Here is a 121,896-nt window from a genome sequence, read left to right as displayed (position 1 = left end):
TGAAATTCTTACTTGCTGTACATAAAAGACCTGTAAATGCAATAAACTCTTCTGAAAGCACAATTTTTCTCATCATTCTGATCCTTGGTACTCAGAGCAACAACACTCAATCTATCAACCCTGGGCAGCACAGTGGCGCAGCTGGCAGAGCTGATGCCTCACAGCATCAGAAACCTGGTTCAACCCTGACCTCGGGTGCTGTTTGTGTGAAGATGCACGTTCTCCATGTGACTGCATGGGTTTCCTCCCATGGCTCAAAGTCATGTGGGTTTGTAGGTTAATTGGCCTCTGTAAATTGTCCCGTGTAGAGGGATGGGACAATGGGATACTATAAAACTAATGTGAATGGGTGATCTGTGGTCGGTGGTGTGAAGAAGGGCCTGCTTCCATGCTGTATCTCTGAACTATATTAAAGTATCCCACTTTGGTGCTTTTTAAACTCAGGAAACAGTATAACCAGTAGAATAATAATCTGTTGTGAAGACCTTCCACTTAATTTATGATGTGAATTTCAAGGTCAATGCAAACAGAAAATTTGCCTTAAATTTTCATGTCTTAAATGCAGCAAGAGGTACAACATTGTTAGAACTTCTGCAAATCTGGATTATTTCTGTATCTTTCCACTCTGTGCTGTTCCAAGTATGGACCCCAATCAGGTGCTGACACACAAGCAGCAGAAATCTTCTGTGGAAAGGAAAAATAAAACAATTAATTAATTCATTCTTTAAATGGGTTCAGGAGGCTCAATATGTGAAGCAAATTTAGCTCAAGGAACTATCTGCTGAGGGTCGCAGAGTTGAAAGTTTGGAGGTGGAAGACATAAGATCCATGCGAGTTTGTGTTACCCAGAGACCTGGACAGTCAATGGAAAATCATTAAACTACATTTAGAACTCAAAAGATGTTGAGAACTATTTCATTGCTTTAACAAGTCACTGAGGCATGGAGAGAGGATGGGTTCAGATTGAGGAGATGTTTGGGTAATTTGTGTGATCAGTAAGTTATAGTTATAGACTCATACAGCACAGAAACAGGCCCTTCTGCTCAACTTGTCCATGCCAACCGATATACCCTATCCATACTAGTCCCATTTCCCTGCGTTTGGCCAATATCATTCTTAACCTCATCCATGAACCTGTCCAAATGTTTTTTTTAATATTGTTCTTATACCTCCTTTGGAAGCTCATTCCATACAAACACTATCTTTGAGTGAAAAGGTTGCTCCTCAGGTTCTTATTAAATCTTTCCTCTCTCCTCTTAAACCTATTTCCTCTGGTTCTTGATTCCTCTACTCTGGGTAAAATTTACCCCCCGAAAGGAAGAACCAAGGAGGGAGTGTTCTCTGCAGAAGAAAGAAAAAGGTGGGAGTACAATGTGACTGGTGATGGGATCATGTTGAACATGGCAGAGCTGTCAGAGTATGATGCATTGGATACTAAGTCTGGTGGGGTGAGAAGTGAAGACCAGGGAACTCCATCTGTATGGGACTAAGCATCACACGGGAGGGCTGGTGACCAACGCAATATTACACCTCTCCACCAATTCCAATATTGCTCGCCAGTGGGTGAGTGGGGGGCTTTCTGTTGTGCTAGTATGGGTGTTGCATGCCCCAAGTACTGGTTTCCAGAGGGCTAGTATAGACATTGTGGGCCGAATGGATTTTTTGGCTGGCAGCCAACTGTTGCAGTGATTTTAAAAGCCAGGCCAAGGCAAACAATTGGGCAGCAGCCACCCGACAACCAAAATTCATTTTGTGAACACAAACTTGTTAAAAAGATGAGGCAAACAATTGGGCAGCAGCCACCTTACAGCCGCATCGAGGGGACTCACCCTGGAGTAGACGTGCGTTCAGTGTTATTCGCAGCTCAGAAAGCCGTGCCTCTCTCGCTTCTTGGGTCTGGCAGAGACTGAGTGAGGGACTGCACTTCCGGGTTTTATAGTCCCTCTCCCCTGCCGCCAGCGGGGGCAGCAGAGAGAATGGGGAATTTATTTTAAACATTAATATCTCTCTGATTTTTCATCGATGGAAAAATTCCTCCGGTCCTGGAAGGCGGAATGGGGCTCTGAGCGAGGTGGTCAAAAATGACGGCCGTAGATGGCGGCGTTCTCTCGGAAATCACAGCACAGCGAGCCAAAAGCGGTCAAGATCAGACTTTAAGTAATACTAGACCAAGTGCAGACCCATTGGGACTGTTCCCCCAATGTGCGGTTGTGGGGGGGGGGGGGGAGGCGGCATGCAGCGTCACACACACTAACTATCCCCCCCCCCCCGCACTCACGCTAATTACCCCCCTTGATATTATATTAATATTATTAATTTGCTCTTTTTACCCCATAACCACTGACGCATGGCCCCCAACTTGCAGTCACATCTAGAGAGGATGGGGGGGGGGGGGGGGGGTTAGAGACACAGAGAGGGGCAAGAGGGATGGGGGTGGAGAGGAGGAGAAGAGGAATGGTGGGTGAGGGGGGAAAGGTGGGGGAGGAGGGGAGGAGAGAGAGAGGGTGAGAGTGAGGGGGAGAGAGAGGGGGTGCTGAGAGGGGGGTGTGGAGGGAAAGGGGTTTAGGGGAGGGTGGGGGAGGGGATGAAGGGGATGGAGGGGAGAGAGAGGGGGGAGAGAGGGGAGGGGGGAGGAGAGAGGGAGAGGAGAGATGGGGAGGAGAGAGGGGAGGGGGGAGAGAGAGGGTGTGCTGAGAGGGGGGGTGAGGTGAGGGGAGGGGGAGAGGTGGGGAGCAGGGAGGGGGAGGGAGGGTGGAGGGAAGGGGGTAGGGGTGTGTGGAGGGGAGGGGGGTTTAGGGGAGGGACGGTGGGGGAGGGGATGGAGGGGAGGAGAGGGAGAAAAAGAGGGGAGAGAGAGAGGGGGGGAGGGGGGTGGAGAGGAGAGGAGAGGGGGGGAGGGGGGAGGAGGAGAGGGGGGGAGGGGAGGGGGGAGAGGAGAGGGGGGGAGAGGAGAGGGGGGAGAGGAGAGGGGGGAGAGGAGAGGGGGGAGAGGAGAGGGGGAGAGGAGAGGGGGGGAGATGGGGAGAGAGGAGAGGGAGGGGGGGGAGAGGAGGGAGGGGGGGAAGAGGAGAGAGGGGGGATAGAGGAGGGAGGAGAGGAGAGGAGGGGGGGGAGAGGAGGGGGGGGATTAAAGCATTGTTTATTTCTTTTTTTTTCATAGCATTGAATTTTATTATTTCTCTGTGTCCCTCTCTGTGTCCCGCCCTCAAAGCCCAAAATCCACTCCCCTATAAATTTGTTCAATTATTTCCTGAAATCTATCTATATTACTAAATCTCAGTTCTTGACCGCTTTTGGCCTTCTGTGCTGCGATTTCGATGATGATATGATATGATACTCTCAGTGACAGCTTCTATCCCTCTGTTATCACGCTTCTGAACGGTCCTTCCATAAACTAGGGTACTGTCAAATTCACCTCTACCCTGTTGTGGCTTTGTCTGTTGAACTGATGAGTTACAATGCTGAGAAATATTCTGCACTCTGTATCCTTCCCTTCATTCTACCTATTGTACGATCTTGACTTGATTGTATTTGTGTCTGGTACATCTGATTTGATTGGATGCAAAACAAAGCTTTTCTCTTTATACGTGACAATAATAAACCTAAACCTCTCAATTATGATCTCTAACTTTCCAGGAATCTTGGAGACATGATATGTTAAGGAGTGAGGATACTTCACATTCTGTTTACCAAGTTGTGTCCTCACCTCGTATAATGTGGAGCCCTCAGCTTGGACAACTTTCACAATGGCAATGATGGGGATCCACATAATGCAGCAGATGATCGTACACCAGCCGAGAGCTATTGCCCAGGTGGGGTACTCGATGAGTCCGTATGTTGGTGGGGTGAATGTGACCAAAGACCAGACCAAGACCACCTGTTTCAAATAATTGCACAGAAAGATGTCAGAGATGCAATGAGTTAGACAATTGGTGATTTTCATTAATAAAATAATTAAACTCTTACCACCAACAAGCACGGTGAGATAAAACACCAGCACACTCTCCACCACAGCCAGAACATCCAATCCTTCTCCCCAATCATCGTCTCAATGTCCCTGATGAATCTGTTCACCCCTGTGGACAGCAGGAATATAGAGATACTCAATAACGTATCATCTTGTCTTTAGGGGAAGTTTAGAGTCATTGAGTCGTACAGCATGGAAAGGAAACAGACCATCAGCCCAACTCATCCACGCCAGCCAAGAATTCCTATTTAAGAAGTTCCATTTGCCCATGTTTAGCCTATTTTCTAAACCTTTCCTCACCATATATTTGTCCAAGTGTCTTTTAAACTTGTTATAGTACCTGTCTTAATCTTACCCTTTCACCATAAACTTAAGTCTTCTGATTCTTGATTTGTCTACTCTAGGTAAAAGACTCCGTATTCACCATATCTTCATTTGGTCTAGAGTGCATTCAGGAAGTATTTAGACCTCTTCACTTTTCCACATTTTGTTACGTTACAGCATTATTCTAAAATGGGTTAAATTCTTTTTTTTTTATTATCAATTTACACACAATTACCCCATAATTAAAAAATGAAAACAGGTGCTTTGAAATTTTCACAAGTAATTAAAAATAAATAACTGAAATATCACATTTACATAAGTATTCAGACCCTTTACTCAGTACTTTGTTGAAGCACCTTTGGCAGCAATTACAGCCTCAAGTCTTCTTGGGTATGACACTAAAGGCTTGGCACACCTGTATTTGGGTAATTTTTCCCATACTACTCTGCAGATCCTCTCAAGCTCTGTCAGGTTGGATGGGGAGCATCAATGCCCAGCTATTTTCAGGTCCCTCCAGAGATGTTCGATCAGGTTCAAGCTCTAGCTGGAGCACTAAAGCTCATTGTCACAAAGCCACTCCTGCATTATCTTAGCTGTGTGCTTAGAGTCGTTGTCCTGTTGGAAGGTGAACCTCTGCCCCAGTCTGAGGTCCAGAACGCTCTGGAGCAGGTTTTCATCAAGGATCTCTCTGTATTTTGCTCCGTTCATCTTAGCTCAATCCTGACTAGTCTCCCAGTTCCTGCCGCTGAAAAACATCCCCGAAAAACAATTTTTCGAGGATGTAACTAGTAGAGTGGATAAGGGAGAACCAGTGGATGTGTTATATCTGGACTTTCAGAAGGCTTTCGACAAGGTCCCACCTAAGAGATTAGTATACAAACTTAAAGCACACGGTATTGGGGGTTCAGTATTGATGTGGATAGAGAACTGGCTGTCAGACAGGAAGCAAAGAGTAGGAGTAAACAGGTCCTTTTCACAATGGCAGGCAGTGACTAGTGGGGTACTGCAAGGCTCAGTGCTGGGACCCCAGCTATTTACAATATATATTAATGATTTGGACGAGGGAATTGAATGCAACATCTCCAAGTTTGCGGACGACACGAAGCTGGGGGGCAGTGTTAGCTGTGGGGAGGATGCTAGGAGGCTGCAAGGTGACTTGGTAGGGCTGGATGAGTGGGCAAATGCATGGCAGATGCAGTATAATGTGGATAAATGTGAGGTTATCCACTTTGGTGGCAAAAACAGGAAAGTAGACTATTATCTGAATGGTGGCCGATTAGGAAAAGGGGAGATGCAACGAGACCTGGGTGTCATGGTACACCAGTCATTGAAAGTTGGCATGCAGGTGCAGCAGGCAGTGAAGAAAGCGAATGGTATGTTAGCATTCATAGCAAAAGGATTTGAGTATAGGAGCAGGGAAGTTCTACTGCAGTTGTACAGGGTCTTGGTGAGACCACACCTGGAGTATTGCATGCAGTTTTGGTCTCCTAATCTGAGGAAAGACATTCTTGCCATAGAGGGAGTACAGAGAAGGTTCACCAGACTGATTCCTGGGATGTCAGGACTTTCATATGAAGAAAGACTGGATAAACGCGGCTTGTACTCGCTAGAATTTAGAAGATTGAGGGAGGATCTTATAGAAACTTACAAAATTCTTAAGGGGTTGGACAGGCTAGATGCAGGAAGATTGTTCCCGATGTTGGGGAAGGCCAGAACAAGGGGTCACAGTTTAAGGATAAGGGGGAAATCTTTTAGGACCAAGATGAGGAAAACTTTTTTCACACAGAGAGTGGTGAATCTCTGGAATTCTCTGCCACAGAAGGTAGTTGAGGCCAGTTCATTGGCTATATTTAAGAAGGAGTTAGATGTGGCCCTTGTGGAGACAGGTATCAGGGGGTATGGAGAGAAGGCAGGTACAGGATACTGAGTTGGATGATCAGCCATGATATTATTAAATGGCGGTGCAGGCTCGAAGGGCTGAATGGCCAACTCCTGCACCTATTTTCTATGTTTCTATCCCCACACCTTGATGCTGCCACCACCATGCTTCACCGTAGGTATGGTATTGGCCAGGTGAAGAGCGGTGCCTGGTTTTCTCCAGACGTAAAACTTAGCATTCAGGCGAAAGAGTTCAATCTTGGTTTCATCAGACAAGAGAATCTTGTTTCTTATGCCTTTTGGCAAACTCCAAGCAGGCTGTCATGTGCCTTTTACTGAGGAGTCCCTTCCATCTGGCCAATCAACCATAAATGTCTGATTGGTGGAGTGCTCCAGATATAGTAGTCCTTAGTGAAGCTTATCCCATCTCCACAGAGGAACACTGGAGCTCTGACAAAGTGACCATCGGGTTCTTGGTTACCTCCCTGACCAAGGCCCTTCTCCCCGATTGCTCAGTTTTACCGGACGGCCAGCTGTATGAAGAGTCCTGGTGTTCCAAAGCTCTTCCATTTAAGAACGACAGAGGCCACTGTGATCTTCGGGACCTGCAATGCTGCAGAAATGGTTTTATACCCTTCCCCATATCTGTGTCTCGACACAATCCTGTCTCGGAGGTCTACGGACAATTCCTTCGCCTTCATGGCTTGGTTTTTGCTCTGACATGCACTGTCAACCGTGGGATCTTACATAGACAGGTGTGTGCCTTTCCAAATCATGTCCAATCAATTTAATTTACCACTGGTGGACTCCAATCAAGTTGTAGAAACATCTCAAGAATAATCAATGGAAACAGGATGAACTTAAGCTCAGTTTTGAGTGTCATAGCAAAGGGTCTGAATATTTATGTAAATGTGATATTTCAGTTATTTATTTTTAATTACATAGCAAAAATTTCTAAATACCTATTTTTGTTTCTTCATTCTAGGGTATTGTGCGTAGATTGATGATTTAAAAAAAATGAATTTAATCAATTTTAAAATAAGGCTGTAACGTAACAAAATGTGGACAAAGTGAAGAGGTCTGAATACTTTCTGAATGCACTATATGTGACCAAAAATTAATTTGCAGCAAATACTTCAGTTAAAATATCCAGTACCTCAGCAATACAAGGGGTCATGAGCAAAGCACACAGAAGGTTATTGTGTCTTGTGAATATGGAATGAAATGGCAAAAGGCCTTTGCGGTTGAGGACAATACTATTATTCTGTAGATGAAGTTAAGTTGATTCACATCGCGTGTACTGTCTCTGTGTAATCTACTATTCACATTATTTTTAATTAAGTATGATTGTGCTATGTATAGTAAGATTTTTATTGAATTGTAAGCAAAACAAGGAATTTCACTGTACCGAGGTGTATGTCTCAATAATGGATGACCTGCCCCTCCTTTCTTCCACCTTTCCCCCCCCCCCTCTCTTCCAGCTTTCCCCCCTTGCCCCTATAATCAGTCAGAGGAAGTGTCCCAACCCGAAATGTCCATGTTCTCCAGGGATGCTGCCTGACCCGCTAAATTACTCCAGTACATTCTATCTTTTTTCCCCACAATAAAGTAGCACTGAACCATTCAACATCACCCTAGTAACTTTGAAGAAACTCAAAGATGTTCTTCTTGGTTTTTTTTCAGACAAATTAATTTGTTTTTGTTTTGTCGCTTCCCATGTTGTCTCGGCACCTACCATAGATCCAGCCCAGGCCGATGAGTTCCAGAAGAGCCACTGTAATGAGAATCCACCCGGCACAGAAATGATCAAGTAAGTTGATCCAGTAAATCCCAGCCTAAAATTAAACATGAAATTTGATACATAGATAGGCAAGTACAGTACAGGAACGGGCACTTTGGCCCACTATATTTGTGCTGAACATGATGCCTAGCTGGACTGACCTCATCTGCCTGCATATGATCCATATTTCTCTATTCCCTGTGACTATCTAAAAGCCTCTTAAACACCACTATCATCTGTCTCCACTGTCACCCCTGAGAATTCGTTCTGGGCCCCACCACGCTCTGGGGGAAAAAAAACTTGCTCTGCACATTCCCATTAAACATATAGCTATGCCCTCCAGTGTTGGAGATTTCCATCATGGGAGAAAGATTCTGATCTGTGCTTCTCATAATTTTATCAAGTCTTCCCTTAACCTCTGAGTTCCAGGGAACGCAATCCAAGTCTATACAACTCCATGCAGCTGAAACCCTCTAATCCAGGCAGAATTCTGGTAAACCTCTTCTGCAACCTCTCCGAAACATACCCAGTAACTCAATTTCATCCTTAGCAAATTACTTAATGTGTTGATATGGAGTTAAAATGGCATCCCTGTGTGTTGTCTGAAGCTTTGTGGGATACGCACAGCGACAGGCATGATGAGCTGGGGTCCAGCTTGGTGGCTGTACTGCTCAGAGAGACAAGATCGATTTTACACATGGCAAATCACTCACCCAGGTATATTATCCTGTGTTATCATGAAATACTACTTCAGTTTTTGTTGATTCCATTATTTCTACAAAGCATAGAAGGGGGCATCTCAGTCAATCTATGCCTCCATTAGCTTTCCCCTTAACTTATTCTCTCCACATTACCATCAATAAACTCAATAACCAACACGTCTTTCGGAGACCTGCATGTAGGTGGAAACTGGAGCACCCAGAGAAAAGCATTGTAGTTACAGGGAGAGTGTGCAAACTCGACACAGACAGTTCTGAAGTTCAACATTGAACAGGCACCACTGATGACATGAGGCAACGGCTCTACCAGCTGCATCACTGCCAACCATTGCTCTGCTTTTGAAATGGTCCCCATTGCTCAAATAAATTGTCTTATCAGTGGGATAGAGGAATAGAGACATAAATACAGATAAAGGCCCTTCAACCCTACTCAGCAGTCACTAGTGGGGTGCCGCAAGGCTCAGTGCTGGAACACCAGTTATTTACAATATAAATGATTTAGACGAGGGAATTACGTTTACGGATGACACAATGTTGGGTGGCAGTGTGAGCTGTGAGCAGGATGCTATGAGGCTGCAGGGTGACTTGGATAGGTTGGGTGAGTGGGCAGAAGCATGGCAGATGAAGTACAATGTGGATAAATGTGAGATTATCTACTTTAGTAGTAAGAACAGGAAGGCAGATTATTACCTGAATGCTGTCAAATTAGGAAAAGGGGAGGGTGCAACAAGACCTGGGTGTGCTTGTATATCAGTCACTGAAAGTAAGCATGCAGGTACAGCAGGCAGTGAAGAAAGCTAATGGCATGTTGGCCTTCATTGCGAGAGGATGTGAGTTTAGGAGCAAGGAGGTCTTACTGCTGTTGTTCAGTGCCCTGATGAGATCGCACCTGGAGTATTGTACGTAGAAAAGAACTGCAGATGCGAGTTTAAATTGAAGGGACACACAGTGGATAATGCTGGAGTAACTCAGCAGGACAGGCAGCATCTCTGGAGAGAAGGAATGTATGACGTTTCGGGGAAGACCCTTCTTCAGACTGGCACTGGTGAGACCGCACCTGGAGTATTGTGTGCAATTTTGGTTTCCTAATTTGAGGAAGGACAATATTGCTATTGAGGGAGTACAGCGTAGGTTCACCAGGTTAGTTCCCAGGATGACGGTGAAAGAGCTAATAGTTAAATCTAAAATGGAGTCGTTCTTCTACAAAAGCATGGACTAATAGAACAAAAGAATGGCTCGGTGCCAAGTCTGAATGACTTTGTAAATTATATGAAACAATATGGAGGACAGGTTGTCTTTTCAATAAAGACGTTAAGATGGCAGCCTGCAGTAATAACATGTGCTTCTCCAAGGCCATAAAGAAGCCAAGATTGAAAAAAATAGCTGAATCTCCAGAGATAAGTATGGAGAGGGTTTGTCATTGGATGAGCTCGATTTGGACCCAGCTTTCTTATATTCTGAAATGCTACAGAATCTTTCAGTCATGCCATATTCAGACTTGGTAGGATTGTTTTACTGATAAGAATAATGTATAATTGTGCTAACTCTCCTTTGTTCTGTGAGTGGGAGCACGAGAAGCACTGAGCAATGTTTGTGCTCATTGTAATCTCGCCACTTCCGTCTCACGAATCAATTAAAGATTGCCATGGTCTACCTTCAACGGTTGTTGCTATCTGCTTTTTAAGAAGCTAACTTTCACAACGGGACTGACATATTGTGAACGAATGGGTCGACTGGGCTTGTATTCACTGGAATTTAGAAAGATGAAAGGGAATTTTATAGAAACATATAAAATTCTTAAAGGATTGGGCTGGCTAGATGCAGGAAAAAACCATGATGATGGGAGTGTCCAGAACCAGGGGTCATGGTTTAAGAAAAAGGGGTCGGCCATTTAGGACTGAGATGAGGAAAAACTATTTCACCCAGAGAGTTGTGAATCTGTTGAATTCTCTGCCACAGAACGCAGTGGAGGCCAATTCACTGAATGTTTTCAAGAGAGAGTTAGATTTAGCTTTTAGGTCTAAAGGAATCAAGGGATATGGGGTAAAAGCAGGAATGGGGTACTGATTTTAGATGATCAGCCATGGTCATATTGAATGGCGGTGCTGGCTCGAAGGGCCGAATGGCCAACTCCTGCACCTATTTTTGAATGTTTCTATATTTCATCTGTGCCAACCATGTTGCTCCATCTAACCTAGTCACATTTGCCTGCATTTGGTCCATATCTCTCTAAACCTTTTCTATCCATATACCTGTCCAGGTATGTCCATTTTACATTGCTTCTTCTGGGCACAACCAGTCAGTATGAAACTGGCTGGCACCGTGGGTGGAGACAAAGAGCGGAACTCACTATCAAAACATGAAGGGGACGGGGGACACAATTTTTTGGTGGCCGCGTGAGCATACACCCACTCACACGCGCGCGAGGCTTCGGAGGCTCAATCCAGCGCCAAATGCAGCTCAACTGCCTGTCTCACCGGGCTAACCAACAGCCCTGTCTAGACTGACGGGATACCAGCGCTGCTTCTCCGCGCTGGCCATATTTCCCGCAAGCCCAGGCAGGTTAACCTGGAGGGGATGTCGCCCACCTCTCAAAACATGGGGGGGACGTGTCCCCTCTGGCCCCCCCGGGTTTTCCGCCCCTGGTGGATAGGGTTTGGAGGTCATAATGTCAGTGTGATTGAAGGATCAGCACTCGGATCTGGGGGACGGTGGCTGGGATTGGGGAGGATTGGATGGAGGTGCCATGCCATGTCGAGTTCTGGGATTGGAGGAAAGCTGGTTGAAGTGTGATGGAACAGAGTTGTTAGGACGGGAAATAGAATACAGGGTGGTCTATGTTTCTGACTGGATCCCACAGACCATGTGAAGGGCTAGGAGATGATCAGAGCATGAAAACAGATGTATGGATAGGAAGGGTCCGGAGGGCTATGGGCCAAATGCAAGTAAATTGCATGGTGAGATCACAGGAGAGATGTGGGCTGACAGTGGAGGTGAGGGATTGAACAAAGACTCAGGGGTTCCTGAAGGGAATCAGGGAGCTGACACTAGGAGTTTGGATGGATGCATCCGGAGGGATTGTCAGAGCTGGGCTTGGGGTAAATTATGGGGATGGTTGGACACATCACGATGCATTGACAGATTGAGTGGTGTAAAGTGGATCACTTCATGGATTCCCTGTCCCCACTCAACGTGTCACAATGGTGGTGGGGTAAAATTCTATGGGGCTCGTCTTTAAAATCCAACCCATCAAATCCAAACCCACTCAGTTTTGGCTACTTGTCCTTTAGCATTTAAATGATCATGGAGAAAACATACCTGTGTCACATATATAAGGCCAAGGACATAGAATGACAAACAAATGGCAATCGTCAAAGGAAGGCGCTTTGTCCGAAGAAATGAAGGGAACAGGTCCAGCAGAATTGTTACGATTGTTTCTGATGAAAGAAAGTATAAAATGAGAAGACTGATTAATTGTTTGTAACACATAACACAAATTGGATAGAATGTGATCGATTAATTCTTGGTTCTTGGTTTCCTGGACCTCCAAAAATATTCCAAATGGAATTTAAACTGGAGGTGGCGGAGGGTGGACTTAAACAAAAAAGGGTTCTTGGAGAAATAGAGCTACCTTAAATTTAGTTGCGTCTGGTTGAGTAACTATGGTAAGGTGAAGACTATTGCATGCTTTAATTGTGCGGGGGAAGAATTAATTGCGGATACATCTGTCTTGGTAGCTGGTATCTCAAATTGGATTGAATGCCCTCGTCTGCTCCTAATAGGTTTGGGTTTGGTGTATTAAGGCACATTATTTGTATTATGAGGGCCAAATTGGTTCTAATGCAATTTTGTTTGGGAACTAGAAAAACTGATCTCACAGTGCTACCTGTGGCCTTCCAAATATAAATAGTGTTCCCTAATCAACTATTAAAAATTGATCTAAAACATATGGTCTAAGCATGCTTCCAAACCAGTCTAGCCACTTAATGTACTCAGATTCCTGCTTTAACACTGGATCTTCATGCATCAGTCTTGCTCACTCCACAAAACTGTGGTTTTGAGTCCAAGAATCCGGGTTTTATCCGAGCATATTTCTTCTCTTCCTTAATTCATATAATGATACCTCCAACTACTCCTGGTTTCATTCATCCTGTGCCCACTGCATTACTAAAGGTGTCACAAACCAAAGGCAGCTGTCATGAGGTTTCTATTCTTAAGTAAGTGTTATTTAAAGGATCTGTTCTTGAGAACTTCCATTAACTGAATTTTCTGAAAATCTGAAACCAGCAGTTTCAATGATTGATTAACATTATTTATTGTCTTCCCCTGTACAATGGTACAGAACCAGAATGTGCCACGTCCACTTGCTTGCTATGTATAGTTTTATTTTGAAGACAAGTTATCTGTTAAATGGACCAGCTGCTACTCCTATTCCATAAACTTGTGAAGATGTTTGCATTTCTGTCACTGACTTTCCTGTCTTCAAGGGAGTTTATATTGAAGAGGTTCACGTGTCGTATAAACAATTTAATATTTAAACGATACAGCTCGACAATTAGTACAAAAGGGCAAGGTGTGTGTTAATGTGTTCACTGCAAAGTGAAGACTAGCTCCGTCATCCGCTGTACTCCGTCATCCGACCACCCAGGTGGGGTGTTGATTTGTCGGCCCAGATCACACCTGGTCCACGTGAGTGCTTGAACGAAGGTTCGTGACTAAAGTGGCTCAGCCCGCCTCATGACTCCCCCCCAGAACTGGAGTATTGGAGGCGGTTAGGCTGTCGAGTGAGGCGGCCTGATCTTGTGTATGTGTCCCCTGTGTTCGGGGTTGCAGTTGGTTGAGTTGAGGGTGGCTTTGGTCGTGATGGTGGACGCCCTCTGCGGCGGGGTTATGCCACCTGCACTGGTTGGTCAATGTTCAAGTGCCCATGGAGACACTCGTGTCTGCCGCCCATGTTGATGATGAAAGCCGTGGTGTCGTTTTGCAGTACTCTGAAGGGTCCCTTGTAAGACTTTTGCAGTGGTGTACGGTGGGAATCTCGGCGAAGGAAGACGTACTGGCAGTCCTGGAGATCGGTGGGACGTACGTGATTGTGAGAACGTGTCGGGGCGTTGGGACGTGAGAAAGCGTGCCCACATTCTCACATAGGCACGTCAGCATGGTCGTGGGTTGTTCCTGATGTCCACGCGCCGCCGGGATTAAGTCCCCTGAGCGTAAGCGAGGAGCCGTACACTAGCTCGGCCGAGGAAGTTGCCAGGTCCTCCTTTGGGAGAGTGCGTATACCTAGCATGACTCACGGCAATTCGTCCATCCAGTCTGGGCCCGTGAGCCGTGCCTTGAGGGATGCCTTCATGTGCCGGTGAAAACGATCCACTAGGCCGTTTGCTTGCAGGTGGGAGGCCGTGGTGTGGTGCAACTTGGTGCCAAGCAGCCGGGCCATTGCTGACCACAGCTCGGAGCTTAACTGCGCACCTCTGTCGGAGAAGATGTCTGCCGGCACGCCAAAGCGGGCGATCCAGTGGGCAGTGAGGGCATGTGCACAGGTCGCAGTGGAGGTATCCGAGAGTGGGACGGCTTCCGGCCATCTCGTGAACTTGTCCACGATGATGAAGAAGTGGGTGACACCTCTGGATGGGGGGCAGCGGTCCAACAATGTTGATGTGGATGCGGTTGGAACGCCGGTGCGCAGGGCAAAGTTCTGCAGCGCCGCCTTGATGTGTCGCTGAATCTTGGAGGTTTGACATGAGATTCACGCTCTGGCCCAGTTGCCGACTTGATTGCGCAACCCGTGCTACATGAACTTGGCTGCCATCAGTGCCTTTGTTGTCCGGATGGAAGGGTGAGCAAGGCCGTGAATCATGTCGAAAATCCGGCAACGCCAGGCAGCGGGGATGATGGGTCGTGGCTATCCCGTGGGCACGTCGCAGAGGAGTGTGGTGTCAGCGGGCCCGAATCGCACATCCTCCAACAGCAGCCCTGAGATGGTGGTGCGGTAGGCGGGCATCTCTTCATCCTCTCGCAGGGCGGCCAACACGACCGTGTAGTCAACACCTGGGGCCAGAGCGTGGATGGCATTGATGGCGGTGAAGCACAACGCATCTGCGACCTGGTTGCTCTTGCCTGCGATGTGCTGGACGCAAGTTGTAGGTCAGGTGGCGCTGATGTCGGGCTGACCAAGGATCAGACACTTTGGCAAAGGCAAACATGAGAGGCTTGTGATCAGTGAAAGCTGTGAAATCCCTGCCCTCGACGAAGTAGCGGAAATGCCGGATGGCCAGTTAGAGAGCAAGGAGCTCCCGGTCGAAAACACTGTACTTCTGCTTGTGGGGTCTCAGATGACGACTGAAAAAGTCGAGGGGCTGCCAGCTTCCATCGATCAGTTCCAGCACTCCACCCACGACTGTGCCAGTTGCATCAACCGTGAGAGCTGTTTGGCCGTGGATGTACTAGCATCTTTGCCTTTACCAGCGCCTCCTTGGAGTTGTTAAACGTGGTCATGGCTGTGTTGTCCCAAACGAGCTCTTTCGGCTTGTTGGCCAGGGCCTTGAACAGCGATTGCATGATCCTGGCGGCTGCTGGCACGAAGCGGTGGTAGAAGTTGACCATGCTCATTGACAAACTCTTCACAGTAGAGGATTTGGCAAACTTGTGAATGGCCTCGACCATGGTCGGGAGCGGGACCGCTCCATGCTGGTTGATGTGGCGGCCAAGGAAGTTGATGGAAGTGAGGCCAAACTGACACTTGGCAAGATTGATGGCCAGGCCATGCTCGTTGAGCCTCTGGCAGAGCTGCCGGAATTATGTGCAGTTCCTGGCGAGAACAGTTGGCGACGAGGATGTAATCGAGATAAATGAACACGAAGTCCAGCCCGCAGCCCACCATGTCCATGAGCCGTTGGAAAGCTTGGGCGGCATTTTTGAGGCCGAAAGTGATGCTAAGGAACTCAAAAAGCCCGAACAGGATAATGAGGCCCGTCTTGGGGATGTCGTCTGGGTGGACCGGAATCTGATGGTAGCCGCGTACCTGGTCGATCTTCGAAAAGACCTTGTCACCTTGCCGTGGTCCTGGATGTGGGGGACAGGGTACCGGTTGGCTGTTGTGACCTCTTGAGACAGAGAAACATAGAAAATAGGTGCAGGAGGAGGCCATTCGGCCCTTTGAGCCAGCACTGCCATTCATTGTGATCATGGCTGATCGTCCCCTATCAATAACCCGTGCCTGCCTTCTCCCCATATCCCTTGACTCCACTAACCTCTAGAGCTCTATCTAACTCTCTCTTAAATCCATCCAGTGATGTGGCCTCCACTGCCCTCTGTGGCAGGGAATTCCATAAATTCACAACTCTCTGGGTGAAAACGTTTTTTCTCACCTCAGTCTTAAATGACTTCCCCTTTATTCTAAGACTGTGGCCCCTGGTTCTGGACTCGCCCAACATTGGGAACATTTTTTCTGCATCTAGTTTGTCCAGTCCTTTTATAATTTTATATGTTTCTATAAGATATCCCCTCATCCTTCTAAACTCCAGTGAATACAAGCCTAGTCTTTTCAATCTTTCCTCATATGACAGTCCCGCCATCCCAGGGATCAATCTCGTGAATCTACGCTGCACTGCCTCAATCACAAGGATGTCCTTCTTCAAATTAGGAGACCTAAACTGTACACAATTCTCTAGATGTGGTCTCACCAGAGCCCTATACAACTGCAGAAGAACCTCTTTACTCTAATACTGAAATCCTCTTGTTATGAAGGCCAATATTCCATTAGCTTTCTTCACTGCCTGCTGTACCAGTAAGCCAATTTACAGTGACCGGTGTACAAGGACGCCCAGGTCTCGCTGCACCTCCCCCTTACCTAACCTAACCCCATTGAGATAAAAATCTGCCCCCTTGTTTTTGCCGCTAAAGTGGATAACCTCATATTTATCTATATTATACTGCATCTGCCACGCATCTGCCCACTCACTCAACCTGTCCAGGTCACCCTGCAACCTCCTAACATCCTCTTCACAGTTCACACTGCCACCCAGCTTTGTGTCATCCACAAACTTGCTAGTGTTGCTCCCAATTCCCTCTTCCAAATCATTAATATATATGGTAAACAGTTGCGGCCCCAACACCGAGCCTTGCGGTACTCCACTCGCCACTGCCTGCCATTCTGAATATGGACCTGTTCACTCCTACTCTTTGCTTCCGGTCTGCCAACCAATTTTCTATCCATGTCAACACGCAACCCTCAATACCATGTGCTCTAATTTTAGTCACCAGTCTCCCGTGCGAGACCTTATCAAAGGCTTTCTGAAAGTCTAGATACACACATCCACTGGCACCCCTTCATCCATTTTACTTGACACATCCTCAAAAAATTCCAAAAGATTAGTCAAGCATGATTTCACTTTCATAAATCGATGTCGACTTGGACTAATCATTTTACTGCTATCCAAATGCCCCATTATTACCTCTTTATTATTTGACTCCAGCATCTTTCCCACCACCGAAGTCAGGATAACTGGTCTGTAATTCCCCGTTTTCTCTCTCGCTCCTTTCTTGAAAAGTGGGATAACGTTAGCTATCCTCCAATCCACAGGAACTGACCCTGAATCTATTGAACATTGGAAAATGATCACCGATGCGTTCACTATTTCTAGAGCCGCCTCCCTGAGGACCCTGGGATGCAGACCATCAGGCCCAGGGGATTTATCATCCTTCAGTCCCATTAGTCTACCGAATACTATTTCTTGCCTAATGAAAATTTCTTTCAGTTCCTCTACCCCATTAGATCCTCTGTCCTCCAGTACATCTGGGAGATTGTTTGTGTCTTCCTTAGTGGACAGATCCGAAGTACCTATTCAACTCTTCTGCCATTTCCTTGTTGCCAATAATAATTTCACCCGTCTGCCTTCAAGGGATCCACATTTGGCTTTGCTACTCTTTTACCCTTAACATATTGAAAGAAGCTTTTACTGTCCTTCTTTGTATTCCTGGCCAGCTTCCCTTCGTACTTCATCTTTTCGACACGTATTGCCCGTCTTGTTTCCTTCTGTTGTCCTATGAAAGTTTCCCAATCCTCTGGCTTCCGGCTACTCTTTGCTGTGTTATACATCTTTTCTTTTAGTTTTATTCTATCCCTAACTTCTCTTATCAGCCACGGTTGCCTCCTACTCCCCTTAGAATCTTTCTTCCTTTTTGGAAGAAAATGATCCTGCGTCTTCCGGCTTATGCCGATAAATTCCTGCCATTGCTACTCCACCGTCATTCCTGCTAGGATCCCTTTCCAGTCTACCTTGGCCAGCTCCCCTCTCATACCTTCATAATCCCCTTTGTTCAACTGCATCACTGCCAATTCCGATTTAACGTTCTCCTTCTCAAATTGCAGATTAAAACTAATCATATTATGATCACTACCTCCAAGCGGTTCCTTTACCTCGAGTTCTCTTAGCATATCTGGTTCATTGGACAACACTAAATCCAGAATTGCCTTTTCTCTGGTCAGCTCCATTACAAGCTGCTCTAAGAATCCATCTCGGAGGCATTCTACAAACTCTCTTTCTTATAACATATAACCATATAACAATTACAGCACGGAAACAGGCCATCTCGGCCCTACAAGTCCGTGCCGAACAACTTTTTTCCCTTAGTCCCACCTGCCTGCACTCATACCATAACCCTCCATTCCCTTCTCATCCATATGCCTATCCAATTTATTTTTAAATGATACCAACGAACCTGCCGCCACCACTTCCACTGGAAGCTCATTCCACACCGCTACCACTCTCTGAGTAAAGAAGTTCCCCCTCATGTTACCCCTAAGCTTCTGTCCCTTAATTCTGAAGTCATGTCCTCTTGTTCGAATCTTGGGGTCCTGAACCAACCTAATTTTCCCAGTCTACCTGCATATTGAAATCCCCCATCACCACAGTGGCATTACCTTTGTTACATGCCAGTTTTAACTCCTGCTGCAACTTACACCCTACATCCGGGCTACTATTTGGGGGTCTGTACATAACACCAATTAGTGTCTTCTTGCATTTACTATTCCTCAAATCAATCCACAGTGATTCTACCTCGTCAGTCCTTATGTCTTCCCTCGCAAGGGACTGAATTCCATCCCTCACCAGCAGTGCTACCCCCCCTCCTCTGCCCACCTGCCTGTCCTGTCTATAGGATGTATAACCCTGAATATTAATTTCCCAGGCCCGATCCCCCTGCAGCCACGTCTCAGTAATCCACACAATGTCATATCTACCAACCTCTAACTGAGCCTCAAGCTCATCTACTTTACTTCTTATACTTCGCGCATTCATATACAATACTTTTAATTCCTTACGCATCTCACCTTTCACATCAATCCCTATTACACTTGGCCATACTCTCCTATCCCTTTGTGAGCTTCCTTTCCCGTTAATTCTGGGGTCATTAACCATCTGTTTACTCTCTTTCCCTTTAACTCCGTCCTCAACTATACCACTTGACACTCCACCCCCCTTATTCAGTTTAAAACCACCCATGTAGCAGTGGCAAACCTGCCTGCCAGAATGCTGGTTCCCCACCTTTTAAGATGCAATCCGTCCCTTTTATACAGTTCCCCCTTACTCCAAAACAGATCCCAGTGATCGAAGCATCTAAATCCCTGCCTCCTGCACCAGTTCCTCAGCCACACATTCAGGTCCCGTATACTCCCTGTTCCTGCTCTCGCCAGCATGAGGAACTGGAAGCAAACCAGAGATAACAACACTGGAGGTCCTGCTTTTCAGCATTTTTCCGAGCTCTCTAAAGTCACGCTGCAGAATATTCATCCCCTTCTTTCCGACATCGTTTGTACTGACATGCACTACCACTTCCGGATGGTCACCTTCGCCCTTGAGGATTTTCTGCACTCTATCCGTGACATCCTGGATTCTGGCACCAGGAAGGCAGCACACCATCCTCGAATCCCGTCTGTTGCCGCAGAAACCCCTGTCCGTATCTCTCACAATGGAGTCTCCAACTACAATGGCGTTGCCTGACGTTGGCCTCTTTGGTTTTGGCTCAACAGCCCTTTTTGCTTCACAAGCCAGACCGCCGCTCAGTGTGATAACGTCTTCTGTCCCAACAGCTTCTAAGTGGGTGAACCTGTTCACAAGAGGTTCAATCCCCGGGGACCTTTGCATTCCATGTTTCCCTCCCTTTCTCACCGTCACCCACCTTCTCTCTTCCAGTACCTTAGGTGTAACAATCTTACTGTAGGACTTGTCGAGGAACGACTCAGTTTCCTGGACAAACCTGAGGACATTCACTTGCTTCTCCAGTTCCCAAACACGGTCCTTCAGGAGCTGTACCTGGATGCACTTCTCACATTTGTAGCAGTCCGAGGCACCAGCAGTGTCCTTGACCTCCCACATACTGCAAGCATCACACTGAATCAGCTTGCCTGACATCTCCTTCTTTCGTCTCTCCCTCTCCAGCGTTTTGCGTATCCTCCTTTCCTCAGCCTCCTCGCCGAAGACTCTCGAGCCAAAGACTCACACTTTTCTCGCAGGGCACTTCCCTCACTGCCGCTCCCTAAGAGCCGTCTTGCTAATATTGACTGCTAAATTGCCTAATTTACCAATTTACAAACCAAATTCCTCAGTTTTAAACTGTTTTCCCCCTCTGACTCACTTCTAACTCTCCTCCCACTCGGGCTAGAGCCAATCAGTGCTTTCTCCTGCTTCTCTTTGTTGCTGTTGCTTCAAAATCCACGGGAGCACTGAGATGGTGGTAGTCCCCACAGGGTCTCCAGCCCCCAGACGCTTTGGGGACCATGTGAAGCGGGGATGCCCACGGGCTGTCTGAGTGGCGCATTATGCCCATTTCCACCATCTTGCGGAACTCATCTTTGACCAGTTGGAGCTTGTCGGAGCCTGCGTGGAATGGCGGTCCATTGGTGGGGATATGGTGCTTCACACCATGCTTGGGGCTGGCCGTTATGAATTGGGGAGATATGATGTCAGGGAAATCGGCCAAGATCCTGGCGTACTCGTTGTCGGAGAAGGTCACCGAGCCGAGGTGGGGCACAGTCAATTCGTCGTGGCGCAAGGCGATCGACTCAGATGTCTCAGAATTAACGAGACATTGTCCTTTCATGTCAAGCAGCAGGGAGTGCGCCCAGAGGAAGTCGGAGCCCAGCAGCAGTAGTGAGACATCGGCATTGGTAAATGTCCACTTGAATCGACAAGAGTTGAAGTTGAGTGGGATCGTGCGGACCCCGTATGTTCTGATGTTGCTGCTGTTGGCGGCAGTCAGGGGAGGCGCCTTCTTTCCGGAACAAATGTCAGTGCCCGAGGGGGGAAAAACACTGGCCTGGTCAACGATAAAAAGCCGCACTGAATGACGATCCCAGGTGTAGAGGAGGCAATGTTTTTGGCCGGCCACAGCTGCCACTACTGACGGCCGGCCGGGGCGTTTCTCTGATGCGTGCAGGGTGGTCCCAATCGGCGGGCCTCAGAGCCCCACCTTTGGTGGTAGTAGCACCACTTGTATTTGCTGGCGCCGTTCGAGGCCGACATCACTGCCGCTCCTTCCGTGGAGGCTGGGGCCGCCCGTATGACCTGCCGAGGCACAGCCGCCACCTGATTGATGGTGGCCCACCCTACTGTTTGGCCTGCCGCAACATGTCCGCACGGGATGCCAACCGCCAGGAGTCGGTGAAATCGTCATCCGCGAGAGGCAGGCAAATGTCCTCAGGAATCTGCTCGAGGAAGACCTTGTCAAAAAGGAGGCAGGTCTTGTGTCAGCGGCTGAGACCGAATGTATCCTTGAAGCGCATCTCGATCCCTTCGTACTTGTTGTCAGCTGGTGGCTGGCGAAGGTGATCGAGGAGGCGCCCGGGGTTTCCTGGCCCAGTGCATTGACCACGTAGTAGTACTTGGTGACATCAGCAGTTATCTGGCAGATGTGGAATTGGGCTTTGGCTTGTTCAAACCACACGGGGCCACAGAAGGTGGGCAGTTTGACTGAAACTGCATTCTGCTGATCTGGGTTGTCTCCTCCAGGCATGATGAAATCCAAAAGAGGCCGTATTGGATCATCGGCGTCACCACTGAACAGGTTCGCGTGTTGTATAAATACTCAGTTTAATATTTAAACGATACAGCTCAACAATTAGTACAAAAGGGCAAGGTGTGTGTGTATGACTGACTTGGCAAATGACATTCCTTGTATGTTGCAAAACATACTTGGCTAATAAACTATTATTGTGATTATGATTGTGATTGATTAACGTGTTGACTGCGAAGTGAAGACTAACTCCGTCATCTGCTGCACCCCGTTAGCTAGATTAGATTAGATTAGATTAGATTAGATTCAACTTTATTGTCATTGCACAAATACGAGTACAGGTACAACGAAATGCAGTTTAGCATCTAATCAGAGTGCAAAGTAGTAAAAATACTGGTTAAAATAATATGTACAATGTGGATGAATTAAACAAGTACATAGGCAAATAAATATATACAGATAAAAGAGTATAAAAGATAGCTAGCGTCGGGCCTGTGAGTTCAGCAGGGTAATGGTATTTTGGAAAAAGCTGTTCCTCAGCCTGCTTGTGCGAGACCTGAGGCTCCTGTACCGCCTCCATGACGGGGCATCGATGATGTGATGAGCGGTTTTCACCACCCATTGCAGTGCCTCCCTGTCAGCTGTTGTGCAGCTGCTGTACCATACCATGGAGCAGGTGGTCAGGATGCTTTCAATGGTACAGCTGTAGAAGACAGGATCTGGGGGGACAGGTGAACTTTCTTAAGCCTCCTCAGAAAGTAGAGGCGCTGCTGCGCCTTTTTGATCAGTTTGGTGGTATTGAGGGACCAGGACAGATCCTCTGAGATATGTACCCCGAGGAATTTGTAGTTGGAGACGCGCTCCACCTCAGTCCCGTTTATGTGGATGGGGGTATGTCTGCCACCTCTGATCTTCCTGAAGTCTACGATGCTTTCCTTCGTCTTCTTTGAGTTGAGGACGAGGTTATTGTTGGTACACCAAGCTGCCAGGTGTTGGACCTCCTCCCTGTAGGTTGATTCGTTATTGTCCCTGATCAGTCCTACCATCGTGGTGTCATCGGCGAATTTTATGATGGCGTTGGAGCCATACATAGGGACGCAGTCATGGGTAAAGAGGGAGTAGAGAGGGCAGAGCACACAGCCCTGTGGCACGCCGGTGTTCAGTGTCAGAGTGGAGGAGGTGATGTTGTTGATCCTAACAGACTGTGGGGTCTGTTAGTGAGGAAATCCAGTCCAATTGCAGAGGGAGGTGGTGATGCCAAGTCTGCTGAGTTTGGTGATCAAACTGGCGGGGATGACAGTATTAAATGCGGAGCTGAAGTCGATGAACAACAACCTGATGTAGGAGTTGTTATTGTCCAGGTGGGTCAGGGCAGAGTGTAGGGCCGCAGATATGGCGTCCCCTGTAGACCTGTTGGGCCGGTAGGCAAACTGATGGGGGTCCGTGTGGGAGGGAGGCTGGATTTGAGGTGAGCCAAGATCAGTCGCTCAAAGCACTTCGCGATGACGGGGGTGAGTGCCACTGGGCGAAAGTCATTGAGACTCCCTGAAGCTGACTGTTTGGGCACTGGCACAATGGTTGAGATCTTGAGGCAAGTAGGGACGACACCCTGGGCCAGTGACAGATTGAAAATGTCAGTGAAGACCAGGTATAGTTGTCCAGCACATGCCCTGAGCACACACCCGGGGATGCCATCAGGGCCGGCAGCTTTGTGCTCATTCACTTTGCTTAGTGCGCCTTGTACAGCAGAGGTGGAGAGACTGAGGGGTTGTTCATTCGGGTGTGGGGCAGCTTTGATGGCTGGTGTTTTATTGTCCCGATCAAAACAAGCATAGAAGTAGTTTAGCTCGTCAGGAAGGGAGGCGTTGACTGGGAGGGGGGGTGTTAACTTTATTGTGTCGGTAATGGACTTTATTGTTAACTTTATTGTGGTCGGTAAGCTGACCACCCAGGTCGGCGTTGATTGGTCGGCCCAGATCACGCCAGGTCCACGCGATTTCTCGAGTTCAACCAACAATGGTTCAAGACCAAGGTGGCTCGGCCCGAAACACTATACTCATTATTTGATTTTATAAGCCCAATATCATTATGACTGATTCTCAGGTAGGAGTGGCTGTTAAAGTCTTAAATGGGTTTGTGTCTTGATGCTAGTGGGCAAAAGAGGGTCATGGTGTGGTGTTAGCACTCAAGATTATTGGCCAATCATTCATCCACCAGCATCATTCACAGTAACTCTTCACTTTTCTGCTATCAATCAAGAAAGCTGGAAAACCACTGGCTCAGTGAAGTAACATGGCTCTTACCCAGAGTGGCAAACAGACTGTCGAGTCCCAGCATGAGCAGCATGAAGAAAAATAAAACGGACCATAGAGGAGCCAATGGTAACTGTGCAAGAGCCTCTGGGTAGGCAATGAAAACCAAACCGAAACCTGAACAGTGGAACAAAGGAAATGGTGCATTAAAGATTGAGAGAATCTCTCTCTGACTGATACTTAAAGCATAATTTTAGAACGTCCCAACTCTTTTACTCAAGCCCTCAGTCTATGAAGGCAAGCATGCCAAATGCTTTCTTCTCAACCCTATAGAAACATAGAAAATAGGTGCAGGAGTAGACCATTCGGCCCTTTGAGCCTGCACCGCCATTCAATATGATCATGGCTGATCATCCAACTCAGTATCCTGTACCTGCCTTCTCTCCATACCCCCTGATCCCTTTAGCCACAAGTGCCACATCTAACTCCCTCTTAAATATAGCCAATGAACTGGCCTCAACTACCTCTGTGGCAGAGAATTCCAGAGATTCACCACTCTCTGTGTGAAAAATATTTTTCTCATCTCGGTCGTAAAAGATTTCCCCTTGTACCAACAATAACTCCACTGCGGCAAGCCTCAACGACTTCCGCCCAGTTGCACTTACCCCCATCATCACCAAGTGCTTCGAGAGGCTGGTCCTGGCACACCTCAAAAGCTGCCTACCCCCCACACTGGATCCCTATCAGTTTGCCTACCGCAAGAACAGGAGTACGGAGGATGCCATCTCAACGGCACTTCACTCCGCCCTCTCCCACCTCGACAACAGAGACACTTACGTAAGAATGCTGTTCATCGATTACAGCTCAGCATTCAACACCATTATACCATCAAAACTGATCACCAAACTCGGTAACCTGGGCATCGACCCCTCCCTCTGCAACTGGATACTGGACTTTCTAACCAACAGACCCCAGTCTGTTAGGTTAGACAAGCACACCTCTTCAACCCTCACCCTGAACACCGGCGTTCCACAGGGCTGTGTGCTGAGCCCCCTCCTCTACTCCCTCTTCACCTATGACTGCACACCTGTACATGGTACTAACACCATCATCAAGTATGCAGATGATACAACGGTGATTGGCCTCATCAGCAACAACGATGAGTCGGCCTACAGGGAGGAGGTCCAGCACTTAGCAGCATGGTGCGCTGACAACAACCTGGCCCTTAACTCCAAGAAGACCAAGGAGCTCATTGTAGACTTCAGGAAGTCCAGGGGCGGCACGCACACCCCCATCCACATTAACGGGACGGAGGTGGAACGTGTTTCTAGCTTCAGGTTCCTGGGAGTCAACATCTCCGATGACCTCTCTTGGACCCACAATACCTCAACTCTGATCAAGAAGGCTCACCAGCGTCTCTTCTTCCTGAGGAGACTGAAGAAGGTCCATCTGTCTCCTCAGATCCTGGTGAACTTCTACCGCTGCACCATCGAGAGCATCCTTACCAACTGCATCACAGTATGGTATGGCAACTGCTCTGTCTCCGACCGGAAGGCATTGCAGAGGGTGGTGAAAATTGCCCAACGCATCACCGGTTCCTCGCTCCCCTCCATTGAGTCTGTCCAAAGCAAGCGTTATCTGCGGAGGGCGCTCAGCATCGCCAAGGACTGCTCTCACCCCAACCATGGACTGTTTACCCTCCTACCATCCGGGAGGCGCTACAGGTCTCTCCGTTGCCGAACCAGCAGGTCCAGGAACAGCTTCTTCCCGGCGGCTGTCACTCTACTCAACAACGTACCTCGGTGACTGCCAATCACCCCCCCCCCCCCCGGACACTTATTATCACTTATTATTATTTATTTAAATCATTTGCTATGTCGCTCTTCCAGGGAGATGCTAAATGCATTTCGTTGTCTCTGTACTGTACACTGACAATGACAATTAAAATTGAATCTGAATCTGAATCTGAATCTTATCCTTAAACTGTGACCCCTTGTTCTGGACTTCTATAAGATTTCTATAAGTTCCCCCCTCATTCGTCTAAATTCTAGCGAGTACAAGCCGAGTCTATCCAGTCTTTCTTCATATGAAAGTCCTGACATCCCAGGAATCAGTCTGATGAACCTTCTCTGTACTCCCTCTATGGCAGGGAATGTCTTTCCTCAGATTAGGTCCAAAACTGTACGCAATACTCCAGGTGTGGTCTCACCAAGGCCCTGTACAACTACAGTAGAACCTCCCTGCTGCTATACTCAAATTATTTTGCTATGAATGCTAACATACCATTTGCTTTCTTCACTGCCTGCTGCACTTGCATGCCTACTTTCAATGACTAGTGTACCATGACACCCAGGTCTCGTTGCATGTCCCCTTTTCCTAATCGGCCACCATTCAGATAATAGTCTACTTTCCTTGCAGCCTCCTAGCATCGTCCTCAAAGCTAACACTGCCCCCCAGCTTCGTGTCATCCGCAAACTTGGAGATGTTGCATTCAATTCCCTCGTCCAAATCATTAATATATTTTGTAAATAGCTGGGGTCCCAGCACTGCGCCTTGCGGTACCCCACTAGTCACTGCCTGCCATTGTGAAAAGGACCCGTTTACTCCTACTCTTTGCTTCCTGTCTGCCAGCCAGTTCTCTATCCACATCAATACTGAACCCCCAATACCGTGTGCTTTAAGTTTGTACACTAATCTCTTATGTGGGACCTTGTTGAAAGCTTTCTGAAAGTCCAGATATTACACATCCACTAGTTCTCCCTTATCCACTCTACTAGTTACATCCTCGAAAAATTCTATAAGATTCGTCAGACCTTTCATAAATCCATGCTGACTTTGTCCAATGATTTCACCACTTTCCAAATGTGCTGCTATCCCATCTTTAATAACTGACTCTAGCAGTTTCACCACTACCGATGTTAGACTAACTGGTCTGTAATTCCCCGTTTTCTCTCTCCCCCCCTTTTTAAAAAGTGGGGTTACATTAGCTACCCTCTTATCCTCAGGAACTACTCCAGAATCTAAAGAGTTTTGAAAAATTATCACTAATACATCCACTATTTCTGGGGCTACTTCCTTAAGTACTCTGGGATGCAGCCTATCTGGTCCTGGGGATTTATCGGCCTTTAATCCATTCAATTTACCTAACACCACTTCCCGGCTAACCTGGATTTCACTCAGTTCCTCCATCTCATTTGACCCCCGGTCCCCTGCTATTTCCGGCAGATTATTTATGTCTTCCTTAGTGAAGACAGAACCAAAGTAGTTATTCAATTGCGGGTACACAAAATTGCTGGAGAAACTCAACGGGTGCAGCAGCATCTATGGAGCGAAGAAAATAGGCGACGTTTCGGGCCGAAACCCTTCTTCAGACTGATGGGGGGTGGGAGGGGTGAAGGAAGGAAAAGGGGAGGAGGAGGAGCCCGAGGGCGGGGGGATGGGAGGAGACAGCTCGAGGGTTAAGGAAGGGGAGGCGACAGCAAGGGCTAGCAAAATTGGGAGAATTCAACATTCATGCCATCAGGATGCAAGCTGCCCAGGCGGAAAATGAGGTGCTGTTCCTCCAATTTCCGGTTTTGCTCACTCTGGCAATGGAGGAGACCCAGGACAGAGAGGTCGGATTGGGAATGGGAGGGGGAGTTGAAGTGCTGAGCCACCGGGAGTTCAGGTAGGTTATTGCGGACTGAGCGGAGTGGTCTGCCATGTCTTTGTTCCCCATGATCAATTCACCGGTTTCTGACTGCAATGGACCTACATTTGTTTCAACTAATCTTTTTCTCTTCACATATCTATAAAAACTTTTGCAGTCAGTTTTTATGTTCCCTGCCAGTTTTCTTTCATAATCTATTTTCCCTTTCCTAATTAAGCCCTTTGTTCTCATCTGCTGGACTGGATTTCTCCCAGTCCTCTGGCAGGCTGCTTTTTCTGACTAATTTGTACGCTTCATCTTTTGTTTTGATACAATCCCTGATTTCCCTTGTTATCCACGGATGCACTACCTTCCCTGATTTATTCTTTTGCCAAACTGGGATGAACAATTGCTGTAGTTCATCCATGCAGTCTTTAAATGCCTTCCATTGCATATCCACCGTCAACCCATTAAGAATCAATTGCCAGTCTATCTTGGCCAATTCACGTCTCATACCCTCAAAGTTACCTTTCTTTAAGTTCAGGACCCTTGTTTCTAAATTAACAATGTCACTCTCCATCCTATCCACCCATGATGCCAATTCAGGGTGCTATGGATGCACTGCAAGGTCTCTGTATACATCAATGCTTTTATGTTCCCTGTCACATTATTTTGTTACTACATGACTGAGTTTTCTTTCTTTAGATTTGACAGAGAAATTCAACACAGCTTGGAACTGTTACTGCCCTTGAGCCAACTCCTTAAGCACTTGCAATGAGCAGATTAGTAGCAGGAATAGTTCTGACCCCCTTTCAGTCATCTCGCCTTTAAGAAGATCATGGCTGATATGATTATAATTGTAGCTCTACGTTCCCATTAACTCCCAAAGTCCCACATGGCAGGCTTCTGCAGAAGGTGAGGTGCTCTTGGGATCCGAGGTCTCTTGACAAACTGGATCCAATATTGGCTCGGTGATGGTAGGCAGAGGATAGTGGTGGATGGGTGTTTTTCGGCCCAGAGGTGTGAACCAAGTGGCATACAGCTGAGATCTCCACTGGGACCTTTGTTGTTTGCTATCAATATAAATTACTTGCTTGAGAATGTGGGGGTATTACGAGACGCGAGGACGGTCTGTTGCCTCCCTGGTGCCAGGGTTCAAGATGTCACAAGCCGAATTCAGAACATCCTCGAGAGGGAAGGTGAACAGCTGGCAGTAGTTGTGCACATAGGCACAAACGACATCGGGAATAAGAGGAAGGAGGTTCTGCAATGTGAGTTCAGAGAGTTGGGAAGAAGACTGAAAAGCAGGACTTCTAAGGTGGTTATCTCTGGATTGCTTCCAGCACCTCGTGCTAGTGAGGACAGGGACATAAAGATAGGGGATCTGAATGTGTGGCTGAGGGGCTGGTGCAGGGAGCAAGGCTTTAGATTTATAGACCACTGGGATCTCCTCTGGCGTCACCTGTACAAAAGGGACGGGTTACACCTTTAACTGGAGGGGGACTGACGTTCTGCCAGGCAGTTTTCCTAGGGCTACACGTGTGGGTTTAAACTAAATAGTGGGGGGGGAGGGATTGACAAACTGAGAGTATAAAGATGGAGTTGAAGGGGAAGTGAGTACAGGAAAAAGTACAAAAGATTCTCAAATTAATGGGAAGGAAAGTTCGAGAAGGGATAAAAGAGTAAGGTCACGGCCAATTGCGAGGGGGGAGGTGAATACGGAGGTCAAAGTGTTGTATATGAATGCGCGAAGTATAAGAAATAAAGTGGATGAGCTTAAGGCTCAGTTAGAAATTGGCAAGTATGATGTTGTGGGAATTACAGAGACATGGCTGCATGAGGGCCAGGGCTGGGAACTGAATATTCAAGGGTATACCTCCTATCGAAAGGACAGACAGGTGGGCAGAGGAGGTGGGGTAGCTCTGTTGGTGAGGAATTAAATTCAGTCCCTTGCTAGGGGTGACATTGAAACAGGAGATGTGGAGTCAGTTTGGGTAGAACTAAGGAATTGCAAGGGTAAAAAGACCCTAATGGGACATCAGCAGGCCCCCAAACAGTAGCCTGGATATAGGGTGCAAGTTGAATCAGGAGTCACAATTGGCATGTAGTAAGGGTAATGCTGTGGTTGTTATGGGAGATTTCAACATGCGGGTAGACTGGGAAAATCAGGTTGGTACTTGACCCCAAGAAAGGGAGTTTGTGGAATGCCTCCGTGATGGATTCATAGAGCAGCTTGTATTGGAGTCTACCAGGGAGAAGACAATTCTGGATTTAGTGTTGTGTAATGAACCGGATTTGATAAAGGAACTTGTGATTAAGGAGCCAATAGGAGGTAGTGACCATAATATTGTCAAGTTTAATCTACAATTGGAGAGGGAGAAGGGTAGATTGGAGTGTCAGTGTTACAGTTGAATAAAGGGGACTATGGAGCCATGAAGGGAGGAGCTGGCCAAAGTTAACTGGAAAGATACCATGGCAGGGATGATCGTGGAACAACAATGGCAGGTACTTCTGGGAATAATACCGAAGGTGCAGGATCAGTTCATTCCAAAGAGGAAGAAAGATTCCAAGGGGAGAAAGAGGCGACCTTGGCTGACAAGGGACGTCAGGGACAGTATAAAAATAAAAGAGAAGAAATACAACGTAGCAAAGATGAGCGGGAAGCAAGAGGATTAGGTAATGTTTAAAGAGCCACAAAAGATAACTAAAATGGCAATACAGGGAGAAAAGATGAGGTACGAAGGTAAGCTGGCCAAGAATATAAAGGAGGATAGTAAAAGCTTCTTTAGATATATGGCGAGGAAAAAATTAGTTAAGACCAAAGTTGGACCCTTGAAGACTGAAAACGGTGAATTTATTATGGAGAACAAGTAAATGACAGACGAGTTGAACAGGTACTTTGGATCCGTCGTCATTAAGGAGGACACAAACAATCTTCCTGATATAGTAGTGGCCAGAGGATCTGGGATCACGGAGGAACTGATGGAAATCCACATTAGACAGGAAATGGTGTTGGGTAGACTAATGGGAGCCCAGTCGACCCATTCTTTCATCATACATCAGTCCCGCCATCCCGATAATTAACCTGGTGAACCTACTGCACTCCATCAATAGCAATAATGTATTTCATCAAAATAAGAGACCAAAATTGACCGAAGGGACTGAAGGCTGATAAATCCCCAGGGCCTGATGGTCTGCATCCCAGGGTACTTAAGGAAGTGGCTATAGAAATCGTGGATGCATTGGTGATAATTTTCCAATGTTCTATAGATTCAGGATCAGTTCCTGTGGATTGGAGGATAGCTAATGTTATTGCACTTTTTAAGAAAGGCGGGAGAGAGAAAACAGTGAATTATAGGCCTGACATCGTTGGTGGGGAAGCTGCTGGAGTCAATTATAAAAGATTAACTAGCGGCACATTTGGATAGCAGTAACCGGATTGGTCTGAGTCAGCATGAATTAACGAAGGGGAAATCATGCTTGACAATCTTCTTGAATTTTTGGAGGACATAACTAGAAAAATGGACAAGGGAGAGCCAGTGGATGTAGTGTACCTGGACTTCCAGAAAGCATTTGATAAGGTCCCAATTAGGAGATCAGTGGGCAAATTTTTGGCACATGGTATTGGGGGTAGTGTGCTAACATGGATAGAAAATTGGTTGGCAGACAGGAAACAAAGAGTAGACATAGAAACATAGAAAATAGGTGCAAGAGTAAGCCCTTCGAGCCTGCACCGCCATTCAATATTATCATGGCTGATCATCCAACTCAGTATCCTGTACCTGCCTTCTCTCCATACCCCCTGATCCCTTTAGCCACAAGGGCCACATCTAACTCCCTCTTAAATATAGCCAATGAACTGGCCTCAACTACCTTCTGTGGCAGAGAATTCCAGAGATTCACCACTCTCTGTGTGAAAAATGTTTTTCTCATCTCGGTCCTAAAATATTTCCCCGTTATCCTCAAACTGTGATTTAAACTGTGTAGGGATTAACAGGTCCCTTTCAGAATGGCAGGCAGTGAAAACAGGAAAGCTGACTATTATCTAAATGGTGGCCGATTAGGAAAAGGGGAGATGCAACGAGACCTGGGTGTCATGGTACGCCAGTCATTGAAAGTAGGCATGCAGGTGCAGCAGGCAGTGAAGAAAGCGAAAGGATTTGAGTATAGGAGCAGGGAGGTTCTACTGCAGTTGTACAGGGTCTTGGTGAGACCACACCTGGAGTATTGCGTACAGTTTTGGTCTCCAAATCTGAGGAAGGACATTATTGCCTTAGAGGGAGTGCAGAGAAGGTTCACCAGACTGATTCCTGGGATGTCAGGACTTTCATTGGAAGAAAGACTGGATCGACTCGGATTGTACTCGCTAAAATTTAGGAGATTGAGGGGGGATCTTATAGAAACTTACAAAATTCTTAAGGAATTGGACAGGCTAGATGCAGGAAGATTGTTCCCGATGTTCTGGAAGTCCAGGACAAGAGGTCACAGCTTAAGGATAGAGGGGAAATCCTTTAGGACCGAGATGAGAAAAACATTTTTCACGCAGAGAGTGGTGAATCTCTGGAACTCTCTGCCACAGAAGGTAGTTGAGGCCAGTTCATTGGCTATATTTAAGAGGGAGTTAGATGTGGCCCTTGTGGCTAAAGGGATCAGGGGTTATGGAGAGAAGGCAGGTACGGGATACAGAGTTGGATGATCAGCCATGATCAAATTGAATGGCGGTGCAGGCTCGAAGGGCCGAATGGCCTACTCCTGCACCTATTTTCTATGTTTCTATGACTAGTGGGGTACCGCAAGGCTCGGTGCTGGGACCGCAGCTAATCCTGTGTCAGCGCGATCAAGGGACTAATTGAGGTTGCTCGCGCTGACACAGGAGTAAGCTCCACCGCCGGCTGTCCTGTTATCCATCGTCCGCTGACCCGCTCTTGAGCTGGTCCCCTCACTATCCGTTGAAAGACATGGACCGGGCAGTGAATGCCATGCAATGTCACCCAGCGCAGCAAGTGAGGCCATGTCCTGCAGTCGGAATTTAAGGATTTGCAGGAAGTGGCTGACATGAGCAAGGCTGGCAAACGGCAGGAGAGAGGTGTTCAGACGGAGAGCACTGCCAGAGGTGAGTGGGCAGGCAGAAGTCGCTGAGGTGGAGGCGGGTTCTGCTGTCCGGTCCCGGCGGCCACTTGCAGCCACCTGAGCTACTTCCCTCCCCGGCCACAATGTGATGGCTCCACGCCCGGAGCTCCGCGGCAGCGGTGAGTGAGTGAGTTGCTGGCATGATCCCCGACCCCCTCCTTCTCAATGTTCCTGCTCTCCCCGCAACTTTACCCCTGACCAGACTCCCCACACGCTCTGTAAGGAACTCTGTCCACCCCCCCAGCGGCGCTGTCCTTTCACAGCCGCTTCCCATCAGTTGCCAGCAATGAGGGATTGACTTGGCTATCCCTCAGTACAGCAACATCGTTTGTGTTGTTGCTGTACTGAGGGATAGCCAAGTATCTTTCTTGGCTAACCACCTAATCTTCGGCCTCCAAGACGCAGGTAAATTTTCGTGCCTTATTTTGGGTAAAAAATAGCATCTTCATTGCCGGGAAATACGGTATTTAAAAACATATAGCTCAAAGAAATCTACTTACCACATTATTTGTACACAAACTCCATTCTTCTCTCTTTGTTTCTTAAGAAACTCTTAAGATAATGACAATCCATGTTTGAAAAACATGCCAAGAAACTTTTACTGCGCATGCGCAATAGGCTGCTGCGCAGCACATGCACGCAGTCCACGTTGCAAAGGCAGAATCTCAGCTGCCTTCAGCTCCCCTTGTCATTGAAGGCTTGAAGCAGGATCGACGGCACATGAGCTGCACATACTTTTGCCTATTATATGTACTGCGGATGAAAGGCATGGGATAATTATGCCTACTTCAGAGATCGATCTCTTAGGTAGGCATAATTGTCCCGTGCCTTTACTATTTATATTTAATAGTTACCATTTTATAATTTTAGTCAGGGTAGGCACTGCCTACCTTGGCTACCCTGACAGCACGTGCTTGACACACACACAAACACATTGCAAAGGCGGGGGCTAGGGCAAGCGGGGGGAGCGCTGTCTGAAATTCACACAGTGCAAAGCCAAGGTGATATAGACAAACACCACAATGAACAAGGAGGTTGGCGCTGTAATTAATACGGTTAGCACAGTGTACGGAAAGTCCTTTAAAAGAGGGGGGGGAGAGGGACAAGGAGTGGAGACAACTTTTAAGAAGCCAGACAACTTTTAATAAGCCAGAGATACACAGCTGTGAAGTTCGGCGGACATTTAACATTACCAGTCGGTTATCCATGCTTCTGAAAACTACTGCTTGCGTTTCTTTTCCCCAATGTGCCATTGAAATTCACCGATACAACCCACGAGAACCTTCGACCTCCTGGCACCCCACTAGGACCTCCTTGTGACCCATCTATGGCACTAGAATTCTCGCCACTCTCCATGGCGGATTCATTCTAGTCGCCGCTAATTTTTCAACATGTTGAAAAAATCTTGGCGACCATAATGTAGCGTTGTTACAATCCCTGCCATTAGTGGCGCTGCAGATCTGCCGACTGCTGTGCGCGGGACTCAAGAGGCTGTGGGGGGGGGGGTTAGTAAACTGCATGTTTTTCATTGTTGTCAGGGAGGGATTTCCTCTTGCAACAATCTTATGATGTAGAGGAAATCCCGTTCTTTCATCTGTTCGCGGGTTTTTTCAACACGTTGCTGGTCTATTGAATCGCTGGATTTAAAAGTCGGGGCTCAAATTCAAGGCCTTCAAAATCACGGATTGCAAGTTCAGGTTAAAACAAAATATATGTGGGACGTTTATTTAGCATCTTATCTAGTTTTTGGTGTCATTTAATTTTAATCTGATAATGCGAACTAAGTTAATTAGGTCCCGATATCGGTAACATGATCATTATCCGTATTGTGTAATTGTCTATCCGTGATCACTATTTTCATGCTAAATATCTGACGATAAACTTCCACAGTACATACAGATCGGATTGTGGCCCCCCGATCTCTATGTGTGTCTGTGTAAAACAGCCCTTGTCCTCAATCACAGCTTTTGAGAAGTCAATACAAAACAATAGGGAACAAGATGCTAATTTCCTAGTATGAAACTGACCATAACTTTTTTAATACTGAAGATATGAAAGTGAATTAGGTAAATATAAAAGGTTATTTTTATGCTTTATCAGATAAATTACAGGCTCGATTTTTAAAATCTCAAAATTTTGTAACATCCCTACATAATGAGGCCGCAACTAGTTCCCAGAATGCGGGAACTCCTCACCACCATGAAAGCGACTCCCCGGCAACCACCCACGAACATGTGACGACCATGTGGCGACTGCATAGTCTGCTGCAGTCGCCTGAGTGGGACAGGCCCATTAGCCCTTTGGGAACCGTCCAAGACTAGATCAACAGGAGGGTATACTGGTCAATTTTAATCAATATGAAATACATTTCCAGGGAATTTAAAACATGTTCTGAACGCATGATGAGTAATTTGGTGACATTCCGACTCCTGATTCACCTTTAATCTGTCAGTGTAACCTAGTACCAGTGTTAACACAGAACAGTACAGCACAAAACATGGCCCTTCGACCCTCAATATGTGTGCCAAACATGATGACAAATTAAACAAATCACATCTGCCTGCACGTGATCCATATCTCTCCATTCGCTGCATATCCATGTGTCTATTGAAAATCTCATAAATGCCTCCACCTCCAGCCCTGGCAATGCATTCCACACACTCACACCCTCCATGTAAACAAAGACTTCCCTGCACATCACCAATTGTTGTATTACTTTGGGACTTAAGATCAATTCTTACAAGAAATATGGTGTAGTTTTGTACAATTTCTCATCTGATGGAGGATTGGTTTCAGAAAGAGGGCCATACCTGGGTGATCTTCGCTGAATTTGCTTTACCTGACTGAACGACTTCTGAAACAGGCTTATCCTGTACGTGAGCCATGTGTCCCAGGACGGAGAAGATGACAAATCCGGCAAACACACTCGTGGCACAGTTCACTACACAGACAATGATGGTGTCTCTGTAACAGTTGTTGTGGAATTTGTTGTAGGATGATAGGGTTATTAGACTGCCGGAACCCACTGAAAGCGAATAAAAAATCTGTGTTGCTGCATCTTTCCAGACCTGTTGCACAGATGGTAAAATTAGTCTGCATGGCAAAATTTTACTCAAATAAATTCAACCACACAAAGAACAAAATGGTTGTAGATTAATTTTCTTCAGTACAATTGGAAATTGTCCCTAGTATGTAGGTTTCAGCTGGTGTACGTGGTGATCACTGGTCGCCGTGCACACCACGGAATTAGATCTCACACATGAGCACCAATTCCCAAATAACGTTCAGCACAATCAATGAAGGGAAGAAAGAAATAGTTCATACAATAAAAGCACATCTAGAACTTGATGGGTCATTCAGTGATTTACCTCAGCATCAGCCAGCTTTGAGAAGTCCGACTGGTTTCCAATATAGAATTCAATCCCTTTCCGGGCTCCCTCAAGGGTCAGTCCTCGGATCAGAAGTATGGTCAGAACCACGTACGGGAATGTGGCAGTGAAATAAACCACCTGGTCAGGGAGAGGGATTGTTAGATTGTCCTGTGTTGTTGGACCACTGAATCCAATTGAATAAAAAATTACATAGAATATAGAAAATATAACACAGGAATGGGGCTCGTTGGCTACAACATCCGTACAGGATTCAAGATAGTTTATTGTCATGTGTCCCAGATAGGACAATCAAATTCTTGCTTTGCTTCAGCACAACAGAATATTGTAGGCATAAATAAATACAGAGCAGATCAGTGTGTCCATATACTATTGAATATATATATATATACTAGACCAAGTGCAGACCCGTTGGGTCTGTTCCCCCAGCGTGCAGTTGTGGGGGGAAGGGAGGCGGCACGCAGCGTCACACACACTCACTACCCCCCCCCCGCCCCGCACTCACGCTAATTACCCCCTTGATATTATATGAATATTATTAATTTGCTCATTTTACCCTATAACCACCCTATCTACTGACGCATAGCCCCCAACTTGCACTCACATCTAGAGAGGCGGGGGGGGGGGGGGGCGGCGGGGGTAGAGAGTGAGGGCAGAGAGAGAAGGGGCAGAGGCAGAGTGAGAGACAGAGCCACAGAGAGAGGGGCAAGAGGGACAGGGGGGTGGAGAGGAGGACAAGAGGGAGAGTGGGTGAGGGGGGAAAGGTGGGGAGGAGCGAGAGAGGGTGAGAGTGAGGGGGAGAGAGAGGGGGTGCTGAGAGGGGGGTGAGGTGAGGAGCAGGGAGGGAGGGGGAGGGTGGAGGGAAAGGGGTAGGGTTGTGTGGAGGGGAGGGGGTTTAGGGGAGGAATGGTGGGGGAGGGGAGGGTGGGGAGAAAAAGAGGGGGGAAGAGGAGGGCGGGAGGAGAGGAGAGGAGGAGAGGGGGGAAAGGAGAGGGGGGAGAGGAGAGGGGGGGGAGAGGAGAGGGGGGGGAGAGGAGAGCGGGGGGGGGAGGTGAGGGGGGAGAGGAGAGCGGGGGGGGGAGAGGTGAGTGGGGGAGAACCTAAAAAAACATTTTAGAACCAAAAAAGACACATTTCTGCAAGCATTGTAGAACCAAAAGAGACACTTTTTGCAAACATTTTAGAACTAATAAACACTTTTTGCAAACATTTTAGAACTAATAAACACTTTTTGCAAACATTTTAGAACCAATAGACACATTCTGCAAGCGTTTTAGAACCACTAAGGACACTTACATTTGAGTAGACATGTGTTCAGTGTTATTCACAGCTCAGAGAAATGTGACCCTCTGCCTTCCTCCAGCTTGCAGACACTGATTGAGGCACACCACTTCCTGGTTTTATAGTCCCTCCCCCCTGCCGCCGGCAGGGAGAATGGGGAATTTTGTAAAATCATTAATATCTCTGTCATTTTTCATCAACATACGGCGGAGCGGGGCTCTGAGCAAGGTGGCCAAAAATGACGGCCGTAGGTGGTGGCGTTCTCTCGGAAATCGCAGCACAGATGGCCAAAACCGGTCAAGAACAGACTTTTAGTAATATAGATATACACACATAAATAAGCATATAAAGTGCAATAGGCTATTAAAGTCAGATTTTTGTTTGAGTTGAGTTTAATAGTCTGATGGCTTTGGGGAAGTAGCTGTTCCTGAACCTGGATGTTGCAGATTTCAGGCTCCTGTACCTTCTACCTGAAGGCAGCGGAGAGATGAGTGTGTGAGCAGGATGGTGTGAGTCCTTGATGATGCTGCCAGCCTTTTTTGAGGAAGCGACTGTAGTAGATCCCCTCGATGGCAGGGAGGTCAGAGCCGATGATGGACTGGGCAGTGTTTACAACCTTTTGCAGTCTTTTCCACTCCTGGGCGCACAAGTTGCCGAACCAAGCTACGATGCTCTCTACTGTGCATCTGCAGAAGTTCGGGAGAGTCCTCCTTGACATACCGACTCTCCGTAACCTTCTCAGGAAGTAGAGGCACTGATGTGCTTTCTTTATAATTGCATCAGATTTCTGGGACCAGGAGAGATCTTCGGAAATATGCACGCCCAGGAATTTGAAGCTCTTGACGCTTTCCACCATCGACCATTGATATAAACGGGACTGTGGGTCCCCATCCTACCCCTTCCAAAGACCTGAACACGATGCCAAGATAAACTCATCTGTCTGTATGTGATCGATTTTCCTCCTTTGCTCTGCTTAAAAAATCTAGCCCCATACTTCTCGTTTAAACTTTACCCTCATCTTAAACCTATACTATATAATCTATAGTTAACGGATGTGATATAGTTCGGATTACGGAGACATGGCTCCAGGATGACCAAGGCTGGGAGCTCTCATTTTGCACACTAATCTCTTGTGTGGGATCAGAAGTACGGTCAAAGTCTTTTTGAACGTCCAGATACACCACATTCACTGGCTCTCCCTTATACATTCTACTTGTAACATTCTCCATAAATTCCAGAAGATTAGTCAAGCATGATTTCCTCTTCATAAATCCATGCTGACTTGGACCGGTCCTGTCACTGCCTTCCAAATGCGCTGCTATTACATCTTTAATATTATTTTCCACTGCTGATGTCAGACTAACTGGTCTTGCCTCTACCACCCAACATCCCGAACCCGATTTAAAGACCGCATGGATGAACTCCAAAAATTGTTCATCCCTGTCTGGCGAAAAAATAAAACGGGGAAAACAGCTCAACCGTGGCTAACAAAGGAAATCAAGGATAGTGTTAAATCCAAGGAAGAGGCAATTAAATTGGCCAGAAGAAGCAGCAAATCAAAGACTGGGAGAAATTTAGAACTCAACAGAGGAGGACAAAGGAGTTAACTAAGAAGGGGGAAAAAGAGCATGAAAGAAAGCTTGCGGATAAAATAAATACTGACCGTAAAAGCTTCTTTAGATATGTAAAAAGGAAAAGATGAGTGAAGACAAATGTGGATCCCTTACAATCTGAAACAGGTGAATTAATAATGGAAAGCAAGGAAATGGCAGAACAGTTAAATAAGTACTTTGGTTCTGTCTTCACTAAGGAAGACACAAACAATCTCCCAGAAATACTAGGTGACCGAGGATCTAGTGGGAGGAACTAAGGGAATCTACATTAATCAGGAAATGGTGTTAGGTAAACTGTTGGGAGTGAAGGCAGATAAATCCCCAGGGCCTGACGGTCTGCATCCCAGAGTACTCAAGAAATTGTGGATGCATAGGTGACAATGTTCTATAGACTCTGAATCAGTTCCTGTGGACTGGAGGGTAGCTAATGTAACCCTACTTTTTAAGGAAGGAGGGAGGGAAAATTAAATTATAGACCAGTTAGCCTTACATCGGTAGTTAGGAAGATGCTTGAGTCAATTATTAAAGATGTAATAGCAGTGCATTTGGAAGGCAGTGACAGGATCGGTCAGAATCAGCATTGATTTCTGAAAGGAAATTATGCTTGACTAAAATTTGGGGAATTTTGTAAAATCATTAATATCTCAGACAGATAATATATCACACAGACGGCGTTCCCCTACTTTTTAGTTTCCAGTTTCCATCCTGTGCGTGAATTCGCAGCTTTATCCTGCACTACTTAATCCAAGGGCGAGCGGACAGACGGACGAAAGCATCGATCATAGAGCGGAATAGATGCCATTTTGGGTCGAGCCTTCTTCCGACTGAGTCAGGGGAAAGAGGAACAAAAGATATGGACGGTACTAAGGACCAATGAATGGAAGATATGCCGATATCTCCCGTTTCCCTTTCTCTTGACTGTCAGTCTGAAGAAGGGTCTCGACCCGAAATGTCACCTATTCCGCTCTATGATCGTTGCTTTCGTCTGTCTCACCGCGCGTTCGCTCGCTCTTGGTGCCGGCGCTTCTCCCCTCAGACTCTGCCAAACAAACACACACACACACACACACAGCATGTCCGGCAGATCGGTGCGGGCCGAGACCATGAGCAGGGCGAAGGATGACATCAAACGGGTCATGGTAGCTATCGAAAAAGTATGGAAATGGTAAAGGGGAAATAGATGTTTAACAAAAAAAAGGGGGCCAGCGATCGCTCCGTGTGCACGTCGGAGGAAAGGGAGGGAGGGGGGAGGATGGCTTGAGTGGGAGCAGGATTTTCTGGAGCTCCTTCCAAATAGCAATATTTTGTATGTTCAAAGTTAATAAGAAGGACTAGTCAGGAATATCAAAATGATCACCTGCAGCTGAGAAAAAAAAGATGATTTGTGCATGAAGAAGTCATGACTAAAACAAAGATACTAGAGCAGAGATGGAAGAGGTTATGGAAATGGTGCTGAAGTTTACCCTGACCCTACTACGGCTTTTTTGTCGAGTGGACTATCTGGCTCCGCCGCTATGGGATCTTTGGTTTCCAGTCTCCATGAGATGGACAGTGTGGAGGAAAGTGGCGCTGTAAGAGCAGTCCACGTCTTTCACCAGCTCATTGGAACTTTTCCCAATTCCATAATGACTGTCTAAGAACTTGGCCCTCATCAGACCTGGCGTCTCTCCGCCATAAAGCGAGTTCACCTCCTGGATGCTCAACTCGTAGACCACCCACTCCTTCCTGAAGCGGATATCGAACAGCTGTAAATTGCTGGCGTGACTGTGGCGGAACGCAAACTCCCAGTCAAAGTAGCGAACGTGGTTGTTTACAACATGGTATCTTGGTCCACGTGGCTCGAACTGGAAGGGGGCCGTAGGTTTGAAACTTCTCGCGAGGTCTCAGCGAGGCGTAGTTGTGATCCGAATCTGTCCTTTGGATCTCTCTCGCTCTCACCCTCTCGCCTCGGCATTCCCGGAATAATTTGGCGTTTTGTGGGTACGGCTGCATCTGCGGTTCCTTCCTGGGCCCTTCGAGCCTGCACCGCCATTCAATATGATCATGGCTGATCATCCAACTCAGTATCCCGTACCTGCCTTCTCTCCATGCCACCTGATCCCTTTAGCCACAAGGGCCACATCTAACTCCCTCTTAAATATAGCCAATGAACTGGCCTCAACTACCTTCTGTGGCAGAGAGTTCCAGAGATTCACCACTCTCTGTGTGAAAAATGTTTTTCACATCTCGGTCTTAAAGGGTTTCCCCTCTATCCTTAAGCTGTGACCCCTTGTCCTGGACTTCCCCAACATCGAGAACAATCTTCCTACATCTAGCCTGTCCAACCCCTTAAGAATTTTGTAAGTTTCTATAAGATCCCCCCTCAATCTCCTAAATTCTAGTGAGGTTTCGGGTCGAGTCTTCTGCAGACAATCACAAGTATTCTCACCGACGAGAGTTCAGTTCAGTCTGAAGAAGGGTCTGCTCTCCAGTCGCTGCCTGTCCCACAGAGTTACTCCAGCTTTATGTCTAACTTCAATTTCACGAGTTAAATAAAAAACAGAGCGCTGGAGGAACTCAGAGGGCTAGGCAGCATCTGTGGAGGGAATGGATTAGGAGTTGTTTCGGGCCAGGGTTCTTCTTCAATAGGAAGGAAGTGCAGATCAAAGATGCTAGTGCGGATACTAGTATCTTTGCTGCGAATCAGGCATGATATTCTTCCAATTTAAATCAGAATTCCGATTTTATTGTTTTCCTTGTGCCTGATTATTTGGCGGCCAATCAACCGCTGTGTCTAAGGGAATTGCGTCTAATCATCGACCAGCTTCCCTTAAAATTCCCGTACAATCAACAAATCGGTCTACTCCCGTCCAATCAACCGCTGTCTCCAGGGACATTGTGTCCAATCACATAATACACTGGTCACTTGGCGGCCAACCAGACAGTCTCCTAGGGTACACAAAATTGCTGGGGAAACTCAGCGGGTGCAGCAGCATCTATGGAGCGAAGGAAATAGGCGATGTTTCGGGCCGAAACCCTTCTTCAGACTGATGGGTGGTGGGGGGGGGAAAGAAAGAAGGAAAAGGGGAGGAGGAGGAGGAGCCCGAGGGCGGGCGGATGGGAGGGTGGGAGGAGACAGCTAGAGGGTTAAGGAAGGGGAGGAGACAGCAAGGGCTAGCCAAATTGGGAGAATTCAATGTTAATGCCATAAGGACGCAAGGTCCCCAGACGGAATATGAGGTGCTGTTCCACCAATTTCCGCTGTTGCTCACTCTGGCAATGGAGGAGACCCAGGACAGAGAGGTCGGATTGGGAATGGGAGGGGGAGTTGAAGTGCTGAGCCACCGGGAGGTCAGGTAGGTTATTGCGGACTGAGCGGAGGTGTTCGGCGAAACGATCGCCCAACCTACGCTTGGTCTCACCGATGTAAATCAGCTGACATCTAGAGCAGCGGATGCAGTAGATGAGGTTGGAGGAGATACAGGTGAACCTTTGTCGCACCTGGAACGACTGCTTGGGACCTTGAATGGAGTCGAGGGGGGAGGTGAAGGGACAGGTGTTGCATTTCTTGCGGTTGCAACGGAAAGTGCCCGGGTAGGGGGTGGTGCGGGAGGGAAGGGAAGAATTGACGAGGGAGTTGCGGAGGAACGGTCTTTGCGGAAGGCAGACATGGGGGGAGATGGGAAGATGTGGCGAGTGGTGGGGTCACGTTGGAGGTGGCGGAAATGGCGGAGGATTATGTGTTGTATTTGCCGGCTGGTGGGGTGAAAGGTGAGGACCAGAGGGACTCTGCCCTTGTTGCGTGTGCGGGGATGGGGAGAGAGAGCAGTGTTACGGGGTATGGATGAGACCCTGGTGTGAGCCTCATCTATGGTGGCGGAGGGGAATCCCCGTTCCCTGAAGAACGAGGACATTTCCGATGCCCTGGTATGAAATGTCTCATCCTGGGAACAGATGCGGCGTAGGCGGAGGAATTGGGAGTAGGGGATGGAGTCTTTACAGGGGGCAGGGTGGGAAGACGTGTAGTCCAGATAGCCATGTGAGTCAGGGGGCCTTTTGATCAATCACCGACCTGCTTCCCTCACCGAAGCAGACGATGGCAGCAACCAACACAGAGAGAGAGAGAGATGCAAAAAAGCAGCTATGACATATAATACACAATAAACGATATTATAAATACACAATGAACAAGTTATGCATTCTTGTACTCTTACATGTGTATGACCGCACATAAAAAAATTCCCCCCCCCCCCCCACTTCCTTCCCATCCTCAGCCTCACGGACCTTAAAGTACCCCTAGTTCCTAAAAACCTATTTCCATCACTGGTTACAAAGTAGAATGGATGAGGGAGAGCCAGTGAATGTGGTGTGCACTTTCAAAAAGCCTTTGACAAGGTCCCACTAAAGAGATTAGTGTGCAAAATTAGAGTGCATGGTATTGGGGGTTGGATAGACTGGTTGGCAGACAGGAAGCAAATATGGATTAACAGGTCCCCTTCAGAATGGCAGGCAGTGGTTAATGGGGTGCTGCAAGGTTCAGTGCTGGGAATCCAGTTATTTACAATATATATTAACAATTTAGACGAGGGAATTAAATGTAACATCTCCAAGTTTGCGGATGACACAAACCTGGGTGGCAGTGTGAGCTGCGAAGAGGATACTATGAGGCTGCAGGGTGACTTGGATAGGTTGGGTGAGTGGGCAGATGCAGTATAATGTGAGGTCATCCACTTTGGTGGCAAGAACAGGAAGGCAGATTATCTGAATGGTGTCAGATTTGGAAAAGAGGAGATGCACCAAAATGTGAGTGAGCTTGTACATCAGTCACTGAAAGTAAGCATGCAGGTACAGCAGGCAGTGAAGAAAGCTAATGGCATGTTGGCCTTCATTGCGAGAGGATTTGAGTTTAGGAGCAAGGAGGTCCTACTGCACTTGTACAGGGCCTTGGTGAGACCGCACCTGGAGTATGGTGCGAAGGAAAGAACTGCAGATGCTAGTTTAAATTCAAGGTAGACACGAAATGCTGGACTGACTCTGTAGGACAGGCAACATCTCTGGAGAGAAGGAATGGGTGACGTTTCCGATCGAGACCCTTCTTCAGATTTATCTCATAGGACTAATGAAATCAAGGGAAATGTGGAGAAAGCAAGAACTATAGAAAATAGTGCAGGAGTCGGCCATTTGTGCCATTCAATATGATCATGGCAGATCATCAAAAATCAGTACCTCGTTCCAGCTTTTTCCCAATATCCCTTGATTCCCTTAGCTCTAAGAGCTAAATCCAATTCACTCTTGAACACATGTAGTGAGTAGGCCTCCACTGCCTTCTGTAGCAGAGAATTCCACAGATTCACAACTCTCTGGATGAAAATGTTTTTTCCTCATCTCAGCCCTAAATGGCAGATCCCTTATTCTTAAACTGTGACCCCTGGTCCTGAACTCCCCCAACATCGGGAACAATTTTCCTGCATCAACCCTGTCAAATCCTCTAAGAATTTTATATCTATCTATCTATATCTTTCTATATTACTAAAAGTCTGTTCTTGACCGGTTTTGGCGATCTGTGCTGCGATTTCCGAGAGAGCGCCGCCACCTACAGCCGTCATTTTTGGCCACCTTGCTCAGAGCCCCGCTCCGCCATATGTGTGCCGAGGATTTTTCCCGTCGATGAAAAATGACAGAGATATTAATGATTTTACAAAATTCCCCATTCTCTCTGCTGCCCCTGCTGGCGGCAGGGGGGGGGGGGACTATAAAACCAGGAAGTGGTGTGCCTCAATCAATGTCTGCAAGCTGGAGGAAGGCAGAGGGTCACGTTTCTCTGAGCTGTGAATAACACTGAACACATGTCTACTCAAATGTAAGTGTCCTTAGTGGTTCTAAAATGCTTGCAGAATGTGTCTATCGGTTCTAAAATGTTTGCAAAAAGTGTTTATTGGTTCTAAAATGTTTGCAAAAAGTGTCTCTTTTGGTTCTACAATGCTTGCAGAATGTGTCTTTTTTGGTTCTAAAATGTTTTTTTAGGTTCCCCCCCTTTCCTCTCCCCCCCCTCTCCTCTCCCCCCCCTCCTCTTCCCCCCCTCCTCTTCCCCCCCTCCTCCTCCCCCCTCTCCTCTCCCCCCTCTCCTCTCCCCCCCTTTCCTCTCTCCTCTCCCCCCCCTCTCCTCTCCTCTCCCCCCCTCTCTCCTCCCCCTCTCCTCTCCCCCCCCCTCTCCTCTCCCCCTCCATCCTCTCGACCCCTCTCCTTCCCCCCCTCTCCTCTCCCCCCCTACCTTCCAGTAACGTCAGGGGGAGGGCCTCATTTCAAAAACAGCTTCATCATCTCCCCAACGCACATTATTGGGGAGTCTGTACTTATTAAAAGTCTCATCTTGTATGTATGCGTATGTGTGTATGTGTGTGCTTGTTTCGGTATGTGTTTTTTGACCTTCGTCAAAACGCTATGTACCAGCACTTAAATGTTTACATATTTTTCTCCTCCATGCAGGTTCATCAGGTTAAGGTTCACTTATGGGCCTATTCCACTTAGGCGACTTTTAGGCGAGTGCAGTCGCCACATGGTCGCCACATGTTCGCGGGTGGTTGCCGGAGAGTCGCCTTCATGGTCGTGAGGAGTTCCTGCATTCTGGGAACTAGTCACGGGCTCATATGGTCGCCATGAATTTTTCAACATGTTGAAAAATTAGCGGCGACTAGAATGGAGCCGCCATGGCAAGTAGCGAGAATTCTCGAACCATAGGTGGATTGCCAGGATGTCGAGGGTTTTTGTAGGTTTTAGCCAGTGCTGACCGGTGAATTTAATTGGCTGATTGGGAAAAAAAGGTAAGCAGTATTTTTCAGAACGAAGGATAACCGACCGGGAATGTTAAATGTCCGCCGAGCTTCACAGCCGTGTATCTCTGGCTTCTTAAAAGTTGTCTCCATTCCTTCTCCCCCCCTCCCCCCTGCTTTGAAAGGATTTACTGTACACTGTGCTTTAGCTGTCTTTTTACAGCGCCAACCTTCCTGTTCATCGCGGTGTGTGTCCGTTTCATCTTGGCTTCACCCGTGTGAACCTTTTAGACAGCGCTCCCCCTGCTTGCCCTGTTCCCCGCCTGCATAACGGGGCGGTGAAGGAAGCGATGTGTTTGTGTGTGAGTGTGTTCCACTCTGGCAGTCGCCATTCCAGTTGCCGGTGTTTCAGGCGACTGCCGGCAACTTGTCAGTCACCGGGAGTCCGCTGAAAAATTGCCTAAGTGGGACAGGCACATTAAGATTTCATCCTATATTTAATATAATAAAATATATTTAAACTCCACACACAGCACCTGAAGTCAGGATCGAGCCTGGATTTCTGGCGCTATGGGGCAGCAGCTCTACTACCAACACCACTGTGCCGCCAGGTACATTCTCGTGGAATTGTTGTACTACTTAGCATTTTTTCAATGCTGCTTCAGCTCTTTCTGTTGCTGGTTAGTTTACCTTTCCTGAAGATTTGATTCCTCGAGATAGAGCGGCCCCGATGATGAACCAGGCTAGAAGTAGACAGAGAGCCAGGTTCCAAACAATCTCTCCCATCTCATCTATTGACGTTGACCGATGTAGAACCCCCTTACTGAATGACAAGAGAAAGACAAAGGAGATAATGATCGACCAGGAAGCAAACGTTACACATACCCCAGTTTACATTGTAGACTTCAGAAAGTCTAGGGGCGGCACGCACACCCCCATCCACATTAACGGGACGGAGGTGGAACGTGTTTCCAGCTTCAGGTTTCTGGGGGTCAACATCTCCGATGTCCTCTCTTGGACCCACAATACCGCAACTCTGGTCAAGAATGCTCACCAGCGTCTCTTCTTCCCGAGGAGACTAAAGAAGGTCCACCTGTCTCCTCAGATTCTGGTGAACTTCTACCGCTGCACCATCGAGAGCATCCATACCAACCAGCTTCGTCAAGGACTGCTCTCACCCCAACCATAGACTGTTTACCCTCTTACTATCCGGGAGGTGCTACAGGTCTCTCCGTTGCTGGACCAGCAGGTCCAGGAACAGCTTCCTCACTGTGGCTGTTACACTACTCAACACTGTAGCTCGGTGATTGCCAACCACCCCCCCCCCCCCCCCACCAGACACTCCTTCCACTAGGAAAAAAATAATTGCACTACTATGTCTGTATGCACGTAAATATATTTATTTATTGCTCATATTCTATGTCGCTCTTCTAGGGAGATGCTAACTGCATTTCGTTATCTCTGTACTGTACACTGACAATGACAATAACATTTTTAATCTGAATCTTTGAATCTGACGGCGTTAAACTAGAGATGGTTGAAAACTTCAAATTCCTAGGAGTCAATATCACCAACAACTTCTCCTGGACCACCTATATTGAAGCAACGACCAAGAAAGCATACCAACGCCTCTACTTCATTAGAAGACGTAGGAAGTTTGGCATGCCTCCTGCAACTCTCTCCATTTTCTACAGGTGCACAATAGAAAGCATTTTATCAGGATGCGTCACAGCTTGGTTAGAAACAGTTACATCCAAGAAATTGCAGCAAATTGTGGATGCAGCACAGACCATCACACAAATGAACTTTCCTTCTATTTACTCCATTTATACCCCACGCTATCTCAGCAAGGCCAGCAGCACAATCAAGGACGAGTTGCACCCTGGCCACTCCCTCTTCTCCCCTCTCCCAGATGTAGAAGTGTGAAAACGCACACCTCCAGATTCAGGGAGTTCCTTCCTAGCTGTTATCAGGCAACTGAATCTTCCTACCACAACCAGAGAGAAGTGTCTAATGCCCCTGTCCCACTTAGGAAACCGGACAGAAACCTCTGGAGACTTTGTGCCCCACCTAAGGTTTCCGTGCAGTTCCCGGAGGTTTTTGTCAGTCTCCCTACCTGTTTCCACTACCTGCAACCTCCGGCAACCACCTGCAACCTCCGGGAAAGCGCCAGAGACCCAGATTTGATCCTGATTACTGGTGCTGTCTGTACGTAGTTTGTACGCTCTTCCCATGACCTGCGGCGGTTTTCCCCGGGAGCTTCGGTTTCCTCCCACACTTCAAAGACGTACAGGTTTGTAGGTTAATTAACTTGGTAAAATTGTAAGCTATCCCAAATGTGTGCAGGATAGTGTTAGTGTGCGGGGATTGCTGCTCAGTGCAGATTCGATGGGCCTAAGGACCTGTTTCCTAGCTGTATCTCCAAAGTAAACTAAATTAACGTACAGACCCACACGTCTTTGGGATGTGGGAGGAAACCAGAGCACCCTGGGAACAGCCATGTGGTCACGGGTAGAACTTGCAAACTCCACAGTGACAACAGCCAAGTCAGGTCTGAACCCTGGTCACCAGCGCTGAAAGTCTGTAGCTCCACAAGCAGCGCCACTCGCACCCTACACCATTTTACTTGTTAAACTAGACATTCACCTTTTATAACATCATAAGTGATGGGAGCAGAAGTAGGCCATTTGGCCCATCAAGTCTACTCCGCCATTCAATCATGGCTGATCCATCTCTCCCTCCTAACCCCATTCTCCTGCCTTCTCCCCATAACCTCTGACACCCGTACTAATCAAGGGTCATTTCTAATCATTTTCCCCTACAAAGTGTACCGTGTGTGCTCTGTACAGCAAGTTACTTACTCCCAGTATTGTTCACTTGGACTCTGGTGAGGAACATGGATTACTGATCCATTGGAACAGGTTTTGTTGTTTGCCTCCAGCCAAGTTGTATTAACGATTCCAGAATACTCGCCGTCCAGAGTGAGGTTGCAGAGGGGATCTGGAAAATACGAAGTGGGGTTTAAAAGTACACACCTTCTTGAGTGATGACATTTACACTTAACTGTAACATGGAAACAAAAAAGAACTATATTATTATATATATTATATTATTAAGAACAGATTACAGCTTGTTTTTCTAGTCATTCTTAACTATTTTCTAAAAAATAGTTAAGAATGACTAGAAAAACAAGCTGTAATCTGTTCTTTTGCTGTGAGCAATACCATCAACCAATTTATTTTTAAAAATTCACTGTTCAACATTTAACACCAGTTCTGATAAACCTGAAACATTAACTCTGTTTCTCTCTCCACAAATGCAGCCTGAACTGCTGAGTTTATTTTCTGGCTTTGTTTTTAGGTTTAGGTTTATTATTGTCACTTGTACTGAGGTACAGTGATAAGCTTTCTTCCAGAGACAGTCAATGTCTGCAATGGGGTAGAGGTGAATTGGACAGTACCCTAGCTTGTGGAAGGACCATTCAGAAGCCTAGTGACATGGAGGGGAAGAAGCTGTTTATTTCAAATTGCCAGCATCTGCAGCCTTCTTTTTGATGTTAATATAATATCAATGCCTTAAACCGTCAATCCCACAGTAAAACCATTCCTAGACTGACAAAGAAAGATCTGACACTTTACCCAACAGAGTTCGCTCAGTACCTCTGGGTGTCCGGCTGCAGGTTTCATCCGCACCCCACCAGCTGAAGCAGTCTGACCACGGCAGCGGGGATTGGAAGGAAGCAAACAGGTAGAACAGGCTGTAGGCGTTGATGCAGCAGTAGTAAATTTCACTAATTGCCGCATAAAGGACCATGGTGATCCCCACACCTAGAAACGGAACAGACAAGCGATTATTGTAGAAAGTATTTCACGCAGATTCCACTGACTAAACATATTTTGATTGGTGGCTACGACACGGATGTGGAGTAAGGAAAATCAGATAAATTATGCAGAGAAATAAAACAGCAGCAACTTAGGACATGGGAATAAGTAGTCTTGTGATCCAAGGTGGCGCGCAGATTGGCTTCTCTGTGTGCATGTGATACAGACTGTACATTACATATCAGTGTAATGTACAATCTTACATTTAAAATGTACAACTTTGTTTGGAGAGCAGTAACCCTACATGTTATAGAGTCATAGAGTGATGCAGTGTGGAAACAGGCCCGTCCGCCCAACGCAGCCATACCAACCAACAATGTCCCAGCTACGCTAATCCCACTTGCCTGCGCTTGGTCCATATCCCTCCAAACCTGTCCTATCCATGTACATGTACCTTACCAGTTTCCCTACCCCACATCATTGCAGGAGTAACATTCTCCATGCCTTCCTCCTCAATTGCCAAACCAGTATGCTACCTTTATCGTGTCATGTCTAAGGACATCTTGGTCCCTCTGTATTAAAGCTTTGTTTTTTTAACTTGGGGAAAAAAACTTAATTTATAAAAATAGATTTTCTATTTATAGTTTATACTAGACTAAGTGGGACCCGTTGGGTCCCAGCATCACACAGGAGGGCTGGTCATCCAACGCAATATTCCACCTCTCCACAAATTCTAATATTGGTGGCCAGTTGGGAGGGGAGGCTTTCTGGAGCGCTAGTATGGGTGTTGTGGGCTGAAGGGACTGGTTTCCAGAGGACTAGTATGCAAATTGTGCGCCAAATGGATTCTTGAGCTGGCGTATCAGTCAATCAAGCCTGTTGTGCTGGCATCTCACTCACTCACGGCTGGTGGGCTGGTAGTTGACTCACGGCTAATCCTTGAAATTCTATTTCAAGCAGGGTATAAGGCCACCAAATTCAAGTGCAGTTTCTTACCACTTCTAGCAGCGTGCAAGCCCACCAAATTCAAGTGCAGATTCATACCATTTGAATTAGGGTGCAAAGCCACTAAAGACAGCGAGTCGTGACCTCTCCCTCCTCCATCTTGCAGAGACTGAGACACACCCACATTTCCGGGTTTTATAACCCCTCCCCCCCCCACCGGAAAAGGTGTGGCTTTCATGGAGTGATTGACAGGAGAGAGATTCTCAACATTTAATAATAAAACTAATAACATTTTTATTTTTCATTGATGGGAAGGATTCTCTGCATCTGCTCAGCGGAGGGGGGACTGAGTAAGATGGCCAAAAATCACAGCCGTAAGTGGTAGCGCTTTATCTAAAATCAATATACAGTGCAAACAGGAAGTAAGTGCATTTACAGTAGTGCCTTTTAACTTCAAGCCAAAGCAACCAAGCCACCATTTGCAGTAAGTAGTGCCTTTCAACTTCAAGCCAAAGCAACCAAGCCACCATTCACAGTAATAGTGCCTTTCAACTTCCAAGTCAAAGCTCCCAAGCCACTATTTGCAGTAAGTAGTGCCTTTCAACTTCATGCCACCATTTGCAGTAAGTGGTGTCTTTCAACTTCAAGCCACACCCAAGCCACCATTTGCAGTAAGTAGTGCCTTTCAACTCCATGCCACCATTTGCAGTAAGTAGTGCCTTTCAACTTCAAGCCAATGCACCCACGCCCCCCATTTACGGTAAGTAGTGCTTTTCAACTTCAAGCCACGCCCAAGCCATCATTTGCAGGAAGTAGTGCCTTTCAACTTCAAGCCAAAGCAACCAATCCACCATTTGCAGTAAGTAATGCCTTTCAACTTCATGCCACCATTTGCAGTAAGTGGTGTCTTTCAACTTCAAGCCACACCCAAGCCACACCCAAGCCACCATTTGCAGTAAGTAGTGCCTTTCAACTTCAAGCCAAAGCAACCAAGCCACCATTTGCAGTAAGAAGTGCCTTTCAACTTCAAGCCAAAGCAACCAAGCCACCATTTGCAGTAATAGTGCCTTTCAACTTCAAGCCAAAGCTCCCAAGCCACCATTTGCAGTAAGTAGTGCCTTTCAACTTCATGCCACCATTTGCAGTAAGTAGTGACTTTCAATTTCAAGACACAGCCAAGCCAACCAGGGGAGGGGGCGGAGGGGGAGGAGGGGGGGCTGGGGGGGGCGGGAGGGGGGGGGGCAGGAGCGCTTTCTGGAAGTGCTAGTATGAACCATTTAAAAACCAATAGACATTTTTTTTGTAAGCTTTAGAACCAATAGACATTTTTGCCAGCTTTAGAACCAATAGACATTTTCTGCCAGCTTTAGAACCAATAGACATTTTTTTTGCAAGATTTAGAACCAATAGACATTTTTTTGCAAGCTTTAGAACCAATAGACATTTTTGCAAGCTTTAGAACCAATAGAGACATTGTTTTGCAAGCTTTAGAACCAATAGACACTTTTTTTGCAAGCTTTAGAACCAATAGACATTTTTTGCAAGCTTTAGAACCAATAGACATTTTTTATAACCATATAACCATATAACCATATAACAATTACAGCACGGAAACAGGCCATCTCGGCCATGCAAGTCCGTGCCGAACAACTTTTTTCCCTTAGTCCCACCTGCCTGCACTCATACCATAACCCTCCATTCCCTTCTCATCCATATGCCTATCCAATTTATTTTTAAATGATACCAAGGAACCTGCCGCCACCACTTCCACTGGAAGCTCATTGCACACCGCTACCACTCTCTGAGTAAAGAAGTTCCCCCTCATGTTACCCCTAAACTTCTGTCCCTTAATTCTGAAGTCATGTCCTCTTGTTTGAATCTTCCCTATTCTCAAAGGGAAAAGCTTGTCCACATCAACTCGGCCTATCCCTCTCATCATTTTAAAGACCTCTATCAAGTCCCCCCTTAACCTTCTGCGCTCCAGAGAATAAAGACCTAACTTATTCAACCTATCTCTGTAACTTAGTTGTTGAAACCCAGGCAACATTCTAGTAAATCTCCTCTGTACTCTCTCTATTTTGTTGACATCCTTCCTATAATTGGGCGACCAAAATTGTACACCATACTCCATATTTGGTCTCACCAATGCCTTGTACAATTTTAACATTACATCCCAGCTTCTATACTCAATGCTCTGATTTATAAAGGCTAGCATACCAAAAGCTTTCTTTACCACCCTATCTATATGAGATCCCACCTTGAAGGAATTATGCACGGTTATTCCCAGATCCCTCTGTTCAACTGTATTCTTCAATTCCCTACCATTTACCATGTACGTCCTATTTTGATTTGTCCTGCCAAGGTGTAGCACCTCACATTTATCAGCATTAAACTCCATCTGCCATCTTTCAGCCCATTTTTCCAAATGGCCTAAATCACTCTGTAGACTTTGGAAATCCTCTTCATTATCCACAACACCCCCTGTCTTGGTATCATCTGCATACTTACTAATCCAATTTACCACCCCTTCATCCAGATCATTGATGTACATGACAAACAACAAAGGACCCAACACAGATCCCTGAGGCACCCCAGTAGTCACCTGCCTCCAACCCGACAAACAGCCATCCACCATTACCCTCTGGCTTCTCCCATTCAGCCACTGTTGAATCCATCTTGCTATTCCTGCATTTATACCCAACAGTTGAACCTTCTTAACCAACCTTCCATGAGGAACCTTGTCAAAGGCCTTACTAAAGTCCATATCTGCTTTACCCTCGTCAATTTCCCTGGTAACCTCTTCAAAAAATTCAAGAAGATTAGTCAAACATGACCTTCCAGGCACAAATCCATGTTGACTGTTCCTAATCAGACCCTGTTTATCCAGATGCTTATATATATTTTCTCTAAGTATATTTTCCATTAATTTGCCCACCACTGAAGTCAAACTAACAGGTCTATAATTGCTAGGTTTACTCTTAGAACCCTTTTTAAACAATGGAACAACATGCGCAGTACGCCAATCCTCGGGGACTATTCCCGTTTTTAATGACATTTGAAATATTTCTGTCATAGCCCCAGCTATTTCTACGCTAACTTCCCTCAATGTCCTGGGGAATATCCTGTCAGGACCTGGAGACTTATCCACTTTTAAATTTTTCAAAAGTGTCAGTACTTCTTTTACTTTGAAACTCATAGTATCCATAGCTACTCTACTAGTTTCCCTTACCTCACATAAATCAATATCCTTCTCCTTGGTGAATACCGAAGAAAAGAAATTGTTCAATATCTCCCCCATCTCTTTTGGCTCTGCAGATAGCTGTCCACTCTGTCTCTCGAATGGACCAATGTTATCCCTCGTTATCCTTTTGCTATTAATATAGCTGTAGAAACCCTTTGGATTTACTTTCACCTTACTTGCCAAAGCAACCTCATATCTTCTTTTAGCTTTTCTAATTTCTTTCTTAAGATTCTTTTTACATTCTTTATACTCCTCAAGCACCTAATTTACTTCATGCTGCCTATAATTATTGTAGATCTCCCTCTTTTTCCGAACAAGATGTCCAATTTTCCTTGAAAACCAGGGCTCTTTCCAATTTTTACAGTTTCCTTTCAACCGAACAGGAACATAAAGATTCTGTACTCTTAAAATTTCCCCTTTAAATGTCCTCCATTTCTCTTCTACATCTTTCCCATAAAACAAAATGTCCCAGTTCACTTCATTTAAATCATCTCGCATCTCATCAAAGTTAGCCTTTCTCCAATCAAAAATCTCAACCCTAGGTCCAGTTCTGACCTTCTCCATAATTATATTGAAACTAATGGTATTGTGATCACTGGACCCGAAGTGCTCCCCAACGCATACCTCCGCCACCTGTCCCGTCTCATTTCCTAACAGGAGGTCCAGCACTGCCCCTCCTCTAGTAGGTACCTCTATGTATTGCTGCAAAAAACTATCCTGCACACATTTTACAAACTCCAAACCATCCAGCCCATTTACAGAATGTGTTTCCCAGTCTATGTGTGGAAAGTTGAAATCTCCCACAATCACTACCTTGAGCTTACTACTAATATCTGCTATCTCCTTACATATTTGCTCTTCCAATTCTCGTTCCCCATTTGGCGGTCTATAATACACCCCTATAAATGTTGCTACACCTTTCCCACTTCTCAGTTCCACCCAAATAGCCTCCCTAGATGAGCCCTCCAATCTATCCTGCCAAGGCACTACTGTAATATCTTCCCTAACAAGCAATGCAACACCTCCACCTCTTGCCCCTCCAATTCTATCACACCTGAAGCAACGGAACCCTGGAATATTTAGTTTCCAATCACAGCCCTCCAGCAACCATGTTTCACTGATCGCCACAACATCATACTTCCAGGTGTCTATCCAGACTCTAAGCTCATCCACCTTTCTTACAATGCTCCTAGCATTAAAATATGCACATTTAAGAAACCCCCTGTCTCTTATTCTCTGTTTATTTCATTTTTTTTCTTTCTCCTCTTGTGTCTGAGTGTTTCCCTTTTCTGCTTCCTGCCTCCCATTCTGTCTACTAGCTTTCTCTATTTGAGTCCCTCGCCCCAACCAATCTAGTTTAAAGTCTCCCCAGTGGCCTTTGCAAATTTCCCCGCCGGGATATTGGTCCTCCTCGGGTTCAAGTGCAACCCATCCTTTCTGCACAGGTCCCACCTTCCCCAAAATAAGTCCCAATGATCCAGAAACTTGAATCCCTGCCCTCTGCACCAGTCTTTCAGCCACGCATTTATCCTCCACCTCGCTCCATTCCTACTCTCACTGTCGCGTGGCACAGGCAGTAATCCTGAGATTGTTACCTTTTTGGTCCTTTTCCTTAACTCTCCTCCCAACTCCCTAAATCCTCCCTTCAGGACCTCTTCCCTTTTTTTACCTATGTCATTGGTACCTATATGTACCACGACCTCAGGCTCCTCTCCCTCTGATTTCAGGATATCTTGGATGCGTTGAGACACGTCCGAGACCTTGGCACCAGGGAGGCAGACCACCATCCTGGTCTCCCGATTGTGACCACAGAAACGCCTATCCGACCCCCTGACAATAGAGTCCCCAATTACTATTGCCCTCTTCTTTTTTTCACTACCTTTCGGAGCTTTAGAACCAATAGACTTTTTGAAAGCTTTAGAACCAATAGACATTTTTTGCAAGCTTTAGAACCAATATACATTTTTTTTGCAAGCTTTAGAGCCAATAGACATTTTTGTGCAAGCTTTAGAACCAATAGACTTTTTTGCAAGCATTTGAACCAATAGACCTGTTTTGCAAGCTTTAGAACCAATAGACACTTTTTGCAAGCTTTAGAACCAATAGACATTTTTTTGCAAGATTTAGAACCAATAGACATTTTTTTTGCAAGCTTTAGAACCAATAGACATTTTTTTGCAAGCTTTCGAACAAATAGACATATTCTGCAAGCATTTTAGAACCACTAAGAGCACCTACATTTGAGTAGACATGTGTTCAGTGTTATTCACAGCTCAGAGAAACGTGACCCTCTGCCTTCCTCCATCTTGAAGAGACTGTGTGGCACACCACTTCCTGGTTTTATAGTCCCTCCCCCCCTGCCGCCAGCGGGGGCAGCAGAGAGAATGGGGAATTTTGTAAAAACATTAATATATCTGTCATTTTTCATCGACGGGAAAAATTCTCGGCACACATGCGGCGGAGCGGGGCTCTGAGCAAGGTGGCCAAAAATGACGGCCTTAGGTTGCGGCGTTCTCTCGGAAATCGCAGCACAGATGGCCAAAACCGGTCAAGAACAGACTTTTAGTAATATAGATATTCATATTGTAATGGTTTAGTTTAGAGATACAGCATGGAAACAGGCCCTTAGTCCCACCGATTCTACACTGACCAACGATCCCTGCACATTAGCACAAACCTGCACACACTAGGGACAATTTACATTTACACCAAGCCGGTTAACCTACAAACCTGTACGTCTTTGGAGTACGGGAGGAAACCGAAGATCTCGGAGAAAAGCCACGCGGTCACAGGGAGAACGTACAAACTCCGTACAGACAGTACCCGCAGTCGGGATCGAACCCGGGTCCCTGGAGCTGCATGCGATGCAAAGCAGCAACTCTACCTCTGCGCTTCATTGTGGCTGCTCTAGATTCTATACATTGGTATTGTGAGCAAGTGGTATACTCTGTAAGCCCCCCCTTAGGCATTTCAAAATTTCTAGCATTTGAGGGTTTTTTACACAGGGTTTAGCCACTCAATGTCCAGTGGCAGAGGGACCATGGACAGCAGTCCTTTCCCACAACGCTGCCTTGATTATACGGTATTAACTAGAAGGAGAGGTTGGACAAACTTGGATTGTTTTCTCTGGAATGTCAGAGGTTGAGAAGGAGATAAAATTACGAGGCTCAAATAGGGTTGGCAATCAGAACCATTTTCTCGGAATAGAAATATTAAAGACACAGCGCATTCCTTTAAGGTGAGAGTACCAAATTTTAAAGATGGTGTGCAGGGCAAGAATTAACATAAAGGGTGGAGAGTGTCTGGAACGTGCAGCTAAGGAGGTGGTTGAGGTGGTTGACACGATAATGGATTTGGAGGATATGGATCACCTGCAGGCAGAGATTAATTTTTCTTGGCTGTATTATTGTGAGATATATTGTTTGTGCTCACAATCACTACTCAGAGACTAATTCGTGGAAACAAGAAATGCTTTATTTGCGAGTCTGCAGAATCGGGTGCCTCTCCAAGTTGAGACACACCGAGCTAAGGAAAAACGTCTATTTTTATACAATTCAGTATACAGTCTTTATTGATCGGACGCCTCCCCTTCTGACCCCTTCCAATCAGGGTACCGAGGTTCACAATCTTCCAACCCTCCCCTCCGTGCTTCATCAATCATTCCCTCTCCTCCCACATCATACATCGCATGTACATTTAAATTAGGTTCTTTGTCATGAGGGGCGTAAAGTTAATATTCATTTAACCTTTTAAGCATGCGCAGTATCTGTTGGCCTGTTGGTATTTATGGTGGACTAAGGGGCGGAAAGATCAAGTGTAACCAGGATACCGGAGGGAATGGGATTAGGGGAAAAGCAAGTCAAAATCTCTGGAGTAGGGGGAAAGGTAATGACAGCTCCCGAGATAGAAGGAGTAATGGTAAGATATGAAAATCGAGAGGCCATGGAAGACTTAATCCTGGTGCCCCAGGCAGGAATAAATCTGATGGGAAGGGACTTACAAGTTCAATTAGGAATGGGCACAGCTCCCGTAGGTGGACAGATTATAGTACAACTATATAAATTGACGACCGAAGATGAAGAAAGAATAGTCTCACAGGTGTGGGCAAGAGAGGGAAATAGGGGAGGGCTAAGAATACCACCTCTGAGGATAGCCTTGCGAGAAGGAAGTGAAGTAGTACAAGTAAGACAGTATCCGATTTCAATGGAAGGAAGGAAAGGGCAGCAGCCAATTATAGAAAACTTACTGAAGGATGGAGTATTGGAGAGTTGTATGTCCCCCTACAACACGCCAATACTCCCTGTAAGAAAGACTGACGGAACGTTCCGACTGGTCCAGGACCTAAGAGAATTGAATAGGGTAGTTAGGGCTCGACACCCGGTAGTCCCAAATCCTTATACCATAATGGGACATATACCCCCTAACTATAGGTGGTTCAGTGTGGTAGATCTGAAAGACGCCTTTTGGAGCTGCCCCCTGGCTGAGGAAAGTAGAGACCTCTTTGCATTCGCGTGGGAAAACCCAGACACACTGAGGAAGCAACAGTATCGATGGACTGTGCTCCCTCAGGGATTTACTGAATCCCTGAACCTGTTCGGGAAATATTAGAACAAGTATTAGAGGATGTTCCCAGGACCTATGGGACACAATTATTGCAGTACGTAGATGATTTGTTACTCTCAGGCGGAGAAGAAGAGCCAGTAAGGGATGCAACCATAACCCTCTTAAACTTTTTAGGGGAAAAGGGATTGAGAGTGTCCAAAAATAAACTACAATTTGTAGAACAGGAGGTTAAATATCTAGGACACCTGATTAGTGACGGGAAAAGGAGAATAAACCCCGAAAGAATTGCTGGGATCACCGGGCTGCCGATGCCAAGGAACAAAAAAAAAATCAGGAAGTTTCTCGGGTTAATTGGATACTGTAGATTATGGATAGACAATTACACCCGACAAGTCAAGTTCTTGTATGATAAATTGTGTGAGGAGACTGATAAAGTACAATGGGATTCTGAGGACGAACAGAGATTTGGAGAAATAAAGAATAGCCTGATCACCGCACCGGTACTGACCCTCCCGTCCATCGATCAACCATTCCATCTCTTTGTTAATGCGGAGAATGGAATTGCGTTGGGGGTACTGACACAAAAGAGAGGAGGGAAGCGACAGTCAGTCGCATTCCTTTCTAAACTCTTGGATCCGGTATCACGAGGGTGGCCTGTATGTATTCAAGCGGTCGCAGCAACAGCAATATTAGTGGAAGAAAGTAGAAATTTGACATTTGGAGGTGACCTGGTAGTATCTACTCCCCACACGGTCCGGACAATACTAACTCAGAAGTCCAACCGGTGGTTGACTGACTCCAGGATCCTAAAGTACGAAGTGATACTTATGGAAAAAGACGATTTGACCATTCTGACCAATAAGAATTTAAACCCTAGGTACACAAAATTGCTGGGGAAACTCAGCGGGTGCAGCAGCATCTATGGAGCGAAGGAAATAGGCGACGTTTCGGCCCGAAACGTCGCCTATTTCCTTCGCTCCATAGATGCTGCTGCACCCGCTGAGTTTCCCCAGCAATTTTGTGTACCTTCGATATTCCAGCATCTGCAGTTCCCTTTTGAACACAGAATTTAAACCCTTCCCGGTTTTTATACTCGGCGGACGACGAGCAGGAAGGGCAGAGACCTGAACACTACTGTAGCGAAGTTATAGAACTACAGACCAAGAGCAGGGAGGATTTGGAGGAGCAGCCTCTGGTAGAGGGAGAAAGGTGGTTTATAGACGGTTCTTCCAGCTGTATAAATGGAAAAAGATATAGTGGGTATGCCATAATAGGAGGAGAAGGATTTGAAGGAGTGGAAGCGGGCAGGTTGCCAGGTAGTTGGTCGGCTCAGTCATGTGAATTGTATGCCTTAATACGGGCGTTAGAATTGTTGGAGGGGAAGGAAGGAACGGTGTACACCGACTCCAAATATGCATTTGGAGTAGTGCACACGTTTGGGAGAATATGGAAAGAAAGGGGGATGATTACAGCAAGAGGAAAGGAGTTGGCACATGAGCAATTAATTGAGAAGGCGCTGGAAGCATTACATTTGCCAGAAAGGATAGCGGTGGTCCATGTGGCGGGACACCAAAAGGGGAACTCATTAGAAGCAAGGGGAAATGAAGCGGCAGACGGAGCCGCCAAAAAGGCAGCGACAGAAGGAACAGTGAGGATGTTGTCTTTAATACCATTAAGGGAAGGAGTAGGAAAGATACCTGTATTCTCACAGGAGGAGGAGGATAAAATGAATGAGTTAGGGGCTCGGCGTTCCACTGACGGGAGGTGGTGGATGCCGGATGGGAAACAAATGTTAACCAAAGGATTAACTCGGGATTTGATGACACAACTGCACTCCCAGTCACATTGGGGAGCGCAGGCCCTGTGTGACACACTACTACGGACCTACGCTTGCCGAGGTATCTATACTTTGGCTAAGCAGACAGTCTCCGGTTGTGTGTTATGTCAGAGGGTTAACAAGAAGGTAATGAGAGCTGTCCCTGGTGGAGGACAACAATTGGCTATAAGACCCTTCCAGAGAATACAGGTAGATTTTACAGAACTTCCAAGAATACAAAGGTGGAAGTACCTCCTAGTAGTTGTAGACCATTTCACCAGGTGGGTGGATGCATTTCCCACGATAAATGCCACCGCTCAGGCAGTAACCCGGATATTATTGGAACAAATCATTCCCCGATACGGGGTCATCGAATCCATAGATTCCGACCGAGGAACACATTTTGCCTCTAAGGTTCACCTGTTGGTTTGCAGTACCTTGGGAATAAATTGGAAATTGCATACACCCTGGCACCCCCAGAGTTCTGGGCGAGTGGAAAGGATGAATGCAACCCTTAAAACACAGATAACTAAGTTAATGGAGGAAACCAGACTACCCTGGACTAAGTGTTTACCAATTGCATTATTAAGAATACGAACGGCACCCCGTAAAGATATTGCGGTGTCTCCCTACGAAATGTTGTTTGGGCTGCCCTATCTTGGAAAGGTAGAGGGCACGTCGACCTTCGAAGGCAGCGATGTGTTCCTGAGGAACTAATTACTGGCAGTGTCTCGTTCCCTTGCAGAATTAAAAATAAAAGGACTGTTGGCACAAAGTCCACCACTCGACTTTCCAATACACGCTATAAAGGCCGGTGACTGGGTACTGATTAAAAGTTGGAAGGAGGAGAAACTGCAGCCCCGTTGGACTGGCCCATACCTGGCATTGCTGACAACGGAGACAGCAGTACGAACAAAAGAAAAAGGGTGGACACATGCGACCCGGGTTAAAGGACCCGTTGACCCGCCGTCAGTTCCTGAGAAAGACGATCAGTGGACGGTAAAACCAGGGAATAAGCCCCTGGCATTAACTTTCAGTAAGAAATAAGTGTATGAAACTAACAGCATGAAAGGAGCAGTTGTAGTATTACTAACTATGTATGTAACCATTATAAGAAGTGTTAATAACTGTGATAAATGCTACCATCCTATCAGATATGGAGGGCGAACAACCAGAGCATTTACCTATCATTCCCATGTAAGTGATGATTGCTACGACCTAAGGACTAGAGCTGTTTGTCAGGACGGAGGGAGGGGGTATTATGTAGTAGAAAATAAGGGACATGTAGGAAGTGTTGGGCACATTACCTGCCCAAAAGGGGAGAAATGGGTCTGCATGACCAAGGGAGGACAGTTAGGCATCCCTTCCCGAGCCAGGGAGGAAACATTAGACAAAATTAAGGAGGTAGTGATAGGGAAGTTAGCAGAAGCAGTAGTCAACAAACCTCCCCCACCTTCCCAGCCTTCTCCTCAACTGCACCAGACTATGTATGATGAAATAAAGCAGCAGATTGAGATCCCGGAAGTGGGGAGAAACCTGTTTGTGGACTTGGCCCTCCGGATAGCCAGAACCCTGAATGTGACTAACTGTTGGGTTTGTGGAGGACCGATGATGAGCTAACGTTGGCCATGGAGAGGATCTATCATTGAGGTATGGGACCTGATAAAGTGGAATTTGACGGTGGGAAGAGATCGAAGTCCCCAGGAATGGGTCCTGACACACACCCTGGTTGGAACTGAGTGTATCGCCAGGCCCTGGGCAAAGGATGCCATCCTAGTAGGCAGCAGCCCCTGCCAGCGCATCATCACCCAGTGGCCAAATCAATCCCGAGTGTGGTGGCCAGAGGAACCTCAATGGTATCCCACTGTAAAGGATGAAGGAAACTGTACTATCTGGATGAAGACTGATGGAAGCGAATCGACTGGATTATGGAATTGCACCGGGAACAACCCTTACCAGGGAATCCCAGTGTTGCAGGACATATGGGACAATGTTACCTCTAGTGGACCGGCCCCTGAAGGACTGCTATGGATATGCGGACACAAGGCATACTCGGTATTGCCAGAAAAATGGAGTGGGACTTGTTTAATTGGACTGGTACAACCAGGGTTTTTTTCTGTTGACCACTGAGGAGGGGCGGTCGCTAGGAACACCCATCTTTGACGATCTACACCGAACGAAGAGAGGAATGGACATCGGAAAATGGGAAAATGATGAGTGGCCACCTGCAAGAATCATCTCATATTATGGACCAGCCACTTGGTCACAGGACGGATCCTGGGGCTACCGGACCCCAGTGTATATGTTAAATCGGATCATAAGACTACAGGCAGTGCTGGAAGTAATGACTAACCAGACTGCATCTGCACTAGAGATGTTGGCAAAGCAGCAGACACAGATGAGAACAGCGATATACCAAAACCGTTTGGCCTTAGACTACTTACTAGCCGAAGAGGGAGGAGTATGCGGAAAATTCAACCTCTCTAATTGCTGCCTAAACATAGATGACAACGGGCAAGCAGTAATGGATATATCAGAAGGAATCAGAAAAATAGCACATGTCCCGGTACAGAGATGGAACACAATCATGGGAGCAGGATGGTGGGATTACATCTTAGGAGGAGCCTGGTGGAAAGCGGTGGGACTGGTGATTTTATGGGCATTAGCTGCATTGATCATTATCCCCTGTTGTATACCATGTCTCAGGGTTCTTATAACTAGAAGTATAAGCCAAATGCAGGCAGTTGTAGTCCCCATGGGAGAGAAAGGGGGCGTCCAGAAGATAATGATAATGAGGCCGAGAGAGGACCCAGAGGAAAGAGAGATAAGAAGAATGTTATTAGCTTTGGAACAGCAGGAAGTCTAGGAATGGGGTTTAATACAGGATGCGTAGCAAAAGAAAAAGGGAGGATTGTGAGGGATAAGATGATTAAACCACCACCATTGTGAGGGGCTGAGTGATTGTAGTCACCGACCTTGTGATGGGCCGAATGGTTGGAATCACCAACCTTGTGATTCGAACAAACAGTCAGATCTTCAGAGCTGTTGATAACATTGTTCCATAACAAGATGAGGTAAGGAATGTAGCTGACAACACAGAAGCTATTCTTTAGGTCAAAGGCAATTAAGTAGGTTAGGCCAACAGATACTGCGCATGCTTAAAAGGTTAAATGAATATTAACTTTACGCCCCTCATGACAAAGAACCTAATTTAAATGTACATGCGATGTATGATGTGGGAGGAGAGGGAATGATTGATGACGCACGGAGGGGAGGGTTGGAAGATTGTGAACCTCGGTACCCTGATTGGAAGGGGTCAGAAGGGGAGGCGTCCGATCAATAAAGACTGTATACTGAATTGTATAAAAATAGACGTTTTTCCTTAGCTCAACTTGGAGAGGCACCCAATTCTGCAGACTCGCAAATAAAGCATTTCTTGTTTCCACGATTTAGTCTCTGAGTTGTGATTGTGAGCACAAACAATATATCTCACATTATTCTATGTAAAAATGTATCAACCTTCAGTGCATCCCACAGCACATGCTCCTACTGCCTGGAATATCCCTTGTGCTGAAATAAATATTTTGTAGTTTCTCTCATTTTAAATATATTTTATGGATTACCTCACATTTCCCTGCATTAAGCTACATCTGCCTCATTTTTAGCCACTCACTTAACATATTATTTTTGTACTTAGAAACATAGAAAATAGGTGCAGGAGTAGGCCATTAGGCCCTTCGAGCCTGCACCGCCATTTAATATGATCATGGCTGATCATCCAACTCAGTATCCTGTACCTGCCTTCTCTCCTGATACCTTTAGCCACAAGGGCCACATCTAACTCCCTCTTAAATATAGCCAATGAACTGGCCTCAACTACCTTCTGTGGCAAAGAATTCCAGAGATTCACCACTCTCTGTGTGAAAAATGTTTTTCTCATCTCGGTCCTAAAAGATTTCCCCCTTATCCTTAAGCTGTGACCCCTTGTTCTGGACATCCCCAACATCGGGAACAATCTTCCTGCTTCTAGCCTGTCCAACCCCTTAAGAACTTTGTAAGTTTCTATAAGATCCCCCCTTAATCTTCTAAATTCTAGCGAGTACAAGCCGAGTCTATCCAGTCTTTCTTCATATGAAAGTCCTGACATCCCAGGAATCAGTCTGGTGAACCTTCTCTGCACTCCCTCTATGGCAAGAATACTTCCTTCACAACTTCCCACCCCACCTTTTGAGGAGAGCGTGGGGCGGCCACGGTGGTGCAGCGGTGTAGTTGCCTTGCAGCGCTGCCTGACAGCGCCGGTGACCCGGGTTCGATCTCGACTACGGGCGCTGTCTGCACGGAGTTTATACGTTCTCCCCGTGACCGTGTGGGGTTTAACAAATATCTTCGGTTTACTTCCACACTCCAATGACGTACGGATATGTAGGTTAATTGGCTTGGTATAAATGTAAATTGTCCTAGTATGTGTATGATCGTGTTCATGTGTGGGGATCGCTGGTCGGTGCAGATTCAGTGGGCCGAAGTGCCTGTTTCCGCGCTGTATCACTAAACTAAACTCTCTTTGTATCGTCTACATTATTCACCATTATTACTACTTGATTAATAATGCACAGTGGTACATCTAGTATTGCTGCTACTTCACAGCCCCAGTAACATGGGCTTGATCCTGTCCTCAAGTGAAGTCTCTGAAGTTTGCATTTCTACTTGTGATTTAGTTTAGTTTAGAGATACACGATTTCTTGGCCCACCGAGCCCGCGCCGACCAGCGATTACCATACACTAGCTCTATCCTACACACTCTAGAGACAATTTTTATTACATTTATACCAAGCCAATTAATCTATAAACCTGTACATAATTGGAGTGTGGGAGGAAACCAAAGATCTCATAGAAAACCCATGGAGGTCACGGGAAGAACGTACCAATAATCGTGTAGGTTTTCTCCAAGTGCTTTGGTTTCCTCCCACATCCCAAAGATGTGTGGGTTGGAGAGTTAATTGGCAGCTGCAGAGAGGCCATAGTGTGTGGAATAGGCTGATGGGAAAATAAAAAAGGGATTTGTGTAATTGGCTGCTTGATGCGAGTGAGGCTGTGTTTCATGATTCCATGAACTTCTATGCATCCATGAGCGAGAAACATCTCCCTCCAGTCCTCATTTAACACCCTTCTGCTTTTGATTTGTGTTGAGTTGCAGCTTTGCATTTTGTGTCAGTTATATTCTTTCTACCCAACATCTACCAATTCTCAGAAATGAAGAGTAAACTTAAAACTAAAGAAACACAAGGAACTGCAAACGCTGCATTCCTAAGTAAAACACAAAGTGCTGGAGGAACTCAGTGGGTCAGAACCGGACCGGAAACATAGTCTGTCCATTCCCTCCATAGATGCTGTCTGACCGTCTGAGTTCCTCCAGCACTTTGTGTTTTACTCATAATTAAAACTGAATTCACTCATCTGCAGTGAGCCAGCTGGTAGAGCTTATGCTACACAACGCCAGAGAATCCGAGTTCGAGCCTGACCTCTGGTGCTGTCTGTGTGGAGCTTGCACGTTTTCCCTGTGACCATGTGAGATTCCTCTGGCTGCACTGGCTTACTCCCACATTTCAAAGACATGCAGGTTTGTAAGTTAACTGGCCTCTGTAAATTGCCCCCTCGTGTTTATGGTGTGGATACAAAGAGGGATTAGGGCCACTTACTCGGCTGTATCTCTAAACTAAAACACGACATCTCCCAAATGACTTTAACATTATTCAATTACATTCCATAATCCAAAAAGTCCCATCGGTATATCTAAATGTATAAATTCTATGTTCATCTTTGAAGTTTCAAAAGATGATTGGCTAACATGGGCAGGACCTACACAGTGAATGCTCAGGCTCTGGGTAGAACAGAGGGATCTGGCAGTGCGGGTACATAGTTCCTTGAAAGTAGCATCACATGTAGATGGGGGTCAAAAAGGCTTTCGGCACATTGGCCTTCATCAGTCTGAGTATTGAATATGAAAGCTCGGTTGCAGTTATATATGGTGAGGCCGCATTTAGAGTATTGTGTTCAGTTTTGGTCACCATGTTATAGGAAAGATGTTGTCAAGCTAGAGTACAGAGAGGTGCAGGTACAGTGAAAGAAGTGGTGCGTAGTGTTCCGCAGCTGAGGTAGGATTAAGGTCGTGCGGGTCGGTTCAATGCCTGATAGTTGTCGGAAAGTGGCTGTTCCTGAACCTGATGGTGTGGAACTTCAGGCTACTATATGTTAAAGCCCGACGTTAAAGCAAGAAGAGGGCATGGCCTGGATGGTAGGAACCTTGATGATAGATGCTGTTCCTCAAGTAGATGCTTTCGATGGTGGGGAGGGCTGTGCCTGTGTTGGATGTCTATCATACGTGTCTATTTATTTATTGCCAGTGCTCGTGTCAAGTTATCAGCTTAAAACACTGTTATTCTGAACTGGAGGGCAAGGAAAATTACTGAAAAGTTGTTTAGAGACCACAAGCATATGTAAGAAAGGCCAATGACAGTGTCAATAATATTATACACCTTGCAGGGCTCTCTGTTGTCAGCCGGGCAACCTTGGCAGCTTTTTAGGTTGCCAAATGACAGTTTAGGTGGTCATTTACGATGGCTTGCATGACGCGTGCGATAATGTGCTCGGACGAAGTGTGTAGTTACCAGTCGGAATTATGCTTAATGAAGCATTCACATATTATTTTTGCTTCAAATAAAGTCACAAACTAAACATATTCACCAATCAAGACATCATATATACCACAATGACATGCAGCAAAATTATAATACAGTATCTTAACTCTTTTTACATGTTGCAATGAATGCAATTTCTATTATTTCTTTCCACTTCCAAACAAAAATGTGGTTGGATTATTCAGCGTATGATCAACCTCGGTGAGATCAAGCGCAGGCTTGGTGAACCTCATCTATTACATCCACTGCTCTAAGTGTCAACTGCTCTACATCGGTGAGACCAAGCGTAGGCTTGCCGATCGCTTCGCTCAACACCTCCGCTCGGTTCGCAATAACCAACCTAATCTCCCGGTGGCTCAGCACTTCAACTCCCCCCCCATTCCGAATCCGACCTTTCTATCCTGGGCCTCTTCCATGGCCAGAGTGAGGCCCACCGTAAATTGGAGGAGCAGCATCTCATATTTCGCTTGGGCAGTTTACACCCCAGCGGTATGGACATTGACGTGTCCAATATCAGGTAGTCCCTGCTTTCTCCTCCCCTTCCCAGCTCTCCCTCAGCCCACTGTCTCCGCCTCTTCCTTTCTTCTTCCCGTCCCCCCCCCCCCTCACATCAGTCTGAAGAAGGCTCTCGAGCCGAAACGTCGCCTATTTCCTTCGCTCCATAGATGCCGCCTCACCCGCTGAGTTTCTCCAGCATTCTTTTCCACGCATTCACACAAGTTTTGTTATCCAACTTTCCTCACCCACTCCCTACACATTAGGGGCAAATTTACAGAGACAAGTTAACCTACAAAGCCAATGTGTCTTTGGGATGTGGGAGGAAACCACACCCCGCAGGGAAAATTTGCAAATTCAACACAGACAGTGCCCGAGCTCTGCCACAATATTTTGTTTTCCAACACACAAAAAATTATACGTTGATAACTTTGGTTACTAAAAAAATGAAAATATCCATTTTCAGTCTTAAATCTCCAAGTGATGCTATGTCCCCCTTTACAGCTACCATATGTTTTAATTCAGTTCAAGACTATGGGGCAGTACATTGGCCATAAAGTTGCTGCCTAAAATTGCCAGAAACCCGGAATTGATCCTGAATATGGGTGCTATCTGTATGGATGTAGTTTGCTCCTTTTCCCTTTGATCGCATGGGTTTTCTCCGGTTGCTCTTGTTTCCTTCCACATTTCAAAGGTGTGCAGGAACCTATTTCAGACCCAACCCAAAACATAATATTTTCCTTTTGTCCAGAGATTCTGTCTGACCTGTTGAATTACTCCAGCTTTTTGTGTCTATCTTCAGTTTGAACCAGCATCTGCAGTTCCTTCCTACACACACAATACTCTTCGTTAGAACTTTATTAATCCCAGGAGGGAAATTGTGCGTGTGTGGGTATATATATTATATATATACACACACACACACACACACACACACACACACACACACACACACACACACACACACACACACACACACACACACACACACACACACAAATAATATATATATTTATATAGTTATATATCCATATACACCGTTTTGTTTTCTCGTTTATACCATTGTTTACAGAGTACTATATTTACATATTCTGTTGTGCTGCTGCAAGTAAGGATTTCATTGTTCTAACTGGGACGTGAGAGAATAAAACACTCTTGACTTACATTGCTAATGTGTGGGATAGAACTAGTGTACGGGTGATCAGTGGTCGGCGTGGACCCGGTTGGCCGAAGGGCCTGTTTCCACGCTGTATCTTTAAATTAAACTAAAAACACTAAAACCAGAGGGTGTCAAAAGAAGGGTCTCTACCCGAAATGTCACCCAATTTCTTCTATCCAGAGTTGCTGGCTTCCCATTGGAGTTCCCCCGCACAATTAAAACATGGAATAGTCTTCATCCTACCATAGTTACCCAACCAGACATAACTAAAATTAAGGTAGCTTTTTTTCTGTAAGTGATTGTGCGTTGGTTTTCAGCGGTCGCGGCGAGGTCGAAACCGGACAGCAATGGCGGCCAGATCTCCCACAATTCAAAGCGAAGGAGAAAGTGCCCAGCGCCGACCAGTTGCCGTGGCAGTGCGCATGTGCAGGGCGGCCGATGAATGCTGGCCGTGGTTGTGCGCATGTGCAGGGGGAGGGTGTGCTGGCCGTATCCGTGCGCATGTGCAAGGCGGCCGGCCGTGCCGGCCGATGAGGAGCGAGCAGAGGGCGGAGAACCGGCGGGTCGGACACGGATACGGATGGCGGGCGGAGACGGAGTTGTGACAGAGATAGAGAGCGGTGCATAATTTTAAAATGACTGCTTAGATTGTGCCAGTAAATCACCACTCACCTTGTAGAATTGGCACGGCTTTCCACACTCCAACAGGTCCCATGCTGGCAAACTGCCCAAAGGAAGAATCTAAGAAAAACATGGGCATTCCCGCAAGTGCCAACATGACTCCATAAGGAATAAGAAACGCACCTGTAAGTGATAAAACAAAGCTTGGAAACTATGTCTGCACATTCATGAGACCAGGATCGTTCGTGCTGAGTTGTGATTGGATTAAGCAACAAGGTCATAAGAGATAGAAGCAGAATTAGGCCATTTGGTCCATCAAGTCTACTCCACCATTCATTCATGACTGATTTATCTCTCCCTCCTAAAGGAATGTCCTTTAATTCTGAGGCTGTGACCTCTAATACTAGACTCTCGCACTAATGGAAATATCCTCTGCACATCCACTTTATCCAAGCCTTTCACTATCCAGTACATTTCAATGAGGTCCCCCCTCATTCTTCTAAACTCCAGCGAGCACAGGCCCAGTGCCGTCAAATGCTCATCATATATTAACCTATTCATTCCTTGGATAATGCTTGTAAACCTCCTCTGGACCCTCTCCAGAGCCAGCACACCCTTCCTTGGATATGGTGCTCACAATACTCTAAATGTGGCCTTACCAGCACCTTATAGAGCCTCGGCATTACATCCCTGTTTTTGTATTCTAATCCTCTTGAAATAAATGCTCGCATTGCATTTGCCTTCTTTACTACCAATTGGACTTGCAGATTTACTTTTTGGAAATCCTTCACCAGCACTCCCAAGTCCCTTTGCACATCCGATTTCTGGATTCTCTCCCCATTTCGAAAATAGTCTACGTCTTTATTCCAACTACCAAAATGCATCGCTCCACACTTTGCTACACTATATTCCACTTGCCACATCTCTGCCCACTCTCCCAGCCTGTCCATGTCCTTCTGCAGAGTCCCTGCTTTCTCTACACTACCTTCCCTCCACCTATTTTCGTATCATCTGCAAACTTTGCCACAGAGCCTTCAATCCCCTCGTCCAAATCATGAATATACAACGTGAAGGGTAGCAGCCCCAGCACCCAGTGGCGGACTGGCCAGGGTGTCAGCTTGCCCGATGGCAAGTGGGCCCCTGATGAAGTGGGCCCTCATTGTCTCCTGGCAACCAATATTTTTAGACCCAGTCAGCACCGACCCCTGCGGAACTCCGCTAGTCACTGGCAGCCAGCCGGAAATAGCCCCCTTGTTGTCCGAAGGAAGCCGGGTCTCTGGCGCTGCGCCGCCGTGAGAAGGGGAGGGACACATGGGAGCAATGTTGTGAAAGTGGATGGACAGAGGGGAGGTAGACACTCTGGTGAGGATGGGCACCGGCGCCGCGTGTCATCGATTTGCCGCTTGGACGGGGATGTTCCTCCAGGGGAGATGGGGATTCCGGGAGGGGCGACAGGTTGGGGATGGTGGGCGGGAGAAGCGAGACACACGAGACGGCAGCTACTGGAATCCTTAAAACCCAACCCGCTGGACGAACTCAGCGACTCGGGCAGCATCTATGGAGGGAAATGGACCGACGGCGTTTCGGGGTGAATTTGCTTCCTGTCGAGGGACTGACGGTTCTGGACGAGGATCACTGGTTTTAATGGCCATGTTATCCCGGGAATGCGTATCTCATTGGAATCCATTGATCTCTCCTAGGTCAATGTGGTCAAATGCCCTAAAGCGGGTGAAGTCAGAGGAATGATGTATTCTGGTGACACGCGATCTGCTGGGCTCCTGACACTAACTGCCGACGATGAAAGCTCAACTAACCAAACCTATTGAACTCCGCGTCCGTGCGTTAGACCCGTGGACTATCTACAGTACCTCCTCCGTTCCTGTACGCCAGGTAAGGGAATCTCCAGACGTTGCCCAGACCCACCGCACAGCCGATCACTGAGAGCAGGTAGTCGGTCTTCGAGGACCAGTTGCCTCGCTCCACATTCTCGTCACTTTCACCCACATCTCCATCAGTGGCGGCCTGGGGGAGAAGGAGGGAGATTATCGGACAGTTTCCACCCACCGCTCGGTTCGCTGTTGGAAAACTCCCAACCAAGGAACAGCAACAAAGAAACAAGGAACTGCAGATGCACCAAAGTACCAGATTACACCAATGATAGACACAAAGTACTGGAGGGTCAGGCAGCATCCCTGGAGAACATAGATGGGTGACTTTCGGGTCGGGCCCCTTCTACAGACTGTTTGCGGTGGGGAGGGATGGGGGGGGGGGGGGGGGGGGGGAGCTGGGAAGGAGGAGGCCAGGTCCACCCTGTTTTTTCGCAGACAAGTTGGGGACACCGGGAACTGCAGATGCTGGAGGAACACAGCGGGTGTGAGAGCCTAAAGAAAGGTGCCGACACGAAACGTGGTCTGTCCATCACGTTCACGGGTCTCCAAATTGTGGCTGATCCTCGGATTAGGTACTCACTGCGTTCTCAGCCGAGCGTGGTGGGCGCTCGCACTGTGTCAAGCCCAAGTCGAACCTGTCCATTCTGGAGAGTGGCTTGTGTTTGTCAACGTGGTCGCAGCAAGTACATGCATTTCAGGATGGCTGAATCGTAATCTTTAGCAAGCCACGCCTGCCCCATTAAAAATAAGGCCAGTAGGTTCTACTGCTTCCGGGCATGGACTGCATCCAGCGTCACACCCACATCATCCGCGATCATCCGCTCAGCCTGTGGGGAAGTGGGGCATCTTGCTTTAGTTACGACGTCCCCGAGGTCTTCATTAAATAATCTGCAAGTCAAAACTTCCTATTGCAAGCCGTATGACCGGACAAGTCCAAACAGAACAAAACAAACTCCCTAGAGGCACAAGGAACTGCAGGTGCTGGACTGGATTATAAAAAACACTTAAAGTTGCTCCAGCACTTTGTGTGTGTGTTTTGTTTGAACCATCATCTGCAGTTCTTTTTGCAATGTCTCTTTTGCAATTTGTTTGGTGATTTTCCCCAGCGCACCAACGACATTTTTTAACATGTTCCAGCAAAGCCGGTATTTATTACACAATGAGACACACAAAAAGCTGGAGTAACTCAGACGGACAGGCAGCATCTCTGGAGAGAAGGAATGGGTGATGTTTATTGTTGTACCACAACGCTCCTCTCCCCAAAACAAAGAACAATTGAATTGAGTTGAATAGGATACTTTATTGTCACAGTAATATTCTTTGCTTGCATACACCCCCCCCCCCCACGCCGGGTCCTCCATTGTTCCTTCCTAGTGGCATCCTCACTTCCGAGTGTTCGTCCGCCGTCGCCATCATCGACAGCTGCACCAACTTGTCCACTAACGCTGCCGGTTCCTCTCCGGATGCCTCCATGGCGCCGACCTAGGCCACCGATGGCCGCGGGCTTCGTCGACCCGCGAGGCTACACCTCCAACCCAGGAGGCCCGGCCCGTGAGGCTCCACCCCGGCCCGTGAGATTGTGGCCAGAGTGGTGTAGGTCTTTGATGATGCTGGCTTGTTGAGGCCGCACCTTCTGTAGATCCCTTCCATGATGGGAAGGTCAGTGCCTGTGATGGACTGGGCAGCACATTTTGCAATCTCCTTGGTTTCTGGGTGATCGAGTCACTGAACCAGGCAATGTATCCTTCTTCAGATTTAGAGACAAAAACTGCCTGTAGAATTCCGCAGAGCATCGCACCAAAGTGCCACCAATGCCCAGACAGCTTCCCTGCACCTCAACCCCATGCTGAATTGACCGGCGTCTCCGTTGTCTCTGCGCCAACTTCTCCTCTCTTAACTTCCCATTCAAGGAAGAACTGGAGTGCCTTGTGACATTCCTGGTGGGGAATGAGCTGTAACGGGACTGGAAGTCCATGGAAAAGATGAGGCCGAGGGTTTGGAAGTTATTGGACTGTTGAAGAGTGTGTGAGGTGTCTCAGATACAGGTTCATAATGTTGCTTGAAAGATAGATGGGAGGGTGTTGGTGGGTGGAAGGGGAAATGAGGTGTCTAGTTGAGGGAGATCTGGCAGAGGGGGGGAGGGAGGGCAGAGGATTGTTGGGAGTGGGGCAGGTTGGTTTAAGGCCACAAAATGTTCACTAACAGAGATCGGTAGTGCAGGGAAGGAGGCTGTGATGGTTAATTCATTCTGGTTCCAGACTCACAACGACATCTTTCTCACCCCGGACACACCCAGTATGCCTCAGGGATCGAGCTGCCAGGCCCTATAGTCAATCGTTGAAATGTTTGGAACTCAACATGTAACTCGACAATGTAAATATGTACGGTTTAAAGTTGTAAGATTTTTATCAACTTTATTGAAACCACACTTTTACCCTGCATAATAAATTTATGTTTGAATTTAATGCTATTTCTAAATCAATTAATTATTGACCTGATTTCTGCCCTTCCATCTTGAGTATTGTGAAACCTCTACAGTACCTCCTCTGTTCCTGTATGCCAGGTAAGGGAATCTCCAGACGTTGCCCAGACCCACAGCACAGCCGATCACTGAGAGCAGGTAGTCGGTCTTCGAGGACCAGTTGCTTCGCTCCACGTTCTCGTCACTTTCACCCACGTGTCCATCGGCGGCAGACTGGGGAGAAACAGACAATGGAATTGTGGGAGTTTCACCTTGTCGGACCTCAAGCAATGAGAACAGTTCCCACCCACCATTCACACACTGAGCTATTCTCAGTTTGGCAGCAATCAGATGGTAAGTTGTCAACATCCAGAACCCCACATGCTGCTCCTTTAGAGGCTGAGATGGTGCGAAATACTGGTAATGACAGAGACCTCAAACATTAATTGTCTAAATGAACATTTAAACAATGAAAGGCCTGGATAGAGTGAATGTGGAGAGGATGTTTCCACTAGTGGAAGAGTCTCGGACCAGAGGGCAAGAATAAATGGACGTACCTGTAGAAAGGAGATGAGGAATTTATTTCGCCTGAGGGTGGTGGATATGTGGAATTCATTGTCACACAGCTGTGAAGGTCATTTAGAGGTATTTTTAAAGGGGAGATAGTCAGGTTATTGATTAGTAAGGGTGACAAAGGTTATGGGTAGGAGAATTGGGTTGAGAGGGAAAGATAGACACAAATGCTGGAGAAACTCAGCAGATGAGGCAGCATCTATGGAGCGAATAAATAGGCAACGTTTCGGGTCAAAACCCTTCTTCAGACCTCAAGCAATGAGAACAGAGGTCTGAAGAAGTGTTTCGACCCAAAACGTTGTCTACTTCCTTCGCTCCATAGATGCTGCCTCACCCGCTGAGTTTCTCCAGCATTTTTGTCTACCTTCGATTTTCCATCATCTGTAGTTCCTTCTTAAACGAGAGGGAAATATATATCAGCCATGATTGAATGGTGGAATAGACCTGATCGGCTGAATGGCATAATTCTGCTCCTAAGACATGAACTAAACATTTTGCACTTCTTCACAGCAGGTGAAACTAAAAAAACATTCAATTGTTTTGTTAATTTAGTTTGGTTTATTGTCATGTGTACAGAGATACAGTGAAAAGCTTTTGTTGCTTTTGTTGCTTGTTAACTAGTCAGCGGAAAGACAAAACATGATAAGTATAAAATGCGGAGTGTCAAGGAGGGAGGAATTTAACACAGTTACGATTAAATAGAAAGAAAGTGATGGAATTAAAGGCTGACAAGTCCCCTGGACCTGAAAACTAAAGTTGAGGGTCTTAAAGGAAGTGACTTCTAAGATGGTGAATTAAATGCTTGTGATCTTCCAGAGTTCTCTGAACACTGGTAGGGCCCCAGCAAATTGGAAACACAACACCCTTATTCAAGAAAGGAAAGATGGTAAGTAAGTAAATATTATGTACATAGCGTCTTTAAATCAACTCGCGTTGAAACCAAAGTGCTTTCCATAAAATAAATAATTAAGTTTCCGTACATCCATCGAAAAATAAAAAAAATAAAAATGACACAACACATTATAGAATTCAACATGAACGTCCCCCCACAACAGAATCAAAATTTTCCACTGTGAGGAAAGGCATCAAAAAATTAAGTCCTCTTCCTCTATGAATTATCCGAGGTCGGGGCAGATGCAGGTAACATAACACTTGCCTTTAGGAAAATGCCAGAATCCATTTAGAAACAGACTAGACAGTGGGACCCGTTGGATGATGAAGGTACATCTCTTTGGAGCGCTGTAATCACCAAGTTGTGCAAACTTTGCAGGAAGGAAGACGGCCAAGGACAATAAAGCTTACTTTCCAGAAAAAATGACAAACACAGTAAAAACCATAGAAACATAGAAAATAGGTGCAGGAGTAGGCCATTTGGTCCTTCGAGCCTGCACTGCCATTCAATATGATCATGGCTGATCACCCACCTCAGTATCCTGCACCTGCCTTCTCTCCATACCCCCTGATCCCTTTAGCCACAAGGGCCACATCTAACTCCCTCTTAAATATAGCCAATGAACTGGCCTCAACTACCTTCTGTGGCAGAGAATTCCAGAGACTCACCACTCTCTGTGTGAAAAATGTTTTTCTCATCTCGATCCTAAAAGACTTTCCCCTTATCCTTAAACTGTGACCCCTTGACTTGACTTCTCCAACATTGTCAAGTCTTCTAATGTTTTTGCAGATTCCCCGCTTGAAAGGGATTTGATTTATCTACCCCGAAATGATGAACTGGATTCACTCAGACCAAACACTTCTTTTCCACCTTTTATTTTCTCCTCCTTTTATTTTGGCAGATTAGTCTTTAACAGTTTTTAGCAGTTTTAGTCTTTACCAGTTTTGGTCTTTATCAGTTTTGGTCTTTATCAGTTTTGGTCTTTATCAGTTTTGGTCTTTATCAGGTGAAAAACCGGCTGCCAATCGGGTCTGTAGAAAATCAGTCCTGCTTGCCTTTTCTGGCTATCGCGGCAGTCTTTTTGGACAGTCCTTTTGATTTACTGTCCAAGTTCTACCGCCCGCAAGTCTCTTGTATCTTCTTCACTGGCTTCTGGTGCTGTGTGCCCTTTTGACCCCCAGGCAGAACTCGGCAGGCTGGGGTTCCGCCCACTTTAATCACTGTCTCGTGATTTCAATGTAGCATTTCTCTGCACCTGTTCTTTCATTTCAGTTTGACTTGACACCTCCCACTCGATCTTCCAATGGAACCACTTGGGAGATCGACGCTTTAAAGTCAAACTTTGAAGTCTAGGTTTGAACTTGGTCTTTATAGGCTACCAGTCGAACTGTTGTGGTGCTTGGGAAAGTTGTGCCCAATTTCGCAGCACAAAAAATGTCTTTTAGAGCATGTTCTCGTTCTCTTACTGTAATGACTCCTGTCAGAGAGATGGCCTCCCACTTTGGATTGTTTAGGGCTTTGTTCTTGCCAAGAAACCTCTTCGCTGCTCTCCAAATCCATGCGACTGTCTTGATCAGTCGAGTTAGAATGCTGAAGGTACACACAATTGCTGGGGAAACTCAGCGGGTGCAGCAGCATCTATGGAGCGAAGGAAATAGGCGACGTTTCGGGCCGAAACCCTTCTTCAGACTGATGGGGGGTGGGGAAAGAAAGAAGGAAAAGGGGAGGAGGAGGAGGAGCCCGAGGGCGGGCGGGTGGGAGGGTGGGAGGAGACAGCTAGAGGGTTAAGGAAGGGGAGGAGACAGCACGGGCTAGCCAAATTGGGAGAATTCAATGTTAATGCCATAAGGACGCAAGGACCCCAGACGGAATATGAGGTGCTGTTCCTCCAATTTCCGCTGTTGCTCACTCTGGCAATGGAGGAGACCCAGGACAGAGAGGTCGGATTGGGAATGGGAGGGGGAGTTGAAGTGCTGAGCCACCGGGAGGTCAGGTAGGTTATTGCGGACTGAGCGGAGGTGTTCGGCGAAACGATCGCCCAACCTACGCTTGGTCTCACCGATGTAAATCAGCTGACATCTAGAGCAGCGGATGCAGTAGATGAGGTTGGAGGAGATACAGGTGAACCTTTGTCGCACCTGGAACGACTGCTTGCGACCTTGAATGGAGTCGAGGGGGGAGGTGAAGGGACAGGTGTTGCATTTCTTGCGGTTGCAACGGAAAGTGCCCGGGGAGGGGGTGGTGCGGGAGGGAAGGGAAGAATTGACGAGGGAGTTGCGGAGGGAGCGGTCTTTGCGGAAGGCAGACATGGGGGGAGATGGGAAGATGTGGCGAGTGGTGGGGTCACGTTGGAGGTGGCGGAAATGGCGGAGGATTATGTGTTGTATTTGCCGGCTGGTGGGGTGAAAGGTGAGGACCAGAGGGACTCTGCCCTTGTTGCGTGTGCGGGGATGGGGAGAGAGAGCAGTGTTACGGGGTATGGATGAGACCCTGGTGTGAGCATCATCTATGGTGGCGGAGGGGAATCCCCGTTCCCTGAAGAACGAGGACATTTCCGATGCCCTGGTATGAAATGTCTCATCCTGGGAACAGATGCGGCGTAGGCGGAGGAATTGGGAGTAGGGGATGGAGTCTTTAAAGGGGGCAGGGTGGGAAGACGTGTAGTCCAGATAGCCATGTGAGTCAGTGGGTTTGTAATGTATGTCGGTCAGGAGTCTGTCCCCTGCGATGGAGATGGTGAGGTCAAGGAATGGTAGGGAAGTGTCGGAAATCGTCCAGGTGTATTGGAGTGCCGGATGGAAGTTGGTGGTGAAGTGGATGAAGTCAGTCAGTTGTGTGTGGGTGCAGGAGGTGGCACCAAAGCAGTCGTCAATGTAGCGGAGGTAGAGGTCGGGGATGGGGCCCTGGTACGTCTCAAACAAGGATTGTTCAACGTGCCCGACAAAGAGGCAGGCGTAGCTGGGGCCCATGCGTGTGCCCATAGCTACGCCTTGTGTTTGGAGGAAATGGGAGGAGTCAAATGTAAAGTTATTGAGGGTGAGGACCAACTCCGCTAAGTGGAGGAGAGTGTCAGTGGCTGGGTATAGGTTGCTCCTCTGGTCGAGGAAGAACCGGAGGGCTCTGAGGCCATCCTGGTGGGGGATGGAGGTGTAGAGTGACCGGACATCCATGGTGAAGATGAGGGGGTGAGGGCCCAGAGTGGAATGCGTGGAGGCGGCGGAGAGTATCTGAGGTGTCTAGAACATAGGTGGGGAGGGATTTGACCAAGGGGGATAGGATGGAGTCAAGGTATGTGGAAATGAGTTCGGTGGGGCACGAACACGCAGAGACAATGGGTCTGCCGGGAGAGCCGGGTTTGTGGATTTTTGGGAGAAGGTAAAAACGGGCCGTGCGGGGCTGGGGAACGATGAGTTTGGAGGCTTGGTCAGGTAGGGCGTGGGAATTGATGAAGTTAGAATGCTGAACCGCTTGACATCAACAAGGTTCTGAATAGCTGACCCTGCAGGTGGTCTCTTTGGGCTTGTTGGTTCCGGTTCTTGGTTCTCTACTTTGGCTCTTGATAGTGCTGCAACAAAAGCTTTCTTCTGTAACTTGTTGATGTTCTCTCTGGCAGTGGCAGCCAGTTCTTTAGCTGATTTTATTGGCCACTCACTCACAGGCAATACCAGGAACTTCAGTCCATTTTGCCACTCCGAATACTGATCAAGGTCTTGAGGGCTGGCACCTCTGGTGATTACATCAGCGATGTTTTGTGGGCCAGGAATCCACCGCCAGTCCTGAATGTTGGTGCTTGTTTGAATCTCTCCAATCCGATTGGCGAAGAATGTCTGAAATCCATAGCTTTCTCGCTGTATTGCACCAAGGATTGTTTGGCTATCCACAAGATGATACCACTTCTCCACTTGAATTTGACTGTGTAGCTCAAAATACTTCTTTAAGCGTGAGGCGAACACTGCTCCGCACATCTCTGCTTTAACAGCGTCTCCTCTGTGGTCCAAGGGAGTTAACTTGGCTTTGGATTCCACAAGTCTGACAATTGGGCCATGGTCTGAATCCCATCTCAGGTACATCACCGCCCCGTAGGTGTGCTCACTTCCGTCAGAAAAGGTGATTCCCAAGGGTTCAGTTGCGGAGCAAGAGGGAGTCAGTGCCCTGACGAACTTGACTTTTCCAAGTTGTACGTACTCTTCAAAGAGCTTAATTGCATCCTCCCTGAGTCCATCTGAGAGTGCCATGTCCCATGTGTCTCTGACCGAACAACTTCCCTCTTTTGCTTCTTGGAAAGCTCTGCGTACTAGAATCGCTCCCTTTTGCTTAACAGGAACCACTATGCCGATGGGGTCATATAGCCCTGCTACCTGGCTGAGAAGCTCTCTTCTTGTTAGGGGATTTGGCGTCTGAGTTTTGATTTGCTCTTGTAGAAGGCCTTGACCAAGCCACATCTTTTTCTTTCTCTTGGAGAAATTGATTCCCACCATAACGTGGAGCATGTCCACTTCAACAATGTAGCCCAGACCAAGTGCCTTGTTATCATCATCATGCATTTGGTTTGGTAGGATCATGCTTTTTGTTTTGCTTTTCTTTAAAGTATCACTGTCCTCCTTCCTCCCACTTTGGCCAGACAGAACCAAAGGCTTGAGCTCAAACCCACCAGCTTTTAGGATTCGTTCCACATTTGCTGTGATGATTCTCAACTGGTCGAGGCTGTTGTGAGATGTGAGGATGTCGTCAACATAGCTGTCTTTCTGGAGTACTTGCTGCTCATCCTTGAGGTGGGTAAAAGAAGGAAGATTAGCAGTCTCACGCATTGCCAACTGTGCAATGCACCCCGCAGGTTTGTCTCCGATGTTCACTCTTGTGATAGCATACTCTCCCAGCTCCTCGTCCTCGGAATCTCGCCAGAGGAATCTGTGTAAGTGTACTTCACGGTCCTCCAACCAGACTGAGTTATACATCTTCTTTATGTCTCCCAGAGCAGCATAGATTCCGCCTCTGAATCTGAGGAGGACGGCGCGAATTTGGTTGAGGACGTCTGGACCTTTCATCAGCAAATCATTTAAGCTGACACCATTGCACTTTTGGCTGCTGTTCCACACTAGTCTCACTGGGGTTGTGACAGAGTGGGGGTTTGGAGCAATAAGGTGACTCACATACCACACTGGTCCCTTCCAGTTTGCAATCATGTCTTCGGACAATTTGATTGCAGCCTTTCGGTCCACCATGTCGTGCACCTGAGCTGTGTAGGCACTTTTCCATTCAGGTTCTCTGGATAGCTGCCTCTCCGTCCTGAGAAATGTGGCTTCCACTGTCCTTTTATTATTTGGTAGAGAAGCTGGGTCTTCCAACCAAGGATAGCTAGCATGCCAATGTGGGTCTTTACTGTGACGGTCTCCTGTTATGTAGGTGAGGCCTTCCCTTACCACTTCGAGCTCTCTCTCTTCAGCAAGAGTCATTTCTTTTCCGCCTGGCTGGCAGTTTCCACAGCGGCAACCCCCGCACTTTGGCTCGCATGCTGCTCCAATGCTATCCCACTTCCACCAATCCAAGAAGTCCCGATTGGCGGTTGATGTACGTGACTTCTGGACTTTGACGGCGACCTGTCCGTTTGGTGAAAGTTCCTCAGGGACTGGGGCAGTGAGCTCCTCATACTTTAAAGCAGCTGCTCTCATTGATCTTGCGAAGTGTGTTTTGGACATGTGGGCTGACATGGTAAGCTTCTCAAATAGCTCAGGATGACAACCTCCAACAGTCTTTCCCAGTGGTCCATCCCACAGAATGAGATCTCCAACAGTTCTAATCCTCTGAGGCGCTAGCTGACCTTCTCTATGGCTTATGAGCAAATGTATCTCTTTTGGTCTCACAAGTTCCTCAAGTGGGACGTCTGGAAAGAACTTTTGCAGCAGCTGTGGTGTCACATGTTTGTGAACATCTGCAATGCTGTCCAATCCATAACAAACTAACTGGTGCGACTTGAGTGTGCCCTTGGGAGTCTTCACTCGGATCTTTAGAAGGTAGCGCATCGTCTCTACGTGGACCTTCATCCCCCCAACTCCATGGACGATAAGCGTGATGTCTTCACTCCTAAGGTTCAGTCTACTCGCAGCCTTGTGAGTTATGTAGTTGGTATCTGAAGCCAAGTCAATTAATGTCCCAACCTTTTGTCCAGCATTTGCTATGACCTCCAAAAGCATCATAATCACTGGATGCTCTTGCAGTCCATCTTCCTTTAGGAGGCTTGGCTGATGCTTTGCAGTGTTGAAGGCTCTTGATGCAGTGTTCGAGAACACATCTCGGCATTGTTTTGCCAACTCTGGTGGAAGTTTGCTGAAAAACTCCTCTTGGTCCACTGTATATTTCTTCTTGCCTTTATCTTCCTCTGGACCAAATTTACTCCTTCTCTGATCCACACTGCTTTTCCTCATCTCATAATTGGGGCACAGATAAAAATGATGCTCAGGAGTCTGTTCATCCTTGCAGATTTGATTTTTACACAGATATGCAGGTTTGCAGTATGAACCATCATCATGAACTTCAAGACACTTTTTGCATGCTCCCAACTTCTTTACTGCAGCTCTTTTCTCTGTCAGCTTTAGCCCTCGAAACTGCTTGCATAAGTACAGCTTCCTTTTATGCTTTACGTCACCACAGACTACACAACTTGTGTGGTCATTTTCTGACTTGGTTGACTTGGTTCTGGCATGTCTTGGTTCAGTCCGAGTTTCCTTTCTACTCGGCTCCTCGTCCCTCAGTTGCTCGAGCTGTTCGTATATGCTCTCCTGCTCTTTGAGAAATGACAAGAGACTGTCAAACCGTTTCTCTGGTGCCACAGCATTCCTCTTGTCAGCTACATAAACCAGCCATTCCTTCTTGAGGGTTTCTGGAAGCTTGGTTTCAATTCATTTTGTCATCAGTGGATTTTTAATAGTGCCTGTGTCTCCGAGATCGCTCAAGTCCTTAAGCGCCTTTTCCACAGCTTGAATTAATTCCACTATTTTACGTGGCTGATGTCCTCTGACAGGTGGGATTCTCTGAAGCTCCTCCACTATCTCAATAGCAATAGCTGTTTGATTTCCAAACCGGTTCTCTAGGACACGAAAGATATCATCTGCAGTGTTATAACTTGTGAGGCGGAGGTCTCTTGTAATTTTGTCCTCCAGACTGTCCAGCAATTGAACCTTCTTCACCTCATTTGATCCAGTGGGTTCACCTTGCTTTTGCAGTGCTTCCCAATCCTTCCTCCATCTATAAAAGTCACGCTTGTTTCCAGTAAACTTAGGAAGGGCCGTGGGTCTCAGTCTGATGGCTGGTGAAGGATAATTGAAAGCATTCGCCGCTTGTGCTAATCCTTCAGCGTCCTTCTTTATTCTTGCCTGTATGAAGTCAGCCTTCCTGGAAACCAGCTTGGGGACGAGAAGCTCGAGTGTTCTTAGGTGTTTTTGGAAGCTCTCTTGCTCATCCAGAGGGACCCAACGTTTCCACCGGCTGTACGTCTCCTTTGCAGTCTCTACCAGTTTCTGCAGGTGGTTAAGCATGAATTCATATGCTTCTTGGTTGCTATTTGATGGTGCGGTGGCAGCAGCAAGTTCACATGCACCATCTGCTGTCTGTAGTGAGGTGGATAATTCAACATTTCCAAAGTTTGCCCATAGAGTGTCCTGGATGAGCCCTTTGACCTCTTTTAGTTTCGACTCACACTCCTTTGCAGTCTTTGCCAGGTCGGCTTTTTGCTGTTCAGTTAACACAATTTCTTCATCTGCGTCCAGCTCCGCCTCCAGCTCTGCAATGAGTCCAGCCTCCACATCGTCATTGGCTTCCATGACTTTCTCGGCCTCCTGCATGAGTTTGTTGAAATTGTTCCTGAGCTCCTCTTCAGACATTTCTTTATGGTTCCTAATGATGCTGTTAACAAGGCGAGAGAATGCCCATTTTGCTGTTGTCCTCTCCACCTTGAGCTGCTCAGCTGACTTTCCAGTAACTTCATCAGCCATGATTTATCTTGACTTAACTGTCTCTTTTCCAGGTTTCCAGATCTCCTGGCCCCGCCCGGACTGACGGTTTTTCACTGCCAAGTCTTCTAATGTTTTTGCAGATTCCCCGCTTGAAAGGGATTTGATTTATCTACCCCGAAATGATGAACTGGATTCACTCAGACCAAACACTTCTTTTCCACCTTTTATTTTCTCCTCCTTTTATTTTGGCAGATTAGTCTTTAACAGTTTTTACCAGTTTTGGTCTTTATCAGTTTTGGTCTTTATCAGTTTTGGTCTTTATCAGTTTTGGTCTTTATCAGTTTTGGTCTTTATCAGGTGAAAAACCGGCTGCTAATCGGGTCTGTAGAAAATCAGTCCTGCTTGCCTTTTCTGGCTATCGCGGCAGTCTTTTTGGACAGTCCTTTTGATTTACTGTCCAAGTTCTACAGCCCGCAAGTCTCTTGTGTCTTCTTCACTGGCTTCTGGTGCTGTGTGCCCTTTTGACCCCCAGGCAGAACTCGGTAGGCTGGGGTTCCGCCCACTTTAATCACTTTCTCGTGATTTCAATGTAGCATTTCTCTGCACCTGTTCTTTCATTTCAGTTTGACTTGACAAACATCGAGAACAATCTTCCTGCATCTAGCCTGTCCAACCCCTTAAGAATTTTGTACGTTTCTATAAGATCCTCCCTCAATCTTCTAAATTCTAGCGAGTACAAGCCGAGTTTATCCAGTCTTTCTTCATATGAAAGTCCTGACATCCCAGGAATCAATCTGGTGAACCTTCTCTGTACTCCCTCTATGGCAAGAATGTCTTTCCTCAGATTAGGAGACCAAAACTATATGCAATACTCCAGGTGTGGTCTCACCAAGACCCTGTACAACTGCAGTAGAACCTCCCTGCTCCTATACTCAAATCCTTTTGCTATGAATGCTAACATACCATTCGCTTTCTTCACTGCCTGCTGCACCTGAATGCCAACTTTCAATGACTGGTGTACCATGACACCCAGGTCTCGTTGCATCTCCTCTTTTCCTAATCGGCCACCATTCAGATAACAGTCTACTTTCCTGTTTTTGCCACCAAAGTGGATAACCTCACATTTATCCACATTATACTGCATCTGCCATGCATTTGCCCACTCACCCAACCTATCCAAGCCACCTCGCAGCCTCCTAGCATCCTCCTCACAGCTAACACTCCCCCCAGCTTCGGGTCATCTGCAAACTTGGAGATGTTGCATTCAATTCCCTCGTCAAAATCATTAATATATATTGTAAATAGCTGGGGTCCCAGCACCGAGCCTTGCGGTACCCCACTAGTCACTGCCTGCCATTGTGAAAAGGACCCATTTACTCTTACTCTTTACTTCCTGTCTGCCAGCCAGTTCTCTATCCACATCAATACTGAACCCCCAATACCGTGTGCTTTAAGTTTGCATACTAATTTCTTATGTGGGACCTTGTCGAAAGCCTTCTGAAAGTCCAGATATTACACATCCACTGGTTCTCCCTCATCCACTCTACTAGTTACATCCTCGAAAAATTCTATAAGATTCGTCGGACATGATTTACCTTTCATAAATCCATGCTGACTTTGCCCTATGATTTCACCACTTTCCAAATGTGCTGCTATCCCATCTTTAATAACTGACTCTAGCAGTTTCCGCACTACCAATGTTAGACTAACTGGTCTGTAATTCCCCGTTTTCTCTCTCCCTCCCTTTTTAAAAAGTGTGGTTACATTAGCCACCCTCCGATCCTCAGGAACTACTCCAGAATCTAAAGAGTTTTGAAAAATGATCACTAATGCATTCACTATTTCTGGGGCTTCTTCCATAAGTTCTCTGGGATGCAGCCTATCTGGCCCAGGGGATTTATCGGCCTTTAATCCATTCAATTTACCTAACACCACTTCCGGGCTAATCTGGATTTCACTCAGTTCCTCCATCTCATTTGACCCCTGGTCCCCTGATATTTCCGGCAGATTATTTATGTCTTCCTTAGTGAAACAACGTCTATGCGGATAATTGTTTAAAATCCAAGTCTACGGAACAGGAAGCAATTCTTTTTTTTTTTTTTTTATATTTTATTTTATTAGAAGTAAGTACAGTCATATGGCACCAAAGTGCCTAATATATATTTTCATAATACATTTTATGTAGAACTTCTTTTTTTTTTTTTTTTTGTTACATTGAAAAAAGATTAGAATAAGAAAAATAAGTTAGATAGTAAAGGATAGAAAGATGTGAAATATATAGTGTGCGAAAAAATAAAACGAGTAAATGAAGAAAGTTGAGAGAGAAAATAGAGAAAATAAAATAAAATAAAAAAGAAAAGGAGATCATTATTTATAATCTTGACCAACCCTCGTCCAGTCCTGAAACAGTTATTTTTTACAATTGTGTTGCACCATATGATTCCAAAAAAAACGACGAATGGAGACCAACTCGTTATGAATTGGTCTGATTTATCCATTAGGAGGAATCGCATTTCCTCAAGATAAGCAGTGTCCAACATACTTGCAATCCACATTTTAAGCGTTGGTATTTATGTACCCTTCCAAAATTTAAGTATTAATTTTTTTGCTATTATTAAACCATAGTTAAGGAATAGATTTTGAGATGTGTTCAACTTATTCCCATCTTCCATTACACCAAATAGAATCGTTTCAGTATTAGGTTCCATTCTTGTCTTGAATAATTTTGTAAATATTTCAAAAATATAATTCCAAAATCTATAAAGTTTTATGCAGGAAACTAAGGAGTGTGTTATAGTTGCCTTTTGGGCTAGACATTTATCACAAGTGGCGGATATATTTGGATAAAATTTGTTCAATCTTGTTTTTGAATAATATAATCTATGTGCAATTTTAAATTGAATTAGATTATGTCTTACATTAATTGAACATTTGTGAATATATATCAGGTATTTTTCCCATTTAACCTTCGTAATTTTTATCATTAGTTCCCGTTCCCACTCTTCTCTAAGTACCTCTGTCGATGGTAGGTCTATATTTAGAATACTATTATATAAATATGATATTAATTTTTGTGAGTCAGCTTCAATATTCAACGCTTCTTCCAATAAGTCAGGAGTTACTTTTTGATATCCTTGTATATATTTTTTCACGAAATCGCAAATCTGAAGATATTTAAAATATTGGTTGTTTTTCAATTTAAATTTTAATTGTAGTTGTTGGAATGATAGTAGGTTTCCCATTTCGTACATATCCCCGATCCTTCTAATTCCGAGACTTTCCCATTGGTTATATGTCTTATCAATAAGAGATGGTTTAAATAAAGGGTTATTCGCTATTGGCATTAACAGTGATAGATTTCTTAATTTTAAAGATAATTTTATTTGTTTCCAAATTCTTATTGTACCATATATAATTGGGTTCTTCTTATATATTGTGTTATTCAGTTTTTTTGGGGAGAAGAGGATCGTTCCTATATTACAAGGATGGCAATCCTCCTTCTCCATTTTTATCCATTCTGTCTGTTGGGTAGAACTATCCAACCAATAAATCATATTCTTAATATGCACTGCCCAGTAATAATACATAAAATTCGGAAGTGAAAGTCCCCCGACCTCTTTTGGTTTACATAAGTGTTTTTTTGTGATTCTATGTGATCTATAGTCCCAAATATAATTAGTAATACTAGAGTCTAATTTAAAAAAAAAATATTTTGGTATATATACCGGTATAGATTGAAATAGGTATAGTAATTGTGGTAGGAAGATCATTTTTATTGCATTTATTCTACCTAATAATGATAAGGGAAGTGTTTTCCAAAATTTAATCAACGTATCAAGTTTATTTAATAAAGGTATGAAATTAGCGTTGAATAATGCTTTATATTTTCTAGTAATCTGAATACCAAAATATTTAAATTTTTCTTTTGCGATTTTAAAGAGGAACTCAGTAAGTGTGTAGGTTCTTGAGGTTTTAATGTCATGATTTCACTTTTATTCCAGTTTATCCTATATCCAGAAAAAGACCCAAATTCCTCTATTAAGTTTAATAAATTTGGTATGCTCGTTTGTGACTTCGTAATATATAAAAGTATATCGTCTGCATATATTGAGATTTTATTCTTTGAGTCCCTGGTATTATAGCCCTGAATATTCGGATGAATTCTTATACTTTCAGCCAGGGGTTCTATCATAAGGGCAAATAGCATGGGTGATAGTGCAAATCCCTGCCTATTACCCCTTGATAGTTGAAATTTTTGAGATAACATGTTATTAGTTAAAATTCTTGCCATCGGTTTATCATATAATAATTTTACCCATGTTATAAAATTCTCTCCCATATTAAAATTTTGTAGTACTTTATATAAGTATTGCCACTCTACCTGATCAAATGCTTTCTCTGCATCCAAAGAAATAATTGATATATCTTCTTCCTCTACTTTATGCGAGTACATTATATTAAACAGGCGTCTCAGATTATTAAATGAGTATCTTTTAGGTATAAACCCCGTTTGATCAGGGTTTATCAATTTACTAATATATTTGCTTAATCTTCTTGCTAAAATCTTTGCTAAAATTTTCTGATCTGTATTTAAAAGTGATATAGCTCTGTACGAGCCCGGGTCTTCTAAATCTTTATCTTTTTTTGGAATAAGCGTAATAGTTGATTCTGTTAGTGTTTCAGGTAGTTTGTTTTCTTTAAAAGCATGGGAGTATAAATTAAATAAATAAGGGGTCGTTATCTCCTGAAATTTTTAATAAAATTCATTATTAAAACCATCTGGTCTCGGTGTCTTACCATTTTTCAGCGATTTTATTGTTTCACCTATTTCTTTGATTGTAATTTGAGCTCCTAGTTCCTCTTGTTCCAAAAGGTCCAGTATTGGAAGATTACAGTTATCTAGAAAAAAAATTATTTTACTATCTTCCATTTTAATTTTAGATGTATATAAGTTTTGGTAAAATTGGGCAAATCTATTATTAATATCTTTAGGTAGTATTAGTAATTCACCTTTCTCTGATTTAATTTTGGTTATAGTATTTTCCTTTTCTTGTTTTTTCAATTGGCGAGCTAAAAGCTTATGTGGTTTGTCACCAAACTCAAAATGTTCCTGTTTTGTAATTTGGAATAGTCTTATTACTCTTGCCGATAAAATTCGATTAAGTTTAAATTTCAGTAATATTATCTTATTGTGTTTATCTGTCGTGGAATCTTTGGCATTATCCACCTCTAACTGTCTGATTTCTTGTTCTAACAACAATTGTTCTGTCCTATTCTTTTTATTTTGAAAACTTTGATATGAAATTATAATTCCTCTCATAAATGCCTTAAAAGTTTCCCATAATAAAGAAGGCAAAGTACCTGGTATATCATTTGTATCGAAAAAAAGTTTCATTTAACCATATAACCATATAACAATTACAGCACGGAAACAGGCCATCTCGGCCCTACAAGTCCGTGCCGAACAATTTTTTTTTCCCTTAGTCCCACCTGCCTGCACTCATACCATAACCCTCCATTCCCTTCTCATCCATATGCCTATCCAATTTATTCTTAAATGATACCAACGAACCTGCCGCCACCACCTCCACTGGAAGCTCATTCCACACCGCTACCACTCTCTGAGTAAAGAAGTTCCCCCTCATGTTACCCCTAAACCTCTGCCCCTTAATTCTGAAGTCATGTCCTCTTGTTTGAATCCTCCCCACTCTCAAAGGGAAAAGCTTGATCACATCAACTCTGTCTATCCCTCTCATCATTTTAAAGACCTCTATCAAGTCCCCCCTTAACCTTCTGCGCTCCAGAGAATAAAGACTTAACTTATTCAACCTATCTCTGTAACTTAGTTGTTAAAACGCAGGCAACATTCTAGTAAATCTCCTCTGTACTCTCTCTATTTTGTTGACATCCTTCCTATAATTGGGCGACCAAAATTGTACACCATACTCCAGATTTGGTCTCACCAATGCCTTGTACAATTTTAACATTACATCCCAGCTTCTATACTCAATGCTCTGATTTATAAAGGCTAGCATACCAAAAGCTTTCTTTACCACCCTATCTATATGAGATTCCACCTTCAAGGAACTATGCACGGTTATTCCCAGATCCCTCTGTTCAACTGTATTCTTCAATTCCCTACCATTTATCATGGACGTCCTATTTTGATTTATCCTGCCAAGGTGTAACACCTCACATTTATCAGCATTAAACTCCATCTGCCATCTTTCAGCCCATTTTTCCAAATGGCCTAAATCACTCTGTAGACTTTGGAAATCCTCTTCATTATCCACAACACCCCCTATCTTGGTATCATCTGCATACTTACTAATCCAATTTACCACCCCTTCATCCAGATCATTGATGTACATGACAAACAACAAAGGACCCAACACAGATCCCTGAGGCACCCCACTAGTCACCTGCCTCCAACCCGACAAACAGTCATCCACCATTACCCTCTGGTTTCTCCCATTCAGCCACTGCTAAATCCATCTTGCTATTCCTGCATTTATACCCAACAGTTTAACCTTCTTAACCAACCTTCCATGAGGAACCTTGTCAAAGGCCTTGCTAAAGTCCACATAGACAACATTCACGGCTTTACCCTCGTCAATTTCCCTAGTAACCTCTTCAAAAAATTCAAGAAGATTAGTCAAACATGACCTTCCAGGCACAAATCCATGTTGACTGTTCCTAATCAGACCCTGTTTATCCAGATGCTTATATATATTATCTCTAAGTATCTTTTCCATTAATTTGCCCACCACTGAAGTCAAACTAACAGGTCTATAATTGCTAGGTTTACTCTTAGAACCCTTTTTAAACAATGGAACAACATGCGCAGTACGCCAATCCTCGGGGACTATTCCCGTTTCTAATGACATTTGAAATATTTCTGTCATAGCCCCGGCTATTTCTACACTAACTTCCCTCAATGTCCTAGGGAATATCCTGCCAGGACCTGGAGACTTATCCACTTTTATATTTTTCAAAAGTGTCAGTACTTCTTTTACTTTGAAACTCATAGTATCCATAACTACTCTACTCGTTTCCCTTACCTCACATAATTCAATATCCTTCTCCTTGGTGAATACTGAAGAAAATAAATTGTTCAATATCTCCCCCATCTCTTTTGGCTCTGCAGATAGCTGCCCACTCTGTTTCTCCAATGGACCAATGTTATCCCTCGTTATCCTTTTGCTATTAATATAGCTGTAGAAACCCTTTGGATTTACTTTCACCTTACTTGCCAAAGCAACCTCATATCTTCTTTTAGCTTTTCTAATTTCTTTCTTAAGATTCTTTTTACATTCCTTATACTCCACAAGCACCTCATTTACTTCATGCTGCCTATAATTATTGTAGATCTCCCTCTTTTTCCGAACAAGATGTCCAATTTCCCTTGAAAACCAGGGCTCTTTCCAATTTTTACTGTTTCCTTTCAACCGAACAGGAACATAAAGATTCTGTACTCTTAAAATTTCCCCTTTAAATGTCCACCATTTCTCTTCTACATCTTTCCCATAAAACAAAATGTCCCAGTTCACTTCTTTTAAATCATCTCGCATCTCATCAAAGTTAGCCTTTCTCCAATCAAAAATCTCAACCCTAGGTCCAGTTCTGACCTCCATAATTATATTGAAACTAATGGTATTGTGATCACTGGACCCGAAGTGCTCCCCAACGCATACCTCCGCCACCTGTCCCGTCTCATTTCCTAACAGGAGGTCCAGCACTGCCCCTCCTCTAGTAGGTACCTCTATGTATCGCTGCAAAAAACTATCCTGCACACATTTTACAAACTCCAAACCATCCAGCCCATTTACAGAATGTGTTTCCCAGTCTATGTGTGGAAAGTTGAAATCTCCCACAATCACTACCTTGTGCTTACTACTAATATCTGCTATCTCCTTACATATTTGCTCTTCCAATTCTCGTTCCCCATTTGGCGGTCTATAATACACCCCTATAAGTGTTGCTACACCTTTCCCACTTCTCAGTTCCACCCAAATAGCCTCCCTAGATGAGCCCTCCAATCTATCCTGCCAAAGCACTGCTGTAATATCTTCCCTGACTAGCAATGCAACACCACCATCTCTTGCCCCTCCAATTCTATCACACCTGAAGCAACGAAATCCTGGAATATTTAGTTTCCAATCACAGCCCTCCTGCAACCATTTGTTGTTTTAAATATTAAATATTAAATATTAAATATTGATAGCCTTGCACGTCATTTAAAATATGTGTATTAAACCTCCAAAAATTTTTTTTAGCCGGCATTCCCTCAAATTTTACTAAAAATGTCAACGGAGAGTGATCTGAGATACTACTAATGTGGTATGTTGGGTTGTTTGTATATGGCATTAATTTCATATCCACTAAAAAATAATCAATTCTTGAATAAGTTTTATGCACCGAAGAGTAAAACGAGTATTCCCTTCCAACTGGATTAGCAGATCTCCATACATCTATTATATTAGTATTTTTTATATATGTATTTAGAAGTTCGCTAGTTTTAGATTTTAAATTACTCTTCTTTTGTTTTGCTGATTTATCTAGATATGAATCTAAAACACAGTTAAAGTCCCCCCCTATTATCACATTTTGGTAATTAAACTCTGATATTATGTCAATAATTTTATCAAAAAATTGGGGGTTATCAAAATTCGGAGCATAAATATTTATCAAAGTTAGTGGGGTTGCATAAATTTCACCCGAAACTATAATATATCTTCCCTCTTTATTTGATATAGTATTCTTTAATTTAAAAGGAATACCTTTCCTAATAAGAATAGCTGTACCCCTAGATTTAGAAGTAAATGAGGAGTAGTATGTTTGGCCTATCCAATTCGCCTTTAATCTTATTTGTGTTTGTTGTTTCATGTGTGTCTCCTGCAAAAACATTATGTCGCTTTTCAACGATTTTAGTTGGGCAAACATTTTACCCCTCTTAATTGGTTCGTTGGCACCCCTTATATTCCAACTACAAAATGTAATTCCTCCATTCTTTATTTGTCTATCGTCTTGCATTGTAAATCAAGGTAATATTCCTGAATCATATGGTGCAACCAAATACCTCAGAATTTTAGGACTTGGGTGGTCATCCCGGTTTATTAGATTTATATTGCATCTCCTTCTTGTAAAGTGCCTTAGAAAAAGAAAAAAAGAATGTGATACACAATTACTTTCAAAAAAATTAAACAGATAAAAATCTTGATTGTGCTTTAAAAAAAAAGATGCTATTAAGGTATCTAAGGGAAGATACCTTAAGGACGAATAGCCATCAACGATGGCAAAAAATGTATAGACCTCCGTGATGTTGTTATACATTGAGCTCCTTCCCCTTGGTGAATCCTCATAAAAAGTTACATACCGTTTCATATTTTGTCTTTTCTTATATGAGTTTATCAAGCCAGCGCTAGTGACAGCCGAGATAAATTTTTTTTTTTTTATCAGGAAGAGACATAAGGAGTAAAAAAACCAAAACAAATATAGAACACAACATATACACGATTATATAAGTATATATGTCCTTCTAATTTATCCAATCTTAATCTAATCTAAACTTTCCCATATATATCCACCCAGGATTCTTACATAATATCCCATTCTATAACTACCATACATCATACAAGCCGGTACCAAAGGGTTAACTACCGTACAAGCAGGTGCCATGGGGTTAAACTTTGAGCTTTTCATCCAAGGTTGAATATAACCAAGCTCTCTGAATAACACATTCCAACGAGATAAGCTTTATAATTGTCTGGGTAGCTCGGACATTTTAATCAGTTCAAAACTCTAAAAAGTTCAATCTTCTTCCTTGTCGGCAGCTTGCCCCGATGTTTTCTTAACGATATCCTCTGCATACTTTAAAGCTTTTCCGGGATCTGCAAATGAGCGTTCAACGCCGTTATAAGATACCTTCATTTTTCCGGGAAAATAAATGCCATATCTTACTCCCGGGACTTCCCTCAAAGTATGTCTTGCTGGTGTAAACAATCTCATTTTCTGGACTACCTCAGGAGAGTAATCGCGAAATATTCGCACATTATCCCCACGGTTTGTCAGCTTCTTCCCATAAGTGATCTTTTTCAATATAAATTCCACTGAAGAGATGTCACGGAATTTCACAATTATCTGTCTTGAATAATTTGTTCCTCTTCCAACTCGGTTAGCGACGTCTATTCTTGGTTCTTCCGACAGTTCAAAGACATCTTTGAGTAAGTCAGTAACAAAAGTACATGCTTGAGATTCATGTCCCTCTCGTCCTTCCTTTACTCCGAGAATCCTCAGGTTATATTTCCGAGTTCTTGATTCCAGGTCCAGACATTTATCAGTCATTCTTCCAAGTTTTTCCTCTTCAGTTTTCTGTGATTGTTTCAAACTCTTTATTTCCGAGACAATCTCTTTTATCTCATTCTCCATCTCTTCCATTATCTCATCCAGCTTTCCGATATCATCCTTTACACCTTTAAATTTCTTGTTGTAATAATTTTCAATTCTGACACACTCTGATTTTAATCTCTTATCAAATTCCTTATACTGCTTTTTCAGTTCTTTTAACTCACTGCAAGTATTATCAATTTTTTGAGAAATTCTCTCCATGCTAGTCGCCATACTCTGCTTGTTACTCTCCATGTGAGCCTCCATACTTTGCATCTTCTCCAGTGTAATGTTAATTGTACCAGTCATATCTAAAAGCATTTGCTTCACCTCTTTCTCCTTCTTGTCTCCTTTTGTTGCCATTTCAAGCAGAGACCCTTGGCTGTAAGAATCTTCTTCTTCTGAACCTTCTTCTGTCATTTGCAGAGTATCCAATACTCCCTCGAGCTGAAGGCTGATAGTATTTTTCTCTGGCGCCCTTGAACAATTATCTCTGCTCATTTAAACTCATTTAAACACCCGATTTCACCATTAATCTTCCCAATTTTCACGTCACCTTCTGATGATATCACCCTTACACAACACCAGGCGACTTCGGTGAGTTTTTTTTAAATCGGTGCTGACTTAAAACGGCTTTAACAATTTTTATTACGGGGGAGAAGCTCAATGCCGCGCCTTAATTCTCCATGACGCCGCCGGAAGTCAGGAAGCAATTCTAATGGTGAAACATTTGACTTCCCTCTTCAATAAAGGAGGATTCACGCTATCCAAGTGGATCAGCAACAGCCGTGTTGTATTATAAACCATTCCACCAAACCAGAGCCAAGGAGACCAAGGAGTTGGATTTGGACAAAGACAATCTGCCAATGGAAGGAGCATCGGGATTGCACTGGTGTGTTGAAACAGTTGTGTTCAAGTTCAGAATCTTGATTCAGGAGCGACCATGTACAAGAAGGGGTATCAAATCCGTGATTAGTTCTGTTTATGACCCTTTGGGATTTCTTGCACTATTTACACTGTCGACCAGGTTAATTTTGCAGGATCTCTGTAAGAAAAAACTTGTATGGGATGAGAGTATAATGCAGACTTTCAGCGATGGACAGAATGGTTAGCAGATCTCAACAAGATTTCGGAATTTAAAGTGGACCGGTGTATGAAGCCTACAAACTTAGGTCAAATCAGATGTGCACAGCTGCATCACTTCTCAGATGCCAGTGAAAGTGGCTACGGTACAGACTCCCTTCTCTTTAAGAAGTCTATCCTTTGTGTCCCTTCTTCTTGATCTGTGGACAGCGCCCCAATGTGTGACCACTTTTATTATAGAACAAACAAGAACCTTGAGTATTGGTGGTTGATCCATTTATTCTCATTCCACTTGTCTGATTTTCTTGCACTGCTTTTTCTCCAAGATTCAAGATTCAAGATACATTTAATTGTCACATGTGCCAGATGGCACAGTGAAATGAAATTCCCATACAGCCATACAATAAAAAAATAAAAATAAAGAACACACACTATAGAATTTGACATAAAACATCCCCACACAGCAGAATCAAAGTTTCCCACTGTGTGGGAAGGCACCAAAGTCAGTCTCTTCCTCCACTGTTCCCCGTGGTCAGGGCCTCCCCAAGCCCTCCGCAGTTGCAGCTACGGGCGGCCCGATGTCCAGGTGTTACAGTTGTTGCAAAACTAACTCTTCTTGATCCTGACCTTACCCTTGCATTAGCAAAAGTAGAGCATTGACAGTTGCAATTGACTAAGCATCCTGAATGTTTCCAAACAGTAGATCTGACAGTATCTTCATTTGTCTCTCCATGAAGTCTACCAGGTCAGAAGAGCTAGCTCACTATCCAAGCTGTTCCTGCTCGATCCATCCACTTGTCTCTGAGCTTGTAAGGCAGTTTTAAAAGGATGGTCTTCACGTTGGAAGCAACATTCATTTCCTCCATATAGGTGAGATGTTCCATGAGTTGTTTGGTTTGGTCTAACAACCTGTTGCTGGGAGGAAGATTCAGTTCTCATCAACACATTCTGACTATGTTGCACCTGATCAGGCAAGTATTCATTTGCATGTGGATTTAATTTAGCTGATGCTTCCCTTTGAGTAGTTCCTTTTCTCAAATAAGAGTTCATCCCATCAGATACTCTAGAGCTGTTTCTTGACCTCAACTATTTGATTTGCATTGGCTGCTGCACTATTTGCATTGGCTGCTGCCAACTCCATTTCTATTTCCAGTTGTTTCATCTCTCTTTTCAACTGTTCCTCTTGTGCCTCAAGCTCAAGCTTGGCATTGGTTGCTGCCAGCTCAGTCTCTCTTTGTTTTTTTTTGTCTTTTTTAAATTTTTAGTGTGTGTTAAAAGGCAGTGTAAATGTTCTCCGGTATGTTTGATGTGGGGGAGGGGTAGGGTCGGGGGAAACTTTATTTTCCGTTTCTTACCTTACCTTAATATTCGGATCGCATTTCCCTGTCATTCTACGGCCGACCATCGATGGAACTGGAGGCCTCCTCGGACTGACATTGGGCCCCACCGCAGAGAAGTGAACTTAACATCGGAGCCCGCAGTCTCGTGGAGAGGCTGTGGATGTCGGGAGCTCCAATGTCGCGGAAGGTTTGACTAGTCCCGATGCGGGGTTCGATCGTCAGGCGTGAGGGAGCTGACATCCCCCCGATGCAGGAGCTGATCGCCTCGACACGGAGATCCCGCCGCCGGCAAGCAGGTCCTACTGCAGTTGTACAGGGCCCTGGTGAGACCACACCTGGAGTATTATGTGCAATTTTTGTCTCCTAATTTGAGGAAGGACATTCTTGCTATTGAGTGAGAGCAGCGCAGGTTCACCAGGTTAATTCCCTGGATGGCGGGACTGACATATGAGGAAAGAACGAGTCGACTGGTCTTGTATTCACTGGAATTTAGAAAGCTGAGAGGGGATCTTGTAGAAATATATGCAATTCTTAAGGGAATGGACTGGCTAGACTGGCAATCACCAAGGTGCAGAGTTAACTAGTGTAGCCCACAATATTGGTGCCAAACATGATGCTAAGACCAATTTTAATATGCCTACACATAATCCATATCTCCAGGTTCAAACCTGACCATGGGTGCTTTCTGTAAGGTGTTTGTACATTCTCCCTGTGACCGTATGGGTTTTCTCCGGGTGCTCTGTTTTCCTCCCACATTCCAAAGACATGTAGTTTTGTGAGATAATTGACTTTTGATGGGACGATGTATTTCTAAACTAAATTAAACTAAAGGAACTGCAGATGCTGGTTTACAAAAAAAGACGGCAAGTGCTGGAATAACTCAGCCGCTCAGATGTCATCTCTGGAGAACATGGACGGGTGGTGTTATGGGGGGGGGGGGTTCTTGAGACTTTAGTGTTTGTTCCAAGGAGAGCGAGAGCATTTACAGTAGTATTGATAACAGCTCATGCTTCACAAACACACAAAGCCATAGATAAGCATGGAAAGAGGGAACTACCTAACAAACTACTCACCGGCCCAAAAAAAGACAAAGTGCTGGAGCAAACAGCGGGTCAGACAGCAACTCTGCAAAACATGGATAGGTGATTTTTAGGTCGGGACGCTTCTTCGGACTTCAGTCCCCCCTCCCCCTCACTCCATCCACCTTCCTGAGACTCCATGTGTACTGCTGCTGAATCAGTCACCTATCCATGCTCTCCAGAGATGCTGCCTGACCCACTGAGTTACTCCAGCACTTGTGTTTTATGGAACTTTGACCGATGTGCAGTCATTGCAATCTGAAGGCAGTGTGATTTTTACCTTAATGTTCCATTTCCTGTCAATCATTACATTTTGTTAATTGTTCTAAATTACTTTTAGTCAAGCTGTGTATCATTTTAAACCATCCATTTTATAGCTTTACAGAAGGTCAAATGAACTGATAAATCAACCACTATGTTTATCCTTTATTCCTGGCCTTTTAATTACAAAAGGAACATCAGTTTGTACAGAGGATGAATAATGACATTGATCCTGAGACAGGAATGGCAGGGAATGGTGAAGGTGTGTTCCAAACCAATGGGAGCTGAGTGGCTCAAGCCCATCATCAGTGGTGCATTGAAGGAATAACAGCAGAGAAGAAACGCCACCAGCCCTGATGGTCTGGACAATATCTACAATTCTCTGCAATTTCTTGCGGTCTTGGATGGAGATGTTCCCAAACCAGGCTGCATCCCAATGTATCCCAATAAAATGCTTTCTACAGCACATTAGTAGAAGCTGGTGAGGGTTGCTATGAACAGGCCAAAGCTCTTAAGCCTTCTCAGGAAGTAGAGGCATCGGTGTGTTTCTTGACCATTGCTTCAATATGGGTGGTCGAAGATGAATTGCTGCCGTTATTTATTCCTAAGAACTTGAAGCTTTCAACCATCTCTACTTCAGCACTGTTAATGAATACTAGGGTATGTGTACCCAATTTTCCCCCTCCCCCACACTCCTCCCACTAAATCCCCTTGCTCTCTCATCACACTCTGCCCCCCTCCCACTGTTGTTCCCCTTCTGCAACTACACTCATACTCCTTCCTTCCCTATCAGATTCCAGAATCTGCAGCATTCTGTTCACACGCCCTCTGTTGCTATCTCCATCCTTCCGCCCTCCACCTGATTGTTGCCTGCCAATCATCCCCGCTTTACCTGCATCCACCGATAGATCTGTTTAGTTTGTAGATAAAGCAAAGAAACAGGCCCTTCAGCCCACTGTCCACGCCAACCATCAATCACCCATTCACACTAGTTCTATGTTATTCCACTTTCTCACCCATTCCCTACACACTAGGGGAAATTTACAGAGGCCAATTAACCTACAAACCTGTCTTTGTGATGTGGGAGGAAACCGGAGCACCCAGAGGAAACCCACGCAGTCACATGGAGAATGTGCAAACGCCACACAGACAGCACGCAAGGTCAGGATCAAACCCTCTGGCAGCTCATTCCCTTTACCCACCACTCTCTGAATGCGAAGGTTGCCCCTCTGGTTCCTATTAAATCTTGCCTCTCTCACCTTAAACCTAAGTCCTCTGGTTTTTCATTCCCCTAACCTGGGTAAAAGACTGTGTGCTTTTACCCGATCTATTCCTCTTGTGACATTAAACACGTCTATATGTTCACCCATCAGACTCCCATACTCTAAGTATTGGCATGGTTTTAACCAGAAATGATCACTGAGGGGCTTTGTTGCAGGTTCGATGGAATCTGGATCAGCTAGCACCGTGCAGTGCAATCTAATCCAATTTAACCAAGAGACTGTAAGAGAGTTCCACTCAAGAATTTAACATACAATGTTGAGGAGAAGATGCCAGATATATTCAAACTTAATGACATCTTTCCTATGCCGGGGTGACCAAACTGAACCAAGGGGAGGTAGTTGAGGTAAGTACTATTTCAGCCACTTGGACCCGTACATTGAGGGATATGGGCCAATTGTGGGAAAATGGGACTAGCTTAGATGGGCACCTTGGTCAGCATGGGCAGATTTGGCCGAAGAGTCTGCTTCAATGCATTGTGGTGCTAACACTCTTGAATTGCAGGCGCCATCACTGCTCCCCCCCTTTGCGGCCTACAACGTGCAGTGGTGCGGCCTTTCCTGGAGACCAGCTCGGAGATTAAAGCCGCGGGTGCTGCACGAACTTACCATCGCGGAGCCTGGGATCTTTTCTCGAGCATCACTAGTGTTGGAGCTCCGACCTGTGGACTTTAACACTGTGAGCGGTCTCCAGTAAGAAGCGGCCGACTCAGGAGCTCCATGCCGGAGTTTCGATCATCCCGACAAGAGGGCTTGAACAGCGGGCCGTCGGCAACGGCCCCGTTCAAAGGCCCCGACCACGGGTGAACAGAGGAAGATGACTAAACTTTATTGCCTTGCATCACAGTGAGGAATGTTGCTTCCACTGTGGTGGATGTTTATGTTACACTTTATTTTATGTGCTGTGTGTATTTTTACTTTTTACTTAGCATGGCTATGAGGTAACTCAAATTTCACTGTACCTTAATTGGTACATGTGACGATTAAATTGAATCTTGAATCTCGAAACCCTGAGCATTGGCTCTTTGATCCAAGGCTAACTTCCACTACTATTTATAGTTAACTGCGGGTTTAAAATGAATACAGATTTGGGCAGACGTTTCAAGATTATCGTATATGGTAAATTATTACCAATTCTACTTTAAGAGAAGTGAATTATCCAATTAGTTTGTGCTTTTTATGATCAGCTTCCTGAGCTCCAGCTTTCAAAATGGGAAATCAAAAATGCACAATACCTGCACTTTGGCACTGAGTGCTACAAAACAAAAGAATAATCATTCATCTATAAATTAATTAACAACATAAAAATTCTTGAACCCTGGATCCACCAGACTTTCAGTAGACCAAGTTACACTTCTTTTAAACAGTGTAAGGCACTTGCCTCTGACTGTGGAAGAGTGTTGAAATGATCAGACCCACATATAGAGGTTACAAGACTAAGTGGGACCCGTTGGGTCCCAGCATCACACGGGAGGGCTGGTCACCCAACGCAATATTGCACCTCTGCACCAATTCCAATATTGTTGGCCAGTGGGAGGGGGGGGGGGGCTTTCTGTTGCGCTGGTATGGGTTATGGGCAGAAGGGACTGGTTTCCAGAGGGCTAGTATGGACATTGTGGGCCGAATGGATTCTTGGGCTGGCAGCTCAGTCACTGAGGCCTGGCAGTACACTCACTCGGACCTGGCACGCAGCTGAGAAACTGCCAGAAATTCTGCCCAAAACAGGTGACAGACTCTGAGAGAGAAGGGGGAGAGGATGGACCTAATGGATTATTGGGCAGGCACTTCTGTTACTTACGGCTGCTGGGCTGGCAGTTCACTTACTCACGGCTGGTGGGCAGGCAGTGCATTCATTCACGGCTGGTGACTGGCAGTTCAGTCATTTACAGCTGGTGGGCTGCCAGTTCACTTACTCACGGCTGGTGGGCTGGCTGTGCAGTCACTCACGGCTGGTGGGCTTGCAGTTCAGTCACTGACAGCTGGTGGGCTGGCAGTTTGCTTACTCACAGCTGGTGGGCTGGCAGTGCAGTCACTCACGGCTGGTGGGCTGGCAGTTTAGTCACTCACAGCTGATGGGCTGGCAGTATCCTTACAAAAATCGCAAACCATACGTGGGTCTTGAATTACATTTTGCTCAGATGCAAGTCAATGAATGGCATAATTGTTAGCTGTTAATTGGACATAATCAACCTCAGCAAATTGACAATATCCTATTGAAAGGGAGAGGTGTTTAAGCTGTCAGGACATTTTATTATTTGCCAAAATATACATCTCAAAACCATAATGTTAGAAAACTTACTTTTCCACACACCACTCGTAAGTCTGGCAATTGTTTTAATGATAAATTTAGCTTCAGAAGCGTTTTCTTTTTGCATGTAAAAAACCCACTTCAGAACCATCGGCGATTTTAAAATATTACAGCCAGATTTATCACTTGTGAAACTTTTTAGCTACCACCTATTCACTCACAGCCACACACACACACACACAGAGTCACTCACACACAACCAATATAAAATGCCAAGTAACTTCAGAACGTGGTGAACATACAGTGTGTAAAGCGAATGATTCAAGCGTTTAAAGCCCCCTGTCGAGGCTGCTGCTGAAGCAAAAACGTGCTTTAAATGTCCAACAAACACACTCACCATAGACAGAGCAGTAAGCTCTCTTGAGTTATTCAACGACGTCTTCACTCTGTGCCTTCCGCAGTCAGCGCCATCTTGCCACGAACCGGAAATAACGCACTCAGCACCATCTTGCCGCTAACCGGGAATTACGTTGTCGGCACCATCTTGCCACTAAGCGGGAGTCACGGAATGAGCGCCAATTTTGCAATTAAACAGTCCTGATCTAATAAAATGTTTATTCACGCTTTATCCATCCGAAAACTTTTGAAAGCCCTTTAAAAATCCAAGCCAATTGGGCAAACACTTTGCAAGCCAACAAACACATTTTCTGAAAGCCCTTTAAAAAGCCAAGCCAATTGGGCAAACACTTTGCAAGCCAACAAACACATTTTCTAAAAGCCCTTTAAGAAGCCAAGTCAATTGGGCAAACACTTTGCAAGCCAACAAGCACATGTTATGAAAACCACATCAAGGGGACTCACTGTGGAGAGACGTGCCTTCAGTGTTATTCGCAGCTCAGAGCCATGACCCTCTCGCCGAGACTGAGTGAGGCACGACACTTCTGGGTTTTATAGTCCCTCCCCCCTGCCGCCAGCGGGGGCAGCAGAGAGAATGGCGAAATTTTTAAAAACATTAATAACTGATTTTTCATCGTTTGGAAAAATCCTCCAGTCCAATCCGGTGGAGGGGGACTCTGAGCGAGGTGGCCAAAAATTACGGCCACAAGTTGCAGCGTTCTCTCGGAAATCACGAAACAGTAAGTCGAGAGCGGTCAAGATCTTAGTTTTAGTAATATAGATAACTCATAGTCTTTATTGCAGTAGAAGCGGAGGGAACACGACTCCTTTCATCCCTGCGTCTGCATCAAATCTAAAGAGAGAATGACATACTGAACAAATAGGACCGGTGTGTCCAGGGTAGGGATGAAGATCTGGACTGGACTACATAAGGAATGTGTAGCAGGCGTAATCTGTGTGGTGATATATCTATATAACTAAAAGTCTCATTTTGAACGCTTCCTGTCTGCGCTGTATATTGATTTTAGCAAAAACGCTACCATATATCGCTATGATTTTTGGCCATCTTACTCACAGTCCTCCTCCACTGAGAAAGCCCCAAGGATTTTTCCGATCGATGAAAAGTAAAAAAAGTTATAAATGTTTTAAAAATCTTGAGATCAGCTGATTGGTCCTCTCGCCTGTCAATCACCATGGTAATGCCCTGGAAGTGAGTCAGTCACTCTGGAAGATCGCGAGGGAGAGGCCACAACTGTGATTCTATGCTGTGAATCAACTGAACAGTGAGTCTGCAATGTACTTGCAATAAATGATGTGTTCGCCCTTAATGAAAATGCAATCAGTTGTTTGGCCTGCCCTACCTGTGTTTGAAACTGCAATGCAAAATTGGAAATGCAATGACAATGCAATGAGTTGTTTGGCCTGCCTTGCCTATGCTTGAAACTGCAATGAAAATTGGAAATGAAATAACAATGCAATGAGTTGTTTGGCCTGCCCTGTGCTAGAAATGGAATTTAAATTGAAATTGAAATGAGGTGTTGGCCTGCACTGTGCTTGAAATGGAAATGGAATTGAAATTGAAATTGAATTGAGGTGTTGGCCTGCCCTGTGCTTGATATGGAAATTGAATTGAAATTGAAATCGAAATGAGGTGTTGGCCTGCCCTGTGCATGAAATGGAAAGGAAATTTAAATTTAATTGAGGTGTTGACCTGCCCAGTGCATGAAATTGAAAGGAAGTTGAAATTGAAATGACGTGTTGGCCTGCCCGGTGCTTGAAATGGAAATGGAATTGAAATTAAAATTGAAATGAGGTGTTGGCCTACCCTGTGCTTGAAATGGAAATGGAATTGAAATTGAAATGAGGTGTTGGCCTGTCCTGTGCTTGAATTGCAATTAAAATTAGGTGTTGGCCAGCCCTGTGCTTGAAATGGAAATGGAATTGAAATTGAAATGAGGTGTTGGCCTGCCCTGTGCTTGATATGACAATGGAATTGAAATTGAAATGAGGTGTTGGCCTGACCAGTGCTTGAAATGGAAATGGAATTTAAATTTAAATAAGGTGTTAGCCTGTCCTGTGCTTGAAATGGAAAGGAAATTGAAATTGAAATGAGATGTGGCCTGTCCTGTGCTTGAAATTGTAAGGAAAGTGTAATTGAAAATTAAATGAGGTGGTGGGTTGCCCTATGTTTGAAATGGAAAGGAAATTGATATTGAAAATCCAAGCCATGTCCGTGTCTTTATGGGACAGGTAGTACATTTGATGGTTTCATTGATGCCTCCCCTTACTGAATGATTGATTGGAAGATACAGTAGGGAAATAGGCCCTTTCATACCAACCCATTCACACAAATTCTAGTTTCCTTATCTCCCAGTTTTCCATTCTCCCAGTTGTTTCATCTCTGTCACATCCACTGTGACCATATTGTGCTTCACACGATCTGAAATATCACAGCTATCTCCTCTACCATGGGTTCCATTCCACTATAGTTGACAAGATGTTCCATCAAAGCTAGTTCCATATGTCCACTTTTGGTCCATATCCCTCTAAACCTTTCCTATCCATGTACCTGTGCATGTGTCTTTTAAATGTTGTGAAAATACTTGCCACAGCTACCTCCCTTGGCAACTTGTTCCATATACCCACCACCCTCTCAGTGAAAACCTTGCTCCTCAGGTTCCTATTAAATATTTCCCCTCAAACCTTAAACGTATGTCCCGGTGGTTATATCCTGGTGGTAATTTCCTGGTTCTTATCACCTTATCGCTTGCCCCTTTTACATCATCTGAAACTATCTTTCATATTTATATTGTCCATGTCTAACAAGACAATGTCTTATTTGAGTTTATTGACTTGAAACATCAACTTGTTTTTTCCTCCACAAGTGCTGGGTGGCCTGATACTTGATTATCTCCAGCAGTTACACTTCTAAAGTTTTTTTTTGCATATAGTTCATTGTTTCTGTAACCTGTCCCCCTTTTTGTTTTGAGGGGAAGGATCTATTCATATGAAGAAAGACTGGATAGACTCGGTTTGTATTCGCTAGAATTTAGAAGATTGAGGGGGATCTTATAGAAACTTACAAAATTCTTAAGGGGTTGGACAGACTAGATGCAGGAAGATTGTTCCCGATGTTGGGAAAGTCCAGAACAAGGGATCATAGTTTAAGGATAAGGGGGAAATCTTTTAGGACCGAGATGAGGAAAACATTTTTCACACAGAGAGTGGTGAATCTCTGGAATTCTCTCCCGCAGAAGGTAGTTGAGGCCAGTTCATTGACTATATTTAAGAGGGAGTTAGATGTGGTCCTTGTGGCTAAAGGGATCAGGGGATATGGAGAGAAGGCAGCTACAGGATACTGAGTTGGATGATCAGCCCTGATCATATTGAATGGCGGTGCAGGCTCGAAGGGCCGAATGGCCTACTCCGGCACCTATTTTCTATGTTTCTATGTTTCCTGTTTCCGGGGAAAACAGTTTAAAACTGAGGAATTTGGTTTGTAAATTGGTAAATGAGGCAATTTATCAGAATAGAAGCAGGACGGCTCTTAGGGAGCGACAGTGAGGGGGGGGCCTTGTGAGGGAAGTGCCTTGTGAGAAAAGTGCGAGTCTTTAGCTCGAGAGTCTTCGGCGAGAAGGTTGAGGAGAGGAGGCTACGCAAAACGCTGGAGAGGGAGAGATGAAAGAAGGAGATGTCAAGCAAGCTGATTCAGTGTGATGCTTGCAGTGTGTGGGAGGTCAAGGACACTGCTGGTGCCTCTGGCTGCTACAAATGTGAGAAGTGCATCCAGGTACAGCTCCTGAAGGACCGTGTTGGGGAACTGGAGAAGCAAGTGGATGACCTCAGGTTCGTCCGAGAAACTGAGTCATTCCTCGACAATTCCTACAGTAAGATTGATACACCTAAGGTACTGGAAGAGAGAAGGTGGGTGATGGTGAGAAAGGGAGGGAAACTTGGAATGCAAAGGTCCGCGGGTGTTGTACCTCTTGTGAACAGGTTCACCCACTTAGAAGCAGTCGGGACAGAAGACGCTAACACACTGAGCGACGGACTGGCTTGCGAAGCAAAAAGTGCTGTTGAGCCAAAACCAAAGAGGCCAACGTCAGGCAACGCCATTGTAGTTGGAGACTCCATTGTGAGAGGTACGGACAGGGGTTTCTGCGGCAACAGACGGGATTCGAGGATGGTGTGCTGCCTTCCTGGTGCCAGGATCCAGGATGGCACGGACAGAGTGCAGAAAATCCTCAAGGGCGAAGGTGAACAGCCGGAAGTGGTCGTGCTTGTTATCACCGGTTTGCTTCCAGTTCCTCGTGCTGGCGAGAGCAGGAACAGGGAGATACGGGACCTGATGTGTGGCTGAGGAACTGGTGCAGGGGGCAGGGATTTAGATTCTTAGATCACTGGGATCTGTTTTGGAGTAAGGGGGAACTGTACAAAAGGGACGGATTGCATCTTAACAGGTGGGGGACCAGCTTTCTGGCAGGCAGGTTTGCCACTGCTACACGGGTGGTTTTAAACTGAATAAGGGGGGGTGGGGTGTCAAATGGGATAGTCGACGACGGAGTTAAAGGGAAAGAGAGTAAAGGGATGGTTAATGACCCCAGAATTAATGGGAAACGAAGCTCACAAAGGGATAGGAGAGTATGGCCAAGTGTAATAGGGATCGATGTGAAAGGTGAGATGCATAAGGAATTAAAAGTATTGCATATGAATGCGCGAAGTATAAGAAGTAAAGTAGATGAGCTTGAGGCTCAGTTAGAGGTTGGTAGATATGACATTGTGGGGATTACTGAGACGTGGCTGCAGGAGGATCGGGCCTGGGAATTTAATATTCAGGGTTATACATCCTATACAGTGGCGGACTGGCCAGGGTCTCAGCTTGCCCGATGGCAAGTGGGCCCCTGAAGAAGTGGGCCGCCTTTGTCTCCTGGCAACCAATATTTTTAGACCCAGTCCGTCACTGATCCTATAGAAAGGACAGGCAGGTGGGCAGAAGAGGGGGGGTATCTCTGCTGGTGAGGGATGGAATTCAGTCCCTTGCAAGGGAAGACATAGGGACTGACTGTGGATTGAGTTGAGGAATTGTAAAGGCAAGAAGACACAAATTGGTGTTATCTACAGTCCCCCAAATAGTAGCCTGGATGTAGGGTGTAAGTTGCAGCAGGAATTAAAACTGGCATGTAAAAAGGTAATGCCACCATGGTGATGGGGGATTTCAATATGCAGGTAGACTGGGAAAATCAGGTTGGTTCAGGACCCCAAGAAAGAGAGTTTGTAGAATGCCTCCGAGATGGATTCTTAGAGCAGCTTGTAATGGAGCCGACCAGAGAAAAGGCAATTCTGGACTTAGTGTTGTCCAATGAACCAGATATGCTAAGAAAACTCAAGGTAAAGGAACCGCTTGGAGGTAGTGATCATAATATGATTAGTTTTAATCTGTAATTTGAGAAGGAGAAGGTTAAATCAGAAGTGTCAGTGATGCAGTTGAACAAAGGGGGCTATGAAGGCATGAGAGGGGAGCTGGACAAGGTAGACTGGAAAGGGATCCTAGCAGGAATGACGTTGGAACAGCAATGGCAGGTATTTCTGGGCATAATCCTGAAGATGCAGGATCATTTCATTCCAAAAAGGAAGAAAGATTCTAAGGGGTGTAGGCGGCAACCGTGGCTGACAAGAGAAGTTAGGGATAGAATAAAATTAAAAGAAAAGGTGTATAACACAGAAAGAGTAGCGGGAAGCCAGTGGATTGGGAAACTTTCATAGGACAACAGAAGGAAACAAAACGGGCAATACGGGTTGAAAAGATGAAGTACGAAGGGAAGCTGGCCAGGAATATAAAGAAGGACAGTAAAAGGTTATTTACACATGTTAAGGGAAAAAGAGTACCAAAGTCAAATGTGGGTCCCTTGAAGGCAGACACGGGTGAAATTATTATGGGCAACAAGGAAATGGCAGAAGAGTTGAATAGGTACTTCGGATCTGTCTTCACTAAGGAAGACACAAACAATCTCCCAGATGTACTGGAGGACAGAGGATCTAAGGGGGTAGAGGAACTGAAAGAAATTTTAATTAGGCGAGGGGCAGGTTGAGTGAGTGGGCAGGTGCGTGGCAGATGCAGTATAATATAGATAAATGTGAGGTTATACACTTTGGCGGCAAAAACAAGGGGGCAGATTATTATCTCAATGGGTTTAGGTTAGGTAAGGGGAGGTACAGCGAGACCTGGGCGTCCTTGTACACCAGTCACTGAAAGGTGGCTTACAGGTACAGCAGGCAGTGAAGAAAGCTAATGGAATGTTGGTCTTCATAACAAGAGGATTTGAATGAATGAATGAATGAATGAATGAATACGTTTATTGTCATTGCACAATACTGTGCAACGAATCGCCTCCCAGAGGGTAACAGAGTGAAAAGGTGGTTGGCAGGGTGGGATGTGTCCTGCTTGATGTTTGTGGCCCGGCGCAAGCATCGGGCCCTATATATATCATCCAAGGAGGAACACAAACATTTTTCTGGATAGAAGTCAAGAGGTTCTTCTGCAGTTGTATAGGGCTCTGGTGAGACCACATCTGGAGTATTGTGTACAGTTTAGATCTCCTAATTTGAGGAAGGACATCCTTGTGATTGAGGCTGTGCAGCGTAGGTTCACGAGATTGATCCCTGGGACGGTGGGACTGTCATATGAGGAAAGATTGAAAAGGCCAGGCTCGTATTCACTGGAGTTTAGAAGGATGAGGGGGGTCTTATCGAAACATATAAAATTATAAAAGGACTGGACAAGCTAGATGCAGGAAAAATGTTCCCAATGTTGGACGTGTCCAGAACCAGGGGGCTCAGTCTTAGAATAAAGGGGAGGTCATTTAAGACTTTTTCACCCAGAGAGTTGTGAATTTATGGAATTCCGTGCCACAGAGGGCAGTGGAGGCCAAGTCACTGAATGGATTTCAGAGAGAGTTAGATAGAGCTCAAGGGGCTAGTGGAGTCAAGGGATATGGGGAGAAGGCAGGCACGGGTTATAGATAGGGGATGATCAGCCATGATCACAATGAATGGCGGTGCTGGCTCGAAGGGCCGAATGGCCTCCTGAGCCTATTTTCTATGTTTCTATGAGTCTGGTTTCTTATGCTTTCAAGCTTCTATATTGTCTGCCGGATGAGAGTTTGAGCCTGTGCCCAACCATGGGCCGGGGACTCATGATACCCACAGCACCTCATGCTCATTTCACATTCCATTATATGATGCCTTCTGGAGGTGCCGTCGAGGTCGGAGCCCTGCGGGTCGGAGCCTGGGTCTCGCAGATCAGAGCTGGAGCCTCGTGAGTCAACGAAGCCCACGGCTAACGGCCCACTGGGTCTGCAGACCCCGCGGCTGGGGCCTGGGTCGGCGTCACGGAGGCGTGCAGAGAGGACCCGGCGATGATGGTGCCGACCGACAGACGAGGACGGACCAGGTGGGAGTGAGGACGCCGCTGCCGGGGAAAGGAACAAAGGAAGACCTGGGGTGGGGGGGGGGTGCCGTGAGGGAGGGGAAAGAACAATGGAGGACCCGGTTTGGGGACCGCCATGAGTGGAGAAGGGGGGATCAAAGGTGGACCTTGCACGGGGGTACTTTGTCAGCACACTATATCTTGGGTATGCAAGCAAAGAATTTCACTGTTACTTGTCACGTGTAACAATTCAATTCAATTCCTTAATTTGGGATAATCTCACCGTGGTCTCACCTCCAACCTGGCACCATATTCTGTGGAGAAATTGGATCTCACCCATTATGACATAGAATCAGAGCGTACGTTCGCTGGTCTATAAGTCAAGCAGTTGCTGGCCTCCCCCAAGGTCATTGTAAAAGGAGGGCTGGGCAAGCTGAAAATGCCTATGGCCAAAACTAAAATTCCAGAGACAGGCCTGTCAACATTTCGGTGGCGAGATCCTTTCTCTGGACTGGGGGAGGAGTCAATTTCAAAACAGAGCTGAGAGCCAGGGGTGAGGTGCAGGGCAAAAGTCTACATGAGTTTAGTTAAGGCAGATCGGGTAATAAGGAATAGGAGTACTGACTGTCAGGGCGGAGTTGGGTGAGAAAGTGGGCAAGAAAGGAACGCATGTAATGGGAAACAATGAGAGAGCAGTTTACGTGAAGTTGCAGAATTCAATGTTCATTCCAAAGGGAGTGTGGGGCTTGAAGCCACACTTGTGTTCGGCATCCTCCCACTGAAGTTGCCAACTGTGTGACTATCTCTTGCTGACCACCATGTAATACAAAGCGTCTGCTTCCACCACTCTCTCAGGCAGGGTATTGCAGGCACTCACCATTTCCCATTAGAGTTAAACAACAAAGAAGCAAGCCTGTCGGCCCACCATATCCAAAAAATCAAATACTGGCGGTCGTAGCCTTAAGGTGAGAGGGGCAAAGTTTAAATGGGATGTAGAGGGCAAGATTTTTTAACAGTGTGGTGAGTGCCTGGAAAGTACTGCTGAGGGTGGTGATTGAAGCAGATACAATAGTGGCATCAAAGAGGGTTTTGGATGGGCACGTGGATATGCAAGAATGGAGGGATATAGTTTATGAGCAGTAGATAAGTGATGATCTTGGTATCATATTCGACACATACATTGTGGGCTGATTGGGCCTATTCTTGTGCTGTACTATGGTCTATATCTATGCTAACCATCACACTAATCCCATTTCCCAACACATGTTTGGAACTTTCTATGCCTATGTCTTCAGATCCCCTTTAACCTTCTTGCTACTTATTTTAAACTTACGCATCTAGATTGCATTGCTAAGGAGAAACATTTCTTATTTTTTTAAGAAAAGCAAACCCAACCAAGCCAGTTGCTCCTCGTCATGAAGTGCTCCATCTCAGACAACATCCTGGTGACCTTCTGCAACACCTTGCTGATCTCATCTGCAACCTTTCCAGTGCCGTCCCATCCGTCCTACAATGTGGCAACCAGAGCTGTACCCAGCACCCCAGTGGCAACCAGAGCTGTACCCAGCACCCCAGTGGCAACCAGAGCTGTACCCAGCACCCCAGTGGCAACCAGAGCTGTACCCAGCACCCCAGTGGCAACCAGAGCTGTACCCAGCACCCCAGTGGCAACCAGAGCTGTACCCAGCACCCCAGTGGCAACCAGAGCTGTTTCGGGAGGAGGAGCCATCTTGGGGAATGGCTGCTAACCAGCAGCCGTCCGTTTAACCCATTTTTTTTTGAGTTTTTAGTAAGTCCTGTCCTTTGTCTGTCGGAGAATGGACTTTTTAATGTGGGGGGAAGGAGGTAATTATACTTCTAGATCCCTACCTGGTCGGTAAGGCAGCTTTTTCTCCGGGCTGACCCATCCACGCGGCCTACCAGCGGGCGTGGAGCGCCGTTTCCTGGCTGGGACCGCCCAGCACCTTCAGCTTCGGTGGCGGCACAGCGCTGAGGCGCTAACGCGGAGCGGAGCAGGCGATGCCTTGCCTGGGTCGCCGCGCTGGATCGACGCGCTGGAGCTCCGGTGAGCTTTGACCGCCGAGATCAACACCTCCAGGCTGCGGATCTGCAGAGCGGGCGGCGCCGACTCTAACATCGGGAGCCTGGGAGCTCCAAACCGGCGCGGCCTTATCGGCTTCGGAAGCCGCGGTCCCCAGTCAGGAAGCGGCCGTTTCAGGTGGCCCAGCTGCTGAGAGGACTCTCCCGACGCCGGGACAACACCACCCGGTGAGAACGGCCAGGAACATCGGGCCTCCGTAGAGGCAATAACGGTGGCCTCAATAGGCCTGACTTTGGGTGAACTGGGGATGGGGACTGGACATTGTGCCTTCCCCCACAGTGGTAACCATTGTGGGGGGATGATTTTTTTTGTGTGTCAGTAAACATGTTAGTCTGTGTCCAAGATGGCTGTCGGAAGGGAGAGTGGACGCTGGCGCGCTTTAGCTGCCGCTGCTCTCTCTTCACATTGTGTTTTTGATTTTTTGTCTTTGGATTGAATTCTGTTTTTAATTTGAGTTTTGTTGATGTCCTTATTATTTATTTTTTTCCGATTATATGTTTTATTATTCTTGTTAATCTCTGTAAGGTGTCCTTGAGATTTTTGAAAGGCGCCCAAAAATAAAATGTATTATTATCATTATTACCCAGCACCCCAGTGGCAACCAGAGCTGTACCCAGCACCCCAGTTGTGACCTCACAAACAGTTTATAAATTGCACCATAGGTTTCCAGTTCTTATATTCTTTGCTCTTGCCAATGAGGCAGGTTTCCTGCATGCCTTTCTCATCTCCTTTATCAACCAATGCTGCCACCTCCAGCAATCCATGGAAATGTACCATGAAGTTTCTGTGTTCCTTGATACCTTTGATGGTCCTAACAATCATTTACCCTTTCATTCACTTTAACCGTTTCAAAGTGCATCCCCTCTTACTTGAGGATGATGTTCCATCTGCCATTTCTCGGCCCTTTTTACCAACTGATCAACATTATACTGTCATCTGCAACTATCAACACTACTATTTTTTGTCCTAAAGTAATTTCCAAATTGTCACTGAATATAACAAACGGTAAGCTTCCAGAACGTGTGAGGCACCACTGGTCACATGCTTCAAATCACTAAAACAATCTCCACCATTGCTCTCCACCACCTATTGCTAGATCAATTTTGGGTCCATTTAGATAACTTGCACTAGATCCCAAGGGTTCGAATCTTCTGGATCAGTCTTCCTTATTGTAGATTGGCTATTTAATACTAGCCAATTATAGTGTTTGTTAGTAGTGACTCCGCCTACTTTGTACTTCATATTATCAAGAACCTGCTTACACTATTTAGAATGAATAGCAGCTCGGAGATGTGATGACTGCAGATCCTTGCTGTATGTAGATTTCATAAATATGTGTTGTATCTTGATGTGTTTTTGAGTCGAATCATTACATGGTGTCAGAGAGTGAATCTTGCCTACTCCGCTCATGTTTATCTGGTTTTATTTCCTTCTGATTATTTATCTCAATCATGGCAAACTCGTGTCCCCGTCCAAGTCCTCTGATCTTTGATTCTGATATTGCTGAACGCTGGCATCTTTTCGAGCGTGACTACATTCATTATGCTCGCATCGTTCATCAAAATGACGCCTGAGGTGTGTGCCTCTGTACTGCTTAATTTGGCGGGACCTGAAGCAATGAATCGTGCTGACAACTTCACTTTTGCTGTTTTGGATGATAACGGTCAGGTCAGAGTGCCTGCTGAAACAATCGACGCTCCTGCAGTTTTGATCAGAAAGCACAGAGAGTTGTGTGACAAGCAGAACATGCCTGTCGTATTTCTGAGATAACGTCTCCTCATACTGACTCTGTGCCCATCAGTCAATGTTCGCAGCACAGTGTTAATCTCACAGACCTCTCCCCTCGCAACCCCTGCACTGGGTTTTCAGTTCGTTGTCAAAATTGCAACTATTTCCATTCTACGGGTCATCAATTCTGTGCTGCCTATGGGAAAACCTGTAATTTGTGCAAGAAATTAAACCACTTTCCCGTTCCCGTGACTCCTGTAGCTTCAAGGACGAGCCTGCACCTGTGAGCTTGACTCGCAATCCCCCGCACCGCTCTCAGAGAGTACAGATACCAGTTCTGCCATCCATTCTCTCCTCCCTTCATCTAACAAGCAACTTGACCATGAGGTAACCATGTTAATGAATAACAGGCCTTTGTTCGCAAAGATAGATACTGGCGCCAAATGCAACGTCATCTCATTAAGAGAGTTTTTAAAAATCCGTAATGCTGAACATATTGATAAGGCCCCTGCAACGCTTCGGTGGAGAAGTACTACACCCACTTATACAAGCTGATTTAAGGTGCACCATCCACAGACAGACCCATACCATACCATTTTATATTGTTAAGGGAGATTCAGAAACTTTGCTCGGTGTTAATGCATGCCATGATCTCGGCTTGGTTTACTTTGCCGAGCGGTCCATGAACTCTGTCTCACTGAAAGGCCTACACCACAGCCACTCTCTCAATATAAACAACTGTTTTAACAATGAGCTTGGCACGTTGCCTATCAATTACCACATTGCTGGTAGACAAAATTGGTGGATAAACTCAGCGGGAGCGTCAGCATCTATGGAGCGAAGGAAATAGGCAACGTTTCGGGCTGAAACCCTTCTTCACATACCACATTGATGTTGATGTGTTCACATACCATATCTTCCAATAGCATATTGCTGTTGATCCCAAAGTTCCTCCTGTGGTCAGAGCACCACATCGTGTTCCATAGGCCATGCCTGACCGAATACACATTGAACTCAAGCGCATGGTCTCCATGGGTGTTATTGCCGAAGTTACTAACCCGTCTGACTGGGTTTCCACCATGGTCGTTGCAACAACAAAAAAAAGCAAGGAGTAAGTAAGTAAGCAAGTAAGTACATTATATTTATACAGCAGGTTTAAATCAACGTGCTTTACATAAAATAAATAATTACGTTTCCGTACATCCATAGAAAAAAATTAATAAGAAGTAAAAATGACACAACACATTATAGAATTCAACATGAACGTCCCTCCACAACAGAATCAACATTTTCCACTGTGGGGAAAGGCATGAAAAAGTTAAGTCCTCTTCCTCTGTGAATCACCAGAGGTCGGGGCCTATTTGTGGCCTCCGCAGCCAGTCCGATGTTTTCAGGCCCTCTTGCCGGAAAGCTGGAACTCCGGCGTCTGGTGAACACTCCTCGGCGGCGTGGAATGTCCGGAGCGGCCGCTCCATCCACGGAGACGGCGGCACCCGAATTCGACAGGCCGCGCTGGCCGGAGCTCTGACTCTGGTGATCTCGGATCCCAGGCTCCGCGGTGTTCTAAATCCAGCGTTGCCCACCTGTGGCTGGACGCTCTGCAGACCGCAGCTCCTCGGATGTTGGAGTGCACCGCACGGCGACTCGGTAAGGCATTGCCCGCTTCATGACGGTGTCCCAGCGCTGTGCCACCGCCGAAGCTGTAGTCCTAGCCGTTCCTGACAGGAAACGCTGCTCCAGTCCGATGGTAGGCCGCGAGTAAGGGGCGAAGAAGCAGCTCGGAGGGAAGCCGCCTCTCCGACCGGGCATGGAACTAAGAAATAAAGATTCCCCTTCCCCTCCCCCACCCCCCCACATAAATGAAGACCTCCAACTAACATTTTGTTTTTTAACAGGACAAAAAATAAAAATATAAAAGGGTGAAAGGGCGGACTGCAGGGAGAACTGCCACACACAATGGCGTTCCACTCCTGCAGTCTGCCATGCAGTCCAGAGGGAGCAGAAGGAGGAGATCCATATCTGCATAAACCCCAGAGATCTTAACACTGCCATCAAAAGCATGCATTATCTAACGCGAATGACAGAAGAAGTTGTTGCCCAGATAGGCAACACAGCAGTATTCTAGTTCTGGATGCCAACAGCTCATTTTAGCAGATTCCAGACTCGTCCAATCTCACTACGTTTGGCACCCCATTTGGCCGATACAAATTTCTGAGAATGCCCTTTGGCTCCACCAGAAACTCCACCAGCGAAGTTTTCTAGCGCACTATGGAACAATTGTTTGCAGAGTACCCATGCGCTATCATTATTGATGATACTCTCGACTACGGACACGATCTGGCTGAACATGATGCCAATCTGAAGAAAGTACTTGGCCGTGCCAAAGATATTCATCTCAAACTCAATCCTCTGAATTGCAGGTTTTGAGTTCCAGAGGTTACTTATGTTGGACATATTTTCACAAGTGATGGTCTCAAACCAGACCCGTCGAAAACTGCAGCTATCAGCAAAATGTCTGTTCCTACTAATGTCGTGAGCTTACAAAGGTTCCTCGAAATGGACAACAACCTGGGTAAATTTATTCCCAACCTCAGCGACATATCTGCCCCCTTACGAGAACTGACACACAAGGACCGGTCGTGGTCCTGGTACCCGGAACACCAAACAGCTTTTGACACACTCAAATTGCAGCTGACTAGCGGACCTACTCTCGCCTACTTTGCTTTGGAATTACCAGTCACGCTCACCTGCGACGCGTCCCAGTATGGGCTAGATACAGTGTGCCTGCAGACCACTACCGATGGCAATATCAAGCCCGTTTTGTACGCTGACTGACACTGAACAGCGTTACGCCCAGATCAAAAAGGAACTGCTCACAGTGGTTTTTGCCTGCACTAAATTCAAGGACTTTATCTTTGGAAAGTCTGTGACTATCGAGATTGACCACCAGCCACTGGTCACCATTGAGAACAAACATCCACGCTGCCCCAGCACGACTACAGTGAATGATGATGCAGCTACAGCAAATTGATTTCAACATTGTTGACAAGAAAGGCAAGGACATGAACATAGCAGACAAGCTATCTAGAGCCCCGCGTAAAACCAACAAACAACAACTCTCCGAACAGGACCAATTTTCAGTAATGAAGGTTTCGTTTGTGCCAACTGATTGTTTCAACAGCCTAGCAGAACACACGGCTTCTGATGAGACCTTACAATTGCTGTCTGCAGTCATCCGGCGCAGCTGGCTGGATAAGCAACACAACCCCGCTCGATATATGCCCATACTTCCTGGTTCGCGATGAACTATTTTTACAGGACAGTAAATGAACTATTATTACAGGTCATTGAAAGTAGGCATGCAGGTGCAGCAGGCAGTGAAGAAAGCGAATGGTAGGTTAGCATTCATAGCAAAAGGATTTGAATATAGGAGCAGGGACGTTCTACTGCAGTTGCACAGGGAATTGGTGAGACCACACCTGGAGTATTGTGTACAGTTTTGGTCTCCAAACCTGAGGAAAGACATTCTTGCCATAGAGGGAGTACAGAGAAGGTCCACCCGACTGATTCCTAGGATGTAAGGACTTTCATATGAAGAAAGACTGGCTAGACTCGGCTTGTACTCGCTAGAATTTAGAAGATTGAGGGGGGATCTTATAGAAAGTTACAACATTCTTAAGGGGTTGGACAGGCTAGATGCAGGAAGATTGTTCCCGATGTTGGGGAAGTCCAGGACAAGGGGTCACAGTTAAAGGATAAAGAAGAAATCCTTTAGGACCGAGATGAGAAAAACATTTTTCACACAGAGAGTGGTGAATCTCTGGAACTCTCTGCCACAGAAGGTAGTTGAGGCCAGTTCATTGGCTATATTTAAGAGGGAGTTAGATGTGACCCTTGTGGCTAAAGGGATCAGGGGGTGTGGAGAGAAGTTGGGATACTGAGTTGGATGATCAGCCATGATCATATTGAATGGTGGTGCAGGCTCGAAGGGCCGAATGGCCTACTCCTGCACCTATTTTCTATGTTTCTACAGGACGGAATTATTGTCAAGGGCCACAAGGCAGTGTCCCAGCAGCCCTCTGGGACAAATACTTTGACGACATCCACAGGGGCCACCCTGGCATGGAGGCAACCCTCCAAAGGGCGCAAAGCATGTTTTACTGGCCCGGAATGACCAAATACATACGTGAAAATACCGAAGTTTGCACAGTCTGCAAAAGCCTGATGCCACATCAGCAAAAGCAGCCTCTACTGCCGCACCCAGTCCCTCCTCTCCCATGGTCCACGTTAAAAACTGACAACTTCGAATGGCATGGGAAACACTATCTGGTCCTTGTAGACTCTTACTCTGGCTGATTCGAAATCGACTCGACTTACTTCAAACCACTACTTCTGAAGCAGTAATCGAAAAGCTGCAGCGACACCTCTCCATGCACGGCTCCCCTGCACGTATCCAATCCGACAACGACAGGCAGTTCACCAGCCAAGCTTTTAAATTTTGCACAATGATGGGACTTTCGACATATTACCAGCATTACCCGAATTCCCACAGTCCAACGGACTCGCCGAACGAGCGGTCCGGAGTGCAAAGCAACTCATGGAGCGGTCATACCTTGCCAAATCAGAGGTGTACCTGGACTTGCTCAACCTAAGGAATATTGCGCGGGATCCCTGTACTGGGTTCTCCAGCCCAACGACTGATGTCTCGCCAAACCCGTGCTCCTCTGCATGTGTCCCAGCAGCTTTTGCAGCCACAAGTTCGCTCTCCGACTGCAATTCAGAAGCAACTACTATCCAAACGTGACGCGCACAAACGCTTCTTCGACAAGTCCAGCAAGCCACTTAAACCTCTCGCTCGTGGACAAGTGGCCTGTCTCCAGACAAACAAGGGCTATGCACATCTGGGACACATCTACGGCCCTGCCGACTGCTAGAATACTGACTAACATGTTATCTTCAAAATTTCAATTATCAAGGGGCAATAGACAGGGGTGTGCATTATCACCCCTGCTATTTGCCCTTGTGATAGAGCCTTTAGCAGAAAATATAAGAAGCCATCCGAATATTCAGGGATATAATACCAAAGATTCAAATAATAAAATCTCACTATACGCAGACGACGTATTATTATACATTACAAATTCGCAAGTTAGTATACCAAATATACTAAATTTAATAGATGAATTTGGCTCCTTTTCAGGATATAGAATAAATTGGAATAAAAGTGAAATTATGACGTTAAAACCCCAAGAGTCGACACATCTGTTAAAATTTCCCTTTAAAATTGCAACAGAAAAATTCAAGTATTTGGTTATCCAAATTACTAGAAAATATAAATCACTATTTAATGCAAATTTTATGCCTAAATTGAATGCGTTGGTTAAATTCTGGAAAACCCTGCCGATGTCTTTAATAGGCAGAATAAATGCTATAAAAATTATTTTTCTACCACAAATATTATATCTATTTCAATCAATACCAATATACTTACCAAAACATTTCTTTAAAAAATTAGACTCCAATATTACAAACTTTATATGGGACTACAGATCCCACAGAATCCAAAGAAAACACCTGTGTAAACCTAAAGAATCTGGGGGACTGACACTACTGAACTTTTTATACTACTATTGGGCAGTACATATTAAAAACGTAATTTATTGGTTGGATAGCTCTGCCCAATAGGTAGAATGAAAAAAGAGGATTGCTCTCCTTTTAATATAGGAGCGATCCTCTTCTCCCCGATAAAATTAAACAATACAATATATAAGAACCCAATTATCCACAACACAATACAAATTTGGAAACAAATAAAACTAACTTTGAAATTAAGAAACTTATCGCTTTTCTCTCCAATAGTTAATAATCCCTCATTTAAACCATCTCTCACTGACAAAACGTATACCTATTGGGAAAGATTAGGAATTAAAAGGATTGGAGACATGTATGAAATGTGAATTTTTTAATCATTTCAACAATTACAATTAAAATACAACTTGAAAAGTAACTAATACTTTAAATACCTTCAAATTCGAGACTATTTGAAAAAACACATACAAGGGTATCAAATTCTAACCCTAGATTTATTAGATGAAGCAATAAACATTAAGGCAGATTCAAGCAATTTAATATCATATTTATATAATATCATGTTAAATATAGAATTACCACCGACAGTCAATCAGAGCAGATTGGGAACGAGAATTACTGATGAAAATGTTGAAAGAAACATGGGAAAAATACCTGATATACATACATAAATGTTCGATTAATGCAAGACACAATCTAATTCAATTTAAAATCTTACATAGATTATACTACTCGAAAACTAGACTGAATAAAATCTATCCAAATATCTCTCCCATCTGTGATAAATGCTTATCTGAAAATGCCACTATAACACACTCTTTTGTCTCCTGTATAAAACTTCATAAATTCTGGAACAAAATTTTTGAAATTTTTAGAAAACTATTTAATAGAAGACTTGAACCTAATACAGAAATGATTATCTTTGGATCAATGGAAGATGGGAATAAGCTAAATACGTTTCAAAATCTCTCCTTAATTATGGTTTAATAACGGCAAAAACACATACTTAAATTTTGGAAAAATGCGCCACCAACGCTCAAAATGTGGATTTCAAATGTCGGAAACAGCATATCTTGAAGAAATGCGACTCCCCCTAGCAGATAAAGTAGACCAATTCTTAGTGATTTGGTCTCATTTTATCGACTTCTTGTGGTGCAACACAATCATAGAAATAAAATGTTTCAGAATCAGGTGACGGGTAGCCAGGAACATTAAATAGGTATATCGCTTTCAATCTCCTTTTTTTTCTCTACTTCGTCTCTTTCTCTTTCTCTTTTTACTTCTCCTTCTTCTTCTTTCTTTTTACGTCTTTCTTCTTTCGGACTATCTTACTATTTCACGCACCACTCTGTCAATCTCTCCTTTTCTATTCTTTTCTTCCTTACCCCTCTTTTATTATTATATTGAAAATAAGAAGTTGTATATGAAATGTAATATCTCAATAAGTATTAGGTACTGTGGTACCACATTATTGTACTTACTTCTAATAAAAATAAATCAAAAAAAAAAAGAATTTATGATGTGAATTTCATGATCAATGCAAACAGAAAATTTGCCTTAAATTTTCATGTCTCAAATGCAGCAAGAGGTATCACACTGTTAGAGCTTCTGCAAAATCTGACATTTCTGTATCTTTCCACTCTGTGCTGTTCCAAGTATGGACCTGTAGATCAGTGCATGCTCCTTTAACATAGTGACCTCACCACTACTAACCACTCCCCATTGTCTCCTGTATAATTGTAGCTTCCCCACCTCCAGCTCGCTCTCTAGTTCCAGTGATGACCATGGACAGCTAGGGCATAATGTGTGTAGTGCCGTTAATAAAGATACTTAGTAAAAGACTTTGTGTGTCGAGTAAGTCCTTTTACAAGGTGTCTGCGCGGTAGACTTGTTAATCGGCTTTATTTTATTATTTGTTTATCCCAGTTGTATCCCCACCTCAACATTTTACTATGGCTAACTCGTGTCGTCGTCCCGACAAGCTCGTTTTTGACGCGGACATCGTGCACCGCTGGACTGTCTTCCAGCGCGACTATGAACACTACATCGCGATCGCTCATCCTGGTGCCACTCCTGCGGTACAGGCTCACCTACTCCTCAACCTGGCTGGTCCGGAGGCAATGGAACATTATGCATCGTTCGAGTTCGCCCCTCCGGAAGACCGCTACGACCCGGTATGTCTCATAGCCAAATTCATTGCCCTATGCGATATACCCACTAATAACATTATTGAGCGTTTCAAGTTCTTCACAAGGCGTCAGGTTCCAGGTGAGCACATTGACGCTTTCATTACCTCTTTGCGACATATGGCTCGGCGGTGCCGCCTTGAAGCGATTACACCAGACGAAATGATCAGGGACGTCCTGGTCAACAGTCTCCTAAACTCTAAGCTGCGTGAAGAGCTACTGATGAAGCCTGATCTATCGCTAAAGGATGCCATGCATTCCGCTCGCATGGCCTCTGCTGTTGGCTCCGTATCTCAACCGGTGTCCCAGGACATCAATTTCACCGGTACCGCTGGCCGCCGGCGGATCAATAGCCCGCCACGCCGGTTCATCCCCTCTGCACCCGCTAAGGTAACCCCTCGTCGCTGCCCCAATTGTAATTTCTCTTCACACCAGTTCAACGTTTGCCCAGCGCAGGGTAAAACTTGTAATTCCTGCGGGAAGCTGAACCATTTTTCTGCAGCTTGTCGATCGCGTTGGAAACCTGTCCCTGCTCCTAGAAGGAGTCTAAACAACCTTGCGGACTGTGATAGCGCGCCTGGTTCCCAGTACCAGCTTGAACTCCCTGATTCTGATACGAGTTCCTCCCATGGTGATTTAACTGTGTTTTCGCTTTTGGGTGCACCTGCATTGATAACAGATCCTTCCGTGCATGTTACTGTCAATGGACACTCCTTCCCTGCGAAGGTCGATACTGGTGCTTTTGCCAATGTTATGTCTGTTAGCCTCTTCAAGCAGATAAGCTCGGGGGAGAGGGTGACTCCCGATGACTCCCGCCTTCATGCCTATGGGGGAGGTATTCTGGTCGCTGTGGGGAAGGCCACGGTTAATTGTACTGTTCTCGAGACCTCTCGGCCCCTCACTTTTCTCCTGCTGCAATCTGAAAACGTCACCCTGCTGGGCGCCCGTGCATGCCAGGACTTTGGTTTGGTCTCTTTCCACCGCGACATCCACCTGGTGCAGGCTCCCATGGACCCCCTGAACGAGTATCCCGACCGTTTTGATGACGTTCTGGGCAAACTGCCCTGTGCCTACAAAATCGTTGTTGACCCGGGGGTCAACCCGGTAATTAGACCGGCCCACCGGGTGTCTTTTGCCATGAAGGGCCGCGTGGAGTCCACACTGCGTGACATGGTGGCCACGGGCATCCTCAGGGAGGTGAGCGCTCCCACCCTGTGGGTCTCCACCATGGTCGTCACTGCCAAGAAGGATGCGAGCGAGATCAGGATCTGCATCAACCCAAAAGACCTGAACCTTGCTATCCAATGCCCGCACTACCCCATGCGGACGGTGGAGGACGTCGCTGCACAGGTCGGTCCGGCCACAGTCTTCTCGGTCCTAGATGCCAAGAGCTCCTTTTGGCAGATCCCTCTGGATGAACGTTCTTCCTTCCTGACTACCTTTAGCACACCTTTCGGCAGGTTCCGTTTTCTCCGCCTGCCTTTTGGCATCAACTCAGCAAGCGAGGTTTTCCAGCGCACCATGGAACAGCTGTTTGCCGGGTTGCCGTGCGCTATCATCGTGGATGACATCCTGGTGTACGGGAGGGACGTCGCTGAGCACGACCTGCACCTCCGCAAAGTCCTGGACAGGGCTCGTGAGATCAATCTCAAACTTAACCCGAAGAAGTGTCGGTTCCGCGTTCAGGAAGTCACTTACTTAGGTCACGTTTTCACGGCCGGGGGATTAAAGCCAGACCCCCAGAAGACGGCAGCGGTCACCGAAATGCCCGCTCCCACCGACGTGCCCGGCCTGCAGCGCTTTCTGGGCATGGTCAACTACCTGGGGAAGTTCATACCCGACCTCAGCGAACTGAGTGCCCCCCTGAGGGAGCTGACCAAGAAGGACAATGCCTGGGTCTGGCTCCCGCACCACCAGTCGGCCTTCGTGGCCCTGAAGTCCAAGCTCGC

At 45.6% G+C, this 121,896-nt stretch overlaps 1 protein-coding gene across 1 annotated transcript; it reads right to left on the bottom strand.

The window, feature by feature from the left end:
• Positions 1-436: 436 nt before the first annotated feature.
• Positions 437-71,647, bottom strand: LOC116979251 (sodium- and chloride-dependent neutral and basic amino acid transporter B(0+)-like). The gene is made up of 14 exons (XM_033030851.1): positions 71,550-71,647; positions 70,949-71,102; positions 69,132-69,263; positions 49,384-49,551; positions 48,586-48,724; positions 46,415-46,547; positions 36,061-36,201; positions 35,532-35,760; positions 23,986-24,111; positions 11,987-12,105; positions 7,905-8,004; positions 3,967-4,076; positions 3,707-3,877; positions 437-684 (listed from the first exon to the last, which is right to left on the bottom strand). The coding sequence occupies exons 1-14, from the start codon at positions 71,610-71,612 to the stop codon at positions 583-585; spliced, it is 1,887 nt and encodes a 628-aa protein (XP_032886742.1). The 5' UTR covers positions 71,613-71,647; the 3' UTR covers positions 437-582.
• Positions 71,648-121,896: the final 50,249 nt, after the last annotated feature.

Source organism: Amblyraja radiata, chromosome 12, assembly GCF_010909765.2.
Source record: "Amblyraja radiata isolate CabotCenter1 chromosome 12, sAmbRad1.1.pri, whole genome shotgun sequence".
NCBI classification, from domain to species: domain Eukaryota; kingdom Metazoa; phylum Chordata; class Chondrichthyes; order Rajiformes; family Rajidae; genus Amblyraja; species Amblyraja radiata.
The sequence above is the reverse complement of the archived record's forward strand: the minus strand, read 5'-3'. Positions and strand labels throughout refer to the sequence as shown.

Excerpts from the sequence above, each read along its gene's own strand:
- LOC116979251 (XM_033030851.1), bottom strand. The coding sequence starts at position 71,612 with ATGGACAGGTTCGACTTGGGCTTGACACAGTGCGAGCGCCCACCACGC. Across the intron at positions 12,106-23,985 it reads CAGTCTGTTTGCCACTCTGG|AAACAATCGTAACAATTCTG; the intron begins GTAAGAGCCATG and ends TTCTTTCATCAG. Across the intron at positions 8,005-11,986 it reads GCCTTATATATGTGACACAG|GCTGGGATTTACTGGATCAA; the intron begins GTATGTTTTCTC and ends GTTTAATTTTAG.